This window comes from Xenopus laevis, chromosome 8S (assembly GCF_017654675.1).
Source record: "Xenopus laevis strain J_2021 chromosome 8S, Xenopus_laevis_v10.1, whole genome shotgun sequence".
NCBI lineage: Eukaryota > Metazoa > Chordata > Amphibia > Anura > Pipidae > Xenopus > Xenopus laevis.
Window position 1 is genome coordinate 102,749,409 of NC_054386.1, and position 144,179 is coordinate 102,893,587.

Sequence of the window (144,179 nt, forward strand, 5' to 3'; positions counted from 1 at the left end):
GCCCTCCTATACATTTATCTTTTTTTTTCCTATTAACAACATTGGGATTAACCATCATTTTTACTGGCCAGGTGGCAACTCTAGTGGCAGGTGAGCTGAAGAATGTGAAAGTACTTAAAGGAGAACTAAACCCTAAAAATGACTGTGGCTAAAAATGTCCTATTTTCTATAGTGAACTTATTGCAGGAGGCTAAAGTTTGAGCTTGTCAATAGCAGCAATGATCCAGGACTTCAAACTTGTCACAGGGGGTCACCATCTTGGAAAGTGTCTGTGACACTCACATGCTCAGTGGGCTCTGATTGGCTGTTGAGAAGCTAAGTTTAGGGCTCGTCACTAATTATCCAGCACAAAATGAGCTTCCCTGGCTGTAATATAAGCTGATGCCACAGGTTTGCTGATTATTCAATTCTGATGCTAATTGCACTGGTTTCTGTGCTGCCATGTAGTAATTATGTGTATTAATTACTAATCAGCCTTATATTGTGACATTTCTATTCTATGTGTACTGTATATTGTGAGTGGCTCCCTAAGCTCAGTAAGTGACAGCAGCACAGAGCATGTGAATCAGTGAATCAGCAGAAAAGAAGATGGGGAGCTACTGGGGCATCTTTGGAGACACAGATCTTTACTGCTAAAGGGCTGTGGTTGCTTTGGGCTGGTACAGAATACAAAACATAATGTACAACTAGGGTTGCCACCCGGCCGGTATTTTAGCGGCCTAGCCGGTAAAACACCTGCCAAGGCCGGGGCCGGTATTACAAATTTACCGGCAATGTAGTTGCCGGTAATTTGGAATACCCTTTAAAAAAAGCCCTCGGCCTGCCCCCAGTTCGCGCAGAATTTACCTTTTTTACAGTGTTCTTGACTTCGGGACGATGTTGCTCCGCACGCTGCGTAGCCCCGCCCACTTTTGTGTAATGGCCCGCCCCCCACCGGCCGGTAATTTTTTTCAGTAAAGGTGGCAACCCTATGTACAAGATTTCTAGCTACTTCTTTAGTTATGCTTTAGTTGTTATGCAAGAGAGCAGCTAATATAGATGAGTTGATGAAGAGAAGAGTCCAGCTGGCAAGGAGTCCATTGCCTCAAATACCAGATCCATAATGAATGTGTAGCCTTGTGGGGCAAATTCCCAGCATCCCCTGGGCTCCAAGCCAGCTGTGAAGTCCTTGTGAGTCACAAGTTTATAATAAAGCAGGGGTCCCCAACAGTCTTAAACTGGGCGCACCCAAATTGGACGCCAGCACTCCAGAATTGGACGCCGACCCCCTCTGTGTCACCTGGAGAGCCACCCCCACTATACGCCTTGTGTGTGTGGGTCGGGGAGGGTTACTATCCCCTTTAATCTCACCATAAAGTGATCACTGCCTATTGGTTATTACGGCACCAGTACTGTAACTATGTGATCACTCTGATCCCACCCCCAGTTACTTAATGGCCAACTCAGATCTGTGTCGTGTTCCAACTGCCCCTCACTCAAGTAATGGGACAGAGCAGAAAACTGTCATATCCCTCAACAGGGACTATAACCTACAGCTATTAAGTGTATACATGCAAAAATGGTTATGTATCCCCCCCACTGCCTTCTGGGATAAGAAACCCACTAGTTGTCGACACTGTACCTGCAGCAAACTGTCGGATATTCTCTGGCCGTCTCAGCAGGACTTCTCTGCAAAGGAGAAAATACAGAAATGTAGGTTATTAGCACTGCCCAGCCCCACATACCCCATTACCCACACTGCTCTGCATCATCACCCCAATAACATTAAAGATGAAAGAGATGTTTAATCTTATCCCTCAGTGTAACACACCCATCCTGCTGCAAACAGCTCAGTCCTGCTGTGAGTCCCAAACTGATGAGAGGTGCAGTTGTACCAGGCTGTGGGAGTAGGTGTCTGTCAGGGGTTTCCCTGATCTCCAGCACAAGTCAGTTATTTAGAGGTGCAATTAACAAGCAGCAGGACTGAGTTACTTACAGCAGGAACATCATGTTAGCAGGGGGGGAGCACAGTAATAACCCATTTCCTAGGCTGGGGTGTATTCTGTACAGTCACGGCATGTGGCACTCAGACACCTGGCACCCTCACCTTGTGACGCTCTCACCCCGGGTATAGGTGTGACGCTCTCATCCCGGGTATAGGTGTGACGCTCTCACCCCGGGTATAAGTGTGGCGTCTCACCCCGGGTATAAGTGTGGCGTCTCACCCCGGGTATAAGTGTGGCGTCTCACCTCATGAAGCCGGATATGAGCAGCTGAATCTCCTGGTGCTCTCGCAGGTAGGTCTCATTACTTACACGCGTCTGGATCTGCACAAAAGACAAGGGAACACTGGGACTTTTCGGATCAGAAGATCAGTATCAAGAGACAAAGAACTCAATGAGCCGTTGCATCCGTCTCCAAAGCAAACACCTTTGCCGACACTCTCATTAATATTAATGTGGGAGAGAGCTGACGGAGGTGAGTGGCCCTCACACTAACAACAGTCACTGCAGCAGAACCAGCCTTGTAGCCCTGACTTTATTAGAGCCACATATTGAGCCCTCTGTATGGGCCAGTCAGCTACAGTTGTTCCCTCTACAGCCATTTAACCAGAGTCTGCTGAACTATACACTCACTCCACCACACAGACAGTCCAACCACCCCATACACTGGATGATAAGATGCCCTTGGCCCTTATTGGCACATATATGACCTGCTAACACCAAAATAGGGTCCTAGGCACTTTTATTATTTGGGGTATCATTGTTCTTTGCCAGACACACATTCACATTGGTCTCCATAGTCTAATAAAGGGGACTGCCCAGAGCCTCACACATAGAGCAAGTAATGGACCTCGAGTACAGTAGGACAAGGTGGAGACAGTAGGACAAGATTGAGACAGTAAGACAAGATGGAGACAGTAGGACAAGATGGAGACAGTAGGACAAGATGGAGACAGTAGGTCAAGATGGAGACAGAAGGGCAAGATGGAGACAGTAGGACAAGATGGAGACAGTAGGGCAAGATGGAGACAGTAAGACAAGATGGAGACAGTAGGACAAGATGGAGACAGTAGGACAAGATGGAGACAGTAGGACAAGATGGAGACAGTAGGTCAAGATGGAGACAGAAGGGCAAGATGGAGACAGTAGGACAAGATGGAGACAATAGGACAAGATGGAGACAGTAAGACAAGATGGAGACAGTAGGACAAGGTGGAGACAGTAGGACAAGATGGAGACAGTAGGACAAGATGGAGACAGTAGTACAAGATGGAGACAGTAGGGCAAGATGGAGACAGTAGGGTAAGATGGAGACAGTAGGACAAGATGGAGACAGTAGGGCAAGATGGAGACAGTAGGGCAAGATGGAGACAGTAGGGCAAGATGGAGACAGTAGGACAAGATGGAGACAATAGGAGAAGATGGAGACAGTATGGCAAGATGGAGACAGTAGGGCAAGATGGAGACAGTAGGGCAAGATGGAGACAGTAGGGCAAGATGGAGACAGTAGGACAAGATGGAGACAGTAGGACAAGATGGAGACAGTAGGTCAAGATGGAGACAGAAGGGCAAGATGGAGACAGTAGGACAAGATGGAGACAGTAGGGCAAGATGGAGACAGTAAGACAAGATGGAGACAGTAGGACAAGATGGAGACAGTAGGACAAGATGGAGACAGTAGGACAAGATGGAGACAGAAGGGCAAGATGGAGACAGTAGGACAAGATGGAGACAGTAAGACAAGATGGAGACAGTAGGACAAGGTGGAGACAGTAGGACAAGATGGAGACAGTAGGACAAGATGGAGACAGTAGTACAAGATGGAGACAGTAGGGCAAGATGGAGACAGTAGGGTAAGATGGAGACAGTAGGACAAGATGGAGACAGTAGGGCAAGATGGAGACAGTAGGGCAAGATGGAGACAGTAGGGCAAGATGGAGACAGTAGGACAAGATGGAGACAATAGGAGAAGATGGAGACAGTATGGCAAGATGGAGACAGTAGGGCAAGATGGAGACAGTAGGACAAGATGGAGACAGTAGGACAAGATGGAGACAGTAGGACAAGATGGAGACAGTAGGACAAGATGGAGACAGTAGGACAAAATGGAGACAGTAGGACTAGATGGAGACAGTAGGGCAAGATGGAGACAAGATGGAGACAGTAGGACAAGATGGAGACAGTAAGACAAGATAGAGACAGTAGGACAAGGTGGAGACAGTAGGACAAGATGGAGACAGTAGGACAAGATGGAGACAGTAGGACAGTAGGACAAGATGGAGACAGTAGGGCAAGATGGAGACAGTAGGGCAAGATGGAGACAGTAGGACAAAATAGAGACAGTAGGACAAGAGGGAGACAGTAGGACAAGAGGGAGACAGTAGGGCAAGATGGAGACAGTAGGGCAAGATGGAGACAGTAGGGCAAGATGGAGACAGTAGGACAAGATGGAGACAGTAGGACAAGATGGAGACAATAGGAGAAGATGGAGACAGTATGGCAAGATGGAGACAGTAGGGCAAGATGGAGACAGTAGGACAAGATGGAGACAGTAGGACAAGATGGAGACAGTAGGACAAGATGGAGACAGTAGGACTAGATGGAGACAGTAGGGCAAGATGGAGACAAGATGGAGACAGTAGGACAAGATGGAGACAGTAAGACAAGATAGAGACAGTAGGACAGTAGGACAAGATGGAGACAAGATGGAGACAGTAGGACAAGATGGAGACAGTAAGACAAGATAGAGACAGTAGGACAAGATGGAGACAGTAAGACAAGATAGAGACAGTAGGACAAGATGGAGACAGTAGGGCAAGATAGAGACAGTAGGGCAAGATGGTGACAGTAGGGCAAGATGGAGTCAGTAGGGCAAGATGGAGACAGTGGGACAAGATGGAGACAGTAGGACAAGATGGAGACAATAGGAGAAGATGGAGACAGTATGGCAAGATGGAGACAGTAGGGCAAGATGGAGACAGTAGGGCAAGATGGAGACAGTAGGACAAGATGGAGACAGTAGGACAAGATGGAGACAGTAGGTCAAGATGGAGACAGAAGGGCAAGATGGAGACAGTAGGACAAGATGGAGACAGTAGGGCAAGATGGAGACAGTAAGACAAGATGGAGACAGTAGGACAAGATGGAGACAGTAGGACAAGATGGAGACAGTAGGACAAGATGGAGACAGAAGGGCAAGATGGAGACAGTAGGACAAGATGGAGACAGTAAGATAAGATGGAGACAGTAGGACAAGGTGGAGACAGTAGGACAAGATGGAGACAGTAGGACAAGATGGAGACAGTAGTACAAGATGGAGACAGTAGGGCAAGATGGAGACAGTAGGGTAAGATGGAGACAGTAGGACAAGATGGAGACAGTAGGGCAAGATGGAGACAGTAGGGCAAGATGGAGACAGTAGGGCAAGATGGAGACAGTAGGACAAGATGGAGACAATAGGAGAAGATGGAGACAGTATGGCAAGATGGAGACAGTAGGGCAAGATGGAGACAGTAGGACAAGATGGAGACAGTAGGACAAGATGGAGACAGTAGGACAAGATGGAGACAGTAGGACAAGATGGAGACAGTAGGACAAAATGGAGACAGTAGGACTAGATGGAGACAGTAGGGCAAGATGGAGACAAGATGGAGACAGTAGGACAAGATGGAGACAGTAAGACAAGATAGAGACAGTAGGACAAGGTGGAGACAGTAGGACAAGATGGAGACAGTAGGACAAGATGGAGACAGTAGGACAGTAGGACAAGATGGAGACAGTAGGGCAAGATGGAGACAGTAGGGCAAGATGGAGACAGTAGGACAAAATAGAGACAGTAGGACAAGAGGGAGACAGTAGGACAAGAGGGAGACAGTAGGGCAAGATGGAGACAGTAGGGCAAGATGGAGACAGTAGGGCAAGATGGAGACAGTAGGACAAGATGGAGACAGTAGGACAAGATGGAGACAATAGGAGAAGATGGAGACAGTATGGCAAGATGGAGACAGTAGGGCAAGATGGAGACAGTAGGACAAGATGGAGACAGTAGGACAAGATGGAGACAGTAGGACAAGATGGAGACAGTAGGACTAGATGGAGACAGTAGGGCAAGATGGAGACAAGATGGAGACAGTAGGACAAGATGGAGACAGTAAGACAAGATAGAGACAGTAGGACAGTAGGACAAGATGGAGACAAGATGGAGACAGTAGGACAAGATGGAGACAGTAAGACAAGATAGAGACAGTAGGACAAGATGGAGACAGTAAGACAAGATAGAGACAGTAGGACAAGATGGAGACAGTAGGACAAGATGGTGACAGTAGGACAAAATAGAGACAGTAGGACAAGATGGAGACAAGATGGAGACAGTAGGACAGGGGCAGTAGGAGACTAAGGCTGTGACAGTGCAGAGAAATGGCAGTTGCAGGGAAGTTGATGACAGTTTCTATCTGTACACAGTGTGGCCCTTTAAGGTGTGAGAACAGGTATTTGGCCCAGGGCGGTGGCACAGTCAGTGATGTTACACAGCGGGAGGAATGACGCACCTTGAAGTCGGTCAGTCGCTGTCGCTGTTCCTCATTCAGAGCCCCCGGGTCTGGCGCCGCCATTTTACTCCGTGTCACGCGCCGCCGCTAACTTGTCGTTGCCGTGGAAACCGCTGCTGCTGTTTCTGTGGAAACGCGTCATGTGACTCTCTACAAGCTACATCCTGAGGTACCGCCTATGGGAGGGAATAAATCCTTTTATGGCTGTGAGATTGTTATACTTATATATTGCTATTATTATATTCTGTATCCTCCGTGGCCTTGTTATGGGCCCTAGAGTTTGTGGGCTTTTACCGCCTTATCCTCTCTCTCTCCTGTAGAGCTCTCTAATATTGGATATTCTTACATTTACCCTACTGGCGGCCCCTGTTTTATTCCTTCTCTCTCTATGCCCCACTCTCACCCCTCTAATGTAACAGAATGGTATGGTCCATTTCACTTTCACCCCTCTAATGTCACAGAATGGTATGGTCCATTTCACTCTCACCCCTCTGATGGTGTAGAATGGTATGGCCCATTTCACTTTCACCGCTCAGATGTCACAGAATGGTATGGCCCATTTCTAATTTGCCCCTCTGATGGTGTAGAATAGTACAGCTCATTCCTGGAGGATCATACAAGGGATGCAAGTTGTTCTAATTATTCCTAAACCCCATACAGAATTCATTGAGCAGTGAGAGTTGCCTTATTGCTGGAATTTTACCAGTACCGGCGTGCAAGATGGAGACAGTAGGACAAGATAACAGTAGGGCAAGATTCAGAAAGTAGGACAAGATGGAGACAGTAGGGCAAGATGGAGACAGTTGGGCAAGATGGAGACAGTAGGGCAAGATGGAGACAGTAGGGCTAGATGGAGACAGTAGGACAAGATGGAGACAGTAGGACAAGATAGAGACAGTAGGGCAAGATGGAGACAGTAGGGCAAGATGGAGACAGTAGGACAAGATGGAGACAGTTGGGCAAGATGGAGACAGTAGGGCAAGATGAAGACAGTAGGACAAGATGGAGACAGTAGGGCAAGATGGAGACAGTAGGACAAGATGGAGACAGTAAGGCAAGATGGAGACAGTAGGGCAAGATGGAGACAGTAGGACAAGATGGAGACAGTAAGGCAAGATGGAGACAGTTGGGCAAGATGACAGTAGGGCAAGATGGAGACAATATGGTAAGATTGCAATAGTAACACTCAATATTGGCTGAAAACAACTCAAGGGCCAAAGGTCAGACTAACTGATTTTTGGGGAGCCAGAGGGCAGTTTGCCTCCAGAAGTTGCAGAGTCAAAGCTGCCCATCACTCTTTGCATTGGCCCTGGGCAGAAAGTGCAGTTGTGCTCTTTAACACTAAAATAGAGTTTCCCGTTTAAAAAAAAAACAACAGAAATACAGATTTTCTGATGTCAGAGGCACTTCTCATCCTGGTAAAGTGCCCATCAAGACAAACATATGGCAAAGAGGCTGAACCTGCCAACTGCTATAAGTTGTCACGACAAGCACCGGGGTTGGTGAAGGAGCATCAGGAGAACTTCTGATTTTAAGTTACATTTGACATGTTAAGCCATTTGATTCGTCCACTGCTCATTCATTCCCCTAACACTTCCTCGCTTGGCTTCCTTCCATCCAACGTTCTCCACCTTCCTCTCACTGTTTTATATGTGTCCCTATCACTGTGTGTGTGTAATTCTCATCTCAGTGTGTGAGTGTGAAACTCTGGGGGAGGGTACAAGCAGGTGTGTGCGGGACCCCAACCTCAGATAAGGATTCTGGGGGATGGGGTCTGGCAGATGGTGTTTAATCTCGTTCTCGTAGCAACAAGCAGTGGAGAAGCATCGTCGTCCCAGCACTAATGAAGTGGTACCACTGAGTTCTCCTTTGAACACAGTATAGCACAGCCCAGTAACAGCCACCCACTATAAACCCTTTATCATGTAACCATCAAACAGGGGAAGATTAAAGTAACTCAATTAATTTCCTAAGAAAAAAACATTTATCTTCTTCATAAAGTCTGATACCACTTTATAGATCCCTGGTAAGGTCTCACCTAGAGCTCTGGGTTCAGTTCTACAGACCCGATCCCCAGGGGACAGAGACAGTGATACCACTTTATAGATCCCTGGTAAGGTCTCACCTAGAGCTCTGGGTTCAGTTCTACAGACCCGATCCCCAGGGGACAGAGAGAGACAGTGATACCACTTTATAGATCCCTGGTAAGGGCTCACCTAGAGCTCTGGGTTCAGTTCTACAGACCCGATCCCCAGGGGACAGAGAGAGACAGTGATACCACTTTATAGATCCCTGGTAAGGGCTCACCTAGAGCTCTGGGTTCAGTTCTACAGACCCGATCCCCAGGTGAGAGAGAAAGTGATGCCACTTTATAGATCCCTGGTAAGGTCTCACCTAGAGCTCTGGGTTCAGTTCTACAGACCCGATCCCCAGGGGACAGAGAGAGACAGTGATACCACTTTATAGATCCCTGGTAAGGTCTCACCTAGAGCTCTGGGTTCAGTTCTACAGACCCGATCCCCAGGGGACAGAGAGAGACAGTGATACCACTTTATAGATCCCTGGTAAGGTCTCACCTAGAGCTCTGGGTTCAGTTCTACAGACCCGATCCCCAGGGGACAGAGAGAGACAGTGATACCACTTTATAGATCCCTGGTAAGGTCTCACCTAGAGCTCTGGGTTCAGTTCTACAGACCCGATCCCCAGGGGACAGAGAGAGACAGTGATACCACTTTATAGATCCCTGGTAAGGTCTCACCTAGAGCTCTGGGTTCAGTTCTACAGACCCGATCCCCAGGGGACATAGAGAGACAGTGATACCACTTTATAGATCCCTGGTAAGGTCTCACCTAGAGCTCTGGGTTCAGTTCTACAGACCCAATCCCCAGGGGACAGAGAGAGACAGTGATACCACTTTATAGATCCCTGGTAAGGTCTCACCTAGAGCTCTGGGTTCAGTTCTACAGACCCGATCCCCAGGGGACAGAGAGAGACAGTGATACCACTTTATAGATCCCTGGTAAGGTCTCACCTAGAGCTCTGGGTTCAGTTCTACAGACCCGATCCCCAGGGGACAGAGAGAGACAGTGATACCACTTTATAGATCCCTGGTAAGGGCTCACCTAGAGCTCTGGGTTCAGTTCTACAGACCCGATCCCCAGGGGACAGAGAGAGACAGTGATACCACTTTATAGATCCCTGGTAAGGTCTCACCTAGAGCTCTGGGTTCAGTTCTACAGACCCGATCCCCAGGGGACAGAGAGAGACAGTGATACCACTTTATAGATCCCTGGTAAGGGCTCACCTAGAGCTCTGGGTTCAGGTCTACAGACCCGATCCCCAGGGGACAGAGAGAGACAGTGATACCACTTTATAGATCCCTGGTAAGGGCTCACCTAGAGCTCTGGGTTCAGTTCTACAGACCCGATCCCCAGGTGAGAGAGAAAGTGATGCCACTTTATAGATCCCTGGTAAGGTCTCACCTAGAGCTCTGGGTTCAGTTCTACAGACCCGATCCCCAGGGGACAGAGAGAGACAGTGATACCACTTTATAGATCCCTGGTAAGGTCTCACCTAGAGCTCTGGGTTCAGTTCTACAGACCCGATCCCCAGGGGACAGAGAGAGACAGTGATACCACTTTATAGATCCCTGGTAAGGTCTCACCTAGAACTCTGGGTTCAGTTCTACAGACCCGATCCCCAGGGGACAGAGAGAGACAGTGATACCACTTTATAGATCCCTGGTAAGGTCTCACCTAGAGCTCTGGGTTCAGTTCTACAGACCCGATCCCCAGGGGACAGAGAGAGACAGTGATACCACTTTATAGATCCCTGGTAAGGTCTCACCTAGAGCTCTGGGTTCAGTTCTACAGACCCGATCCCCAGGGGACAGAGAGAGACAGTGATACCACTTTATAGATCCCTGGTAAGGTCTCACCTAGAGCTCTGGGTTCAGTTCTACAGACCCGATCCCCAGGGGACAGAGAGAGACAGTGATACCACTTTATAGATCCCTGGTAAGGTTTCACCTAGAGCTCTGGGTTCAGTTCTACAGACCCGATCCCCAGGGGACAGAGACAGTGATACCACTTTATAGATCCCTGGTAAGGTCTCACCTAGAGCTCTGGGTTCAGTTCTACAGACCCGATCCCCAGGGGACAGAGAGAGACAGTGATACCACTTTATAGATCCCTGGTAAGGTCTCACCTAGAGCTCTGGGTTCAGTTCTACAGACCCGATCCCCAGGGGACAGAGACAGTGATACCACTTTATAGATCCCTGGTAAGGTCTCACCTAGAGCTCTGGGTTCAGTTCTACAGACCTGATCCCCAGGGGACAGAGAGAGACAGTGATACCACTTTATAGATCCCTGGTAAGGTCTCACCTAGAGCTCTGGGTTCAGTTCTACAGACCCGATCCCCAGGGGACAGAGAGAGACAGTGATACCACTTTATAGATCCCTGGTAAGGTCTCACCTAGAGCTCTGGGTTCAGTTCTACAGACCTGATCCCCAGGGGACAGAGAGAGACAGTGATACCACTTTATAGATCCCTGGTAAGGTCTCACCTAGAGCTCTGGGTTCAGTTCTACAGACCCGATCCCCAGGGGACAGAGACAGTGATACCACTTTATAAATCCCTGGTAAGGTCTCACCTAGAGCTCTGGGTTCAGTTCTACAGACCCGATCCCCAGGGGACAGAGAGAGAGACAGTGATACCACTTTATAGATCCCTGGTAAGGTCTCACCTAGAGCTCTGGGTTCAGTTCTACAGACCCGATCCCCAGGGGACAGAGAGAGACAGTGATACCTCTTTATAGATCCCTGGTAAGGTCTCACCTAGAGCTCTGGGTTCAGTTCTACAGACCCGATCCCCAGGGGACAGAGACAGTGATACCACTTTATAGATCCCTGGTAAGGTCTCACCTAGAGCTCTGGGTTCAGTTCTACAGACCCAATCCTCAGGGGACAGAGAGAGAGACAGTGATATCACTTTATAGATCCCTGGTAAGGTCTCACCTAGAGCTCTGGGTTCAGTTCTACAGACCCGATCCCCAGGGGACAGAGAGAGACAGTGATACCACTTTATAGATCCCTGGTAAGGTCTCACCTAGAGCTCTGGGTTCAGTTCTACAGACCCGATCCCCAGGGGACAGAGAGAGACAGTGATACCACTTTATAGATCCCTGGTAAGGTCTCACCTAGAGCTCTGGGTTCAGTTCTACAGACCCGATCCCCAGGGGACAGAGACAGTGATACCACTTTATAGATCCCTGGTAAGGTCTCACCTAGAGCTCTGGGTTCAGTTCTACAGACCCGATCCCCAGGGGACAGAGAGAGACAGTGATACCACTTTATAGATCCCTGGTAAGGTCTCACCTAGAGCTCTGGGTTCAGTTCTACAGACCCGATCCCCAGGGGACAGAGAGAGACAGTGATACCACTTTATAGATCCCTGGTAAGGTCTCACCTAGAGCTCTGGGTTCAGTTCTACAGACCCGATCCCCAGGGGACAGAGACAGTGATACCACTTTATAAATCCCTGGTAAGGTCTCACCTAGAGCTCTGGGTTCAGTTCTACAGACCCGATCCCCAGGGGACAGAGAGAGAGACAGTGATACCACTTTATAGATCCCTGGTAAGGTCTCACCTAGAGCTCTGGGTTCAGTTCTACAGACCCGATCCCCAGGGGACAGAGAGAGACAGTGATACCACTTTATAGATCCCTGGTAAGGTCTCACCTAGAGCTCTGGGTTCAGTTCTACAGACCCGATCCCCAGGGGACAGAGACAGTGATACCACTTTATAGATCCCTGGTAAGGGCTCACCTAGAGCTCTGGGTTCAGTTCTACAGACCCGATCCCCAGGGGACAGAGAGAGACAGTGATACCACTTTATAGATCCCTGGTAAGGTCTCACCTAGAGCTCTGGGTTCAGTTCTACAGACCCGATCCCCAGGTGAGAGAGAAAGTGATGCCACTTTATAGATCCCTGGTAAGGTCTCACCTAGAGCTCTGGGTTCAGTTCTACAGACCCGATCCCCAGGGGACAGAGAGAGACAGTGATACCACTTTATAGATCCCTGGTAAGGTCTCACCTAGAGCTCTGGGTTCAGTTCTACAGACCCGATCCCCAGGGGACAGAGAGAGACAGTGATACCACTTTATAGATCCCTGGTAAGGTCTCACCTAGAGCTCTGGGTTCAGTTCTACAGACCCGATCCCCAAGGGACAGAGAGAGACAGTGATACCACTTTATAGATCCCTGGTAAGGTCTCACCTAGAGCTCTGGGTTCAGTTCTACAGACCCGATCCCCAGGGGACAGAGAGAGACAGTGATACCTCTTTATAGATCCCTGGTAAGGTCTCGCCTAGAGCTCTGGGTTCAGTTCTACAGACCCGATCCCCAGGGGACAGAGACAGTGATACCACTTTATAGATCCCTGGTAAGGTCTCACCTAGAGCTCTGGGTTCAGTTCTACAGACCCGATCCCCAGGGGACAGAGAGAGACAGTGATACCACTTTATAGATCCCTGGTAAGGTCTCACCTAGAGCTCTGGGCTCGGTTCTAAATCACTTTATTCCCAGTATTAAATCCTGGTTTCTTACTGTAACACAGAATTATATATTATTTCCCAGTCAGTAACTGTTTCACCCCAATATCTGGCGTATGGGCCTCATGTTAGAGACACAAGTGCTATGGACCCCAAGTGCTGGTTTCTGTATGTCAGAGATGTCTCTGTATTTGCTTCTTGCAGTTGCTCTGGGCGGATGTCTGTTTAATTACAGTAAGTTAATTAATGTGGGACCTGTGCCTGTCTCTCCCTAATCATCCGGCCTCGTTCCTGCTTTTCCCGGCGGTCCCTTCCTGTACAATTCCCAGATCCTTGTTTATCCCAATCCGGTGTAGGGGAGGAGGTGTTCTCCAGCTGGGCTGTCGGATATATCAGTTTAATTACAGATAAGATAGAACAGAACATTAACCCTCTGCTCCCGATACAAAACCATCAGCCAATACCAGCTGTGCCTTGTTCCACTGTTTTGCCCATTGTAAAGCTGAATATTAAATGGCTTTGGCATTAACCCAGAAGATCCTTTATCATGAACAGGGGGATCCAGCTCCATTATTTTGGGATGAATCCGCTATATCTTCTCTCCCTATTTCCAGCTCCCAAAATCAAAGCTAGTTGGGGGTAAGCTAATACAGGAGAGTCAGTCAAATGTAACCCCTTCATGGGCTGCCCAGGGGTGGAGATATTTGAGCCTGTTACTGTACTACAACTCCCAGCACCCCTAGTCTTTCCCTAACACTTACTGCAAATGCAGATCAGCTACAGGGAATAGAGCAGGGATTGTACGTGACTCCCTGTTACTGTACAACAACTCCCAGCACCCCTAGTCTTTCCCTAACACTTACTGCAAATGCAGATCAGCTACAGGGAATAGAGCAGGGATTGTATGTGACTCCCTGTTACTGTACTACAACTCCCTGCACCCCTAGTCTTTCCCTAACACTTACTGCAAATGCAGATCAGCTACAGGGAATAGAGCAGGGATTGTATGTGACTCCCTGTTACTGTACTACAACTCCCTGCACCCCTAGTCTTTCCCTAACACTTACTGCAAATGCAGATCAGCTACAGGGAATAGAGCAGGGATTGTATGTGACTCCCTGTTACTGTACTACAACTCCCAGCACCCCCAGTCTTTCCTTAACACTTACTGCAAATGCAGATCAGCTACAGGGAATAGAGCAGGGATTGTATGTGACTCCCTGTTACTGTACTACAACTCCCAGCACCCCTAGTCTTTCCCTAACACTTACTGCAAATGCAGATCAGCTACAGGGAATAGAGCAGGGATTGTATGTGACTCCCTGTTACTGTACTACAACTCCCTGCACCCCTAGTCTTTCCCTAACACTTAGTGCAAATGCAGATCAGCTACAAGGAATAGAGCAGGGATTGTATGTGACTCCCTGTTACTGTACTACAACTCCCAGCACCCCTAGTCTTTCCCTAACACTTACTGCAAATGCAGATCAGCTACAGGGAATAGAGCAGGGATTGGCAGTGTGTGGCCCCTAACCAATAGGAGGAGGGCCCGGTATTACAGAATACATATCAGATGGTGTTTACCAGGTTGCGCTTGGTCGCTATTGGATTCTTACGGAAAGGTTTGTACTTTGCCCCCAGACAGCAGGGGAAGGTGCCATCTGGCTCACTATTGCTGCTGAGCTGCTCACTAGGAAACACAATACAATTCACTGAGCTTTATTTTGGCTTTGGAGAGGTGTCTGGCTGAGATTTGCCCCTAATACAAATGGATTCCCCTCTGAGTATTGTTACTACAATGAGAGCCATGTGCCTGGCACTGGCAGTATAGGGAGTAATCTGGAAGTATCATGGGGGCAATCTGGAGGCATCCAGAACGACTCAAATACCCCTGGGTAGAACCATCCTGTGTTATTTGCGTCTGTGTACTCGAAAAGGGGAAGCGGTTACACAGCAGTTTCCTAGTCTAGTTGTTTGTGAGTTATTTCTGCTTTTCCTCAGTCTCTAGCGAAATATTAACTTCAGTTTCTCAGTATTATAAGGGATCATGTACCCCCTACTGTAAATGATAAGGATATTATAAGTCACTGAGGGGTTGTTCTGTGACCATATAAAGGCACAAGGCTGCAGGCTGAGTTATACAGGGAACTCTGAGTATCACTCATGTACTATAAGGGATAATGTACCCCCTACTGTAAATGATAAGGATATTAGAAGTCACTGAGGGGTTGTTCTGTGACCATATAAAGGCACAAGGCTGCAGGCTGAGTTATACAGGGAACTCTGAGTATCACTCATGTATTATAAGGGATAATGTACCCCCTACTGTAAATGATAAGGATATTAGAAGTCACTGAGGGGTTGTTCTGTGACCATATAAAGGCACAAGGCTGCAGGCTGAGTTATACAGGGAACTCTGAGTATCACTCATGTATTATAAGGGATAATGTACCCCCTACTGTAAATGATAAGGATATTAGAAGTCACTGAGGGGCTGTTCTGTGACCATATAAAGACACAAGGCTGCAGGCTGAGTTATACAGGGAACTCTGAGTATCACTCATGTATTATAAGGATAATGTACCCCCTACTGTAAATGATAAGTATATTAGAAGTCACTGAGGGGTTGTTCTGTGACCATATAAAGGCACAAGGCTGCAGGCTGAGTTATACAGGGAACTCTGAGTATCACTCATGTATTATAAGGGATAATGTACCCCCTACTGTAAATGATAAGGATATTAGAAGTCACTGAGGGGTTGTTCTGTGACCATATAAAGACACAAGGCACAAGGCTGAGTTATACAGGGAACTCTGAGTATCACTCATGTATTATAAGGGATAATGTACCCCCTACTGTAAATGATAAGGATATTAGAAGTCACTGAGGGGTTGTTCTGTGACCATATAAAGGCACAAGGCTGCAGGCTGAGTTATACAGGGAACTCTGAGTATCACTCATGTATTATAAGGGATAATGTACCCCCTACTGTAAATGATAAGGATATTAGAAGTCACTGAGGGGTTGTTCTGTGACCATATAAAGGCACAAGGCTGCAGGCTGAGTTATACAGGGAACTCTGAGTATCACTCATGTATTATAAGGGATAATGTACCCCCTACTGTAAATGATAAGGATATTAGAAGTCACTGAGGGGTTGTTCTGTGACCATATAAAGACACAAGGCTGCAGGCTGAGTTATACAGGGAACTCTGAGTATCACTCATGTATTATAAGGGATAATGTACCCCCTACTGTAAATGATAAGGATATTAGAAGTCACTGAGGGGTTGTTCTGTGACCATATAAAGGCACAAGGCTGCAGGCTGAGTTATACAGGGAACTCTGAGTATCACTCATGTATTATAAGGGATAATGTAGCCCCTACTGTAAATGATAAGGATATTAGAAGTCACTGAGGGGTTGTTCTGTGACCATATAAAGGCACAAGGCTGCAGACTCATTTGTGTATTAAAAGGGATTTATGTACAAATTAAATATAATTCAGTTGAGACATAATTGCCAGTCAGAGAAGCCCCTCCATGTGTATAAGTTAATGGGGCTGGTGGGTTCTGCTATGGGATGAGCAATGACACAGCAGTGGAGAGAAGGGGAAGCTCTTTGGAGCAGTAGGGAAATAAGTCTGGGTTTATAGCTCACACTGTAGAGACGGAATCAATAAGACAATGATGCTTAGCAGCTTGGTGCTTCTCTATCCGGCACCCCTGCCCCTCCATGACTATTAAGAACTGGCAGCCCTGTTACTGTCATGAACTGATCACTGGCCCCTGAGAGACCTTCCTCTCATCCTCCAGTCTCATTGTGAACTTGAATTTCATTCGCTGACCCACCTACTCTGTTTAAGGTCCCTCCCAATTTCAGTGTTTGACAGATGCTTCACAATGTAACCTCCATCACATAAATATACTGAATAATTGTATAATATATATATATATATATATATATATATATATATATATATATATATCCCTCCCTATGTGTAGTACAACTGTCACAGTGTAACCTGTGTATCACTATAGAATATCTATACAACAGTTCTCTTCAGGACATGCAACAAACTCAGGACACAGTAGGACAAAATGGAGACCGTAAGACAAGATGGAGACAGCAGGACAAGATGGAGACAGTAGGACAAGATGGAGAGAGTAGGGCAAGATGGAGACAGTAGGACAAGATGGAGACAGTAGGGCAAGATGGAGACAGTAGGACAAGATGGCGACAGTAGGACAAGATGGAGACAGTAGGACAAGATGGAGACAGTAGGGCAAGATGGAGACAGTAGGACAAAATGGAGGCAGTAGGGCAAAATGGAGACTGTAGGACAAGATGGAGACAGTAGGACAAGATGGAGACAGTAGGACAAGATGGAGACAGTAGGGCAAAATGTAGACAGTAGGGCAAGATGGAGACAGTAGGACAAGATTGAGACAGTAGGGCAAAATGTAGACAGTAGGGCAAGATGGCGACAGTAGGACAAGATGGAGATGGTACGAAAAGAAGGAGACAGTAGGACAAGATGAAGACAGTAGGACAAGATGGAGACAGTAGGACAAGATGGAGACAGTAGGACACGATGGAGACAGTAGGACAAGATGGAGACAATAGGGCAAAATGAAGACTGTAGGACAAGATGGAGACAGTAGGACAAGATGAAGACAGTAGGACAAGATGGAGACAGTAGGACACGATGGAGACAGTAGGACAAGATGGAGACAGTAGGGCAAAATGAAGACTGTAGGACAAGATGGAGACAGTAGGGCAAGATGGAGACAGTAGGACAAGATGGAGACAGTAAGACAAAATGGAGTCAGTAGGGAAAAATGGAGACTGTAGGACACAATGGAGACAGTAGGGCAAGATGGAGACAGTAGGACAAGATGGAGACATTAGGGCAAGATGGAGACAGTAGGACATGATGGAGACAGTAGGGCAAGATGGAGACAGTAGGGCAAGATGGAGACAGTAGGGCAAGATGGAGACAGTAGGACATGATGGAGACAGTAGGGCAAGATGGAGACAGTAGGACATGATGGAGACAGTAGGGCAAGATGGAGACAGTAGGACATGATGGAGACAGGAGAGCGAGATAGAACTATTAACACCCTCTTTAGCTGGTTTTGAAGGGTTGCAAGTGGATTAAAAATACCCACCAAGGGCCAAACAGCTGAAGTTCTACAGCTTGTACAGAATAAACTGATATCAATAATTGAATCCTATTAAGTTTCTTTTGCCCCACCACTACAGATTTGGTACAGGGAGAAAAGGATTAGCTGATAATTAGTGCCCATCCCACTTGCCATGTGACTTTGTTCCTCAGCCCAGGGGACATATCACTGAATCCCTCACCTGCAGGTCAATGGATCAAATCACAAACAAATCACGGTGTGAGGGTGATTCAAAGAGCTCATACTTCAGATCCAAACTCATATTATTGCAATATCTGAAGCCATTGAAATGCACCAATGACATGATTACCATGTGACTACCAAGGACTGGCGTATCGAGTGAAACACGTGTATGGAGTGTTTCTGTTGGTTATTCTCAGCATCCTCAAGATGTTTCTGGCCTTGGAGGGGATTCCTTTCTACCCCCCATACTATCTCCCATGTAGAGCATAAAGGTCACCTCTGTGTAATCAGCTTTACAGCAACCCTATATCCAAGGCTACTGAAATCTCCCTCCCCCCTACAAAAATATATATTGTTCCGGTTATGTACTTACAGAAATCCATCAGTAACTGCCCTGTGACTATTCTGAGTTCCATCGCTGCTCCACCATTTATATTAATAGGATCAATTAATTTTTAATGCGGCTTAAAGTGAATTGTAGCCCTTTAATCTCATGGGCGGGGGTTGGTTAAACTCAGAGGGCCACTTTCATGTGAAAAGGTCACACTTGTTCCCTTTTGGAACATTAAATTACAAAGGTCACTTGGGATGCGATGTTGGAAGGCGCGTTTCTATTGGTCGGGTTTTTAGAGGTAAAGTCACATCAGGTGACCCTGGAGGTTGAAAGGAATTTTAGGGCCCAAGGAAATAAATTACCCGTCTTAAGAAATAAACCAAGTCAACCTGATATCCTTACTATAAATAGGTTAGTTGCCACCTCCAATATGGTAGACATGCATGGCCAAAGCAGACCTGTGTACTAGTTTTATTGATGATTAATGAGTAATTAATGATTCTATTGAGGGTTCTATAGATCTTGAGGATGTGACAATAGGAAAGGTATTGCTGCCACTTCCAATATGGTGGAGAGCAATGAAGTTATAATAGGGAAATGACCATGTGATCTATTGGATCTGACAGTATTTCCAATGAATTTCCCTGCTCAAAATGAGTGTTTTGCCACATTCAATATGGCAGGTAGATAAAGCAAGGCCTTTGGTGATAGTAAATATTCATTGAGAGGATCAGAAAACCAGCTGGGAAATCATTGAATGAGGAGAGATGTCAAGCCTAGAGCCCTTCAGCTGAAAAACTACAACTCCCAGAATTTTCTAAAGACACCAGCTGGGATGGGAGGCCACAGATGAGGCATGCCCAGTGTATATACTGTACCCCAATGTATCCATCTGATGCTGGACCCAAAGAAAATGCCTTTTCTTTATTGCCCTAAACCACCACCCACTACAATGAGCAATACTGGAAATGTAAAGTCCATTGTAGGCTGCAGCCCTACCCTTGTGATTCATTGAGAGATCAGCATGTGAATAGAGTGCCAGCCTCTAATCCTCCCTCCTCTTGTACAATGCACCCAGCAGATGGTGACCCCGGGGGAATGTGGCCCCTCACCATGTGTGTTATTAATGTCAGGCCTTTCCAATCTCAAGTGCCCTTAATATGCAAATGGACTCTAATTAGTGAAATGGGGGGAGGGGTCCTGGGGGTGTATGTTTCGTTGGAGAAAGTGTAGGAAGGGAATTCACTCTCGTAATGATGGTGGGTTTATATTCCTTGGGTGGTTTATCAACTCACTTCTCTAACTCTTTTATTCAGCCCTCCTGTCTCCTTCCACCCTGTGCCCTCGCCTCTTCCAACTGTCATCTGCCCTTGTAAATGTGTAAATGGCCTGCGCTCCCTCAGCACCACCTCCCTGTGAATCCCTAAGTGTTATCCCTCTAGGAAAACTCTTCTCTCTGGTGATGATGATCCATTAGGAATCGCTCTACTGACCAACTCCCGGATTCCTTGATCCCAAGTGTCAGTTTCCACCAACCCATCCGCTGCCCAGTGCCACAGGGAATCAATATTTCTTCATTTAATCCAATGGGCTTGGCTGTGACCCTGAGGATCCCTGTATGGCTACACTCAGTCTTATCGGCCCAATCAGTGGCCACAGATCAGGTAGAATGTGTATGAGGCCAGTCCCACGCTCATCACTCTCCCTGGGGGGTTTAATCTTACCTGGAATCTCCTGCTCTCGTCCAACGCACAATATACAAACACAACATGATATTGACTCATGAGATGTAACACAAACCTCAGCCCGACACACACACATTCCTGCGGCCGGATACACAAAGCCCAGCCTTGCCCAGCAACACTCCCCCCTCCCCCGAGATGCCACACAACCTGCCTCTCTATATATATATATATATAATACACAAAAGCCATGAATATCTTGTAAATTATATGCGTATAAACGGTGAGTTCTGATGTCATCAGTTATAAACGGTGAGTTCTGATGTAATTTCTGTCACATGACTCATTGAAATTTGTGTATTATAATAAATAAAGTACCCCCAGTTGTAAAATATGAGGATATTAGAAGTTACCTTGGAGTTCCATGACCTGTATAAAAACACTCGGCCTTCGGCATCGTACTTTTATATGGTCATGAAACTCCTCGGTAACTTATAATATCCTTATATTTTACAATAGGGGTACTTTATTCACTATACAATACACAAAAGCCATGAATATCTTGTAAATTATATCCGTATAAACGGTGAGTTCTGATGTCATCAGTTATAAACGGTGAGTTCTGATGTCATCAGTTATAAACGGTGAGTTCTGATGTCATCAGTTATAAACGGTGATTAGTGATGTCATTTCTGTCACATGACTCACTGAAACGTGTGTATTATAATAAATAAAGTAGCCCTTGTTGGAAAATATGAGGATATTAGAAGTTACCTCTGAGTTCCATGACCTTCAGCCTCGTGCCTTTATATGGTCATGGAACTCCTCGGTGACTATAATATCCTTATATTTCACAAGAGGGGGTACTTTATTCACTATATGAAGTGAATAAAGTGCCCCCTCTTGTAAAATATAAGGATATTATAAGTTACCGAAGGCCGAGTGCTTTCATACAGGTCATGGAACTCCGAGGTAACTTCTAATATCCTTATATTTTGCAACTGGCGGTACTTTATTTATTATAATACATAAATTTCCAGCAGTCATGTGACAGACATGACATCAGAACTCACCGTTTATAACTGATGACATCAGAACTCACCATTTATAAGGATATAATTTATAAGATATTCATGGCTTTTTTGTATTATATCCTTATATTTCACAAGAGGGGGTACTTTATTCACTATATGTGTCTCTGTATGTGTTATATATACCATGTGCCCGGGTGCAGGCAAGTAATAACTGAGAGTAAAGCTGCCATAGACGCAAAGATCCGATCGTACGAATCAACGTACGATCGGACTTTCCCATCTCCCGACCCTCCACTAACCATTCAGATCAAAGTCTTTACCATTCCGATCAAATAGAACAGATCAGCCAATGTTCTGCCCCTGACGGCAATCGTACGATACTTATGTCTGACAACACTAGTGACAATCTCCCTCTGAAAATCGTATGATCGGCGATACACGCAGAGATATTATCAGCAGCCGACAGAAATTTTCTAACCTGTCCGATCGACCAAACGACCGATCTCCGACGGACGAAAAATGTCGGGACTCTCCACACATGGTCCGAAAATCGTACGAATCCACGATTCCTACAATCAGATCTTTGCGTCTATGGCCAGCTTAAGTGTATCCAGCCTGGGGTTGCCCCCGTGACTAATGACTCCCCCAGGGCAAGTAACAATCACACTGACCCCCCCCATATAAAGGAATCATTTTAGTTGATTAATTGTATTTAATGTGAGCACAAGGGGGGCCCCAGCACCAGCTCTGTATAATGAGTGGGACTTATAGATGTGTATAACTACCACAAGGCCGGGGGTTAGTGGGGGGGGGCAGACATATGAGTGTGGGGGTCCCTAAGCAGCGGCTCAGTGAGTGCAGGTATCACAATGGCACAAACAATCGTTATTTCCCTATTATCTGCCAATTTCACACCTAAAAATGTCACATCCCCTCCCCCTCCAGCCAGTCCCTGTGAGGCAGACCCCCCCTAATCACTTGTTTTTGTCTTCTGAAAGGGCAGAGGTCACAGTGACAAGAGGGGGGGGGGCAGAAAAGGAGACAATGTGTCAATTTATGGATTTGCTTTGACTCAAAAAAACTGCCTGTGAATCATCCCTTCCCATCTACAATGCCGAGCCATAATGGGGATTCTGCCCCAAGGAGCTTACACTCTAGTGGTATAATGGGAGACCCTGTCCAAAGGAGCTTAAACCTTTGTGGTATAATGGGAGACCCTATCCCAAGGAGCTTACACTCTAGTGGTATAATGGAAGACCCTGTCCCAAGGAGCTTACACTCTAGTGGTATAATGGGAGACCCTGTCCGAAGGAGCTTACACTGTAGTGGTATAATGGAAGACCCTGCCCCAAGGAGCTTACACTCTAGTGGTATAATGGAAGACCCTGTCCCAAGGAGCTTACACTCTAGTGGTATAATGGGAGACCCTGTCCGAAGGAGCTTACACTCTAGTTGTATAATGGAAGACCCTGTCCCAAGGAGCTTACACTCTAGTGGTATAATGGAAGACCCTGTCCCAAGGAGCTTACACTTTAGAGGTTTAATGGAAGACCCTGTCCCAAGGAGCTTACACTCTAGTGGTATAATGGGAGACCCTGTCCCAAGGAGCTTACACTCTAGTGGTATAATGGGAGAGCCTGTCCCACGGAGCTTACACTCTAGTGGTATAATGGGAGATCCTGTCCTATAGAGTAGTATTATATTGTAGCGGGGGAGAGAGGGTAGCGGTGCAATAATGCAAGGGACGCTGGGAGGGGAAGGAACGGGGTGCAGGAGAGAGGCTTCAGCACCAGGGACAGCTCAGTAGGAATCGTCTTCTCCAGCCCCTCCCCCTCCAGCAGTGAAAGAGTTACTCGTCCATGCCAAGGCCAGCTGGCTCCAACCACCCCAACCAATGTAACGTGCCCCCTCCCTGCCATCCTTTGTACTGTACATGCCCCCTCCCTCCTCACACACCTTGTCCCTCCTCCCAGTCCCTCCCCTCCCCCACTCCCAGCTTCAGCACCAAGGAGAGCGGCAGAACAATGGGCAAAGCAGGGATCGTCTGCCAATTCCCAACCTCAGCTGCAGCTGCACAACCGCCCCCCTCCCAATGGATCAGCACCCGCTGTGAGATCTAGGGGGGGGGGCGGCAGGTGGACTGTGTTTTACTATTGACTAGAGGGCAAAACATGGGGCTGAAACAATAACACCCCCTTTTACTACACACCGCCCCCATCTGCCCTGTGCCCCTCTATCTGGAAAATAAAAAAAAAACCCTTGGGGAGGCCTTTAAACACATACCCCCCAAATGACCCCCAATTATCACCACTTACATATCAGATCTTTACTGAGACGTCGCTGGATATTGAATTTATAACAAATAATTACTGAGTGATACATTGGGCTCTAGTATTTGTCCATAGACTCTGGGCAGGTTTAATGCCCCCTCTAGCGCCTGACACTGCCCCAACAAGCACCGCCTACTCACCGAAGAATTCCCAAATCAATCAGCAAATGATTTCTACGTTTGTGGGTGTGTATGGCAGTTTCTCCCCGGCCCCTCACTCTGACATCATCCCTGGTCAGGATGGGGCGGGCTCTTGGCAGGGGGGGGGGGCAGTTGTTGGGAAAGAAAAGATTTTGAATCAGACCTCAAGATCCACTAAAGGCAGAAGCTGCTGAAACCAGAGGAGGGGGCAGAGCTCTCGGATCAATAGCCCCAGAAATAAAAAGAGACAGAGAAGAATTTAACTCCCCATCTCCACTCGGGCTGATCGATACCCTAATTAAGCACTTTGCAAGCAGCATCTTTCCTAGAGGGACCTACCAGCGGGCACCTCTCTCATGTCTGCCTGGTACTGAGCTCATGCCGGCTGGAGACATTTGACGGGCAGCTGGGGGCAACTGGAAGACCCCAAAAAGCCACACAGGACAGACTACGCTTGGGTGACATCTCTAGGGACTGACCATCAAGAAGATCTACTGTTGGGTGGTGAGAGTCTGTTCCTTCTCTGCTCCCCTTCCCCTGTGCCCACCTCGCCCCAATGAAGGAACCAGATGCCATCAAACTTTTCATTGGACAGATCCCCAGGAACCTTGATGAGAAGGACCTCAAGCCAATCTTTGAGCAGTTTGGGAAAATTTATGAACTTACAGTCATTAAAGACAAATTTACAGGGATGCACAAAGGTAAGGCCAATTCAGGGGGCTCGGCGAGTTGTGGGGTGCAGAGTAATGAGGAGGAAAGGGTTACTGTAAGATGTGTGGTGGAAACATTGTATATGAGAGGTCCTTGTACCCCTTGATTGGCCAAAATGGACCTGAGAAGGGAGGAAAGGTGGGGAATCGGGCAAGGGAAATATTCAAGGTGAATGGGATGGAAGGAGAGAGAGAAAAGAGTGGAACAAAGAGAAGTGCAGGACGGAGAGAAGATCAGTCTCCACCTCAGGAGAATGGAGGGGTAAATCCACAGGAGTGAGAAGGGCAGAAAGAGTGACAAGAAGAGGGAGAAGAAGAGAGAGAAGAAGAGGGAGGCAGACAAAGAGAATGGAGAAAGTCATTGAAACAGGGAGGGTTTGCTCTTCCCAAAGGCACAAGCCTACAAGGGGCAGCATTTGTGGGGGTTCCAGGCTCATCTCAGAGGCTTCTGAAGGAACATTCAGGCCATTTTGTCACTGGGAACAAGTGAGGTGCTGGAGATTCACCGTGGCTTTGGGGGGAGGGTGATTTGTAAAGATGATGCTGTGACAGATGGCAGGGGAGGGGGGGGGACAAAAAAATCAAGGAACACTTAATGAAGCAACATTGGTTAAGCTCAGCTGGGGGGAGGTGCTGGGGAGTAGAATTGGGAAGAGTGAGTGACAGATTGGGCTCAGCCATGTCAGGCACTGGCACTGGAGAATGTCACAGGCCTAAATAAAGCCAAACCCAAACACTGACCCATTGGACTCCCCCCCTCCCTCCCAGGTCCAAGGGAAGCAGCTCTAGGTTTAGTTTATGTTATCCTGCCGACGTCTCAGAGGGGTGTAAGCTTTGTGGGTCAGTCTGGTCCGGCAACGGCATTAAACAAGGTTATATAACTGGAAAGGTCAGGGATTTCTGTCACTAACCCCCGAGGCCTACTAATCCCCATCTCAACTCCTCATCTGCACTTTATACATTGTTTCACCCCTTACAGACAGATTGCAAGCTTGGGGTGCAACAGACACCCCAGATTTTCACTCAGGCTCAGCAACCTGATGGTTATTCCCTCTAAGTCACTTATACTAAGAGCTGTTCTGGGACTGACTCCCTAAATTACACTTGTACCCAGTCCTTCCACTCACTTGCCCCTAGTACTACACTGGGAGCTCATGTCAATGTGAAGCCCACTTATTGCCCCTCCATTCTAGGCTCTTATAGTAGGGCTCCTTTTTATGACACATCTCCTGAGGAATGATCTGACAGCTGAACCACTGGATTGTAAGCTTCTGCCATTTGACCACTAGACCAATGGTTCCAAACTATGCGGTTGGCCCTTTAGGGAGTCCTGAAGCTGTGGTTATGGAAGGGGGTGCGGCTCCTACATACACTAGGAGGTAAACTAGGTGAGATTTGGGGTGAGTGCTCATCTATGCCCTGGGTACCCCTGGAACTATAGCAGGGTGACACCCCAATGTTTCTATATATCTGTAACCTTGTTATGAGCTAAGGGGGCCCAGTCTGAAGGTCAGTTAGGGGGAGATTTGGGGTGAGTGCTTATTTGTACCCTGGGTACCCCTGGAACTATAGCAGGGTGACACCCCAATGTTTCTATATATCTGTAACCTTGTTATGAGCTAAGGGGGCCCAGTCTGAAGGTCAGTTAGAGGGAGATTTGGGGTGAGTGCTTATTTGTAACCCTGGGTACCCCTGGAACCATAGCAGGGTGACACCCCAATGTTTATATATATCTGTAACCTTGTTATGAGCTAAGGGGGCCCAGTCTGAAGGTCAGTTAGGGGGAGATTTGGGGTGAGTGTTTATTTGTACCCTGGGTACCCCTGGAACTATAGCAGGGTGACTGCTACCCCAATGTTTCTATATATCTGTAACCTTGTTATGAGCTAAGGGGGCCCAGTCTGAAGGGCAGTTAGGGGGAGATTTGGGGTGAGTGTTTATTTGTACCCTGGGTACCCCTGGAACTATAGTTGGGTGACTGTTACCCCAATATTTCTATATATCTGTAACCTTGTTATGGGCTAAGGGGGCCCAGTCTGAAGGTCAGTTAGGGGGAGATTTGGGGGTGATTGCTTGTTGATATATCTGCTCTCAGCTAATATTGACTCATCAAATGTTGGGGCCCAAATGGAAGCTGGAATAAAAAAAGTCTAAACACCACTGCACTAAACTGTAAGTTCCTAGTAAAACCATCTCCCTTTATAACACTAGAATGTAAGCTCCTTGGGGCTGGATGACCCATTATATTACTAGATTGTTAGCTCCCTGGACAGGGTTCCCCATGATGTCACTAGACTGCAAGCTTTTTGTGACAAAGGTGATACATTGCACATAAGCCTAAGTGTAAGCTTCTTGGGAAAGCACCTCCTGTGTATCCACCAGACTGTTGGCTCCTGGGACAGCGGCTCTGGCCATGGTCAGTTATATTCCCAGTGTCTGTTAATGTTAATGGAGCTTTCATTAGTTTGCAGTCACTGACTCCTGTCTAATAGCCTGTTAACCCCAGGATTTGAGAAATCCCAGGTGCACAAAGGGTAAAAAGGGCCCAAAGTGTGGACAATCTTGCAAACACTGAGCCAGAGCCTGACTATTATATTATACAATATTTGCAGCTAATAAATAAAAATAATGTCAACAGCAACAGAGACATTGGCAGGAATCCCCTCATTCAAACTGTCTGTGTGGTGGGGGGGGGGGTGGAATTTAAAGAAATTATGACCCATTTTCATCAGGATTGATTGGAGACACAGGGGACGGGTGTAAATATACAGCAGGTCCCTGAAAGGGTTAAGTTATCTTGTAGGGTAAGAGGCCAAGACATGATCTTTAATTAATCCTGCCGATGGGAAGACATGCTGCTGATTGGCTGAGGGTCACCTCTCTATAAGGTTCATGGTCCTATCGACAGCTGTGACTTTTAACCCCTTGGGGTCAGAGCCCCCCCGACTCGCCTCATAAAGTCCATAAAGTCATAAACTCCAATGAACAAGAACCTTCTGTGGCTTCTTACGATGGGATTATTCATGGGGCCTCCTGACCTGTCAAGTCTCTGCTCTTGGGAGCTTTAAACACATCAGTTGTCCTGGCTAAAAGGCTCATGGGAGAGGGAGCTTTATATTGCCTGGAACCTTGGAGGGGGAGATGAAGGCCACTAATTAAACATTTCAATTTCCTGAAACTCCATGATTTTAAACTGTCTAATGTCTAATGACCACCAGTCACAACTACAGCCAACATTGCCTTCATCCTACATTGGCCGCGGGTTGATTTTAGATTGGCCATATGACCAAACTAAAAAAGAGGCCCCTTGGCCCTGAAAATATAAACTGTGGAGATACAAATCTTATTTTGTTCTAATTGTTTGATATTAATACTGGGCATTGGTCTAAGGTAGGTGTCAGCACTTTGTGAAGTCATCTTCACAAGTTATTCTGGGCAGTGGTTACACATGTAGGATTCATGGACTGAGACTAAGTCCATCATTCTTAGGGAGATCCTTCAGATGTCAGCTTGGATTCTTCACTACCATTTAATGTTCTGTTTAGCCCTGGTCAGCTGCCCTCCAGCTGTTGGTCACAGGTCAAGGTTGAAGACTAGTTACTTAATGTGGGTATTGGAGATTGTGATAAAAATTTGAAATGGAACAATCTAGAACAACCATAGACATTCAGACCGTCTTAGATGGTCATAGGACATAGACAGCTGTCTCAATCTGTCTTTATGTTGTCCTGCTATTTCCATCTTGCTTGACTGTCACAATCACAACTGTCTCTGTCTTGTCCTACTGTCTCCATCTCAAACGACTGTCTTATCTTTTCCTACTCTCTGTATCTTCCCCTGCTGGCCTACAGTCTTTATCTTACCCAAATGTCTCGCAGGGGTGCCCCATAGAAGTAGGGGGACTTTAAGAATAAGCTTGAAAACATCTGCACCAAAGACAGTTCAAGCCTTGCTTCTCCTCAGTACCTTATGGAATGGCCTTAACACTACATTATCTCCATTAACTTCACAATGACTTCTTCTCTTCCAGGATGTGCGTTCCTAACCTATTGCGCCCGAGAGTCTGCACTAAAGGCACAGAGCGCCCTTCACGAACAGAAGACCCTACCAGGGGTGAGTGTCTAGAGTTCTGCCTCCTCTTTCTCAGTAATACCAGATAATAATTAGTTGAGAACACTTTGAAGAATCTTCATTTAGATTGAAAGCTGTTATGTCTGGCTTTAGGCTCCCCAGTATCAAATGGACCCTCTGGTAGAAATTAACAGGACAAAGTACTTATTATATGGTTTACATTTAGTATATACATCATGGATCTCCAACATGTGGCCCTCCGGCAATGGTTGTAAACAACTACCACTATCCTACTAACAGCTGAAGCCTAGGGCCTTCCTCCTCTCTTCACCAGCCCTGTGAGCTTTCCAGGTTAGGATTCAGTTAACCTGTTGCCCCAGAGGAGCATGGGTATAAATATTCAGCTATTATTATCCACTGGCAGTGGAAGTGTGAGCAGCGTGGGAGTGTGGATCCCCCGTGACATGGAGCCGGCTGTTCCATGAGCTCATATAGATAAAGTGAAGGAGGGAGGCAAAACAAAACCACACAACGCATCCCTGGTTCATGTACTTCTCTTGCCTTCCCTAGTAAATCACTGACTTATTCTTGGGCAGAACAAGTGGGGCATTTAGGGAAGCGCTACCCAGCACTGATGGCAATAATATAAAAAAACTTTTTAGTTTTATTGATCTCAATTAAGTGAAGGGAACAAATGGGTTGACAGATCAATATGTGAAGTTGGCTTTTTCTTCTTTTTGCTCTTGGGAGTAGAGTTTGTGGACAAGAGAGTATTTATGTGGGATGCTCTGCAGGACTTCACTTTGGAGTAAGGATAATGGGTAGAGCCTTAATGTGACAATAGAGTTTGGTGGAAGTGTGTTCATGTGAAATGTATTGCAGATTTCCAATTATGAGCATGGCTAATGTTGAGTCCATCAGTGTTCAATTCTCTGCAGGTCTCCATGTGGGAGTAGACAGGAGAATAATAGGGAATAATAGGTTCCCAATCTTATATGGAAATCTTTTGCACTAACCTGGAGGTGGCTTTGGTCAGGGATTGGATGAAATGTTCTCCAGAAAAGCCCGGGGGTAGATGTTGGGGGTAGAAGAAACTTGAGATCAAAAAGTGAGATGGTATTGGAGGAGGGTGGGGTAAATAGTAATAAGTTCAGAGATGGAGGAGAGTGGGGATATGAGGAGATGAAGGTCAGAAATAATGATACAGAGATGGAAGAAATATGAAAAGACGAGGAAGAGAAGGAGGGAGTTTGTAATGGGAAATAATAAGAAAGGGATAAGAAAGCGTGTGGTGGGTGTGATGGGAAGAGGAAGAAATTCAGGTAAAAACAGCAGAAAGTGGGGACCATTAGGAGAGAAGTGCGAGATGACGACTGAAGAGTGTGGGGAATATAGACAGATGGAGCAGAAGAAAAGTAAGAGGGGATGTGAGAAGGGTAGAAGCTCATCGAATGAAGGAGAGAAGAAGACAATAGGGATATGAAGGAATGAGGGACAGATGGAGATATGGGATATGAGAATATGAGGAACAGAAGAAGATAGTGGGGATATGAGGTGGGGATATAAGGGGTACAGAAAAGAATGAGAAGTTCATATATGGGGGATGGGGGTCAGAAGGTGATAGTGGGGGGATATGAGGGACAGAAGGAGACAGGGCCGGCCTTAGGCCTATTGGACCAATTGGGCCCCGCACCTCTGGGGGCCCCGCACCACAGGGCAGCACAGATAATATTTCCCTCAGCACATGATGCTGCCTGGCCTGCCCCCAACTTTGAGAGCCCAGCCCATCCCCAAATCCATAGGTCTAGCCTGCCCCCAACTCTCATAGGCCCAGCTTTCCTCCAACCTTGATAGGCCTTGCCTGCCCCCAATCCAACCAAGCCTGCTCCCAAGCTGAATTGGCCCAGCCCCAAACTAATTGGCCCAGTCCACTCTCCTATTTCCTCCCTCTCTCTCTTACCCTGTGTGCCCCTATTATGTGCCCCTATTTAATCCCTCTCACTCTCTTACCTTGTCTGCCCCTTTCCTTTCTATTTTGTGCCTGTATGCCCTTATTTTCCTAAATACTTGGTGTGTCAGTAGCCAGCAACACTTTGTCTAGGGGCCCCGCCAACATGGTCCCAATTGGGCCCCACATTTGATAGGACCAGCCCTGGAAGGAGATAGTGGTGATAGGAGGGTTTGAGGTTGAAGAAGCTTTGGATGGAGAGAGATGGGAATGTGTAGCTTAAGAAGCAGGTGGAGATGAAGATTGAGCTTGTTTGGGGGATGTGCCACTGTCAGGGAACTGTACATCCAGAACTGTATTGTAAAGGGGAAATATTCCAGTTTTAACCAGATTCCAAGAAGCAGGAGTGTGAGGCAATGTAAAGCCTACAGGCTGGAGGATAAAGTCCTATACGTTATAAAATGAAGATGATCATGTACAGACAGGTGCCCCCATGGGTTGTGCCCATATGTTCATGTTTTTCATGTGCTCTACCCCATGTTAGGTAGGATTGTTGGGGGCCAGGCAGTGGGTCGAGGGGTTGAGAGAGATTTTGGGGTGAGACAGAGGAGGATTAGGCGGAGGGTTTTCCTCGTTGTTGTGCAACATTGACTCTCCGGCTACTTTTCCTAATTGAAATAAAAAGCTTATGTGTCCCTCAGCCATTAATCCTCTCAGCGAGGAGGCGACTGGGAGACCTAGAGGCAACACTCTCTCCTGTTCACTTACATCTCTGTTACCCCAGTGCAATACAGTAAGGATCAGCCCCAATGCCCCCCGCTGCTCTATTCAGCCCACGCACACAGAGGGGCACAAAACAATGGGATGGAGGTGGGAAGCTTCACCCCCCACTGCTGCTTCTTTTATCGTTTTCCTTTTCATTTGCAACAATGAACTAAGTGGCAGCCCCAGAGCAATTGATTCTGAAAGGGAGGAAGGGGGTTGGGGGGCACCAGTAACAGATTTATGTGCAGAACCCAATTATTATTATTCTATATACTGGGGGGGGTACAGAATGCTAAGAAAACAAAACAGATGGGGCAGGTACAGGGATTCACCTTTATATGGGACTCAGATACAATGACTTGCTGCACAGCGATTAGCAGTTAGATTAGTAGCATGGCAGTGCAGAAATCAGTGCAGTCTGCAGCAAGCATCGAAAGTCATTACTAATTAGCCATGTTGGATGTTAATGTAATTAATATGTGTCTGGTTTTAAAGGGATGAGGTGGTAACCTTACATGGGGAGCTGTAGATCAATGAGGAGAGCAGGTTGTAAATCCCCGAGCCAGTCAGACGGTTATAGACATGTTATTGATAGGGCAGGTGCCCAGATGTCAGGGCTGGATCTAGGGGCAACAGAGGCGGAGCCTAGGGCTCAGTGGGGTACAACCTGCAGGAGAGACACTGAACTAAAGACTGAAAGGGAGAGAAATGAGTGAGCACTGGCCGTGTCCTCAGCGGGGTCGGGGGGATGCATGCAAATGGCTAGAGCAGGGGTGGTGCTGGGCCTTGGGCAAAATTCAGTAATCTAACTGGGTGGGACTAATTACTAAATGCTGTCTCCATCTTGTCCTACTGTCTCCATCTTGTCCTACTGTCTCCATCTTGTCCTACTGTCTCTATCTTGTCCTACTGTCTCCATCTTGCCCTACTGTCTCCCTCTTGCCCTACTCTCTCCTGCTTGCCCTACTGTCTCTATCTTATCCTACTGTCTCCATCTTGTCCTACTGTCTCCATGTTCTCCTACTGTCTCCATCTTGCCCTACTGTCTCCATGTTCTCCTACTGTCTCCATCTTGCCCTACTGTCTCCATTTTGTCCTACTGTCTCCATCTTGCCCTACTGTCTCCATCTTGCCCTACTGTCTCCATTTTGTCCTACTGTCTCCATCTTGCCCTACTGTCTCCATGTTCTCCTACTGTCTCCATCTTGCCCTACTGTCTCCATTTTGTCCTACTGTCTCCATCTTGCCCTACTGTCTCCATCTTGTCCTACTGTCTCCATGTTCTCCTACTGTCTCCATCTTGTCCTACTGTTTCATTCTTGCCCTACTGTCTCCATCTTGTCCTACTGTCTCCATCTTGTCCTACTGTCTCCATCTTGCCCTACTGTCTCCATTTTGTCCTACTGTCTCCATCTTGCCCTACTGTCTCCTGCTTGCCCTACTATCTCTATCTTATCCTACTGTCTCCATCTTGCCCTTTGTGGGCAGTCTGAGCTTTGGGCATTCACCCTGTGGAAGAACCAATGGGGATGTGGCACAGGAGCCAATGTAATACAAGATTTGTTGAACTGATTCCTACTTGGCTGAAAACCCAATATAACTGGTAGAAGATGCAGGGAAGTATTGATATATATATATATATATATATATATAGATGTATGGTATGCAGCCAAGTGTAACAGCTGCCAGGTGGAGGTGCCATGGGTTCGAGTATCAGCCCAGCCAATAAAATTATGTTTCCTGTTGATGGGGAAGGGGAGTATTGTTATCATTCCCAAGACCGGGAAAGGTTAACGAATAATAAATATTCATACAATATTAATTCATTTATTACTTTCACTTTAAAGAAACAAAAAAAATCTAAAACTTCTTGTCCTACACTGTACCCCCCCCAGCATCTTCTCCTTGGAGATTTTTAATCGGCTCAGTGTTCTCTCTCTCAGTTCTCTCTCCTAATATTTAACTAATGAGCTTGTGCCCCGTGGCGACCACCCACCGACGCACCCACCCACCATGTGAACTCAGTGACCTTTAGAGCAGGGTTTTTTAAACTGTACTACAACTCCCAGCATCCTCCGCCAGCAAAAGAAGTTTATACTTCATTGGCCAGAGTCCCCTTATGTCTCTGAACTACAATTAAAAGCATGTTGGATGTTCCAGAGCTTGTAATGAATAAGGCCCTTTACTTCAGGTCTCTGCACTACAACTCCCAGCATCCCCTGACAAAAGGCAGGCTGGGCAACCTTCCATTTAGACACAGATTGGAGAGATTGGTTGCATCTATTTGGCCTCTTGGGCTGCACCAAGGATTCTGGGTACCCTAACAAAATCCAGTCCAAATAAAGTCCAGTACCATGTTTACCCTAAATTCCTTGGGTCTCCCTACCATATAATGTCTCAGCCCCTGATCCACTAATCCGGGTAGCCATATTGCATGCTGGGAGGAGGGATTACGGTTTGATTGGATAATCCCGGGATTAGCAGGGGAGGCCGTAGGATTTTGCTGGAGGATTAATGGAAGAATCAGCAAACAGTTGGCTTTTGATCTACATGTCGCACCACGTCTATACCCGACAGCAACCCCTGAATTTAATCTTATCCCAGACCCCACCCTTGTGTCTCCCATACACCCCCCCACACACACACACACACAAACACCAGCGTGTCTGAATCCACTTAATCCCAAATCCAAACTCGGAATAGACGTGACTTGGCCTAGCATGACCAACAAGTTGTTTAGATAATCTAATTTACCCCGGCTCCATAAACTTGAGTTGATCCAACCCAAATAATTTTCTGATGTTGGAGTTGATATTTGGGGCCCGTGGGCAGATTGGATAGTGGGAGAAGTTCACACTGGGGCATGTGGACAAAGTATTGGAGAAGAGTAGTGTATGATTGGGGTGCCTGCAAATAGGGTGTTTGTGTGGCGCTATTGGGGTATGGGATCTGAATGGTGCCATCCTTCTGGGCAATAAGGCAGAGCAGTGCATGCTGGGATATTTAGACAGAATTGGGGCGATCTCTGGCTCATTCATACTGGGGGATATAGAACTGCCGGAACTGATTGTTGGACTAACAGGAGGATGAGATCCTGCAGCACAAACACCATTACCATGACAACCTCCCAATTTAGCAGAACATTGTGTGCCGAGTAGAATTTGTCACAGGGGAATGTGATACTCTTGTCCCTCTATCCTCCTGTGTTGAGCAATGTGCAGCTGTCTGACAGCAAAGGGTTAATTGTGTCAACAGGGAACCCCCTCTCTTCTCCGTATTGGCTCTTTTTGCCCCCCCCCCCGCTCTGTTGGTCTTTCCCTTCCTTGTCTTCACTCCGTGATGTTACCCCATCTGCCCCTGACACTAACCTCTTAGCTCCCCTCACATCTACTCTTCCTCCTCCTCTTACTCTGCCCCCCACTTTCTCTGTACTTATCCCAGGAACTCCCTGCCTTGCCTGCCCTCCCTCATCCTTACCCCCTTCCTTATTCCCCTCCTATCCCCTTCCTTCAAACCTCCCCCCATAATGTATCTGAAGATTCCCTTTTTTCCTCCTTCCTTTCCCCTTGTTCCCCTTCTATTTTTCCTTCACTCTTGTTCCCTTTCTCTCATTCCTTCAATCTTGTTCCCTTTCTCTCATTCCTTCACTCTTGTTCCCTTTCTCTCATTCCTTCAATCTTGTTCCCTTCTATCTTTCCTTCGCTCTTCTTACCCTTCTCTCCTTCCTTCACTTTTATTCCCCTTCTCTCTTTCATTCACTCTTGTTCCCTTTCTCTCCTTCATTTCTCCTTGTTCCCCTTCTCTCCTTCCTTCACTCTTTCCCCTTCTCTCCTTTCCTCTCATTTCCCCTTTCTCTCATTCCTTTCCTCCCTCCTTGGGTGCCATTATAATACCTTTGAACCCACCCATTTGTTTCACCTGTTAATTTTTCACTGCTTACCCCCAGTTTTCCGTCACTGCCCCCATATCAGCAGGTCTGGACTGGGAGTCAGAGTTGTCCCTGGCATTTCCAGTACCACAGGCTCAAGTAATAGTTAGTGTCTGTGGGATCTTACAGCATCTCCTCAGTGTTATCTTCTAGGTACCCTCGCACACTCACTCACCCACTCACTCACTCACTCACTCACTCACTCACTCACTCACTCACTGACCCATCCCCTTCTTTCTCTTCCCTCTTTCTTTCTTATTCTTTATCACTTCTCCTCTTTTCTCTCTCTGCATCTTTCTCTTCAGGGGGGTCACAACAGAGGAAGCAGACCCTGCGGCTGCAGGGGGCCCAGGAGGTATAGGGGCCCCATGAGACCCTATTTCATATACAGTTTCAATAAATATTGGCACAACAGGTCAACCTCTATACATTTTGGGGGGCCGGAAAAATGAGTTGCTGTGGGGCCCAGTAATATCTAGTTACACCACTGTTTCTCTCTTTCCACTCCCTATGTCTCTCTTATTCTATTTCTCTTCCTCCTGCTCTCGCCTCATCATCACTAATATCTTTCTATTATCTCCAATCTCCCTTCATGTCTCTCTCTCGTCTCACCCTGTGTCTCTGCACTCTCTTTTTCTTCGTTATCTCTCTCTCTTTCTTTCCTCCACCCTCTCTGTTTCCATTTTTCGGCCCTGCCCCTCAGACACTGGCTTACTGGGGAGCTCCTGCACCCCTCCCATTCCTTTGTTTACACAGAAATGTGATGATGTCACAGTGGTTACCTGGCAACAGTACAGATAAATCAGGGTGAGTGGGTGGTTGCCATGGAGCATGTTCTCTGGTTTCCATGGATACCAAGCATCTGGCTGCTTTGATAGTGAATGAGATGCTGGGAGCAGTTCTCCCAAATCCAGCAGGTTTGCCGGGTGAGTTGGGGGGGTAGATAATGGGGTGACACGATGCTTTGAATCAGAAGGAATAATGACAAGTCTCCTGTATCTCCCTCTTGCCCTGGAGCTGACAATCTCCCTGTGAAATCCCCTGGCATTTATTTACTTACTTTGCCTCTCATGGGGGTTACTCCTTGTCCCTCCCCCAACCCCCCCTACACTTTGGGTGCCCTAAAGCTAACTAGGGCTCAGAGGGCGCAATGCTCAGATAAAGGGGAACATGTCATACTGTGTGTGTCAATACGGGGGGCAGGGGGAAATAAATGGGGGGTTGGTACACTAACACTGGATTTATTGGATGTTCAGACTGGACTTGACATGAGCAGCAAAGTCGCATATGAATCCATCCTGCCAGGCCTTGCTCTATGGCAGCAGAGTCAATGGGAGTTACAGCGGTATCCAGGCAACAGCAGGGGTGGGATGTAAATCCGGGTACCATGGTAACGCAGCATCAGCAGCGCCGTGTGAAAATAACCTATTAACACCCTGAATTCTAAAGACACGTCTGTATGTTATATCCTCAAGGCTAAATAATCTGCTTGTAGTAACCCCTTGTGTGCCAGGCACCTCCCTGCCAATGAATCACTAGTATAGTAACCCCTTCCTCACCAGGACTCCCTTTATAAAATGTGCCGTTTACTCCATAACTTCGTGTCTTTTTCTATCAACATAATGAAAAGTGTGGGGGGGGGGGGCAAATCATTCCATTTTTGAATGAAATGGATAAAAAGATCGAGGGGCGAGTGTCATTTTCTGAATGAAATAAAAGAGTTCCAGGAATCCATTGTGGTGTTCATTGTGGCAAATGTAAATGAGAGAAACCTTTAAAAAATAAAATAAAAGGAGAGACTATTGGGTTTAATTGTAGCTTTCCAAATTGAATTTTTTTAAAAAATAGTGGAGAGGTCCGAACTTACATCAAAGAGAGTCGAGAAATTGTCATTTTTTCAAATATGAATTTTAAACGGTTATTGTAAAATATAATAGGGAGTCAACCACAACGTTCAAAATTTTACAAAAATTTGGGCAAATGTGACTTTCTAACATGAAAAAAAGCCAAGTGGAGCTGAATGTGTTTCTTCATATAGTAATGAAAAAATATGCATGATCTAAATATGTGACAGATTGTAACTTTGTCAAATAAAATTTTGGTTGCTGTTAATTTTTTTTTATTGTAAAATTACAGAAAATCAAGGCAAATCCTAAGGTTTTTGTTTGTAAGATTTTTAAAAATTGGAACGAGTGGAATGTTCTAAATTAAGAAAAGGAGAGCCAGGAAACTGTAAATGTGAATTTTAAAAGGTTGGATTATTGTAAATTTCTAGTGTAAAATATAATAGGGAGTCGACCAAACATTTTACAAAAACTAACATGAAAGAAAGCCAAGTGGAGCTGAATGTATTTCTTCATATAGTTATTTAACTTTGTAAAAATAACATTTTGGTTGCTCTTTATTATTTTATTGTAAAATTACAGAAAATCAGGGCAAATGCTAAGGTTTTTATTTGTAAGATTTTTAAAAATTGGAAAGAGTGGAATGTTCTAAAATAAGAAAAGGAGAGCAAGCAGATTTTAATTTTTAAATGGTAATTTTAAAAGATTAGATAATTGTAATTTTTCTAGTGTATAATATAATGGGGAGTCGACCACAAATTTTACACAAACTAACACGAAAGAAAGACAAGTCAAGCTGAATATATTTCTTTCTCTTAGTGAGAGATTTTAACTTTGTAAAATAACATATTTGGCAGCTGTAACTTTTCTATTGTAAAATATAGAAAATGGGGGGAAATTTAAGGTTTTTAAAAAGAGGATTTTTTTATAATAAATAAACGAAGGTCAGAAAACTATAAATTTCTTATATTAATTAAGACAATGTTGGATTATTGTAATTTTCTAGTGTATAATATAATGGGGAGTCAACCAAAAATGTTATAAAAACTAACGTGAAAGAAAGTCAAGTCAAGCTGAATGTATTTCTTCATGTTATTTTAAAATTGTATTATTGTAATTGTCTAGTGTATGGGGATTTGACCACAACTTTCTAAATTTACCAAAAAAAACTTTATAACGTGTATACTTTCCAAAGAATAATAAAATAGGGGACAGCTGTGACTTTTTTTAATTCTAAAATCAAATAAAGGGGCAAATGTAAGATTTTTGAAATAAAACCGTGAAAATATGGGTTTGATCATAACTTTTGAACGTAAATGAAAGTGCGTGACCATAACTTTCAAAAATAAAATACATGTGGGGCAACTGGGACTTAAATAGATTAAATGAAAATTAGTCTAAAACTAAATCAAGACAATCAGGAAGTCTCATTTATCATTTAGGTGATTATTTTTTAAAAAAAAATAGAGATGAATTTTTGTAAATTACGAATTTAAAATGTGTGAGCGAAATAAAAGAAACGGTGGGTATAATTTTTGAAAGTAATTACAGACACGTGAATGTAAATATAAAAAAATGGAAGGTGCACGGAATTGAGACTTTCTAAAATGCAATAAATCAGGGGAGACAGTTATTTTTGAAAGATAAAATAAGTTTATAAGAAATATCCTTTTAAATTGAAATGTGAAATATGAAATGTGGCAAATATAATTGCCATTAAAGTTTTTAATGTAACTGTCGATAATGAAGTTTGGTAAAGCAAGGGGGGGGGAGAGAATTTGAATTTCATTTAAATGGACATGTCAATCTTTTTAAAAAAAACTTGCCATCAAAATTTTAAATTCAACTGCTGAGAATGAAGTTTAGTAATAGCGTTGGGAGAGAATTTAACTTTCATTTAAATGGACATGTCAATCTTTTTAAAAAAACAATTGCCATCAAAATTTTTAATTAAATTGTCGATAATGAAGTTTGGTAAAAGCGTTGGGAGAGAATTTGAATTCCATTTAAATGGACATGTCAATCTTTTTAAAAAAACTTGCCATCAAAATTTTTAATTAAATTGTCGATAATGAAGTTTGGTAAAGCGGGGGAGAGGGAGAAAATTTGAATTTCATTTAAATGGACATGTCAATCTTTTTAAATGGAATGACTTAAAATTAGGGTGATTGTAAATGAAATAGTAAAAAGAGGGGGCAGTTGTACCCTGCAGAGATTACTGAAACATCTTTATACAAATCCTAGAAACATTCTCCTTTTTTTCTTAATCCATCAATTGTGAAGTGGTTTCTCAGGTAAATTTGTTATTTGTGGTGTGGATTTTCTCCATCATGAAGACGCTTGAGAACATTTTTCTCTAGTTGATATTTCCATTTACATGTAAATAAATGTTGCCCTGACTGTGACATAAACCTTCCTAAATAAAGTAAAGTAAATAGTTTTGATTAAAAATTTATAAATGTGCCAAAAAGAAGTAACATTAGGCATCACTGGACTTTTCTGAAATATAATCAATTTAAAATTCAAACTTTTTTTTATGGCAATAAAAAGGGACACCATGTAAGTTGACATTTTAAAAAAGTGGGAGGGATGTTAGCTCCTGGGTGAGGCCAAATCAGATAGAGATCCCCTGATCACCCAATGTGAGTGGCCACCTTATCACCAGGCAGAACTTTTCAAAATGATCAAGTGTCACTTTGTAAAATTTCTGTTTGTTTAAAGGGATCCTGTCATTGGAAAACATGTTTTTTTCAAAACACATCAGTTAATAGAGCTGCTCCAGCAGAATTCTGCACTGAAATCCATTTCTCAAAAGAGCAAAAAGATTTTTTTATATTCAATTTTGATATCTGACATGGGGCTAGACATTTTGATAATTTCCCAGCTGCCCTTGGTCATGTTTCTTGTGCCTGCACTTTAGGAGAGAAATGCTTTCTGGCAGGCTGCTGTTTTTCCTTCTCAATGTAACTGAATGTGTCTCAGTCGGACCTGGATTTTACTATTGAACGCTGTTCTTAGATCTACCAGGTAGCTTGTGTAAGCAAGCTGTTATCTGGTTACCTTCCCAATTTTCTTTTGTTTGGCTGATGTTGGGGGGGAAAAGAGAGGGGGTGATATCACTCCAACTTGCAGTACAGCAGTAAAGAGTGACTGCAGTTTATCAGAGCACAAGTCACATGACTGGGGGCAGTTGGGAAATTGACAATATGTCTAGCCCCATGTCAGATTTCAAAATTGAATATAAAAGAATCTGTTTGCTCTTTTGAGAAATGGATTTCAGTGCAGAATTCTGCTGGAGCAGCACTATTAACTGATTCATTTTGGGAATTTTTTTTTTCCCCATGACAGTATCCCTTTAAAGGAAAACAAACAAACATGAAATTGCCAGAGCTCACTGTGATATGAGCTGAGATTTCAGTGGAACTAGATTTGTTTGCTATTAAGGGCTCCGCTTTGTAAGTGAACTTAATGCCAGGGCGCATGTTGGCTGGGCAGGGTACGTGCATTACAAATGTATTAAAAATTGTCCATCCGATTGAGCCCTAAGTGCTGTCATTGAGATTAATGCTTCATTAACTCGCACTGTATCTCCATACAGATCCTGATGCAAAAATACACATTTAATGGCCCCATAAATTGCATCGTGTTGGCTTTATCTTCCCTTTACTACTCAGCCAATCAGATTCATGTGTAGGCGTTACCTGTATTTGTTTTTATACATAGGGAAGGGAGCTACTGTTGTTATCCTGCAAGGGCTGTTGAACTGACAGTAGGCCGCTAATAGCAAGAGATAGTCTGGTTGACAGAAAGCTAATGAAGGAGGAGGTACAACTACTAACGATACTCGCTCTCGTTATTGTGTTTCAGATGAACAGACCAATTCAGGTGAAACCGGCAGACAGCGAGAGCAGAGGAGGTAACAGCGCCCCCCATTGACCACTCAGCCTAATCCCATCTCTTCCCTTCATCTTTAGCCCGTCAATCCTTGTCTTTAAATAAAAATAACTGTCACCCCTGTGCTTCACTTTTATCCCCAATGATGATGCTTCTCCTTCACACGCAGAGGACCGCAAGCTGTTTGTTGGTATGCTGGGGAAGCAGCAGACAGATGAAGACGTACGGAGGATGTTTGAAACCTTTGGAAACATAGATGAGTGCACAGTCCTGCGGGGCCCAGACGGCACAAGCAAAGGTATCACTCCACCTAATGAGAGGCCTCTGTCAGTGCAATTAAATGGCAGTTGTTTTCCAATCTGTCACGTTTTACTATCAAGCAGTTCCATTGTGTGGTGGCGCATCACAAAACGTATAGGGCCCATTCTAGAACACATAGACCAGGAGGTCCCTACTCAACAATCTAGAAGGAGCTAAGATTAGGTATTGGAGGCCATTAATTGGCAGAGTGTTGCAGAAGAACTGTAATTGAGGCCCCTGAGCCCCCGTCACTGAAAGACCAGTTGTGTTGAAGTGCACCAGATTTCCCTGGCAGCCTGGGGCTGTGACCAAGGGACTTTTTGAAATGAGCTTACAAATTCAGAAGGTCTCCTTATGTTTAGTATTGTAGGATCTCTCTCAGACAGTGTCCCCATGAAAGATAGTCACATGGAATGTATCTCAGATAATGTCATGAGGGAGAGTAATAATGTTGGTGCTCTCTTGGATGGAGCCTAAGGAGAATACAGTAATATATATTGTATTTCAGATAGGGTCTCAAAGGAGGGTAGTAATGTTGGGTTTCTCTTTGATGGAACCAAAGGAGAATACAGTAATTTGGATGGTATCTCAAATAATGTCCTAAGGGAGGGTAGTAATGTTGATTCTCTCTTCGATGGAGCCTAAGGAGAATGCAGTAATGTGGATGGTATCTTAGATAGCATCTCGAGGGAGGGTAGTAATGTTGGTTCTGTCTTGGATGGAGCCCAAGGAGAACACAGTTATGAGGATTGTATCTCAGATTGCGTCTCAAGGGAGGGTAGTAATGTTGGTTCTCTCTTGGATGGATCCTAAAGAGAATACAGTAATGTGGATGGTATCTTAGATGAATCTGAAATCCTGACCATGGTTTCTCTTTTTTGATGGTATGGCAGTAGTATAGGGTCTCTGAGTGGTCATGGAGTCTAGTAAGCAATGTAATGCTGTTCTCTTCCTCAGGATGTGCATTTGTGAAGTTCCAGACACACACAGAAGCTCAGGCTGCCATCAACACGTTACACGGGAGCCGGACATTACCGGTAAGACAAACCCAGGTGTGGAGTTATTGGAGGGCATCACTCTGGGTCCATCAGTACTAGTGTCAGGATATTCCTTCACAGTGTGCCATGTGCTGTGGTTACTATCTGTACTGTACTTGACGTGTATGTACTCTGTGCTGTGCAGGGGGCCTCCTCCAGTCTAGTAGTAAAGTTTGCAGACACGGAGAAGGAGAGAGGACTGAGGAGGATGCAGCAAGTGGCCAATCAGCTGGGGATGTTCAGTCCCATCGCTCTCCAGTTTGGCGCATACAGCGCGTACACACAGGCAGTAAGTGACCAGGTGAATTCAACTTTTTCTTTCCATTTGCTGGTGTAACTTGTCTGTGGTAGTGCCTGTCTTCTTTTGTCTGACAATATGGCCTCTCTGCCCGTTTCACTAGGTATGGCATCTCTGTCCCATGATTAAGAAGCATAGCATCTTAGACCCTGATTGAGTAGCATGGCCTCTCTGCCCCCGATTCAGTAGCAAGTATTCTCTGCCCCGATGTATTAATATTGTCTCTCTGTCCCTTACTCAATAGCATGGCCTTTGTGCCCCCTGATTCATTAGCAAGGATTCTCTGCCCCCGATTCAGTAGTATCACCTCTCTGCCCCCAATTCAGTAGCATGGCCTCTTAGTCCCTGATTCAGTAGCGTTGCCTCTCTGCCTCCATATCTAGCTGTACTCTCAGCCCCCAGATCCATTAGCATGGCCTCTTTGTCCCCAGATCCAGTAGCATGGCCAAAAGGATCCCAAAAACCAAATGATTTACAGAAGAAGCCACATATTTCACCACTTCAGCCCATGGAGAGCCCCATTTCTATAGACATTTCAGAAGTTGTCCATTTAGGCTCCTAGCAACTTGGTCAGTCCTGTCGTGTAGTCGTGTTCTGACAGTGCAGCTGCCGTTGGTCACAACCCTGGTGTTCTTGTGTCTTTCCACAGCTCATGCAGCAGCAGGCTGCCCTGGTGGCCGCACAAAGCGCTTACCTCAATCCCATGGCCACCATGGCCGCTGTTCAGATGCAGCAAATGGCGACAATCAACCCCAACGGGATCATTGCCACACCCATCACCCAAATTAACTCAATCACTTCTTCTTCAGGTGAGATATTGTTACTGGGATGTGAAAATTCTGATCAGGTTATACCATGTGACTCATGACAAGAGAATTATGGGTAAAAGGATGGGGCTACTATAAACTTTCTAGGTTCTAGGGGGATATAAAGACCTTCTGGTTTATGTTGCAGGTTCCAAGCCATACATTGACCCCTCTTTCTCCACAGGTACCAGTACTCCACCAACACTCACTGCCACTCCAGTATCTGCCATCCCTGCAACACTGGGAGTCAACGGCTACAGTGCTGTACCCACACAGAGCACGGTACAGCCCAGCTCCGAGGCAATCTACACCAATGGGCTGCACCCGTATCCAGGTAGGATTCATAATGCCGTGCATACAAAGTTAGGGGAAGTAGTTGCTTTGGCTCAACTTTGGCTTTCAATGGGATGCTAGGAGTTGTAGCTACGGAAGGACCACAGTGTGGACAACTCTGATTTATATGCTGAGGTTTATATTGGGGATACATTGCTCTGTTTGTGGCTAAATATCATCAATGAAACGCTCCCGCTAGATTCCTGTCTTTCTTCCTTCAGCCCAAAGTCCAGTGGCCCAGTTGGATCCTCTACAACAAGCCTACGCCGGCATGCAGCACTACACAGGTACCAACGCCAGATTAGGGTAATGGTTATAAGCATGGGAAATGTGTCTCTAGGACAGGGGTCCCCAAACTTTTTTACCCGTGAGCAACATTCAGAAGTAAAAATAGTCAGGGAGCAATACAAGCATCAAAAATGTTCCTGGGTGGTGCCAAATAAGGGTTGTCATTGACTATTGGTAGCCCCTATGTGGACTGGAGGCTTTGTTTGGCCATAAACCTGGTTTTTATGTAACCAAAACTTGCCTCCAAGACTGGATTTCAAAAATAAGCTCCTGCTCTGAGGCCATTGGGAGAAACATCCAAGGGGTTGGGGAGCAACATGTTTCTCACGAGCTACTGGTTGGGGATCACTGGTCTAGGAGGCACCTTGGGAAAGTTCCCAAGTGAAATAATGAGAATTTCTTCTTTGTCTAGCCGCCTACCCTGCTGCTTACGGACTGGTCAGCCCAGCATTTACTCAGCCCCCTGCGATACTGACACAGCAGCCCCCACAGCAGCAGCAACAGAGAGAGGGTCAGTATTTGAATTAGCTTTCACTTTCCATTAAATCCTTGGGGGTGTTTGCCTACACAAATAACACACTCTGGTGTCTCTGCCAGGTCCCGAGGGCTGCAACATCTTTATCTACCACCTGCCACAGGAATTCACAGACTCCGAGATCCTCCAGATGTTCCTGCCGTTTGGGAATGTCATTTCTGCCAAAGTGTTTGTAGACCGCGCCACCAATCAGAGCAAATGTTTTGGTGAGTGGAAGCCAATCCTGTGTCAGCCCAGCAGATCCGTCTAAGCACAGCACAAGATCATTTATGATCCTTTGGATAAAGGCTTGACAATATCAGAAGCTTCCACTGTTCTCAATGTACAAGTCTGGCCAAAGGTAACTGATGGCTGTGCCGGGGTCACTGTACTAACATGTTCCTCTTCTCCCCTACGCTTTGCACCTCCAGGTTTTGTAAGTTTTGACAATCCAGGCAGCGCCCAGGCTGCTATCCAGTCAATGAATGGATTCCAGATTGGAATGAAAAGACTGAAAGTGCAACTCAAGCGACCAAAAGATGCCAACAGGCCGTACTGAGGCGTTCAGGTGGGTATCAAGGGCAACTACCCAATGTTTCATCCCTCAGAAGGAAAGGTCACAGCTTGGCTTGCGATGGGTCCACAGATTAATGATATGCATGGGAGAGGGCAGAAGGAACTAATCTTGTGGGCTAAGTCCATCCTTACCTGATACCTAATCCAAAGGGAGACCCTAAGAATCATTTAGTGAGACTGCAGGGTTCAAAATAAGGCCCAATCAGGCGACTGGTCACACACTATATATTATCGCCTCCAAATCTCGGTCCCCCTCCAGGAGGCACTGTTGTACAGAAGCAGCGGGGTAAGTGTCCCTCGGTGACAATCTGTGAGTGCCGTGTGCTCCTCATGTGCCCTTGTGTGTGTATTCTGCGTGTGGTCCGTATTTTGGAGTGCGGTATCTCCTTGTGTTTATTTGACTGTACTTTAGTTTGTAATTTTTCTTTTAAATTTGAGTCTGTTGTTTTTTTTTTTTAATTTTTATTTTGTTCTTATCAGTTAGTTCTGAAATGCTTTCCGCAGGGGCAGACAGCGAGTAGAGAGTAAAGTGATACCGATATCCCTAAAATAACTGCAGCATAGGAATCCTGACATAAAATCCCCCCATGGATGGGTGTGGGGTTTTAAAAGAAAGAATTGGTTGCAGACCTGATACATTTGCCTACAATTTGACCTTATTCTTGTATATTGCCAGTAGGTGGCGCTCAGCCTATAGTTCAGAAATGAGTTCCTCCCGCCCCCGCAGAGCCAGTGACAGTTGTGGCTACACAGTTTCAGGTCTATGATGATATATATTTTATTCTTAAATGTGAAACCTAATAATAACTTGATTTGAGGAATCCAATGCTGCCATTAGGTTACTGATGCCATTATCATCTTAAATACACTTTATACATAGGGCAGATATTGACATTTCTTTTTTGTATATTTCCCCTGTACAATTTATATTTTTAGTGGAGACAAGTAAATAAAAAATACATTAAAATCACTGCTGTTTGCCGAAATAATTAGGCATTTTATATATATATTAATTATAAATAAATAGGAAAGAAAATCCCTTCTTCTACAGCAGCCATAGTATAAAAGGCAAGAACAAAAACAAAAATTAAAATCTATAAAATGTAACGCCACAGTGTATGATATGGATATTTTGTTTTACCCTGAAAATGCAAATAAAAACACAAATTAAATATATCTGACTAGCTAGTGAGAACATCATGGAAACTGCGCTGTAATTGTGTGTGTATTAAATATACAGTATATATAGCCATATTCTATAGATTTGCCAAAACACAAGACCAAAAAACCAGCTTCTCTTTTTCTGCCGCTTGAAACCCGCCCACTTCGTGCCAGGGTCCAATCAATCATGAGATGACTCTGTCGCTATGACGTAACCCTAACGTCCATTGGCTGCCCTGGGACAAGTAGCACCGCCCCTTGTAAGTTGCATCCAATGGAATGACCGTGTTGTATTTGAGAATCTTTCCTCTTCCTCTTCCCTACCTCCTGTTTTATGCTCCGCCTCTGAGGAGCTGCTCCAGGGGAGTTCCCAGCGATGTATAGAATGCATGGAGTGCTGTGTCATCTTGGAGTTATATGTGCTGTGTATAATACTGTTTATTGTTTGTGTGCTCTGTAGTTTTTACAGGGCAATATGAAACTGGTTGGCCCCATCTTTTGCATAACGCAACCTCAATATGTCAACAAAAATTTGAGGCGGCAATTTTGTAATTGGTCATGCCATAAGGGTGGAGCCCTCAGCTGAATTTTGAGGGCACCAGCAGCAAGGACTCTTCAAGAAGAGGCTACAGAGAAGACATTAGGTTCAGAGTCCTATCAATATGTAGGTCTAGTCTCAAGATGGCTTCTTCAGCTTCCAAGAAGCAAATAGCAGTTGGAAGTGCCTAAAACATTCAATAGTGAAATTTATTTCAGCTGGAAGATCAGAGTTGACAATTTGAGAGATGCTGTGGAATGTGTGAGCCCATACACTTCAGTGAAATACAATTTTGTGTACTAAAGCCTATAAACATTTTGGGGTTGCGCTTGATAAAAGGTGCTGCCTGCTTTCTAACAAGACAGACCTATTGTGACTGATCACTTGTAATCTGACTCTTGATACTTTTGGCTTCAGGCTCCTCTCTCACTCTACTACCCAACCCATGATCATATCACCGTGTCTCTTCCACCACCTTGCTGTCCCTTCGCTGTGGTAATGCAGACTGTTGGCATTTTGAGCTGTGAGCTGTGGGCTGTGCACTTTGAACTTTGGCTTGAGCTGCCCTCCCTGTGGCTTATGTGTTTTCCTTTCCATTACCCTCATCCCAAAATCGTTCCAACTTATCCTGTCCATCTGATTTGATAATTAATCTGCACTTAGAGAAATTGAGACCTTTGGATTTAATTGGTTAGGCTCTTATAGGGTTGAGGAATCAAGTATGGAGTTGTCTAGCAAGATTCAAATTTGCTAATATGGGGGGGTGTTCCTCACTGGTGTGGGCATAACAATCATAAATTACAGAAAAATTGGTATGGAGAAGATAGGATTACGAAGGAAACCCAGGAGGTATTCTAGGACTGTTTTATAACAGCTTCAGAAAAAGGACAACTAGACACGTGTAAGGTGGATGCTACTGAAAGTCATTCATGTGGGATGTAAGCAAGTGCATGTCAGAACCTTCAAATTAGTCTTTTTGCCAACATGAACTTCCTAAGCCCTCTATCCCACCCATTGCATGATGTCCTACTGTCCTGACCCCTCTCACATTCACTGCCTCCTTTTTTCTACCTTCCTTCCTTCTGTGTCTTGGATAACTGCTAGTCTACCCCCTGCTTTCCCAAAGATTGCTTGATTTGTTGCACCCCTTCAGTTGTGACAGGAATTGGGCCCAGTAATGCCCAACAGGTTCCTCCCCGTGTGGTATCTACCACTAGTTTGCACCTCCAGAGACTTAGTACCTAAAGAAAGGAGAATTTTAGGTCTAAACCCCCTGGAACAAAGAACTCCCAATGAGTGAGCAATAATATAAAGCCCTTGAGCTGCTCTATGTAGACACTGAGTGTGACTTCCTGACTCCATCCCCCCTCCCCGGCCTTGTGGCATCTTCAGCAGCATTCTCGGGTGAATGGGGTGTACGCAGTGTCTGGGGTCCTGTGGCTTGTGCTCTCTACTCATCTGGTCATTTTGAATTCTGGGTGATACCACTGCTCAAATCCACAATGGATTTTACCAAAGCACAGGCTGTGGAAATACATGTTCTGTTGCCTGCAATCAAAACTTCTGTTCATCCCAGTTTACAATAAGCCTCCCTGTCCCTCACATATAATTTAGAGATGATTTTTGCCATAATGAAACTAATGAGCCGTTTCTATGAGTGGGTCAAAGTTGAACATTACTGGCAGACCAGCCGATTATTCAAACATGTGGTTTAGCCCTTAGAGATAGAGGTCAGAAACTGTACCACATCTTTCTTTCTCTTACTCTCCACCATTTCCCTTTATCGTGGAATTCATAATTATCGACTCCAGCTTTATTTCCTTCTTTCTTCATCTCATCTCTTTACCAAGAAATCCCTGATTCTCTACAGTAACGTGCTAACTTCACTCCGTATCTTCCAGACATTATTATTGGCTGTAGCTTTGCCTCATTATCACTCTTTTTCTATACTAGCTTTCTTCTCTTTCCTTCAGTAACTTTCTCTTTCCTTCAGTAACTTCACTCCATCTCTTTTATATGTCACGCTGTATTGTAGCTTTGTCCAGCACTGGTATTTGCAGCAACTTTCTTTGTCTTCATCTTAAGCCCTTCATTCTTCTCTTCCCTTCATCACGGACCCTATCACAAATTCACTGTAGACTAGGTTATCTTCCAACTTTCCTCCACAATCAGTTTCTTCTCTTCAGACTCTTTCTTGTCTTTCTCTGCTCCATCTTTTCATTCACTATACTTCAATCTCTTCTGTAGCTTTGCCTCCTTTTCTATTCTTTAATTGCAGTAGCTTCTTTATTTTCTTATCCATCACTTCTTTATTTGTCCTTCACTATGGACTCTTATCCTCCATCCATTTTAGACTCCTCGTCTTCAGTAGCTTTCACCTTTATCTTTTTCCCACGCTAGCTTTCTTCTCTTTGCCCTCTTTGTCTTGATTTTACAATGGAAATGTATCTACCAAAGCTTTGTTTCCTACTTTTTATCTTTCCACATTGCCCAACCCACACTGTTTTCCTGCCAATTTCCACAAAGAATTTTTTTTTAAGAAAACAAATCCCCCATGATTCAAACCCAGATGAGAGGGTGTAAAAGGCATGTTGGCCTATTGGTCTCGTGCAGTGGAAGGAGACCCGAGAGCCACTGGCATAGTATTTAAATGTCTTTTCTTGCTTTGTATTTCAGGGTGTGTATATGTTTTGGGGTGCAAGGGGATCCTGGTTCCAGCCCCTTCTACTTTCTACTATCTCATGACACCACAGAACGGATTCCAAACTTTTTACTGCTGCTGGACCAAGGAGAACATTTTCTTCAGGGGAAATTGCAAACTGCTAAACCTGGTGGTTGCCTAACTATTAACCAGCAAGGACCTTCAAACATATCCATTCCTCCCGAGATGCAGGAGAACATTCCAAGCTCTCTGTACATCTTAATAAAATGCCATGAGAGATTAGAAAAATTAAATCCTCACAGACAAGTGGGTTTCTTTTCACGTGGCGACTCACAACCAAAATCCGGAAAGTTGAAGACAATGATTCAGGCTTCTGGTCGTAAAAGTTCAGGCACAGGTTATTTACACATTTTTTGTGGGCCAGGTAACGCGCTTCGCTTATGGTAAATTTCTCTTCACAGGAGTTGGGCAGACCAGAAGTTGAGATATTTTTTCCATATTTCAAAGGCAAGAGTTTAAGCTTCATATTCACAGGGATGGGCTGTATATTTCTTCAGAATTGGGGTGCGGGGGAGCATAGCGCACACAAGAGAGCCCCTAGCTATTTATTCAGAAACGTCCTGGCAGCCAAGGCTGCTGTGTAAATAGGATATAGGCGATAGGATGGAGGGTACGGGATTTAGTGTGCAATATCTTCTTATCCCAACGTTCTCATTATAAAAATTAAAGTACAATACTCCTGGCCTTGATGGTCATCCAGAAGCCTAGCTTTATCCAACGCCCACTTTTTTAGTAGATACAGGTCAGTGCACCCAGCGGAGGAGTATATGTGAACCAATACGAACACCCAGTAAAAAATATTGTCCTCCTATAGAACCATAGAGGGACTTTTTTTTTTTTAAATCGGGTGCTCCTGGAGAGCATAAACCTTCCTACAGAGATTGCTGCCAAATAATAATAGATACTACTGCAGAGCATTGCACTGCACAACTTCCTTTAGGAAGCTTCTGAAAAGCATTGCGTCTCATGTAGGGCACAGCTGGCAAACAGCACACCACTTCTTTTCTAATGCTCTGCAGGGTTATCCTGTCTCTGCCATATACCCTGGAAGTGATAATCACATGGGGGTTCATTTACAGCAGAATGCTGACTTCAGATGCACTTGAGATATTTATAATGCCGGGATGTCATTGCACTACATGGAAAATGCATCTGGCGTACAAGGGGTAAAACCCTAATCTGGGGAAGGCTAATGATTGACTGTAGAAGGGCACTGCCCTTACTTCTCAGTTCCCCATAGGGTTTTTTTTTGTTTGTTAGGGGGTCAGAGGTCATAGCCGAAGAGTTGCCGATATCCGCGCCGAAGGATTACACATGTTTACAGTCTCCCGGAATTGTACATAATTTTGTTCACAATGAGAGAAAACAAAACAAAAAAAAAAGAACTCTGCCATTTTATCGTAAAAACTCTAGAAATTTCATTTTGTTTTTCTTCCTTTGGTTAAGGGGAGCAGGTATGCAGGGAAAGGGTATTTTAATATAATATAAACAGGTGGGGGGCTGGGGTTATAAATGACCAATTCCCTACGATTATATAATGCTTAACTTATTTCTTATTTATTGCAGTTTATTTGGATTTAATTTTTTTCTGTCTAAATAAAATAAATTTGATGAAGAATCTGCTTGTGGTTTCTGTCCAAAGTCTGCGATCATGTCAAACTAATATTGCCTTAGGGGGTCAGAAAACTTTACCCGAGCATCACCCATTATCAATAATATTGCTAAAAGGAAGTCAACAATGATGCAAGAGGTCTTCTCCTAATGGCTCTGTTATTATCCAATCAGGGATGATCGAAGATCCGCTTTTCTGATCTCACCAAACTGTTGGATCTGTTAACGGATGGTCTAAGTCAGGGATCCCCAACCTTTAGAACTCGTGAGCAACATTCAGAAGTAAAAGGAGTTGGGGAGCAACACACAGCATGAAAACTGTTCCTGGGTGCCAAATAAGGGCTGTGATTGGCCATTTAGTAGCCCCTATGTGGATTGTCAACCTACATTGAGGCTCTGTTTAGCAGTGCACCTGGTTTTTATACAACCAAAACTTGCCTCCAAGTCTGTAATTCAAAAATAATCACCTGCTTTGAGGCCACTGGGTGCAACATCCAAGGGGTTGGAGAGCAACTTGTTACTCACGAGCTACTGGTTGGGGATCACTGGACTAAGTGATAAACATTTACAAAAGGGGTTCAAACACCCATTGCTGCCTCCACCTGGATCACTAAATGACCAAGATAAGACACCATGGATGGTAAGCAGATACAGATGGGGTAGGGCACTTATGTATGAAAAAGAGCCTTATGCTGGAAAAGGGATTTGAGAGTTGCAATTCTACACCGTAAAGGTGAACTGAAACTCTGTGTGTACGGTGGCTCTCAGTTCCCAACCAATATTAATGTACTATGGATGTAGATTTATTTGGGGATCAGGCAGGTTTGAAAATTGTATCTGCCAATGTACCATGTTGGTCAGCTCCTCCTAATGTTAGACAAGCTGCCCAAACCTGCAAAACCGGTTCACGGAGGCCACGAAAGATGGCTGGCAATTCATTTTCATATATTTAATAAAATTAATGGAAGTTCTACCATTCTGTCTCCTCCCAGTGGACACCAATCAGAATGCAGCAACGCCATCTTCACAGTCACAACTTCACTTCTCCTATTCATCATTGATTAGTAACAAGCTTTTCTGTACATCCAACATACATGTACTGGCACATGCCAGATAAAAAAACAGGGTCCTGCTCATTAGAACTTTAAAAAATGGTCAGTTTTTCCACTAAACGGAGGCTCAAAAGCTGACCATACAGCATTCCGGGCTTTGTTGCTGTTTATGTACATCCAGACTACATGGAGGCTCCATATGTAATAAAAGAGATAATTCCACATGCTGCCACCACACAGGGTAGGATAGGAGATCTTCCCCACTCTAAAGATGTTCTCAGCCCTCCCCTTGCTATTAATTGCAAGAGATCTAGAAGAATAGGCAAGATCTGTTCCCCCCAATTACAACATCACACCAGAAGCCAAATGGGCAGATATCTTGCCTCTATATAATTGTAGCCATATTGAAATGCATGTGAGCAGCCATATTGTTTCCCAAAGGCACTGGAGGCATAAATTAGGTAAAAGATCTATTTGCTAATGTAGCAGCCTCAAAATAGTCAACCCATGTACAGTACAGTCTCTGCAATGAATATGTGCCAGTGCCTAAAGCTTTAAAAATAACTGAAGTTTCTTCAATGTACAAATTCCACCTGCCATGTTAACTTAGGTGCCCCAAATGTATGCGAGGCCTGGGCTGAGTAAGTACAGAAGAGCAGATGTAGTCTCATCAATAAACTGATTTATTTAAAAGAATATGTTACAATTAATTACACTATGGTGACTGTTACCAAACGACATTAGAGTGGTTAGCTCGAGAACGACAAATTAAAAACACTGATGTGAGTCAGGATATTTCTCTCGTTAAACATTTTGCTGTCTTCAAATACCAGGAAAAATATACACTGCCCGAAAAATGGTTAGTTTCCTTCTCAAAGGAAGAAAAAAAAAATAAATTAAAAGAACAAAACAACGCAGTGAGCGAAGATGGGGAGTAGAACGTTCACCCTAGGGGCGGAGAAAGGGCTCCCCTTTGCAAGAGTAATGTTTGGGTGAGTGCTTCATTCTACAGGAAACGGAATTCAATAAATACATAATTCCCTGCAGGGTCCACAGGTTCCTCTACTGATCCCTATGGCTGACAGGTCCATCATTTTCATGTATGGAACAGATTCTGGAGAACACACTGGATGACTAGCATTCTCTGTGAGTATCCTCTCCAGGTGACAGTCTCAGGTAGACCCACCCGCAGAAGGCCTTTCATAATGAGCATCTATGATTCTCTGTAGATGTCCTCAAAAGGATGCGGTCTACGTTCTCCTGCAGGAGATGTATCTCAATGATCATCTATGATTCTATGTAGATGACCTTCAAACAGTTGACCATGCAGTTCTTCTGTATGAACCCTCTCTTAATAACCAGTATATCACTCTCTGCACAAATTCTCTCTAGCCATATCTCAATGACCATCAATGACTGTCAGTAGGTGCCCTCTACAGGCAACAGTCAAGTTCTCCTGCAGGAGCTCTATCTGTTCTCCTGTTGAAGTGCTCTCCAAGAGTCCTATCTGGCTAAAAAGCCAAGACTATCATTCTGTACAGAAGTCCTTTAAAGGGAACTATTTCTGGAGAACAAATTGGGTGACTACAATTTCCATGCAGGGCTGATTCTTGGCACCCATGCATAAATACTCTTAGGGCCAAGTCCCTTGTAGGCCTCTTCTTTAGGATACAGTTCCACTTCTTTAAGAGACCATACCAAGTGACTCGTTCACTTGAAGCCCCATCTGGGTGACTTATTGCTGTTGTGGCTTTCTACAGATGTCACCAATGGAAGATGATCGCTTTGAACGAGAAACATCAAGAGCAGACTCCATAGAATCATGCTGAAATCTAAGCAGTACATATCGGTCAGTCCCCTGCAGAGAATTTGCTCAGACCTATTACCTTCCTGTGAGCCCCTTAGATGCTGTAGCCTTACAACAGGTTAACTGCACCTCCGCCAACAACCAGTTCACATTCCTGTTTCACAGAGAGGGAGGTAGATCACATGGGCTGAGCTTAACCCCCTATTAATCAGATGATGTTTGGCGAAACAGATTCATTCCATAATATTATTGTGCAAAAGAACAGACATAATCCTACATTCAACTCAATATGGCGCCCTACCTGCCCACCTACATCTGAGTTCTGCTAGTTCAATAGGGCTGTTAGTTGAGGGACGTCTGGGTCTGAAGCATGCAGGCCACTAAGGCTACAAATAGCCACCGGCCATCTTGCTGGGGCTGTAAATCATTAAATGGCAAAGTGCCTGGGACAGCAGCCGAGAAGAATGTCATGTGCTGGGCAGTCCCCTCCAAGCGTAAAAGTGCATTTCCTTCCTCCTAAACACTCCCTGCACAAAGAGGAAGATGTAAAAGGAAGCAATACGGCCCTGGCTTAACCCACTAGGAACCTAAAGGCATTTCTAAAACTCAGGACAACCCTCTCCAACCACCATCTGACAGAGCAAAATAGAATTTCCACAGGTCTCAAATACTGACATCCTTCCACAAGGAGAGAGACTGCAGCAAGCTCTTCCCTGGGAGAAGGGAGCAGAGGAACCCATACGTGTATTTGAGGGGGGTCTCTGCTCATTAGACACTGCTTCAAACTGAAATGTATAAAGGATGAACATTTGCTATTTACAGGAGTGTTTGGGTTCCATGTTGCAGTTTAAGGGAACAAGCAGCATGTTTAGCAATGAAAAGCATTGAGACTCCTAATGAGGGATAATAATGACATGGGTGGGCCTCAGTCTTAATTGCTCCTTTTTATGTCTCGTTAATGGGATTCTCCCCCCCAAGGACACCTCAAATGATCCGGCACATGCGTACAATACGGATGGCATGTTGCTTAAATATGCGTATGTACATGTTCACACAGTAGTTGTGCACACACGACACAGTCCTAATTCCTGATTGGTCAGTGGAGATGTGGCTTTACATTTCCCTCCCCAGAGGAGAACAGCGACGGAGTCTGGAATCCAAAAGGTCAAGAAGGTGGGAGTAGTGTTAATGAGGCAATAGGGGTTAAACTACAGGGGTAAGAAAGAATAGGAAGCATTACATAGCAAGTGACAGAATCAGACATTGGACTGACTTTGCTCAAATAGTTAAAGGACACTGAAATGGATCCTGACGGGAGGTAAAATGCTTGTATGTGTGTAAATTCAGTCGCTCCCCCAACTCCCTGCAATGAATTACACCACACGGAGAGCCAGGGGCCGCACCACTTGTGACTCCATTTGTCTCATTTCTGGCCAAGCCGATTGGATGTTGTGTTACACTGTTACGGAGCTCCACCCCGAGGCAAGGAAAAAGGGCGGGGCTCAGTCCTTGGTCACAGAGAGGAGTGTTAGGTGCTGGTGTCCTTCTGCTGCAGCCGTACAATCTGAAAGATGTTCTGCAGAGAAGGGAAGAATGGTTAACGAAAATAGGAGCCCCACTGTGACCCCAAATCCCTTAGAGTGATCGGAAGGAGTGAATACCTTGCTGCATGTACTGTCAATACTGCAATTCTTATTGTCCTTGTCTGTCACCTCTTCTTCCACCTTAAGAGACCAAAAGAGACTTTAGAAGAGTCCCCTTATATTTGTCCCTCTTTGTCTCATCTTGCCCCCAGAACATTCTCCCAACACCAATAGACAATTGTCCAACCAAGTCAGATTCACTGCACGTCAATTTACCAATAATTTACCCGTGCCGCATTTGCAGCCCATTGACTGGCTAGCTCCATCGACCCCATAACTTATAAGCAGACAGTCGGAGGGCACAATTCCCAGGAGTGGGTGGCAATTACCTCTTTTCTCCACTTCAGCTCACAGAAAACCCTCTCGAAGCATTCGTGCATGTAGTTGAACTGCAGGACAAAGAGCAGAGGGCAGGTTCAGAGAAATACCTTTAGACAAGGAAGAGGCCACCACAGATGGGTTTCCCTCATACTTACGTAGGGAGTGAAGATCTTCACCCATCGGGGTTTCTTCTCTCCTCGGGCGTACTCAAAGCAGAACGCCATTCCCTCTTCATCTGTGTCCCACCGCTGCATCTCATCCCACTCAAATGCAATCACCTGGTTCTGTAAGGTAATAGGACTTGGTCAGAGCAGATTTGGATATTGTGGCTTAGAGTAGCCCACCATGATCCCAACACACCTCTAACTGTCCCTCCTCGGTGCAAGCCAGCAGTTTGAAGTGCTTGATACTGATGGAGGTGACAACGTGTCCCTTCCTGCGGGAGTCACAGGAGCAGTGCGGGAAGATAATCTCATTATAGCCATCACAGCCCCTCAACATATTCAGATACTAAGGGAGGGTAGAGAGGGTAAGAGCTTGTCAGAAGAAAGACAACAAGTAGAAAAGTGATGGGAAGGTGAATGGCAGGTGTTGTGCGGTAAGTTTTGGAAGGTGCTGGGTAATTCAGACTGACAAGTGGGGAAGGTTAAGAAGAGCCACATGGGATGGAAGAAGGCGGCTCCAGCAGAAAGAGGTGGATATGAGAAAGGTAAGTGGGTCAGGTACACTTGGGCCACTCCCATCTGCTCTCACCATTAACATCTTGCGTTGCTCACACAACTTCTGCAGCTGGTAAGATTTGTCTTCTGCCTTGATGTAGCCTCGTTTTACATCATCCACTGCCTGCAGGGGGCAACATGTACATTTACTGGGGTCACTGCTACTGATCTGCAGAGATGGATCCTATCCCATATGCCACTGCTTGTGATACAATGACTTAACTATGCTCCCAGAGCTGAAGCTTATGGTACCATCAGCCTTATATGCACTGCTCCCTAAATTAAGCCACTCCCACCCCCAAAATCACAGAAGTGCCTCCACCAAACCTCAACATTTCCATTACCCCCTGGTTTCATCAGCCTCATTTAAGCACACTGCCCCCTCAACAAAGACTTCATGTGTCCATTAGCCTGACTGTGGCCTTGCACTCTAAAGAGACACCATGCCCAAAGAGCTTCATAACTGCTCCACTCCCTCAACTGAACCTCCATATTTCCATCAGAATAACCACTGCATTTCTTCCTTAAAAGAGCTCCAGGTTTCTATAAGACAACTTAATAACTTTCCTTCTCCCTTAATTTATACTCCAAGTTGTAATCATCCGTATAACTGACTTTCTTGCCTGACAGAGCCTCCATGTTTTCATCAGCTTATCTGTCCCACTCCCTCAGCGGTGCCTCCATATTTACATCAGCTTCACAACCAATTCATCTGTCCCCGTCAGTCTCAACTGCTCTGATTCCTAAAAAGACTCTCTATGACTTATGAAATTGCAAATTTCCCTCAAGACAAGCCTCTTCCATTAGTTCACAAGTGGTCTGGATTCTGAACTAAGCTGTAGAGGGAGAAGGCGTGGAGTGGAACCCTGAAGCCTCCGTTAGACCCTCAATAAGACTACTCTGAACAGAGTTTTTGGACTCACCAATGCTACATCAGCCCCCCCCCTTTGCTCTTCTTACAGCAGCTATATAAGCGTAATGCCAAGTCTTGATAAGTAGTTGATATGGCTCGCCTTCCAGCTACTGTACTTGGTACACAAACTTCACTTTGTCCCTCAGCAAATCCAAGCATCGGGCTGACATAAAACTGTCATCAGCTCATTTCACATGCGCCCCAAAACTCAACGTCAAGTCTCAATGAGACCCACTCTTCACACATGCTTTGTTTACCTGGTGGAAGAAGAAAGAGACAGCCAAGTCATTGTCCTTCAGCAAAGCCTCTTCTGAGGTGGTGAACAGCCATTTCCTGACAGTGAGACAAGTCCCGGGAACTGCCGAGGTGTAATTCTGTACATATAGCTTGTGGGGGAACTCGTTGGGGGCCAGCTTCCTGACTGAACCCAAAGAACAGCAACAGTTAAGCCACCTTGACCCTAATTTGCCAAACACAAAGTCTTCACACAGCCCCAAGACCTGCCTATGCGTTTCCCTTGATAAAAGTTAAATTCTGATTGGTCCGGATTAATTCTTTTGGCGACTGCTTTTGACCCCACCTGATCCATTTATGTGGCGACTGCCATTTGCCCACATCAGGGCTTGTAATGGCTAATTTGGATCAGAAGGAGGTGGAAAACTCACTGGACTCCAAAGAGGAGTTACCCCAGAGCACCCAATATATCCGTTTCCCTTATACTAGGCACATTGAGACACATTTTTGGTTACTGTGTCTTTAAGAGGAAGGCTCTAGTCACAGCAGAACCACAAACCCCATTTCCCGCCAACTCTACTGAACGTTACCCATAAAGATCCCTACACTGCACACCAATGGCTTATCATGGTGCATGAAGAGTGGAAAGCACTTACCAAAGGAGTGATTAATGACCTCAAAGAGTGCAAAATAATTGGCTGTAATTGCGTCCATCCCAATCTTGGCAGTGAGGGCCTATGGGAACAAGATGGAGTCGGTGACTGTTCTGGGTGGACCTCGTGGAGGCCACACACATATAGGGAGTCCTTACCTGGTACACCTGGTCTGTTGTACTATTCTTTTTGACTCTCACGGTTACTGTGGATTTGTCCGGTAAGGCAACGCGCAGCTCCACGTCAGATACCCCATTGTAATTCTGCAACAGGGGTAAAAAGATCAGCCCGTTTCCCTATTTGCCGAGAGACACAGTATGACCCCCTCCCAATAAACACAACGGTGTCACTGTACCTCATCTGATTCGGACAGGAACTCTTGCGTGATGTCACTCTCCCCTATGACACGTATGGAGCACACTGCAAGAAACACACAAACTGGGGTAAGAAATTGGCAGAGGAACCTGTGTTACCAAGGACCTTCTCATTAGGATGCCAATTGCCCAATCTAATGCCAGTTTGGCCCCCACTCCAATCTGGTAAAGAGATGCCACCCCACACACCTGGTCTATGCCATGGCATCATCTCTCATCATCATGCCCTCAGCCTTCCTATTCTCACCCCTTGCTGAGCAAAGGTCTCGTCTGCCCCAAATACATAATGTCACCGTGTTTTCCGTCTGTCACCCCAGGCCCATCCTCACACCTTTTTCCAGAAACTCCTCCAGGCCCCTCCTGCGAGCGTCCAGTTGCTGCTCCGATAAAGAGAACGGCCACTTCCCTGGCAGCCGGGGAAAGGTGAAGTTGGCAAACTCCCGTTTCAGGTTCTGGTTAAGAATGGCAAATTCCCGGTATCGCTTGGAGCAAAGCTGCCTGCCGGCCATGTACACGTTGTATACCTGCAAGAGTCACAAAAGGCAAATGTACTAGGTCCAATCACATTAGCAGGAGTCGTCTGGTTACTGGGTAGCACGCCAGAATGCCTTCCCTTACCACAAACCTTTCCCCATTCTGCTCCACGTGTTTGTATGTGGGGATGGAAATAGGCACCGCCTGCTTCTCGGTGTAATCATAGAACGACTGCCCCGAGGAGTCATCACTTGGATCCAGGTTCTCCGCCTCGTGGGGTGGCACAGACAGGACTGTGAGGACGAGCTCCTTCTCTCCAGCTCGGATCAGATCCACTACTTGCTTGTGTGTGGATCCTTCCACATTCACCCCATTCCTGGGAGGAAGCAAATAAAATAGCTCGGTGCCATTGCTAATGGGGCGCCTGGTTCAGAACTTGGTCTACTGAACCCAAATGCAAGGGGCGAAAAGAGAATGCGTGAGGGAATAGGGATCTGTGGGTAACTGGGTAAGGTCTCTGGTACCACTGGGATCTCTGTCCTACAAGGAGAAGGTTTAGGACAGTGGACAAGAAAATTCAGGGCCATAATTCAAAGCTTGTTTATAGGGGTATTGAATATAAATGTATTTTGGGGAAGACCCCCGAGTACTGCCTCAGGACAAAGCCTAGCTGTGCCCTATACATGGAACCCAAACAGTGGGTAAGAGTAGCAGAGTGGCCCACTGACACTTAATTATTGTGGTCAATATATATATATATATATATATAGAAACATTGGGGTAACAGTCACCCTGCTATAGTTCCAGGGGTACCCAGGGTACAAATAAGCACTCACCCCAAATCTCCCCCTAACTGGCCTTCAGACTGGGCCCCCTTAGCTCATAACAAGGTTACAGATATATAGAAACATTGGGGTGTCACCCTGCTATAGTTCCAGGGGTACCCAGGGTACAAATAATCACTCACCCCAAATCTCCCCCTAACTGGCCTTCAGACTGGGCCCCCTTAGCTCATAACAAGGTTACAGATATATAGAAACATTGGGGTGTCACCCTGCTATAGTTCCAGGGGTACCCAGGGTACAAATAAGCACTCACCCCAAATCTCCCCCTAACTGACCTTCAGACTGGGCCCCCTTAGCTCATAACAAGGTTACAGACATATAGAAACATTGGGGTAACAGTCACCCTGCTATAGTTCCAGGGGTACCCAGGGCACAAATAATCACTCACCCCAAATCTCCCCCTAACTGACCTTCAGACTGGGCCCCCTTAGCTCATAACAAGGTTACAGATATATAGAAACATTGGGGTAACAGTCACCCCATATACAGAGACAGAAGGAGGAAGAGGACAGTATTACATATTGGTACCACTGCACCAGCGACTGGAGGAGATTTGGGGCTTGTGTTTCTCCCAATCAGATAGACCCCCTGAAACGGCTCCTGTAATGTTCCCCAAATACCTGGGCATGATCGCGGGGGGCAGGATCCACAGAAAGAGCTAAAGCTGAAGGCCAATGACTGGGGTCGGTATCACTGCCCCACGTTACACCTGACACTGAGCTGACAGATAAAACAGGCACTTGGGGCTGATCGTGTCTGAAGTCTTGTACCGACCCACCTGACACTGGTGAGACTCTATAGAGCACTGACTATACTACACACACTTACCCATGATGCTCTGAGGAACAAGGGGCCCCAGGGGCTGAATTGTTGTACATAAGGGTGTATATGGGGTTGAGACTTGTATATGGGGGGGGGGCTATACTCCTAGGAAGTCAGACTGCCCTCAGATTGGCTTATAGCTTTGGGGCCCCTACACTGACACCCCCAGAAGAGAGAGTTATGAAGGGGCCCCCAGTACTCACATCTCAGGGAAGAGAAATCTATAGGGGCCCCTAGGCCTGGGGACTCTCCCAGTTATACACATGGGGCAGAGGGGCCCCTGGAGAGAGATATAACTGGAGGGGCCCAGGGATGAGGAGGGGCCCAAGGATAGAGATCAGAGGACTGAGATGAGGAGGGGCCCCAGGAGAGATAAATAGGCGGGGCCCAGGGATCAGGAGGGGCCCCAGGAGAGAGATATAACTGGAGGGGCCCCAGGAGAGAGAAATGGCCCCCAGTACTCACACCTCGAGTATCCGGTCCCCCTTGCGGATGTGGGCGGAGTCGGCGGCCCCCCCGGGTAACACGGCGCTCACGTGCTGGAGGGGCGCGTAGAGTTCTCCGTTGATGCTGCGCAGCTGCCCCCCCTCACTGACCTGCCCGCGGACATTGAAGCCGTAACCGGACTCGGACTTGACGATCCGAACCACCCTCGGGCCCCCGGTACTGCCCGACCCTCCGCCCCCGTTCCGCTGCCCACAATGGATCCCGTCCCCCTCCTCGTCCGCCATCTTTTCCACTGACCGGGAGGAGCGAGGCGGAGTCACGGGACCGGCGCGTCACCCGCGGGGAAAGTCGGGAAATGCAGTCCGGAAATGCTGAGGCAGCGGAGAACGCCGTCACAAAGCGCACGCCTTGACGTCAGCCAATCCGACGGCGTGGGGAAATACTCGCAGCGCTGATAGGCCAGCCCACACCGAACCCACCAATCATCACATCCGATTCCCCATTGCTGTAACGGGTGGAGACATCCAATCACAACTTCCGCTATGAAACAGCCAGCCAACCAGAGGTGCGCCACAAGAACCAATAAGAGACAGCGTTACCTCAGGGCTGGAGCTGTGACTGTGGTAGTTTTGTACCTCACAGGGAAGAGGAGTGAGTGATGGGCGCGGCAAGTGTCTGTGGCCTCATGTATGAGCGCAGTAACCCATAGCAACCAGTCAGGGAACCGCTCATTTGTGCTCCAGCTGCAGCTAGAACATGAAGCAACTTGTGCTGATCCATTGGGGAGACAAGGCCTCACTGTACCAACTAAACTTAATATTGTTCCACAAAACCAACAAGTCCTATTGTTTGTGTCAAACAACAACTACTTAGTGGGACCTTTTAATGTCTCCTTCTGTGACAAACCAAAACTCCCCTGAAATACTGACGTTTCCAAAACTTCCCTCCGCAAAATATTGGCCCGAACAGTAAGTCGATCCCAGAAATCCTCAACTTTCTGCTGCTTCCAAACCGGTTAAAGGTGAGTTTTTACCCCAAATCATCATCAACGGCAAATATATGCCGAATATAGTGTATTTTATTGAGAATTCTGGAAATGCTTGCGCTTTACAGCGTCATATCTTCCACCTTTCACTGGCTAATGAGATAAATCATGTTGAATATAAATGGCGGGAATCTTCTGAACACTTTGACACCCAACATGCTTGGGGTGAGGTCACAGGGGACGTTTATACGGCACGTTTATTCACGGTGGAGCGTAAGTACGCACAAAATGAAACCCTGCTGTAAATAATACAATACGCACTATAGCAATTCCCACTGAGCGCTTGTGAGTCAAACAAGACGCCAGTATTTGCGCTTTGCAGCAGAAACGACAATCCGCCAAGGAAACGTCATATTATTGAATTCTATTGGATCCGCAGGTTTGGAAATACATTACACTTATACGTATTTGCAGAATTGTCTGCTGGTGATGATATTGACGACCAATTCAGCTACATTTTGCATGTAAATTGCTTTTCCACTTGGCTTTTTTCACAAAAGTTTATTAAAACTCTTCCGTGCGGAATTGTGGGGAACGAGAAAAAACAGAAGTGCATGAAAACTACAGAATGAAAAATGCACATTATAATGCGCATGTGGTTTAATTGGCATATTTACAGCCCACTGCGCATTTTTAACAATGCAACGTTAAAACGCCCCGTGTTACCTAGCCTTAGGGTTGCCAACGACTGTTGCATGCAGGGACCCCAAAATGAAAGTGTTGCATACAAATGTTAATGGCTGACACCTTGGCCCCTGCAAGTGAATCTGGCTTTTCCAGTCACAAGCAATAATGCAATCTTCAGAATATTCTTACACCAATGGGGAAAATGTGCCCCTGAGGCATTAACGTTATCTCCAACGTTTATGTTTTCCAACACAAACTTGTCATTAGGATCAAGCAACATTTTTACTGGCAACCCAAATGCCAAGTGCCAGTACCAGGTCTCCTCTCACATAAAGCTACTGCAGTTGAGAAGATGTACACCAGCCCTATGGATATGTATAGAGACGGATCCACACACACTCCAAACAATCAATGTTTTGGGGGGAAACCCCTCCCTTCATCAAGATAATGGTGTTCCCCCCCGAAACGTTGAATGTTTGGTGGCTGAATAAAAGGGGATACTCCCCAACTGCATTAACTTGAGTGTGTGCGGATCCATCTCTATACGTATACGCTGCTAAGTAACCCCGCCGGGTCAACGGAAGAACGCACCACCATTGCAGGACTGGTGAACTACAGGTGTGCGGTAGGAAAATGATATTGTTCACCAGCCCTATAGCACATAGCAACTGTATCATGGACTTGCTGATAAAGAGTTTACTTTCCCTTTTAAGGAGCAGTAACGGCACAATGAACATGATGAATGTAACCTGACGTAGTATTTATTTCTCTCCTGTATGTGCCGCCATCTTTAATCTGCTGCCTTAACAGCCCTGCCCAGTCTTTTGTGTAGGTAAAACATTTTCATGAATGGCCCCTCATGAAGCCATAAAACTACAGGCACCTTTAGTTCCTGGGGATCTGCTGACCCCCAATCTAGTGGATAACACACCCCAATAGAAACAGAACCTCTGTTCTATTTTCCCGGTGAGTATTAATGTCTCTCTTCTCAGGAAGCCAGCAGGTGGCAGTGTAACCAAAGACGCAGCTCTGCCCAGTCAGTAGAACTTTTTTGGATTTTATTGGCACACAATTCCCATTAATAACCCTGCCTGGCAAAATATTTCCATATCCATGGGGATATTCATCTCTCGTGACCTTGACCCCTCCCCCCACATGTGGCACTGCCAAGAAGGAGGGTGAAACGTGGAATTCTTACCAGGTCTGGGACTCCTTGCCATAGGGTCCATTTTTTGGAACCCAGACCCACAACCCACATTTTTACCTGCTACCCGACCCACAAGTACCTTATCCACAACCTGGACCCACGACCCGCTGACCATCAAAAATCAGGAAGTGCTGTCATTGTAAAACGGAAGTGACATCATCGGAAGCAGGCATGATCAGAAAAAAGGAGTAAAAATCGCTATTGAGAAGACCCACGGCCCAACCCGCAGAACTGCCGACCTGCATCTTCCCGCAACCCGCAGGTTTTTGTTGGTACCCGACCCGCTGTTGGACTCTACCTTGCCATATGGTGGTTATGCCACTGCAAGGGATTGCCAGATGTTCCCTAGTAAGGCTACACCTAGTTACCTCAAAGGTGTAACGGGGGGTGATCCCAGAATCCACCTAGGGCTGCACCCACTTGGGGCCCCCTGGAGCTGTGATAAGCTGTATGTGGGAGGTAGGGGGGAAGCTCTCAGAATGCTAGAATGCTGCCAACACGCAGTTTGTAGAATGGGTGGTCCAGATGCACATCCTGCACTTGGGCCCATTGGTGTCTATTTACGTCACTGGTTCCACTAGATTGGAGTCTTCAAGTGGGGGTGGTTTACCGTTAGGGGAGGAGTCACATATAACATTTTCAAGCTTTCAGTATTCTAACTGCCCCAAACTGCTTATACATATTATAATTACTTAATAATAAAAAATCTGTATTCTGCCTATGGTTGCAGAGGGTGGCCGACCCTAGAAACCACACAGGATTAAAAACAGGACAATACAAATAAGGCAGAATTTTATAAACAGATGGATAATGTCTCCTTTTCTAAAGTTCTGGCACCCAGCAGGTTAAATCTCCCCAGCCCATGTGACCAAGAGACAGACAGCAGAGGGGTGATCCATGTGCTGGGTGTGTAACACGCCAATTATGTCTGGGTGTGTACGGCAGCGCAGTTGCAGACACAGAAATCCTGCCGAAACAAGCTCTGGGCTGCCCGGATCTAAACATCCAACGAGGGTTATTTGCGTCTGTTCCCTGGAACTGGCATCTGTATTGGCAAGTCTGTCCTCTCTGGCACTGGCATCCCTACTGGCATACTTATCCACCCTGGCACTGACTTCTACAGTAGAACCCCCATATTAATTTTTTTTAAACTCCAATTCTATCTATCTCTTATTTAATTGGGTATGGAGGTAATGCCATAATAATTCCCATAGCTGGATTTTTATTGTTATAACCATGCCGCATTCACAAGTCAATTGCAAGTTGTTTTAAATAGCACTGCTTAATACAAATATTTAAGATCAGTTCCTCTTTAATAAATTAAATAAATAGGCAAGAGGCCAAAGCCATAGATATAACAGTGAGGAATGCACAGGGCGGACCTACAAAATATTCAAATATAAACACAGGATACACAAACATATACACAAACAAGGGATGGAAGCGAAACCAGAGGCTCTCACACATCACACACCCATTAGGCATTCTGAAACCAACAAGTTTTTGGGCTGCCCAGTAATTAGCCAAAAACAGCGTTGAAAGGTTCCCACAGACAGAGTCAACTCCACCAAGTATCATAACTTATTTATTCTTATTTACATTTTAGTTATAGTACAGGTTCAGTAACCAAATAAATACACACACACTAAGGTAAAAAAGAAAGATAGGAAGTGTTTGGTGGTTTTGAGTGGACAATGAAAGATACTTGTGAGGTTGGAGAGCTCTGTGCCTATGAAGGAGAGACCTGTCAGGGTTGGGGAGCTCTGTGCCCATGATTGAGAGACCTATGAGGGTTGGGGAGCTCTGTGCCCATGAAGGAGAGACCTGTGAGGACTGAGGAGCTCTGTGCCCATGAAGGAGAGACCTGTGAGGGTTGGGGAGCTCTGTGCCCATGAAGGAGAGACCTGTGAGGGTTGGAGAGCTCTGTGCCCATGAAGGAGTGACCTGTGAGGGTTGGGGAGCTCTGTGCCCATGAAGGAGAGACCTGTGAGGGTTGGGGAGCTCTGTGCCCATGATTGAGAGACCTATGAGGGTTGGGGAGCTCTGTGCCCATGAAGGAGAGACCTGTGAGGGTTAAGGAGCTCTGTGCCATTGAAGGAGGGACATGTGAGAGTAAAGGAGCTCTGTGCTCATGAAGGAGAGACCTGTGAGGACTGAGGAGCTCTGTGCCCATGAAGGAGAGACCTGTGAGGGTTGGGGAGCTCTGTGCCCATGAATGAGAGACCTGTGAGGATTGAGGAGCTCTGTGCCCATGAAGGAGAGACCTGTGAGGACTGGGGAGCTATGTGCCCATGAAGGAGAGACCTATGGGGACTGAGGAGCTCTGTGCCCATGATTGAGAAACTTGTGAGGGTTGGGGAGCTCTGTGTCTTGAAAGAGAGACCTGTGAGGGTCAGGGAGCTCTGCACCCATGAAGGAGAGACCTGTGAGGGTCGGGGAGCTCTGCGCCCATGAAGGAGAGACCTGTGAGGGTTGGGGAGGTCTGTGCCCATGAAGGAGAGAACTAAGAAGGTCAGAGAGCTCTGTACCCATGAAGGAGAGACCCGTGAGGGTTGTGGAGCTTTGTGCCCATGAATGAGAGACCTGTGAGGGTTAGGGGGTCTGTGCCCTTGAAGGAAAGATGTGTTGGGGTCAGGGAGCTCTGTATCTTTGAAGGAGGGACTTGTGAGGGTCAGAGAGCTCTGTGCCCATGAAGGAGAGACATGTGAGGCTTGGGGAGTTCTGTGCCTATGAAGGAGAGACCTGTGAGGGTTGGGGAGCTCTGTGCCCATAAAGGAGAGATCTGTGAGGGTTGAAGAAGGCAAATACAAATACCATGGTGTACAGATACAGCATAGGTGCCCCTGGCTAGGTGTATGAGATGAGTACAGCACTGAAAGGATAAAGGGATGACAGACACAACAATATCCTGCCTACAGGGAAGCCCATATGGAGAGGATGAAAGGACATAGAGAAGATATGCAGGATATTATAGAGTTATTATTAGCGTCAGAGGAGGAACAAAGACAAACTTGCTCATGATCAGGAAAGATCATTTGTAGAAGTTTTCAGTGCTTCTGAGAGAGGTCCCAGATCTTTGGTCATACAAACACAGGAGAGGCCAACCTGCAAGGCACTTGCGCTATCATTTTTGCAGAGGTCTATTATGGACTTTGCAGCCTTGAAGAGGTTTGTTAGATTAAGTAAACAATACAAAGGCACTGCTCTAGCTCTACTCTATAAAGTTCCACAACATCCTAACCTCCAGTTCTATATCTATATGTTCTAGGTTACATGACTTATATGACTGTCTAGAATCCAGTTCTACCTCCACAATCTAAGCTACGCATATTAGGAAGATCCAAGTGTTAAGAAAAAAATAAATAAATATGGGTCCTACAGATCATTTAGTACCCAAAGTGCTTTTCTCTTGGTGTGAAACCGAAGAGTCATTGATTGCTCCTGTTTGCTCCAGGATCTAAAGGCTGGAAGTTTGCGGAGCACAGCTGCCAAGTGCAGACTTCAGGTGATGTCATTCCAAAGGTAATGGTTAAACAAGAAGTATGAACCCAGCTGCAGCTGTTGATCATCTACAGAGTCCAATGGAGCACCCACCCTAGATAGTAATGGCGGCACTGGTTGGTTTCCAGGTGCAAATCACTTGGTTACATTCACGGTTCATGTTTCCACCAATTTAATGAGAGGAAAGGGCCGTCCAGATCCAGGGGGAAGGTACACTCTTTTACTGCAAAAAAATTAAAGTTTATGTTTATGAAAAGGCATGAAATGCAAAATATGTTCTTGCATAAAACTTTTTAACTACTCATCATTTATTTCTATGAAAAAATATAACCACTTGCTTTTTTTAATAAAAGCAAACTTACAAATTTGGAGTAGGTTTGGTGGAATAGCCTCTTGACAGATAAGATATGTGTCCTGGGTTGTTGGACATGCAGTGGTCCAGTTTATCTTGCAATTCAAGATTCTACAATGTATAAAAAGTATATTAAAAGAGTTTTAGGTTGTGTAAAGCCTTGTTCTAGGTTCTACAAGAAAATAGCAACTGGATCTAGGTTTCTAAATTGCAGGTGAACAATCTGGATTATAACACAATTGCTCATTTAAGAAATTAGAAAAATTACTAGATTATGTCATGCAAAAGATACATGTTCCAGGTTCTGCACCGCAAAGGTTCTAGATTCTACAACATAGATATAATATGCAACTTTTGTCGATATCATCACTCAATAAAACCCGCTTAAAGACAACAGAACCAACAATTCCACAGACCCTTTCTTAACTTGAATTTATGAGGAATGTAGAAAAACAGAACAAAATTCCTGACACATTGACTGAAGTCCACTTACCTCAGCCTGTAACCAGGAAACCTTTTCTCGTAGCTCCTGAATCGCAGAGTCTTTCTCCTGCATTGCTGTCCTGGAATTTTGCAGCTATAAAGAGACAAGAAAGCACTGTAAGAACCTGACTTCCCTCCATATAACATAGGATGTTTGCTCCACCCCAGAATCTACTCACCTGCTCAATCATTTGTCGCACTTTCCTTTGCTGACTTTTTAACATGTCGTCCAAGTGATGAATCTTTTCCTTTAGATTAGTCACTGTCTTTTCAAGGTCCTCACATCTGAGAAGAAGATGCATAGTGAGCAACCACCAGTGGGGAGATAAATACAGTACATGGACCAGCGTTCAGTGGAACTAAAAACAGAACCCACTCAGGGGTACATAGAGACCAATAAACTTTTCCATTGTGTTCCTCATTGCTTTAGTTGCCTCCACAAGTCTTTAACTTGGTGTCTCCTGTCTTCCTACAACAGCCTTCTAGTCTAAGCCCTAATGCTTTTTCGTCACGGCTTGGGACATTTTTTCCCTTACGTTTAAAGTCCCTGACACTAAGCCCTGTCTTTGGAACCATAACCTTGCCCCACCCAGTACCTCACCTCTCCTGTAACGTTTCATCTTGCTTTCCTTGTCTCTTCATCTTTTCTAGTTCCTCCTCATTTTCCGTCATCTTCTGCAGTAGCTGATTGTGTTCCTGTCAAGAAGTCAAAGCTCAATGTGAGATCAAGAAACAATTGGGTTGGGCTTCCTTCCCTGCAGACTGTGCCCCACCCTCGACTATGAATGCTGAATCGGCAGAAGAAAGCATCGCCATTCATTAACCACAACCCTAAGCCAGAAGGAATAAACATTCAGACAGAAGCGAGTTGCTTCCACTGGAAATACCTTTAGAACAAATTGTAGCCTCCCTCCAACAACATTGATAGAATGTACCAAGCTGCTGGTTGGTCCAAGGGAAACCGTTTCAATGTGACTCAATGTGAATCAGAAGTCTTAGGGCTTCAAGGATGTTTCTATCAAGGGGAGATTTTGTTAAGGCTTCATTCAATCAGCCCCTTGCAAAAGAGCTGCTGAAATTGGACCAATGTAAGGAAAGCATGAAGAAGCTATAAGTTTACCAAAACCCTCAAGGGATGCCTAGGGCTAATGAAACATTATTAATCTTATCTTATAAAAGAAGGACCCTCAGCCCTTTCCTACATCTGAGCTGCCCATTGCAGTCTGGAACTCTTACCTTCTCCATTCCGTACATCAGCCTTCTCAGTTCCTCCACTTCTTTCTTTCGCTCTGACGCATTCTCCTCAGCCTCCAACCTCCCTCGCCGGCTCTGTTCCACCTCAGCCTGGCACTGGCTCAGTTTCTCCTAAGGGGGGAGGGCAGCAAGGCAATCATTTACATTTTATTGCCTTTTTCCAATTAAATTTTACTATTGTGTAGTAAAGTCAAGAATCATTCCACCTATGTACCACGACCACACAGGGCAAGTACCCTCACCCTTTTGTCAGCAAATACATATTCATCATCCCAATTCCTTCTAGAGGGGGGTTAGCACAAGAAGAGATAAAGCCCTGGGAAACTGACCTCGAACATCCTGCGGTCGGCCTGCTGCCTCTTCTCTGCCTCCTGTAGCTTAGCAAATAGCCTCTGAGCCGTCTGTCGCATGTCCTTGCCATTGTCCAGCGGGAATTCCTCTTCCTGGGGGAACAAAGAGCCTTTGTGTCAGGGAAGGGGCACATTCATTTTTTGGGAGGGAGAGAGGGAGGATACAATAACTGTCTTTAACTGCAGCCCTACAGATGTTGGGTGCTTTAGGAGGTCACTCGTTGGCCTTTTAATATCTACACTGCTCACTATTCACATAAGAGTAAGGTCCAATTTTAGCCCAAATCAGAACACTACTAGCTTCCATCTCATCCACTACAGTTTGGGTGCATTGTTATAGTTATGACAGTTCCCCTTTAACCTGACCCAGGGAACTCACCTGCTCTGCAGCCTGTGCCCCTCGCCAGGGATCTCCATAATGTCTGAGTCCGTTCTGTCTCTCATTGTGCACCTGCAGGGGGTAAATCCGTTAGCCTTCACTTTTTTTTACTGAACAATTAAAATATATGCATCATATCCCTTCTCTATTTGAGTTGGCTCTATACCATATTTCTGAGAATAAAAATAGTCCCTCCCAATACCCTGACATGGATGGGTGTCCCAACCTCTCTCTACAAAGAATACAATGCACAGAAACCCTCCCCCCATCATGTTATACAATATCTTTACCAACAATGAACATAGGGTAAAAGTAAATAAAGCCTCCAGGGCAGAATTACCTACACCAGATTATATTAATGAATATGGGGGATAGTGGGAAAGTAAACCCCATTGACAAAGGTTCACTGTGCCTATAAGGAAGGTCTATTCTAGAGGAAGACATTCCTGACTGTAATACTCTGTATCCCCAGTGCCATTAGAGTGACTTCATTCTGCCCTAATTTGGCCAACCGTTGCTTTATTACCTTTTCAGGCTGTGGCTCCCGCTCTCCATGGTTCTGGGAACCAGAAGTGATATCTTCCCTGAGAAACTGAAGTGATGTTCTAGCCTAAAAAAGGGAAGGGCCACAGTGAGGGCCACAGCACAACCTCAACCTTCTCTTCCGCTCTCCCAACCTCCATCCCCAATCCTACTCACACTCATAATTTTCCAACCTCTATTCTCACTACTAACGCTCTCCCAACATCCATCCCTACTCTCCATCTATACTTCTAGTCACATTCATAATTTCCCCCAACATTTATGCATATTACTACTCACACACCCAACCTCCAACCTGAATTGCACTCAAAATATCCCAACCACCAACCTCACTCCTACCCTCCCAATCTCCAACTCTACTCCTAGTCACACATGCTTTTTCAACCTCATCTTCACTACTACTCACACTCTCCCAACCTCCAGCCTGGCTAGTACTCAAATCTTTCAACCTTCACCCCCTACCCTTCCAACCTGTATCTCCATTCCTAATCACATTAATACTTTCCCCAACTTACTACTACTCGCACTCTCCCAACGTCCAAACTGAATTGCACTTAAAATCTTCAAATTTATCCCATTCCCTATTCCTAGTCTCACATACTTTTCCAACCTCTATCTTCATTCCTACTCACACTCTCCCAACTTCCAACCTACTGTACATTGCACTCAAAATCTTACAACCAACTCCGTTCATAATCCTATTCTCTTTTTCTCAATCCCTACTCCTAGCCACACCTATACTTCTCCAACTTCTATCTTCACTCCTACTATACTCTTCCAACCTCCATTGACACTTCTAATGAAACTCATACTTTCACAACCCTGATCCTTTCTATTACTCCCATACCTCAACCTTCATCTTGATTAGCCCTCAAAATGTCCTAACCACCAATACTACTTCTACTCTCCCGAAATCTATCTTCTTTTCCCTTCTAATCTCCCTCACCTGCCCCTAACCCTACTGCACCCTTATCCCAGCACCCCATTTCACCTCCTGGATCTGTTTGACTTCATTCTTCAGATGGTTGACGTTCCACTCATGGTTGGCTTTTTGCTCCGCTTTGGCTTTCAGATAAACCTAGAGATGTGGGAGGAGGGTTGAGAGAAACACATCAAACGTACATGACATTTTCCAGGAAAAAGCTCCCTCTGATTTCCTAGTCTTGTGTACATATGCTACATGTGCAAACATCTATGGAGGCAAACACCCGACTGTACCAAGAATCAGATAAGTACCGACATGGCAACATGTGTAATGTTCTTCTCCAAATTCACCAGATAGGTGGGCATGGCCTCAAGGACATGGTCATTGATTGTATGCAATATAAATATAGTGATTATTCAGTGGAATTGGGGGTTTCATACCTTAATGATCTCTTCATCTCCATCTTTGGATTTGATGAGCTCTGAGTTCAGGGGTGAAGACCCCCGTTGTGGCCGGGAGGAGATGAGGGCAAAGGCACGTCCCACAGGCTGCAAGGAGACACCAGAGGAACATATAGTCACACCATGGACCGAAAAAAGGGCAGAATTCATAGCTTGGCAAATATGGCATCCCTTTGCTTTTGTGAACTACACCATCCAAATATTGATTCCCACCAACTGTAGCTCCACAAAAGTTCTCAATTTCTACAGGAGTATGACTACTGCGTGCCAAATTCCACCTTATGATTTGAGTGGTGGAATTAGATCTGTATTGAACTTTCCTTGAAATAAGATTGGGGCTGGTTTTCCAGTGCTCTTCCTAGTGCTCTGATTGGTTGGGAAGAATCTGGACACAACTTCCTTTACTGGCAGTGATAGAGACCCCCCTCTTCTCTTGGATCATTGTCTAACTGTATAAATGAACTCTCATTGGCTGCTGAGATAACTTCGTTCCCTTCTGGAATGGGTTGAAATTCTCACCTTGACCTTGTTGGGGTCATTTCTCTCTAAAGACTCATCCTCCCGTAGGGTTAGACGTAGCCTCCTCGTATGATCCTGAATGGGACAAATAGAGAAGCGTTAGACGGCCACACCCCCCATGTCACTGCTGCTACTTCCTAATCACAAACCCAGTAACGACACCACAAGCCACTAACCTATACCCTTCATTGTGATATTTTATCCTCTAACCTGAAGGGCTTACAATCTATCAATTTCAGGCTTGTTTTGGTTGTACAGGAACCAGCCCCAGACAGTTCACCCCACATACATATTCCTTATACTCTAGGCCAAATGGAGCAAAACAATGCCCCCCCCTCCCCGCAACACACCCAAGCCCTGCTCTATACACTAATTATGCTCCGGAGTCTGTTTCTCTGGGAAATAAACACAAGGTACAAACAGTGGGGAGTCTCAATCCAAAGAATCACAGTCAGAACCAAGTGTCCAACTCATTATGGTGATTGAGGCCAAAGGTTCTGCATTCCTCACGTTCCTCATCCAGGATCTGAACTGGGTCCAAAGTCTTTCAAACGACCCGGCCACACACAGTCACTGGGTTTTGCAGATCAGAGGGATTTTGTGCTCCAGGGGAGAAGCTGGAGGGGAGGGAGTCGGTAGGGTGCGGGGAGTTAATGGTTTTTGTGTGACTCAGGAATCCAGACTTGGCTGCTGGGGATTAGGATGAAACGTGAGCTCCGGGGCTTTGTCTCAACTTGCTGACTGGTTCCTACTAATAGAATGTGTGCAACCTGCAATTAGGGGGTGAAGTTATGAACTAAAAATCACCTTGGGCACCCCAACTTCCACTCACATACTGTATGTCCAGTAACCCTTGCACTGTAATTACCCTCCTTTATTTGCCCCAGCCTCTTTGATCTACCAACTCAGCTGGAAGGCGATTCCATTGTGTACAACCTGTCCCATAATCAGTCACAGATCTATGAGGAGTCCCTGATCAGACACAGAACACATGGCTCCTCAGCTCCAAGTTGGGTAGGAAATAAAGTGTGAGCTCTGTAGATCAGTGGTCAATTCCACCCTCATGACTGGGCGAGTGGGAATGTGCCTGAGCAAACCAACTGAATGGGTCATGACCGGGAGAGGCACTTGGGAGCCCCCAAAATCATTTCCTACCCCATAACAGGGCAACAACAATTTTTTTTACTTTTGTATAAAGTGCAATGCACATCACTAGGAACATACAATTCACTACTAGTGCACAAATAGTAACAGTCCCTTGTTTGTCAGTGTAACCATAAACTAATCTCTAGTGCACACTGTATATACTATACACACCCAGTGCACAATTACACTCACTAATCTCACACTTACTGACGCACAGGAACAAGAATCAACTAAAGGGAACTTAACCCAACTCACTGGCAGCCGTCACACACACTTTCACATCACAGGAGAGACATTTACAAGTGAATTCCAGAGGTCTCAGTAATGTGCCTGCAATTTGGCACAATAATGTTCCCCGATAAAGACTCACAAGCACCTGGAACACACAAGAACATTTCCATATACCCCTATAACCCCAATACCCAACAGTAATGCAGGAGCTTAGTGCCTGTACCCCTATAACCCCAATACCCAACAGTAAGGCAGGAGCTTAGTGCCTGTACCCCTATAACCCCAATACCCAACAGTAAGGAAGGAGCTTAGTGCCTGTACCCCTATAACCCCAATACCCAACAGTAAGGTAGGAGCTTAGTGCCTGTACCCCTATAACCCCAATACCCAACAGTAAGGCAGGAGCTTAGTGCCTGTACCCCTATAACCCCAATACCCAACAGTAAGGAAGGAGCTTAGTGCCTGTACCCCTATAACCCAAATACCCAACAGTAAGGAAGGAGCTTAGTGCCTGTACCCCTATAACCCAAATACCCAGCAATAGGGCAGGAGCTTAGTGCCTGTACCCCTATAACCCCCATACGCAGCAATAGAGCAGGAGCTTAGTGCCTGTACCCCTATAACCCCATACCCAACAGTAGGGCAGGAGCTTAGTGCCTGTACCCCTATAACCCCCATACCCAGCAGTAGGGCAGGAGCTTAGTGCCTGTACCCCTATAACCCCCATACCCAGCAGTAGGGCAGGAGCTAGGACCCTGCACCTCTCACTATAAATACACAGTTTATTGATCAGTCTATCGACCCAGTGGAAGCGGCGCTGCTATGGGGGGAAACGATTATGCCCTTCGCTATATCCCACCCCTGTACATTAATCCAGCTGGGAATGTTGTACTGCGCTACGGAATATGCCGACATTCTGTACATATGAGTCTGCTGAGTTCTATACAATATACACACACAGGGGCCACAGATAAATATATAACTTTCCCCCAGGTGAGTCTCTCTATAGACACAGACAGGTACAGAGGTCTCTTTATATTCTGTGGGGCCACATGGAGCAGCAGAGGGAAAGTACAGAAACTCCACATATTTACCCTGCACCCATGGGAGAACCCACTACTCCTTGTATCAGTCTCTCACACTGAACTACAACTCCCAGAATCCCCCCTTGCCCAGGCAGACAGTCAAGATGAGCGAGACATACAGACAAGAGACACACTGACCGTCTCAGGATCCAGACCAATGTGTTTGAGGGTACAAAGACTGTTCATCCTTCCTTGTGTCTCCTGCCCAGCTGCACCCACACCTCTGAGCAAAGGGGAGGGGGGACTGGGCCTTTAATAGCAGGGAGGGGTCAGAGAAACTAGCCACACCCACTCTGTTCAAAAATATGCACCGATTGGCTGCTGACAGGTGGAAAGGCTGACTTCAACTGCAATCTGATTCCACAAGTTCTCTTTAAAGTGACAGCACTTTGCTTAGCTCTGGCAGTAAAGCAGGAGGGTGATAACACATATGGATAGTAAAGGAGGGCAGTAAAGCAGGAGGCTATCACGCAGTAGGGATGTAAGAGCAAATAGAGTGTAAGCTCTGCAGTACAGCGTGCCCTCATTTCACAGGACAATGATTTCCTTCCTGCTGTGAATACAAAGTAACAGATCCCATAAGTGGGAGACAGGAGCAGCTGCTTGTACTGTATCTATAGGAGCAGATCATTGTTACTATTGTATCTAATGGCAGTGGAGTTCCCAGGGAGAGCCCCATATTTGGAATATTTCCCCTTGTAATGTCCCTGGGGTCTCTCTGTACCAATAAAGGAGTCTCTGTTTCCTAACCAATGTCTGTCCTGTAGCCTCTCCATATACTCTTCTACTAGATTGCAAGCCCCTTGGGACAAGGTCTCCCATTTTATCACTAAAGTGTAAGCATCTTGGGACAAGGTCTCCCATTTTATCACTAGAGTGTAAGCTCCTTGGGGCAGGGTCTCCCATTATACCACTAGAGTGTAAGCTCCCTGGGGCAGGCTCTCCCATTATACCACTAGAGTGTAAGCTCCTTGGGACAGGATCTCCCATTATACCACTAGAGTGTGAGCTCCTTGGGACAGGATCTCCCATTATACCACTAGAGTGTGAGCTCCTTGGGACAGGCTCTCCCAGTATACCACTAGAGTGTAAGCTCCTTGGGGCAGAGTCTCTCATTATACCACTAGAGTGTAAGCTCCTTGGGGCAGGCTCTCCCATTACACCACTAGAGTGTAAGCTTCTTGGGGCAGGATCTCACATTACACCACTAGAGTGTAAGCTCCTTGAGACAGGGTCTCCCATTATACCACTAGAGTGTAAGCTCCTTGGGGCAGGCTCTCCCATTACACCACTTGAGTGTAAGCTCCTTGGGGCAGGATCTCACATTACCCTGTAGGTGACACACACATATACTAATGTATATAAAGAACACAATCCCATGGCAGCTCCTCCCTCCATTATTCTCATAAGCTAAAAATAAACAAAGGTTCTGTTTCCAGGGAATGAGTGTGAAACAGGTCTGTCCTGCACTTACACAACCTGTGAGTAAACTCCATAGATTGCAAGCTCTTTGGGGCACTGTCTGAAATGCACAGAGAAGGAATGCTGTGGGCACTGGAAGGGGAAAGAATGGCTCTTTATTACAGGGGCCTCTTCCCAGGCCCTGGAGAGGGGGTAGTAGTTTCGCTTGGAGTTGAAGGATCCCGAGGAAAAGGTGAATCCCGGTGATGTCAGCTCCCTGGCCAAATATGGCCGCGTCTTACCCTGTGTGTTCCAAAGATCAGGGGCGTCTATGTCTGACCCCCGGCACTGGGGAAGGGTCCCAGGAAATGTGTTCCATCCAAATCAGTGCAATGAGGTCACTGGCAGGAAGTGAGATGTGCCCAGGAATATTCCTCCCCATGGTCAGACTTGTGTCTCCCATTGATGTAATTAGCTGATGAGTGATTAGGGCTTACATAATGTTCTGCTCATTAACTCATTCCTCATTCCATTCCTAGGGCCACACTGCTGCTCTCTCATTGGCTGGGATGCCAGGAATTTTTATTTTGGTTCTAGTTAATAAGGGTGTGCCTTTCCCTGTAATGTGCTTGTGCAACTCCACAAAATATGTGCCAATATGGCATAGGGTACTGCAGGCCCGGACTGGCAATCTGGGGGTTCTGGCAAATGCTGTATAGTTCCATAGAAAGTTACCAAATAGTGGGCTGCTGGGGGGGGGGGTTTGGGCCTCTGTGTACTTGGAATGTCAGCGCCTATATTGACTCCCAGGCCTGGGGTACTGGCTGCCTGGCACAATACATTTGTATGGAGCTGCCATGTTGCTTCCCCCAGACACTCTCTGGGGATTGGTTACCCTTTATTACAGCCTGGCATTGGTGCCCCAGAGCCCGGCAGCAGGAGTGACTTGTTTGCAGCAGGAATAAAGTCTACGGGGGGTGTTTGGGCATCACATGAGCACATGGGGCATCTGATACTAAATATAAACTGTTTACTGTCAGTGGTGAGACCTGCAACTGTCAGAAGCACCGGCCTGCGCTCGCCTGTCCCTGGCCCAGAATGCACTCTGAGTTATGCAGTTGTCACTCAACTATTTGGGGCTCTGTGTTCTGCCACAAACTGGGTTTTCTGCAAGAATTTTAGTAAGAATTTTGGACAGAAAAGTAACAGGAATGTGCCGCACCCCCAGATATAGAGCAAGTGCCACATTCCCCCCGGCTGAACTTTATACGCCACTCGCTTCAGCCAATCCAACAGAAGACTCATCAGCCATTGGCTGAAATAACTTACCTCTGGTGACAAATCTGACCAACCAGGGGCCCCGTCCGTAACCCCAGGGGAGCCCATAGCCCATAATAATGGGGGTCCCTGCATTTTATTCCCTAAAGCCATTAGAGAGATTTGTAGTTGAACAGAATTCACTAGAAGTTTCTCAGTGTCATTATTACATTATTAGTCAGACGCTGACAGTTAGTGAGTGAGATCAGACACAAGGAATGTGGCACCAGACCCCCCCCCCCCAGACTGAAGAAGCCTCTGTGACCTCATCCCGCCCCCCCATCCTCCTCCCAGACAGACAGACAACACCCCTGCCCCCCTGTGCTGGGAACATTCTGTACTTACACCCCCCCTGTACCAATCAGCACATCATAACCCCCCCCCCCCCGATGCCCTCACCTACACCAGACACCTCCCTCCCTCTTTACCTCCCTTGTTCCCCCCTCTGTTCCCCTCTCTGTTGTGATATTACAGGGGGGTCTCTCTGTCTGGGACCCCTTCCCAAGTCTCTGCTCTAAATTGAAATGTTCAGTAAAACACATGGACATAAAACAGACTCCGAGACCTGATACCCCCCCACTTAGTATGTCCCCCCCCAGTCTATAGATTTACCCCCAGTGCCCATAGTCCCTCCGCCCCAGTGACCGGCTGCTCCTGGATTCCTGTTGTCAGACTCAGACGCAACATGTGACACAGACATCACGTTAGTCATGTGACTATTTCTGCCTCTTACACTGGGGCAACAAGTGGGGGGGAAGAAATCAGTCAGAGGGGCAGATCCTATTCCTTCCAGGGGGCACCGGCCATAAATCCCCCCATTTCTCCAGGACATCTGTGCTGTGCCCTTATATTATTATTATTATTATATACATTATATTATTATATATCATATACATTATATCATTATATATTATATTATTATATATTATATACATTATATATTATACATTATATAGTGAATAAAGTACCCCCTTTTGTAAAATATAAAGATATTATAAGTTACCGAGGAGTTTCATGACCATATAAAAGTACGAGGCCGAAGGCCGAGTTATACAGGTCAGGAAACTCCGAGGTAACTTCTAATATCCTCATATTTTACAACTGGGGGTACTTTATTTATTATAATACACAAGTTTCAGTGAGTCATGTGACAGAAATGACATCAGAACTCACCGTTTATAAGGATATAATTTACAGGATATTCATGGCTTTTGTGTATTATATACATATTATACATTATATTATTATACATTATATACATTATAATACACAAAAGCCATGAATATCTTGTAAATTATATCCTTATAAACGGTGAGTTCTGATGTCATCAGTTATAAACGGTGAGTTCTGATGTCATTTCTGTCACATGACTCACTGAAACTTGTGTATTATAATAAATAAAGTACCCCCAGTTGTAAAATATGAGGATATTAGAAGTTACCTCGGAGTTCCATGACCTGTATAACTCGGCCTTCGGCCTCGTACTTTTATATGGTCATGAAACTCCTCTGTAACTTATAATATGCTTATATTTTACAAGAGGGGGTACTTTATTCACTATATATTTACTGTACATATTATACATTACATTATTATACATTATATACATATTATACATTATATTATATACATTATATACTGTACATATACATATTATACATGATATTATTATATATTATACATTATATACTGTACATATACATATTATACATGATATTATATATTATATACATTATATACTGTACATATACATATTATACATGATATTATATATTATATACATTATATACTGTACATATACATATTATACATTAAATTATTATATATTATACATTATATACTGTACATATACATATTATACATGATATTATTATATATTATATACTGTACATATACATATTATATATTATGTACATTATATACTTTACATATATATATTATACATTATATTATTATATATTATACATTATATACTGTACATATACATATTATACATGATATTATTAGTTATTACACATTATACACATTACTCACATCAGAACTAACAAACAGGGGTCTCCCTCAGCTCATTGGCCACTGGCCGGATCTCTCCCCAGGACCAGACTGGGGGTTCAGACAAATGTCACTATATGGGGGGCTCTGGGTACTTGTTACAATGTGGGGGCTCTGGGTTCCCCCGGGGGGAGGGGTTGGTTTATCACCGTGGGGCCCAACACAAGGGACAATTGTTTATTTGTTTATTACATCACATGTTGTTGACGTGTGAAAGAAATGTTCCCGGAGCCCAAGCGTGGGGGGGGGGAGGAGGAGGGACACTCAGGTGCAGAGTCATCACAGCATTTATTTCCTACAGACAGACGGACACATGAGTCTGGGATTAACTCTACTCAGCCTGGAACTGGAGCTTTTCCCTTCTCTATATAGACTCCAATTGCATGGAGAGGGCTGTGTATTCCCCTGTCCAAAGAGGCTAACACTCTAGTGGTTTACTGGGAGAGCCTGTCCCAAGGAGCTCACACTCTAGTGGTATAATGGGAGAGCCTGTCCCAAGGAGCTTACACTCTAGTGGTTTACTGGGAGAGCCTGTCCAAATGAACTTACACTCTAGTGGTATAATGGGAGAGCCTGTCCCAAGGAGCTTACACTCTAGTGGTATAATGGGAGAGCCTGTCCCAAGGAGCTTACACTCTAGTGGTATAATGGGAGAGCCTGTCCCAAGGAGCTTACACTCTAGTGGTATAATGGGAGAGCCTGTCCCAAGGAGCTTACACTCTAGTGGTATAATGGGAGAGCCTGTCCCAAGGAGCTTACACTATAGTGGTATAATGGGAGAGCCTGTCCCAAGGAACTTACACTCTAGTGGTATAATGGGAGAGCCTGTCCCAAGGAGCTTACACTCTGGTGGTATAATGGGAGACTCTGTCCCAAGGAGCTTACACTCTAGTGGTATAATGGGAGAGCCTGTCCTAAGGAGCTTACACTCTCCCTGGAGGATGTAGGAAGACAAGAACATTCCCATTCCCTGGTAGGTTGTGTCACATTACCTGCTCTGCAATTTCCAGGTTGGATTGTTACCCATAGGCCTCTCTGCTCTTCCTCATCCCATTCACACACTTTCCCTGACACTAAATCCAAGTGCAGTTCATTAGTACAATGTGTTTGACTGTCACTCCCTGCCCCGAGTCTCTCTCTCTCTCTGTCTCTCTCTCTGTCTCTCTCTGTCTCTCTCTCTGTCTCTCTCTCTCTCTCTGTCTCTCTCTCTGTCTCTCTCTCTGTCTCTCTCTGTCTCTCTCTCTCTCTCTGTCTCTCTCTCTCTGCAGCAGCGAGTGTCACATGCACAGTCAGCTCTTGTTTGTCTGGAACTTTCCTTTACACTTCTAGAATTTCCCCCGGAGCCACTAAAGCACAAATTGTTCTGCGCTCTGCAAAATGCTCTGTCATGTGATCTCTAGTGAAGTTCTGTGACCATATAAAGACACAAGGCTGCAGGCTGAGTTATACAGGGAACTCTGAGTATCACTCATGTATTATAAGGGATAATGTACCCCCTACTGTAAATGATAAGGATATTAGAAGTCACTGAGAGGTTGTACTGTGACCATATAAAGGCACAAGGCTGCAGGCTGAGTTATACAGGGAACTCGGAGTATCACTCATGTATTATAAGGGATAATGTACCCCCTACTGTAAATGATAAGGATATTAGAAGTCACTGAGGGGTTGTTCTGTGACCATATAAAGGCACAAGGCTGCAGGCTGAGTTATACAGGGAACTCTGAGTATCACTCATGTATTATAAGGGATAATGTACCCCCTACTGTAAATGATAAGGATATTAGAAGTCACTGAGGGGTTGTTATGTGACCATATAAAGGCACAAGGCTGCAGGCTGAGTTATACAGGGAACTCTGAGTATCACTCATGTATTATAAGGGATAATGTACCCCCTACTGTAAATGATAAGGATATTAGAAGTCACTGAGGGGTTGTTCTGTGACCATATAAAGGCACAAGGCTGCAGGCTGAGTTATACAGGGAACTCTGAGTATCACTCATGTATTATAAGGGATAATGTACCCCCTACTGTAAATGATAAGGATATTAGAAGTCACTGAGGGTTGTTCTGTGACCATATAAAGACACAAGGCTGCAGGCTGAGTTATACAGGGAACTCTGAGTATCACTCATGTATTATAAGGGATAATGTACCCCCTACTGTAAATGATAAGGATATTAGAAGTCACTGAGAGGTTGTTCTGTGACCATATAAAGGCACAAGACTGCAGTCTGAGTTATACAGGGAACTCTGAGTATCACTCATGTATTATAAGGGATAATGTACCCCCTACTGTAAATGATAAGGATATTAGAAGTCACTGAGGGGTTGTTCTGTGACCATATAAAGGCACAAGGCTGCAGGCTGAGTTATACAGGGAACTCTGAGTATCACTCATGTATTATAAGGGATAATGTACCCCCTACTGTAAATGATAAGGATATTAGAAGTCACTGAGGGGTTGTTCTGTGACCATATAAAGACACAAGGCTGCAGGCTGAGTTATACAGGGAACTCTGAGTATCACTCATGTATTATAAGGGATAATGTACCCCCTACTGTAAATGATAAGGATATTAGAAGTCACTGAGGGGTTGTTCTGTGACCATATAAAGGCACAAGGCTGCAGGCTGAGTTATACAGGGAACTCTGAGTATCACTCATGTATTATAAGGGATAATGTACCCCCCACTGTAAATGATAAGGATATTAGAAGTCACTGAGGGGTTGTTCTGTGACCATATAAAGGCACAAGGCTGCAGGCTGAGTTATACAGGGAACTCTGAGTATCACTCATGTATTATAAGGGATAATGTACCCCCTACTGTAAATGATAAGGATATTAGAAGTCACTGAGGGGTTGTTCTGTGACCATATAAAGGCACAAGGCTGCAGGCTGAGTTATACAGGGAACTCTGAGTATCACTCATGTATTATAAGGGATAATGTACCCCCTACTGTAAATGATAAGGATATTAGAAGTCACTGAGGGGTTGTTCTGTGACCATATAAAGACACAAGGCTGCAGGCTGAGTTATACAGGGAACTCTGAGTATCACTCATGTATTATAAGGGATAATGTACCCCCTACCAGGCCCGGACTGGCAATCTGTGGGTTCTGGCAAATGCCAGAGGGGCTGCTGTATGGCTCCATAGAAAGTTACCATATAGTGGGCTGGTAGAGGGCTGTTTGGGCCTCTGTATACTTGGAATGACAGGGCCTATTTGGACTCCCAGTCCAGGCCTACCCCCTACTGTAAATGATAAGGCAAGTGGCAGCAGGTAACTCCATTGTAAGGAAGGAGGGAGAGTGTGTGAGCAATCAGCCAATCAGAGTAGGTTTATTAACATATAGTCGATGCATTATACAGAGATCCAATAGAAATCAGTAGAAAACAATATACAAATAGAAGTGCATGATCTTCATATAAATGTGCTGGTTCCCCGGGTCGGGTCGTTACGTGACTGAGAATAAAAGATTGCGCTTATAAAAGGTTCAGTTACATTCCTGAGAGTGGGTGCGACATTCCACAGGAACCCCCCCTCCCCAATAATGGGTGCAACCAGAACCAACTGACATGGGTCTGCTCCTATAGATTAACCATTCCCCTTCCAACACTGGCACCTGGTACTGAATATAAAGCCATGAATATAATGAATATATAGAATAAATGCACCCCAGGAAATCCAGCCTCTCACATTCACTGGTTTTGGACATATGACATCATGAGACACAGCCACTGTCACTGGCCCCCCAACTCCGGCAACCCCCCGATTATGTTTGCAGGCAACATGGCTTCCAGTGAACGTCAGAGTGCAAGCTGTGTGACACAGGCCTACTGCTGGGCTATTGGCAGTGAGACAGAAACAGTTGGGGTACAGCACCTAATGATCCTCCTTAAGGCAAAGAGGGGCTCCCCACAGACAGGGGGGGAACAGAATTCCACTGTCCTGGGACTGGTATTTGTGCATCTCCTTGTGAGCCCCCCAAACTGCCCACCAGCAACTGCCAACATCAGACTCCTGTTTGTACTGAGCCCAGGCAGGGAGTGAAAGTAACAGGTCAGTACCAGCAGGGGGCCCCAAGAAGCTCTGCGTAGCACCCCCAGTATGTAGCGTATGAAGAGCTACACCGTATTTACATCTGTACCCTCAGTCTGGAAGGGGTTGGATGCATTTGGGGGGTTCTTTTGCCGGCCAAAGGGCGTTAGAGTCTTTTCCGTTACAGTCCTTTCCGTTAGAGTCTTTGCGTTAGAGTCTTTGCGTTAGAGTCTTTGCGTTAAGAGTCTTTGCGAGGGTGGGCAGTGCCTCAACATGAGCTGGTCTGCAGGTTACTCTCTGTGAGCAGTGAGGTGATGGAGCTGGGGTCATAGGAGCCCCCAAACTCTCCGTCTGAGCTCAGGTCGTCATCGTGGGCTGGTCGGATGGGTTTGCGCCTGGGGGGGGAGAGACATGGAGTAGAATGAGGCCCATAAACCTAATGTTGGATTTGGAGGATTTGGCAAAGCCCATTGAGCTGGGGATGTGCAGGTGACACACGGGGTAACAGGGGACCCCCCATAATTCACAGTGTCTCACACTTACTTGGACTCTTTCTCCATAGCTTTAAGCCGGGTCTGTAGCTGCTCATTGATCTCCTGCTGCTCCTCCATCTCACGCACGGCTTTCTTCCGGAGACCCTCCAGCCGCTCAATGTCTTCCTCTGCCTCATCCACCTGCCGCTTCAGGGCTTTAACTCTCAGGTTCAACTGTGGCAGAAGGAAGGGGAGTCACAAGCACAGGGAAGATTTCCCAGGAGACCCACAACATGCAAGCACTAACACACAGCTTATATTCCCAGAAGGCCGCAGGCACTAACACACAGCTTATATTCCCAGAAGGCCGCAGGGTGCAAGCACTAACACACAGCTTATAGGGAAGATTTCCCAGAAGGCCGCAGGGTGCAAGCACTAACACACAGTTTATATTCCCAGAAGGCCATATACTCAAGCACATGTATTACCATGGTGTGACTTACCTGGTCTTTCTGGTCATTAACTTGGAGCCTCTCATCCTCTAACTGGATATTTAGCTCCTTCAGTTTCCTCTCCAGTTTGCGGGTTGTAGACTGTAGAGTGGCCTTTTCCCTAAACAAGCATAACAGTGGGGTACTCAGCACTGCTCTATAAAGAAAGGAGCAGCAAACAATCCCTATACTGTACAGGGCTACAGACACAGGGTCAGTTTAAATTGTAATGGTGCAGTTGCCCATAGCAACCACTTTGGTCTTTCCTGTTATTTTCTAACTTGTCTCACACTGCTTAAATCTGATTGGTTGCATCAGTTTCTCACAGCCGCCAATCAGATATTTTCTCTTAGTGTTTTAACATGTAGTTACCTGATCTAGATGTGGATTGGTTGCTATGAGCAACAGCACCAATATCCCTATGGGAATTCTTTTCCCAGGGCAAATGCTGCTGTATAATACCCCCCCCCCAGAAACGAAGCTACTGATACCTCTCCTCCGACTGCAGCCGCTCCTGGGTCTCCTGTAGTTTTGCTTCCAGGTGGGACACATTGACGCTGGGTCTCTGCTGCCCCTCCATGCCGGCCAAGCGGTTTCTCAGCTCTTTGTTCTAGGGAACAGAAGGGGTAAATAAATGCAACAAATGGGGGTCTGTTTGGGGGTACAGCTGCATAAGAGGCAAGATCCAGAGAGGTAATGAGCAGCACCCATGGGGGGCAGCATAGAGACCTCATGGGGCAGTTACACTGGCTCACAACTCCCTGCCGGATCCCTACCTGTCTCTCCAGAGAAATCTTGTCACACTCCAGATCCTGTCCCCGGACTCTCTCCTGGTTCAGTTCAGCTCTCTGCTGCTCCATCTGGGGGGAGAGAGAGGGGCAATTAGGGTGTAGAAGGGATGGGTGCTAATGCTGGTGGTTATACAGAGAGGGGCAATTAGGGTGTAGAAGGGATGGGTGCTAATGCTGGTGGTTATACAGAGAGGGGCAATTAGGGTGTAGAAGGGATGGGTGCTAATGCTGGTGGTTATACAGAGAGGGGCAATTAGGGTGTAGAAGGGATGGGTGCTAATGCTGGTGGTTATACAGAGAGGGGCAATTAGGGTGCTAATGCTGGTGGTTATACAGAGAGGGGTGCTCGGAGGGATTTACAAGGGTCATTAGGTGTGAGAGGGAGGAGACAGGCAGTGGAATTTGGGTGGATGACACAATGTATATCTAACAAGGCGGGACAGCACAAAGTGACCCAGATTAAACGAGTATGTATAGCACCTATTTTTTATTAAACACCAGGGTGCTATGAGATCATGTGCAACACCCAGTGTGATTGTGTCACAGACAAACGCCTGCAGCACCTCAACCAGCACTCGGGATCCGTCCCATTCACATTCCAAACCAAGGACCTGGGAGTTTAACAGGGATCATTACATTAAGGATTATTAACACACCAGTCCCATAAATCTAGGTCTCAGAGCTTACAATCCAATGGTGCTGAGCTGGGTGACATTTGGTGGAAGCCTCCTGGGATGTTACCTGGTCTCGGCTCCTATTAACTCTTTCACTCAGAAGCTCCACCGTGTTCTTCTCCTCGTCCAGCTCAGCCTCCATGCGCTTCAGCTTGTCCTAGAGAGAGAGAGGGTGTAGGGTGGGTGCTGCCTTTCTCTGTATGTGAGATACACGTTGGAGATAACAAAAATAACCATGTTTTCTGCTATACAAACAACTAAATGTGGAAACTCACAGAGCAACCAATCAGGTAGTGGCTCTGTCATTTCCAGCCTATAGGAATGATGCAAAAATGCCCATTAGCGAATGCTCCCCATGGCAGACGAAAAAAGGAATTCATTTAAAAAAAACCCAGGACCAACCTCTAGAACTTTCACTTGTCGTGAGCGGTCGTCCTGGACTCGTTTCTTGGACTCTGTGTCCTGCTCCAGGCTCTGTAGCCTCTGGCTCATCATCTGTTTGTCCAGCTCCACCGTCTCCTTCTCCACCTGGAGCTCTTGTAGAGCCAATTTCAGCTTCTGTACCTGTATGTGAGACACATTCCACTGTACTAAAGCGCCCCCTGCTGGCCTCAGTCACCCATCCCAAACTCTCCCTGGAGTGGCCTCCACAAAGAATAAATGAACTGAGCCTGACGTAAGAGAGAGTCATTGGCACGGAGCAGCACATACCCGAGATCTTTACATCCAGCACAATGTTCCACTCACAGCCATGAGTTGCCTTAGGGTAGGGACACACTGGGCGATTTGGGGAGATTTAGTCGCCTGGCGACTAATCACAGCAACTTTTCTCCCCAAATGCCTTCCCTCACTCTGCGCCTGGATAAAATGAAAAGTCGCCGGCGCTAATCACACACGGCGATTCGTTTTCCGAAGTTGCCTCACAAGGAAACTTCGGGCGACTTCGGAAAACGAATCGCCGCGTGTGATTAGCGCAGGCGATTTTTCATTTTAGCCAGGCGCAGAGCGAGGGGAGGCATTCGGGGAAGATTGGTCGTGGAAAGTCGCGGCAATTAGTCCAGTGTGTCCCAGCCCTTAAAGGTCATGATTTTTATGATGTCGTTTTTATTTCTAAATGACACTGTTTACACTGCAAATAATTCACTGTACAATATAAAATGTCATTCCTGAAGCAGCAAGTGTATTTAGTTGTAATATTGGTGTGTAGGTGCATCTCAGCTCATTTTGCCTGGTCATGTGATTTCAGAAAGAGCCAGCACTTTAGGATGGAACTGCTTTCTGGCAGCCTGTGGTTTCTCCTACTCAATGGAACTGAATGTGTCTCAGTGGGACCTGGATTTTACTATTGAGTGTTGTTTTTAGATCTACCAGGCAGCTGTTATCTTGTGTTAGGGAGCTGCTATCTGGTTACCTTCCCATTGTTCTCGTTAGGCTGCTGGGGGAGGGGGTGATATCAGTCCAACTTGCAGTACAGCAGTAAAGAGTGACTCAAGTTTATCAGAGCGCAATTCATGTGACTGGGGGCAGCTGGGAAACTGACAAAATGTCTAGCCCCATGTCAGATTTCAAAATTAAATATAAAAAAATCTGTTTGCTCTTTTGAGAAACGTATTTCAGTTCAGAATTCTGCTGGAGCAGCACAAAAATTTCCCATGACAGTATCCCTTTAAAATAACTCCCTGTGTGAGCCACAAGGAGCCTGCACCCCTGCTACTGATCTTTCCAGCTACTCCCCAATGTACTGTACCCCACCGCAAGCCTGTAGCCAATAATGAAGCAGAAGTGGCTGGGAGCACTGCACTTACCTCAGATACAGAGAAAGTTCTCACTCACCTCTTCCTGCATCCGGCTGGAGTTGAACTGGTGTCTATCAGCCTCGGCTGTTTTCTCCTTAACCTGTTTCTGGGCCTCTCCAATGTCTCTCCGAGATTTCTCCCTGTATTCTTCCAGCTGGGTCTGCAGCACCTGCAGGGATCCCCGTGACTCGTTGGACATGTTATCCAGCTGTGGGAACCAATTGGGGACAGGTTACAACCCCAAATTGTCATGTCATGCCTGGTTAGTTTGTCTCCAGTCTCCTCACCTCATTGGTTACTTCATTCCCAGTCTCCTCACCTCATTGGTTACTTTATTCCCAGTCTCCTCACCTCATTGGTTAGTTTATTCCCAGTCTCCTCACCTCATTGGTTACTTTATTCCCAGTCTCCTCATTGGTTAGTTTATTCCCAGTCTCCTCACCTCAGTGGTTAGTTTGTCTCCAGTCTCCTCACCTCATTGGTTAGTTTATTCCCAGTCTCCTCACCTCCCTAGTCCATCTATCCCCCATCTCCTCACCAATCTGGTTAAACTACCCCCCCCTCTCTGGTCCATCTACCCCTTTCCCTCACCTCTCTGGTTAGTTTATCCATGGACTTGTCCAGAAGTCGCTTCTGCTCCTCCAACTCATTCTTGGTTTTCTTAAGATGGTCCTTCTGCTTCATCTCCTCCTGGTAGCATTCCTGCAGCTCCTCATACTCCAGGGAGAGACGTTTCAGGCTGCGCTGAGCCTCCTCCAATCGATTCTCCAGGTCACGTTTCACAAAAGCCAATTCCTGCTCCTGATCCGCAGCGTCACCCAGACTGTCCTCCATTCTCTTGCGTTCAGACTAAACAATAAGAAGAGCCATACTTCATCATGTAGAAAGAACAACATTTCACCCCCAAAACACAAGCAGCAAAACAGCTCAACCTAGGATGGCCTTAAGAGTAAACTGTGCCCTGTGCAATGGTCCCCATCAACTCCCCCCTCTTCCATATGGCACTTTGGGCAACCACACAGGAACACCCCAAAAGGCAGCCATACTGGACTGATTGTCTAGCATCATTGTTTTCTGCAGCATTGGGCCACACACAGGCTCCAAACAGAATCTATTCCAATGAGGAATGAGATTTTGGCTCACAGCTATGACTGGAGTGGGAATCTATACTCCCAGTGCTGGTACTGCCATTAAATAGATGCAAAGTAGGGTCAGCCCTTATCCTTATCTCATAGGCAGTGAATGGAGATGTTAAATGGAAGAGGTTTAGTACAGGATCTCAGCAGTGAGAATATTGTAGTAGAGTTGGAGACCGGGTGAGGCAGGGGCTACACACATACCTCCAGTTTATTGATCTTGTCTTTCAGCCGAGACTCTGCCCGCTGGAGATCATCACAGAATGTGTTGGTTTCCTTCAGCTGTGCCTCCAACCCCAAGATCTTCCTCCTGAGATCGTCATTCTCTTCCCGGGACTCCTGCAGGTTGTTCTCGATCACTTGCCTCACGAGCTCCAAGTCTGCCTTCTCATTCTCCAGCCTCTTGTTGATCTGATGAGGAATCAGAAGAACAAGTAAAGCCCCTGACTTATCATGTAGCTTTAGCTCTGCCCATAATGTTACTTATTACCATGTTCTCTTTACTCAGTTCCCAGACATACTCACTGGAGACATTCCTCACCTTGACCAGCTCTTCGTAGCTTCTCTTAATCTTTAGAGTATCCTGCTCCAACCGCTCCCTCAGTCTCTCCGTCTCACGGTCTCGGCCAGACACCTCATCTTTCAGGGCCCCCTTCAGCGCTGAGAGCTCCCTCTCTCTCTGGTGGACAGTGTCCTCGTGTCTCTGCTTTTCCAGCAACACCTGTTTCATCTGATCCTGAATGCGCTGAGATTCCTAGGGGGGGGGCAGAACCAACATGTTTTAGATCTATGGAAGCCCTCAGAGATGCCTGAATATTCTAGGAAATGAGAAGTCACTGGCACATGTTTTAGGAACCCACAAGCCCAGTTAGCCTTCCTCGCCTAGTGGGCTATTCAGTGAGCCCAGAGCGTTCTATTTGACTGATATAAACATGTCACTTCCCAGGGACATCTCCCCATATGTGCTCCCCATACAAGGGCTGTCTCTTCCTCACCTTGGCAAGACCTTCATTCTCTTTCTTGACCTGCGTCACCTCTGACTGCAAGTGCTCCCTCAGTCTGTCTGTCTCGCGGTCCCGCACTGACACTTCTTCCTTAAGTGCCCCTTTCAGAGCAGACAGTTCCCTCTGGCGCTGGTGCAGGTTCTCTTCCACCTTCTGCTTGTCCATGGAGAGTTGTCTCAGCTGATCCTGAACCCGCTGCAGCTCCTGCAGAGCACAAGAGACAGATATGGGCCAGAGCAATGGGTTCCCTCCTCTGACTAAACATATAGACTGCAACTTCTATGCACATGTTCTAGATCAATTTCCATTCTACAGATGGCACCATGTTGTTTGTGTTCTAAACCAGAAGCATGGAATCAGGCTGTCTTTTCCATCCATTTCAAAAACGGTCATGACGTTCTAGAGCAGTTATGACCTGATGGGTTGTAGATAAAACAATGCTACTCTATGGGCTGCATGTGTTTTGGAGCAGTTACATGGATTGCAGAGCAATGAGAAAGCATGGTGGCTCAGTGCTGGGGTCCTGAGTTCAATTCCAACCAGAGCAAGTAGACTGCATGGAATTCCTCCTGTTTCCTCCCACATGCCCAAAACACACAGGCTCCTGATCAGATTAACCCCAGTGTGTGTGTGTGTGGGGGGGGATTTCGCTGGAAGGAACCATGGGAAATATCAGCCCTATACAATAGAAGGATGATTATAATAAAAAATACTGTGTGCTTGTTCTAGAACAATAGGAACTGGACTTGTTGGGCCTCTAAACACAGGAGATAATACAAGGTGGCTCATATATTCCTACCCTTGTGTTGAAGACTCACTTTTTTAACACCGGCCACTTCCCCCGGATCGACAGATCCCTTCTTGACCTGCTCCAGCTCTGACTGCAATAAGGAGAAGCGATCTTGGGTCTCTTTCAGCTCATCCTCAGACTCCTCTTTCTCCAGCTTCATCTGCAAGAGGCTTACAAGCAAGGACACTTAGCAGCAATCCCAGAACCTCCTTCTGCCCCTCACAAACTAAATACCCCCCTCACACTCACAGCCATAACAGATCATTACTAAGCTCTATTTTACTTTAGAAAATGTTCTTATTTGCTGGGTCACTACTGTATGAGATGAACCAGGACAATCCCTGGGTGCTGGGGTTCTCTGATCTGGATGAACCGTAGGGTACGACTAGTGACAGTCACAACTCTCAGCAAGGTCTCTGTACACCAATGACATGCCCTGGGGGTAGGGGGGTGCCTCAGAGTGCAGTGCTGGGGGTTCATACATTCATTAGCAACATTGAGGGCAGTGAGTGTGGGTAAGGGCACAGCACAAGGACAAATACACATGGAATTCCTGAGGGTGGGACAGATGGGAGCTGCTATCTCTGCAATGTACTTCCAGCTGATGAACATGAATGCACTGGGGGGCACAGAATAATAAGGGGGGACAATGGAGACCTCGGCACAGAGACAGCAGCATGAGTGAGAGCTCAACTACCCAACAACTACTCTTCTCTCCCTGGAGGGGGCAGCACAGGTGACAAGTATACTAACCCGGAACATTAGGGTTTCTAGTAAGTATTGTGGGACCTGCTCATCTCTCTCTGCTCCCTTTCCTACCCAACAAACCAACACTTCTGCTTTGCTTCATGGCTCAGCTTACAATTACTATTTATATACAATATACTGTATATATACTATTTAAATACAACTTATATACAATTTATATTTTATATCAATCACCAAACCAACACTTTGCTTTGCTTCATGGCTCAGCTTATAATTACTATTTATATACTATTTATATATTATTTAAATCCAATTTATATACTATTTAAATTCAATATATATACTATTTAAATACAACTTATATACTATTTATATACTACTTATATACTATTTAAATACAATTTATATACTATTTACATTCTATTTATATACTATTTATATTCTATGTATATACTATTTATATTCTATTTATATACTACTTATATACTATTTATATACAATATATATACTATTTATAGAATAATGCTGTTTGCACATGGATAGGAAACTGGCTACAGGATCAGGTACAGAGGGTGGTTGTTAATGGGACATTCTCTACTTGGAGTAAGGTTCTTAGTGGGGTCAGGGCTCGGTATTTAGCCGCTTATACCCTTTATAGGACTGCACTAGACAAATCCATTATACTAGTGAGTAATAAACTTGGCTGTACAATGCAATGCCAAACGTGAGCAGTATGCTGCCCCCATGGCTACACAGCAGCTTGTTTATATAAACTATAGTAGTACTTATCTGTTATCTACTGTGTATCCTGTGCTTGAATGGCTGCCCCCATGGCTACACAGCAGCTTGTTTATATAAACTATAGTAGTACTTATCTGTTATCTACTGTGTATCCTGTGCTTGAATGGCTGCCCCCATGGCTACACAGCAGCTTGTTTATATAAACTATAGTAGTACTTATCTGTTATCTACTGTGTATCCTGTGCTTGAATGGCTGCCCCCATGGCTACACAGCAGCTTGTTTATATAAACTATAGTAGTACTAATCTGTTATCTACTGTGTATCCTGTGCTTGAATGGCTGCCCCCATGGCTACACAGCAGCTTGTTTATATAAACTATAGTAGTACTTATTTGTAGTAGTGTTTCTCAAGCAAACACACCAGTTTTACCAGTGCAGGGCAACAGTACATTATATTTTCATTGCTTTTTTTTTTGGTGTTTCTGTTCCTTTAAATGGAGCTGTCAAAAATAAAGAGTGGGAGATACTCACTCCTGCTTTGTGCTGCGCAGCTCCTCCTTGTTCTTCTGGAACATCTCTTTCCATTGGTTGATCTCGTCGCTGCTCTCTTCCAGCTCTCGCTGCAGGTTCCGCACCACCTGGTTGATTTTCTGCCGTTCCGACTCCAGGCTGAGTTGGTCCTGGGCAGGTGAAGGGGTTAAAATTCTCTCACACAACAAACTCACAGGGCAGGGAACAACACTATACAATAAATATATATATATATATATATAGATATTGCCCTCCAGCAGCAGCTAAGCCACACACAAGTCCAAGCAATCCCCAGTACAGGGAGGTTTGGTGAAATGCAAGCTCTCTAACACACACAATACACGCACAGAGCTCTAACAAAGATGCACATTAAGCAGAATGATCCCAGCACACCCCAAATCAACTAAAGCTAAAGGTGGGAGGTCTGGCCTTGTACCTGAGAGACATTGTCCATGTTCTTTCGCAGCTGCTGCATATCATTCTGGTACTGCTCTCTCACCCGGTCCAAGTCTTTGTCGTGAGTGGCCACCTCATCTTTCAGCGCCCCCTTCAGGGCAGTCAGCTCCCGGTCCTTTTGGTGCAGCAGCTCTTCCTGCTTCTGGCGGATCTGTAGGACCTCATCCAGCTCGTCTTGGACCTCCTCCAGCTCCTGCAGGTTAGGAGCGAGCCAGGTGGGAGGGGAGAGTACGAGGATATAAGCCCTGCACCCCTGTATACACTTTAATCTATAATTCCAACTAAATATATATTCGCACACCTCCTTAGTGTTTGGACTGATAGTGGGACCTTTGGTTGAGGGTGTGTTAGATCAGCTACAGCTGCCATGTTTGCTCTCTCTAAATGCTCCACTGATTAAGAGAATTGTTCTCCCAAACAACAACCTCAGTGGGAGAAACAATGCGTTCAAGCTTATCCAGGCTGCCCCTGAGGACTTTTCGGCACAAAGTTAATCATTAATGGCTCTGCTGCTATTGTGTGTAACCTGGAATTCCTTCCATGGCTGCTAACTAGTTCAACTAAACATTGCCATGGTGAAAGTTATTTTTTGCAACAATCAGTTCTCCCACCACCTCTCGCAGGTAAGGCCGGGCTCTGTTTTACCCCAGGGCAATAAAACAGGCACAAAGTGCAGAAGCCAAGCTGTCAAGTTTGCTCCAATTGGAGAAGCTTGGGAGGGGGACTGGTAAGCAGAAGTGGAAGAATTACCTTTAATAAAGCCAGTTTGTCAGGGGAGCTGCCACCCTTTGCCCGTAGGTGGGACAACTCTTCCTTGGAATCCATAAGTTTATCCTCTATGGCCCTGAGCTTGGTCTCCACCTGCTCCTTGCCCATTCTCACTTCCATGAGTCTGCAAGAGAGAAGGAATTAATGAGTGAGTGTGGTATAGATATTAGCCAGAGAGCCATGCTTGCACCCTGGTGGTACTACCTCTACTTACTCCTGAGACACAACGTTCAGCTCATTCTTCTTCTTTTCATAGAGTTCCTTCAGCCGACTGCACTCCTCCTTGCTCTCCTCTAGCTCGATCTCCAGCCTCTGCATGCCGGCCTTGGGGCGCCCCTGAGAGGTTTCCAACTTCATCCTTTGCTGTAAAGAACAAAGGTGGCATTTGTAGCTTCTGTGTGTGCTCTTCAATAGGCCAGTGGGTCATTCAGGACCTTACAGAATTTCCTCTTAAGCTAGTGACCTTCTACCAGTGGCTTCTACAAATTTCCACCATTCAACCATATAACAGTAGAACCTTAGGCCAAGAATCATTGCTCTTAGCTCAGCAGAGCAGCAAGACCCAATGCTGAAGCAATATAGGCAAGGTCCTATTAATTGCCAACAGAGAGCCGTCTCACCTTCATCTCATCGTCCAGTTGTCTCTGCAGTTTTGACACTTTCCGCTCCAGTTCTTTCTTCTGAAATCCAAGGGACACGGTGTCCACTCCCGGCTGGGCCTGCAGCTAGAACAGATTTCTCTACATTAATAAATTTATGACAATTTTCATCTCAATCCAATGACATTGATGAAAGCTTCAACACCCACTTGTAAAGAAGGAAAATTCTCCAGTAGGATACTTGTCTTTTTCCTCAGGGTATTCTCATTCTCTGTGGAGCTATAGAAGAAAAACAGAAGAAACTGAATGAAAGTCCTTTCTTTATAGGAAGCAGACACACCTGAATGAACATGTCCCAAGACTGGGAGGGTACCTGGACTGAAAAACAAACCAGGTCCTGGCATTTCAAGCAGGGCAAGGCATAAACAGAAACCCACAGGCCCACTGGCAGTAAGAGAAGAAAAAGAACACTCACCCTTCTTTAAGAATGCTGAAGATCATCTCTTGAGTGTGGTCACTGGCATCGGGCTGCTGATCCCTCAGAAGATCTGGGGTACTTTTCAGCTGATGGAGATATGAAAATATGAATATAAAAAGCACAATATAGAACAATATATAAAGATATCAATACTGGGTAAGCCAATACACACATACCTGGAATTCACTGTGGACAGTTCTTTGCTGTTTGAGAATCACCGGCTCTTCTCCACCCTGTTCCAACCACTCTTTGGTCAGTCTGGTCTTGTTGATATCCCCACGTTCCAGGGACTGTCTGTTACCAGTGTTGACAGGTTCCTTCCTTGTCTGCACCTTATTTTGTTGCTGGAGGCTTATTTCTCTGGAGTCAACAGTGTCCTGGTAATTCTTGCGCCCATCCAAGCTTTGAGATCGTTTCCGCTCCTCCTTAAGAGCTTGGCTCCGTCTTGCTGTCCTGCCTCGCACCTGCCCCTTAATATCAAACTTGTTGATCAGAGAATCCACAGAGGACAGGGGTTCGGTGTCAATGTCCTCGTTGGACTGGTTTGAGGGCGAGGAGGTGGAAAGTCCTTTTTTATTTGTCTTGTTGCTGATGGAGGTAGATTGCTGAGAGGTTGCAGACCTATAGCCAAGTGATGGGTACTCACCATTGTCTTTCTTCTTCTGGCTGCTGCGACTCCATGCCGAGTCTCTGGAGGACTGGGAGTAAGTGGTGTCAAGGGTGGACGAGCGCTCACTATAATGGCGTTCATAGTCGTAGGACTCCTCAACCTCAGGTTCAAGCAAAGAACTGTGCGACTGGGAGCGTCTAAGTTCCTCCCTGCGGGATGCCTGTAAGGGTCGAGGTAGAGAGGACAAGCCATCGCTTCCTCTAAAGTTGCCACTTGGTTTGGCTATCTGCTCTTCATCAGAAGTGCTGCTATAATGGGAGCTGCTTGGTCTGTAGCCTCTACTTCCATATGGGTTCTCTGCCAGTTCTGATTCTGAGCTTATGGATCTGCTGGTCCCCCTGGGCTTTGATGAGTAGTTCTGGTAGTTGGGTGGGCTTGTATTGGAAGCATTTAAATAAGATTCCTGTGATTTGATCTGTACTCCATAAGAAGACTTGGCTTTGTCCCCACTATTTAACACCACAAAGGGCTGCCCGTCTATCCCTTGAACCCGAACGGCCACCCCATAGGAATCCTGTTTGGATCGCTTGCCCCTGGGCTTTCCATTTTCTTTCAGGTCGCCAATAAAACGGATCTGGACACCTTGACCTACAGGGATATGCTGGTCAGCCATGTCGCCATATATATCCCTTTCCATTCACCAACGATCCAAGTTCTCCAACCTACATTTAAAGGGGAGGCATTAGAGATGACAGACACATAATCAAAACACACTCTATTATAATATATAACAGGCTAGGCTTCGAGTAGTACCTAGTGCAAATAGGCATTCTCTCTTAGTTTTCCCTTATCTGGTCTTCAGGCTGGACCCCACTATCCACTGCTCCAAACCTTCATATTTGGGCTAGCCCCTCATCATTAATCTATTGGCCCACAGACTTCACTGACATTTAGTCACTAAATTTATCTTGACAAATAACACGGACGGTTCTAGATAAACCAAAGGAGACAAACACACACAACGGAGGAGCAATGTACTGAGGGAACAGGGAAGTCTCTATACGCTCCTACAGAACCTGAACTTTGACATTTCCTTGTGCGGCTCAAGGATCCCAGACCATAAAATATTCCAGAATAGAGACAGTGAGCTGGGGCATGACTGTTGCAGTGTTAGATGGTACCACCTGTGATTTAGCTGCTTTGAATCTAAATGTACCCAACAAGGTCCAACAAGAGGCTCATGCCTCCACAGCAAAGTATAGAGAGTATCGACAGCAAACTAAGCAAAGAAGGAGGAAACCAAACTGCACAAGGTACAGAACAAAAAACGTATTCCGAGCACACGGTTCAGCAAATGATGATACAAAACAGAATTCGGAACAGTGAAAGTGCTCCTCTAATTAGGAGGCAGCTGCTCCAAGTCATACGATCCCATGAGCTACACTCTAAGCAAACACAACCAAGTCCAAACTAAATGAGAGAAATGGAGCAAAGTCTCCCATGGGGTGCCGAGTATTTACCCAATGCTGAATGGTACAAACTGGGCGCTGCCCCGGCTGATCAGATACACGGGGTCAATATGTTCTTTCCGGCAGTCACTGGGAATATCTGACGCACAAGGAATGCACCTAAACACTGACACGTCCCTTTATTTAGCCAAACTCACGTGCCTTTAACTCCCCGCACTCTCTGTCCCTGGGACAATTACACAGAATCCCATGGGAAGAGTCCCATCGGACATGATCACCTGCAGATTCACTTTCCCTGCCCCCCCATAACTGTTACTGGATGCGACTCATGCACCCCCAGCACTGAGCTCTGTGCCTAATCACATCGGAAGGTGAGAGTCGGAACCAGCCCTTTCTATTGCCATTGTGTAAACTTACAATTCTTGGTATTTTGTGGTCCCACTGGGAGGGACGTTGGCAGCACAAAGGTGTGTCGGAAGGTTCAGAGAACACTGCAAAGCAACAGCCAAAGGCACTTTTATTTGCCGTGCATTCCTTAAAGGGACACTCCTTGCAAAAAGTACTAAATTCATCTACAGGTATGCAGCCTTTAGTGTTTGTATGTAGTATCACAGTGCTCACAGGTCATTAAAGGGGAAGGCTTAAAATGCTGTATTTTGTATACTAAACATAAACATGAACTTACTGCACCACAAGCCTAATCAAACAAATGATTTATGCTTTCAAAGTTGGCCACAGGGGGTCACCATCTTGTAACTTTGTTATACATCTTTGCAAGACCAAGACTGTGCACATGCTCAGTGTGATCTGGGCTGCTTAGGGATCGTCATAAATGATCAAAACAGCACAAGTCAAATAATATCTGCCAGAAGCCGATACAACAAGACTGATAATAATCAGAATATACAGACTGCACTGGGTCCTGTGTTGTCATGTAATCTAATGTGGATTTTATAGTTTTTGTATTGTTTAATACAAACTTTCTCCAACTCTGCAGAACCAGTGGCTGCAGCAAAATAATCCTCCAAATAGAATCCCAGTTTATCTGTTTAAATGTGGCTCCATGATCTCTGTCCCTGCAGCTGGAGTTGGAAACAGTAAAGGGGATGTAAAGGCAAAAATAAAATCCAATACAAATCTCTACACAGTCGCCGACTGCTCTACAGGGAAACAAACAAAGCTGCTTGAGTTCTGCATGGCTGGGAAGTAAGGCAGGGGCTCCCCCTGCTGTTCATAAGTATGATTGTTTCCCTGCAGAGCAGTTACGGACCGTCTGACAATTCCTATCCACAGCAGTAAATGAAGGGAGAATTTCACTGCATACGGTCAGGTTTCTTATAAAAATGGTAGACATTTTTTAATTAAAGTATATTTAGATATAGGTTTCTTTTTCATTAAAGAAAGTAAAAATTGGATTTTATGTTTTGCCTTTACATCCCCTTTAATAGACAAGTTAAATGGCAAAAGTCCAAGGACAGAGACTGCGGTACTCCACTAACAACACTGACCCAATTGGAAAATGTTCCATTTACCACCACTCTGTGTAATCAATCTTCAGCCAGTTCTCTATCCAGGTAGAAATAATATGTCCCAGGCCAATATTCCATTATTTAATCAATAAGGTTCTGTGTGGCTTTAGCAGATTCTAAGTAGATCACATCCACTGCCATCTGTATCAAATGCTTTAGCAAAATCTCTGTGCCTCCCGTATCCATTATTACCTACCAAAAGAAACTTTTCTGACGTCAGACTAACAGGCTTCTAGTTCTCAGGCTGAGCGTGGGATCCCATTTCTGAATAGTGGCAACACATTAGCAATAGGCCAATCTTTTGGCACCATGCCAGATGGCAGAGAATCGTGGAAAATGAGGTGAAGTGGTTTGGCAATGACACAGCTGAGCTTCTTTAGGGACATGTGATTAATACTATTTGACCTGTGTCAGACTGTGTCTAACTTCAAATTGGTCAACCTTTTCTTTTAAAGTATTGTGTAACCACTGGTAAAGCAAATACTCAAGTAATGTCATATTTTATGAAAGTTTGTTTTTGTGAAAACTTTCATAAATAATAATATTTAAAATTTATACTGGTTTCTGATTGGTATTAAAAGAAGCAGTTCAAAACCTCTGCTTCTCCCTGTTGCCATTAAGTTGTTTCCCTCGTAGCAAGGCTCCTACACTCTCCTTCTTTATATTGCATGTTCTCTATTTATTCTCAATTTTAGCTTGCCTGGCTGCATTTTTGCATGCGTTTGGCTCCTTCCATTTTACAAAGTTTTTCAGGTGGCCCAGCTAACATGAATGCCACCGCCTTCCTTTGCTTGTAGGAGGAATACAATGACAGGTATATTTGTTTAGCAGCAATTGAAATTCCAGTTCCCTCCTGTGTAAACCCAGAAATGACATTATTTTTTCTGCTGCTCTCCTTCTCGGGTCTGTACTCGCAGTTCCACATGTGTGACACTGTGGGAACTGGAGTCTTGCCCACTACTGACACAACATTGTGATGGGATGAGTAGCCAGGGAAAGCATTTACAATTGCAATTACATTTACAAATCACTTTAAAACCAACGAGCATGTTTGGAAATTTGCTTACAATTACTTTTTTTGGGTAGAGTTGCCCTTTAAAGTGCAATGTGAAGTGCAAGTTTGTGTTAAAGTGAAAGCGGCCAGTAATGAGCCTAACACAATACACACACACACAGAGTGTACCTGTGAGTTTGTATTACCCAGCATGCAACTCTTGTTTACCTGCCAATATTTGCACAACGTTGCCTTGAGCGTGCAATTGTTTAACCCCATCCTTCCCTTAGAGGACAACTCATACGCCAGAGCACTGAGAAAGTGTCTGTGCTATTTACCCGTATGAATTTTGGTTACCTCCTCCTCCTCACCCCAGAGCTCACTTACCCCCCAGGAGAATTGCGTGAGTGCCAGGAATGAGTGTGAGCGAGTGGGTGCCAGACGAGTGAACAAACCAGGAAGAACACTGGGCCGTACCCCATAGCAAAGTCCAGCCTGAGCTCATCCACAGCTTCTGTCACTGCTGTAAAATCCACACTCATTGCTCTCTCCATACTCAGCACCCCCAGAGCAAGAACTTCTCCTGCCCAAAGGCTTTAGGGGCCCCTCCTAGAGTAAGTGCGGGGGGTATAGGGCAGATATTAAAGTCACGGTTGTACCCCGGGCACCACCCCAAATGATAATAAATTAATGCAGACAAAGTGCCCAACTGATGCCAAGAACAACTAACACCAAGTCATAAAGCTCATTACTCAGTGGTACCAGTACTCTGAATTATACTCAGTTACTCCCATCATCCTCACTCAGTACAGAAGTAACTCTGCAACCCCCAACTGTCACTCTCAGTGTCATCACCACATCAGAGGCACAACCTGCTACTTGTCTGACGGCTTCTTACTGTCACATGAGACTGGTGTCTGCCCGTCTGTCATCTCTCTGCTCCGCCCCCTCCCTCCCAGTCCTGGCGGCCGTCTGCAACCTCAAGCTCAGCGAATTACCCCCGACGCTCGGCTACTTAATCCAGCCTACCCCAGCCACCCCGAGAGGGGCATATCCCCTAAACCTGCAATTGTTCTGCTCACTTCATTCCTACTTACTTAGCAACACTTAGTTACGGCACTCACACCAGTCTCTGGATCCACATGGTACTTTTACTACATTAATTCTCCCTTATTAAAAGTCATAGAATGGATCCCACAATACAACTGCTTCACGGAGAGAATCCCCCACAAACCCCTTGCACCTCTACTGTATCTACTGCTGTATACAGCACTGTATTCTTCCCTTATATATTTATATATAGTGATCACTTCCCCTTATATATTTATATATAGTGATCATATCCCCTTATATATTTATATATAGTGATCATATCCCCCTTATATATTTATATATAGTGATCATATCCCCCTTATATATTTATATATAGTGATCATATCCCCTTATATATTTATATATAGTGATCATATCCCCTTATATATTTATATATAGTGATCATATCCCCGTATATATTTATATATAGTGATCATATCCCCCTTATATATTTATATATAGTGATCATATCCCCTTATATATTTATATATAGTGATCGTATCCCCCCTTATATATTTATATATAGTGATCATATCCCCCTTATATATTTATATATAGTGAGCATATCCCCCTTATATATTTATATATAGTGATCATATCCCCCCTTATATATTTATATATAGTGATCATATACCCCTTATATATTTATATATAGTGATCATATACCCCTTATATATTTATATATAGTGATCATATCCCCTTATATATTTATATATAGTGATCGTATCCCCCCTTATATATTTATATATAGTGATCGTATCCCCCTTATATATTTATATATAGTGATCGTATCCCCCTTATATATTTATATATAGTGATCATATCCCCCTTATATATTTATATATAGTGATCATATCCCCTTATATATTTATATATAGTGATCATATCCCCTTATATATTTATATATAGTGATCATATCCCCCTTATATATGTATATATAGTGATCATATCCCCTTATATCTTTATATATAGTGATCATATCCCCTTATATATTTATATATAGTGATCATATCCCCCTTATATATTTATATATAGTGATCATATCCCCTTATATATTTATATATAGTGATCATATCCCCTTATATATTTATATATAGTGATCATATCCCCTTATATATTTATATATAGTGATCATATCCCCTTATATATTTATATATAGTGATCATATCCCCCTTATATATTTATATATAGTGATCATATCCCCCTTATATATTTATATATAGTGATCATATCCCCTCATATATTTCTATATAGTGATCATATCCCCTTATATATTTATATATAGTGATCATATCCCCCTTATATCTTTATATATAGTGATCATACCCCCTTATATATATATATATAGTGATCATATCCCCTTAACTGTCTCTTCTCCAGTGTAACCAATCCCAATTTACCTTTCCCCATAACTGATCCCTTCCATTCCCTTTATGAGTTTAGTTGCTCGTCTCTGTACTTTCTCTATGTCATTAGCAGTGGAAGAATGAGTGCTGCTCCCACTATCAGACACATGACAAAGTGCAAGTAATGAGCCATTATGAAGGGATTGTGGCCCCACAAGCCAGAGCTGACACTTATTATCTCACAGTCCCTGAATGTCTCAGTGTATTTGGGGGCTTATCAGCCACAGACACTGGGATTTACTCTCTGATGGGGGGGGTCCTTTTGTTCCCAAAGAAGTATTAAGGTGCCCCAGGCATTCCCGGCATGGAGTGGGGTGTGAGGGATCTGAAATGACATCTCTATTAACCCCACGTTGTCCTGCAGCGGAGACTCATGGACTCACATCCCAGTGACACAGACATTGCACAAGCTCCTGAATTATCTCCAGAGACTGAGCAGAAATGTATTCACTTCACCCATCCCTGGCAGCCCTACATTCAACCTGCTGCTGCTGCTGCTGCTGGGCATGTGAGGAGGCAACTTCCCATCATTATAAAGTGTCAGACTGGCAGCTGGGATTAACCCCCGGTGCGCACAATTATCTCTGGGCCGGGCACAGTTCTACACTGGGCAATAAATCTGTTACATCAGAGCAGCACATCCGCTGCTTACATCATTTCTTCTCTATATTAATGCACTGATTAGACTGTAAGCTCTTAGAAACAGTGTCCCTGCTCTGCTGCTGAAATGTACCCTGCAATGCACAATTCCGTATCTGTAAGAGCAGCAACCAATCAGATCTCTGCTTTCACTATACAGCTGCACTATTTGGTGGGCTTCTTGTCAGAAAAGCTTGCAATCCTTTCCTGCTACTGACCGCTGGTGGGGCTGCTTTGCAATAGTGGGGTGTTTAGCCTGATGTGGGGACAGAAGAGAGACAGAAACGGTGTCAGGGACACAATGGGAGCCACACAGACTCATCTACACAATATGTGTATATATATATATATATTAGTCACACAACAGAGCACCATGAGCAGCTCCCTGTGCTCTTATAGCACTTGCACCCTCTCACATTCTGTGTATTACTCTCATCTATATATGTATATATTTATATATATTAGCCACACAACAGAGCACCATGAGCAGCTCCCTGTGCTCTTATAGCACTAGCACCCTCTCACATTCTGTGCATTACTCTCATCTATATATGTATATATTTATATATATTAGCCACACAACAGAGCACCATGAGCAGCTTCCTGTGCTCTTATAGCACTAGCACCCTCTCACATTCTGTGCATTACTCTCATCTATATATGTATATATATATATTAGCCACACAACAGAGCACCATGAGCAGCTCCCTGTGCTCTTATAGCACTAGCACCCTCTCACATTCTGTGCATTACTCTCATCTATATATGTATATATATATATTAGCCACACAACAGAGCACCATGAGCAGCTCCCTGTGCTCTTATAGCACTAGCACCCTCTCACATTCTGTGCATTACTCTCAGGTCTCAGCCATTCAGCAAATATTTGAGGGGTGTTGGGCACAGAGGAGCCAAGAGGATTTCGGGTACAATCAGATGAATAGAAGGAAAAACAATCTGACCCACTGCCCCATTCCCAAACCCAATATCCAGCGGACACCTGCCTACTAACAACTCCCTGCTCCTTACACTGCAGGTGCAACTCCCCGCGCTGATCTTTGTAGCAGGGTCCTCAGTAAGCGGCACATTCCTGGGCACATTCCTGGGCACATTCCTTGGCACAATGCTATTGGATGCCTCTGAGATCACTATGTTGGGAAACAAACACAGATTAGGCTGCTACTATCTCTACTACTCCCCAGGCCAAACAATATCCCAGCATGCACCACTCCTGCCTCTATAAGTCTGAATCATTGACAGTCTCAGCACTGCTGGTTCAGAAGTCAGATACAATGTAGCACAAGCAGCTGATTAACAGACATTTCTGTTTCAAGAGCCAGACCTACACAATAGAAGGGGACAGACAGAAGCCAGTCCCTCGCAAATAAGAAGTATAATCCCCTGTGATTTCTAATGGCAGCCCTGCTAATGCCAGTGTCTCACTACTGCTATACACAGCCGCACATACAGCTGCACTGTCCCAGGAAAAGGTACATCTCCCTTCAGCTGTGAGAGGGGTGCTGAGAGCTGCAGTTCTGCAACATATAGAGATACATTATGTGGATACACAGTGCTTACACACAATACTTTTACAGGCAGGTTTCAGGGCAGTTCATGCAGAGCCTGGTGACAGTGAATAAAGGGTAAATGAGGCAGTGGCGCACGTGTGACATGAAAGGGTTACTTCTGATTGGTGCACAATCTTATCAGCAGCCAATACCGGCCCTTTGTCTCTCTCTTCTCTCGGCTGTACCCCTCTTATATACAGGCCCGTCCCCCTCTTATATACAGACCCGTCCCCCTCTTATATACAGACCCGTCCCCCCTCTTATATACAGACCCGTCCCCCTCTTATATACAGACCCGTCCCCCTCTTATATACAGACCCGTCCCCCTCTTATATACAGACCCGTCCCCCTCTTATATACAGACCCGTCCCCTCTTATATACAGACCCATCCCCCTCTTATATACAGACCCGTCCCCCTCTTATATACAGACCCGTCCCCCTCTTATATACAGGCCCGTCCCCCTCTTATATACAGACCCGTCCCCTCTTATATACAGACCCGTCCCCCTCTTATATACAGGCCCGTCCCTCTCTTATATACAGACCCGTCCCCCTCTTATATACAGACCCGTCCCCCTTTTATATACAGACCCCATCCCCCTCTTATATACAGACCCGTCCCCCTCTTATATACAGACCCGTCCCCCTCTTATATACAGGCCCGTCCCCCTCTTATATACAGACCCGTCCCCCTCTTATATACAGACCCGTCCCCCTCTTATATACAGAACCGTCCCCCTCTTATATACAGACCCGTCCCCCTCCTCATATGGGAAACACATGGCACAAATGAATTCCCACTGTGTGAGTGTAACGAGAGGAGATCAGACAGGGAATAGGTCTAGTGATGGGGGAACCCATGTGGGGTGACCCTTCTACCCCACTCCTACCCCCCCCATAACCCAAGATTCTAATCAATATGGTTCCTCCTCCCATATGTATAAATACAAATATACAGAGAAGGAATGTTCTGGGCACACAATAAGCTATACCCTCATACTGTACTGTCTAAGGGAATCAATATGGCACCTCCTCCCATATGTATAAATACAAATATACAGAGAAGGAATGTTCTGGGCACACAATAAGCTATACCCTCATACTGTACTGTCTAAGGGAATCAATATGGCACCTCCTCCTCCCATATGTATAAATACAAATATACAGAGAAGGAATGTTCTGGGCACACAATAAGCTATACCCTCATACTGTACTGTCTAAGGGAATCAATATGGCACCTCCCTCCTCCCATATGTATAAATACAAATATACAGAGAAGGAATGTTCTGGGCACACAATAAGCTATACCCTCATACTGTACTGTCTAAGGGAATTAATATGGCACCTCCTCCCCATATGTATAAATACAAATATACAGAGAAGGAATGTTCTGGGCACACAATAAGCTATACCCTCATACTGTACTGTCTAAGGGAATCAATATGGCACCTCCTCCTCCCATATGTATAAATACAAATATACAGAGAAGGAATGTTCTGGGCACACAATAAGCTATACCCTCATACTGTACTGTCTAAGGGAATCAATATGGCACCTCCTCCTCCCATATGTATAAATACAAATATACAGAGAAGGAATGTTCTGGGCACACAATAAGCTATACCCTCATACTGTACTGTCTAAGGGAATCAATATGGCACCTCCCTCCTCCCATATGTATAAATACAAATATACAGAGAAGGAATGTTCTGGGCACACAATAAGCTATACCCTCATACTGTACTGTCTAAGGGAATCAATATGGCACCTCCTCCTCTCATATGTATAAATACAAATATACAGAGAAGGAATGTTCTGGGCACACAATAAGCTATACCCTCATACTGTACTGTCTAAGGGAATCAATATGGCACCTCCCTCCTCCCATATGTATAAATACAAATATACAGAGAAGGAGTGTTCTGGGCACACAATAAGCTATACCCTCATACTGTACTGTCTAAGGGAATCAATATGGCACCTCCCTCCTCCCATATGTATAAATACAAATATACAGAGAAGGAATGTTCTGGGCACACAATAAGCTATACCTTATACTGTACTGTCTAAGGGAATCAATATGGCACCTCCCTCCTCCCATATGTATAAATACAAATATACAGAGAAGGAATGTTCTGGGCACACAATAAGCTATACCCTCATACTGTACTGTCTAAGGGAATCAATATGGCACCTCCCTCCTCCCATAGGTATAAATACAAATATACAGAGAAGGAATGCTCTGGGCACACAATAAGCTATACCCTCATACTGTACTGTCTAAGGGAATCAATATGGCACCTCCTCCTCCCATATGTATAAATACAAATATACAGAGAAGGAATGTTCTGGGCACACAATAAGCTATACCCTCATACTGTACTGTCTAAGGGAATCAATATGGCACCTCCTCCTCCCATATGTATAAATACAAATATACAGAGAAGGAATGTTCTGGGCACACAATAAGCTATACCCTCATACTGTACTGTCTAAGGGAATCAATATGTAGGATACAGACATTACACAGACAGGTAAGGAATGAGCAGAAAGAAGGTATAAGTGGAATATAAGGAGAGAGTGCAGAACATATATCAGTACAATGTGCAGTGACAGGTGTAACACTCATGTAAAGCTGGCCATAGATACAAAGATCTGATCGTAGGAATCATGGTATGATCGGACTTTCCCATCTCCTGACCCGCCACTAACCATTCAGATCAAAGTCTTACCAGTCAGATTAGTTAAAGATCAGATCAGCAATGTTCTGCCCCTGACAGTAATCGTATGATAATTATGTCCAACCAAAGCTGGTGACAGTCTCCCACTGAAAATCGTACGATCCCCAATACACGCAGAGATATTATCGGCAGCCGACAGAAAGTTTCTAACCTGTCCCATCGACCAAACGACCGATCTCCGCCGGACGAAAAATGTCGGGACTCTCCACACACGGTCCGGAAATCGTACGAATCCTCGATTCCTACAATCAGATCTTTGCGTCTATGGCCAGCTTAAGTGTAAATGTAGTGATCAGACTGGAAGAGAAGTTCTATATTGTATATAATTAATATAATTGTATCAAATTAAGGGATCACACACTTACAAACTGACACACTCACCGTCACACTCACCGACACACTCACCGTCACACTCACTGACACACACACTCACTGACACACTCACTGTCACACTCACTGACACACTCACTGTCACACTCACTGACACTCACTGGCACACTCACTGACACACTCACCGACACACTCACCGTCACACTCACTGTCACACTCACTGACACACACACTCACTGACACACTCACTGTCACACTCACTGTCACACTCACTGACACACTCACTGTCACACTCACTGACACTCACTGGCACACTCACTGACACACTCAGCGGCACACTCGCCGTCACACTCGCCGACACACTCGCCGTCACACTCGCCGACACACTCGCCATCACACTCACCGTCACACTCACCGTCACACTCACCGACACACTCACCGACACACTCACCATCACACTCACCGGCACACTCACCGACACACACACTCACTGACACACTCAATGTCACACTCACCGGCACACTCACCAACACACACACTCACTGACACACTCAATGTCACACTCACTGTCACACTCACTGACACACTCACTGGCACACTCACCGGCACACTCACTCATTGACACACTCAATGTCACACTCACTGTCACACTCACTGACACACTCACTGACACACTCACTCACTGACACACTCACTGACACACTCACTGACACACTCACTCATTGACACACTCACTGACACACTCACTGACACACTCACTGACACACTCACTGACACACTCACTGACACACTCACACTCAGTGTGACACATAATGTCACACAGTCTCACATAGAGGAGACACAGAGAGAGCAGGTAACACAGTGACACACAGTAAATGTCGCACAGACTCAGAGGACAGGTGTATATAATATATATATAATATAACAGGCACAATAACAGCTGCGGCTCCGCCTCTCAGGCCGGTATAGAGAAGGAAACCTCCAGCTGCGACCCCCGTCCCCACCAGTTTCTCTCACCTCAGGGGTCCGACCCGCCGCGCCTCCAGCAACCTGAGAGTGAGGGACGCACCTCTAGCTGCACCCGCCCCTCCCTGCAGCCGCGCCCTGAAACCGGCCGCCAGCCAATAGCAGATGACAGCAGCCTCCCCTGGCGTCTTTTGCAGAGCGTGATTGGCTAGGGGAGCGGCAGGAGGTGGAGACTGAAGGTGAGCGCAGGCACAACCTGAGGGATGGATGCTCGTCCTCACGTGATAATCTTGTTCAGGGCGCCATGTTCTGGTTGTCTAGCAACCGACTGGGGGCTTGTGCGCTGTGCACTATGGGTATTGCTGTGTTTATACATGACTATATGTACTATGAGTGTTATTCATTGTTATAACTGATCTCTCTGGTTATCACTGTGTATTACTGTGACCCACTACTCCCTGCACTCTTCTACTGCAGCCTGCTAAACCCATATTCAGTCTATAGGGGGGAGATTAGAGGAGGGAAAGGTACAAGGAAGGGTCGGATGCTTTATTCACCAGTAGCTCCTCCCAGCAGACAGGAGGGAGCCAATGAGATTAGAGGAGGGAAAGGGGTGTTACAGGGAGAGCTGGGAAATGAATCAGGGGTACAGGCTGATACATTAGATAGGTACAAGGAAGGGTCGGATGCTTTATTCACCAGTAGCTCCTCCCAGCAGACAGGAGGGAGCCAATGAGATTAGAGGAGGGAAAGGGGTGTTACAGGGAGAGCTGGGAAGTGAATCAGGGGTACAGGCTGATACATTAGATAGGTACAAGGAAGGGTCGGATGCTTTATTCACCAGTAGCTCCTCCCAGCAGACAGGAGGGAGCCAATGAGATTAGAGGAGGGAAAGGGGGGTTTCAGGGAGAGCTGGGAAGTGAATCAGGGGTACAGGCTGATACATTAGATAGGTATAAGGAAGGGTCGGATGCTTTATTCACCAGTAGCTCCTCCCAGCAGACAGGAGGGAGCCAATGAGATTAGAGGAGGGAAAGGGGTGTTACAGGGAGAGCTGGGAAGTGAATCAGGGGTACAGGCTGATACATTAGATAGGTACAAGGAAGGGCTGGATGACTGTTACCAGGATACCAAAAAAACTCCCAGTAGCCCCTCATGCTGCTAAACATTTGGCCTATTTCATGGCCATTTCCTATTTCTTTATGGCAACAAATGGAAGGAGCTTAATAATGGAAGAATAGAGTATAGTATGTAAAGAAAAGAGACTAGGAGAATAAAGAGGTTGAGTGAGGTGAAGAATAATACACAAGTGTTCAGGACAAGAACTAGGGGTCAGCAGAAGAGGCACTTGTCTAGGGTACCATTGTATGCCTACTTGTGACATGCGGGCAGCATCAGAATCTGTGGGGCTTCATACAACAACATTTTCCGGGCCCCCTACACGTAAAAAAAAAAAAAGCACTGGTGGCATAGCCCCCTTACAAGTTTTAAAAAAACATTGATGGCCAGTGAACCTGTTCAAGTAAAAAAAAGCCCTTGGTGGCCAGGACCCCCCTACAAGTAAATAAAATAAATAAGACTATTGGTGTTCAGTGGAACTTACTTTTCTTCTTCCTCTTTCTGCGGCTTTTGGCTCCTACTTCGGCAGCAACTCCTACTTCGGAACGGCACAGCTCCTACTTCACCGCAACTCAGCTCCTACTTCACCTGAACTCAGCTCCTACTTCACCACAACTTGGCTCCTACTTTGGCAGCTCAAGGGGGCCTGGCTAATCCAGGAAACACAACACGGCTGGGCCCCCCTTAACATATAGAAGCCATCAGGCCAGGTGTGTAACTACACAGGAAGCAGACCCTGCGGCTGCAGGGGGGCCCAGGAAGTATAGTGGTCTCATGAGGTCCTACTTCATATACAATTTGAATAAATATTGGCAAAATAGGTCAACCTCTAGACATTTTTGGGGCCTGAAAAATTATTTGCTGTGGGGCCCAGTAATATTTAGTTTAGCCACTGCATCAGGCCCTGACGATTGTCCCCCCCAGTGCCACCCTGATGACAGCCCTCCCAACATTTTGGAAACCGAAAGAGGGACAAAAAGATTTGCAACACCTATTCCGGCAAAAAATGTTTTTGGCCATGCCCATTTTTGTGGCCACACCCCCTAAACCATTGTCTGGGAACCCAGTTGGTCTCTGCACCAATAATGCAAGTTAAACCTCAACCATGCAAAGAAGAACCCATATATAAACATGATCCGGAACCAAGAAGTCCAGACCAAGGAGGAAGCGCTAGACTTGGGGGCCGATTCACTAACTTCGAGTGAAGGATTCGAAGGTAAAAAACTTTGAATTTCACAGTTTTTTTTGGGCTACTTCGACCATTGAATGGGCTACTTCGACCTTCGACTACGACTACGACTTCGAATCAAACTATTCAAAGTAAAAATCGTTCGACTATTCGACCATTCGATAGTCGAAGTACTGTCTCTTTAAAAAAAACTTCGACCCCCTAGTTCGCCATCTAAAAGCTACCGAACTCAATGTTAGCCTATGGGGAAGGTCCCGATAGGCTTGGCTAACTTTTTTTGATGGAAGGATATTCCTTCGATCGTTGGATTAAAATACTTCGAATCGTTCCATTCAAAGGATTTTATCGTTCGATCAAAGGAATAATCCTTTGATCGTTCGATCGAACTATCTGCGCTAAATCCTTCGACTTTGATATTCAAAGTCGAAGGATTTTAATTCCTAGTCGAATATTGAGGGTTAATTAACCCTCGATATTCGACCCATAGTGAATCAGCCCCTTAGAGTCTGCGGTAGCAGAGAGTCGTATACAGGCAAGGGTTCCGAGACAGACGTGGTCAGGAACAAAGCGGAGAGTCAAAATAGAGAATCAGGAACACAAAGGAATACAGTGAGCGGTTCTGGACGCCACCATCTTGGCTCCAAAGGGGATCGCTGTTCAGAGCTCTTCTGACAACATCATCCTCTTGGTTGGCAAAAAAAAAACAACCAAAAACTCTGTAGTTCTCCCCCCCCCAGTTCTGATGTCTATGGTGCCTCATTCAGGTTCTTTTGTGTAACACAGAGCATTCCCAGTCTCAGGAACCACGACAACTATGTGTCCAAGTGCTGTGGGATATTCCAGAAGAAGGAGGCATTATATAATAGGTTTATTATATTAGTGGAATATTCCCGGGGCTAACTGACTTGTTGTCATGGAGTTCCACAGTCACCAGATTGTTCTCATGTCCACCTGCAAGAGCAATGTACATTTAGTGGCACTGTGGATGACAGTTTGGCAGCCCATCCCTGAGCCTTGTGCATGCTGGGAGTTGTATTTCACCGCCAATTCGTCTTAATTAGTGGGGCAAGCAGTAGCAGCAAATAACTGTGCTTATCAACAGACCCCATGAGCAAAGGGGGACCCAGGAAGTACCTTCATTCCCTTGAGACCCTATCTGAAATACAATATACATTACTGCATTCTCCTTGGGCTCCATCCAAGAGAGAGAACCAACATTACTACCCTCCATCAGGACATTATTTGAGATACCATCCAAATTACTGTATTCTTCTTTGGTTCCATCGAAGCGGAAATCCAACATTACTACCCTCCTATGTATCTGAAATACAATATACAGTGTGCAGTAACATGACTTGACTCCAAGGATGCTTCCTAAGCCTTTCTATCTCTCAATTGCAAATCATAATACGAGCAGTGTAAAGCTGCTAATATCATCAAAATGTAAAAGAATTAAACAAATTACCGTAAATAATGTAAAATGCAAATGAAAAGTCAAGATTAGCTGCCACTGAAATAGCTTTCAGCCACACTTTAGAAACTAAGGACTATCCACAGAGGCACTTCCTAATCTTCCTAAATGAGATTTTTGTTTTAATGACACTTAATGCTATTTCCATTCATTATATGAGACGCCTGCTGGGCACATCAGCTCCAGGCCCACTTATAAGCATTATATGAATTCATCTTCATAACTCAAAACCATCTTTCATAAAGGAAATATCACATTTTGTCCGGTCACTGGATCGGCCTTGTTATATAGATATCCTCTCACTGCAAGGGCACAGCTCCACCAATAAAATATGTAACAGCTAAAAATACAAATACTGCATCCCCAGGGGAGATCTATTCATGGTTTAGTGTTTGTATCATATGAAAATGCAGTCCGGTATTTAAAGCAGAATACAACTCATTTGGTTCAGTGCATTTCCCAAAAATTTCCCTCTAAAAAGGGGAATGTTGGAGGGGTGCACCTAATGTGAGGGGGGCAGAGATTTAATCACAGCCTGGCACAGAAGCTTTCCCATAGTGCTCTGTATAAAGGGTGATGTTGGGGGGCATGTGCCTCTAGCAAATAACTGTGCAAGATAATCAGCTTGGCTAGACATGCTACAGCCTGGCAGGAGATATATTGATGATGTTGTGCTAGGGATGCCACCTTTTCTGGAAAAAAATACTGGCCTTCCTATATATTTATCTTTATTCCCTATTAATAACATTGGGATCACTGACCTTCCTATATATTTATCTTTATTCCCTATTAATAACATTGGGATCACTGACCTTCCTATATATTTATCTTTATTCCCTATTAATAACATTGGGATCACTGACCTTCCTATATATTTATCTTTATTCCCTATTAATAACATTGGGATCACTGACCTTCCTATATATTTATCTTTATTCCCTATTAATAACATTGGGATCACTGACCTTCCTATATATTTATCTTTATTCTCTATTAATAACATTGGGATCACTGACCTTCCTATATATTTATCTTTATTCCCTATTAATAACATTGGGATCACTGACCTTCCTATATATTTATCTTTATTCCCTATTAATAACATTGGGATCACTGACCTTCCTATATATTTATCTTTATTCTCTATTAATAACATTGGGATCACTGACCTTCCTATATATTTATCTTTATTCCCTATTAATAACATTGGGATCACTGACCTTCCTATATATTGATCTTTATTCCCTATTAATAACATTGGGATCACTGACCTTCCTATATATTTATCTTTATTCCCTATTAATAACATTGGGATCAACCATCATTTTTACCGGCCAGGCCTGTATAATACCGGCCAGGTGGCAACCCTATGTTGTGCTTATTTGGGGAGGAAATGGCCCCTATTTCTGATGATCTCAATGACTATAATGGCCACTCTGTGTGTAAGGAAGGCTAGTGCACAGCTGTCAGGCAATTCATTGGTTGAATACTGGCATTGGAGTTGCAAACGTTCTTAGAGGCACCAAAGCTAAAGGGAAAATAGTTTCAAACAGTCTCATTCCTGCCATCTGGCTGCGCCTACAGCAAGTGCTGCTTTGGTAGTAAACAGTTTTGTCCTCCCGTGCAACTAAAATAACAGAGAGATTGGTAAAGCAGAGAGCAGGTGGGGTGTCAGATGAATGATCCAATATATCTTATAGGGGGGCTCCTTTTGCCTAGAAGGTGTATTAGTGGTCACTCTATTAAAATCACCAGACATCATGTCTCTCTACATGCAGGATTTGTGCAAAAGGCAGTTATTTTGTTACATTTTGTTTGTACTGGAATCAGTTATTTGAGTGAGCTCTAATTCATCTGCTAGGAAAGGAGCCCCCCCTATAAGATATATTGGATCATTCATCTGACACCCAACTGCTGCATGAAGACAGAATGAAGAGAAACAGATGCTGAGAGGATTATTTCAGAAACTATGCAGATTTTTTTAATTGATTTGTATTTAGAAAGTTTCTTACTTCATTATGAGAAATCTTACGTATATTAAATTTTCATTTTCGTGATAGTTCCCCTTTAAGGGCACAGACCTCAGAGGGAGCCCTGACAGTCACAACAGGTAAATTCCTCAGGTCCTAAGAAGGACAGGGTATTTCACAGGTGGGGTTTGAAGCATATTGACAAAATACACAGCAAGGTGTGGCCTTAAAACGGGGACCCCACTCAACTTAATTAACAAGGGTCCCTAATCAAACAGTGGGCTAATAACCTGAGTCACCTTGGCATGGAGGTCCCCAATAGCACACTAGTATGGGATCCCCTGATTTCAGATGACAGTCTTGGCCCTTCTTATTACTAGGGGTGCCTCCCAGCTGGTATGGTTGATACTTAATACCAATGTTATAAATAGTGAGAAAAGATAATATAGAATAAAAGCCACAACACTGCACTGAAACTGCCCTGACTCGACTGACTAATGACCTTTTAACCGCTAAAGCCAACAATCATTTCTCACTACTAATACTGCTTGATCTCTCAGCCGCATTTGACACTGTAGATCACCCTCTCCTCCTCCAGTCCCTCCATTCGCTTGGCCTTCATGACACAGCCCTGTCCTGGTTCTCTTCTTACATCACCAATCGTTCCTTCAGTGTCTCCTACAATGGAGTAGCATCTTCTCCCCTACCTCTTTCTGTTGGAGTTCCTCAAGGCTCTGTCCTGGGACCATTACTATTCTCCCTCTATACTTCCTCCCTCAGCAAATTAATAAATTCGTATGGTTTCCACTACCACCTCTATGCTGATGATACTCAGATCTATCTCTCATCTCCTGATCTCAACCCAGAACGCCTAACTCGCGTCTCCTCCTGCCTGTCCGCTATCTCTACCTGGATGTCACAACCTTAAATTAAACCTCTCTAAAACTGAAATGGTTCTCTTTCCTCCAATTAACACCAGTAGCATCCCCGAAGTATCCATCATAGTTAACAATTCCACTATCACCCTCTCTCCCCAGGCCCGGTGCCTTGGGGTTATCCTAGATTCTGCCCTGTCATTCACTCCTCATATCCAGTCACTTATTAAATCATGTCACTTCCACCTAAGGAACATCTCCAAAATACCATCATTTATCACCCAAGATGCTGCCAAAATTCTTATTCACTCTCTCATCATATCACGTCTAGACTACTGTAACTCTCTTTTAATTGGCCTTCCCCTCCAGAGACTGTCAGCTCTCTAGTCCATAATGAACACTGCTGCGAGGCTCATACACCTCAGCAACCGCTCCTCCTCTGCCTCGCCATTCTGTCAATCCCTGCACTGGCTTCCGTTACCTTTCAGAATCAAATTCAAATTAATGACACTGACTTTCAAAGCACTTCAAAACTCTGCCCCACCCTACATCTCTGAACTCATCTCTATATACTCACCCACTCGCTTACTACGCTCTTCTACTGACCTGCTACTCAACTCTTCTCTCATTACCTCCTCACATGCTCGCATTCAAGACTTTACAAGGGCTGCACCCCTCCTCTGGAACTCTCTCCCACGGTCTGTCCCACTTTCTCCCAACCTTTCTGCTTTCAAAAAATCTCTGAAAACACACTTCTTTCGAGAAGCCTACCCGTACTATGCTTAACTACCAAATGCAACACCACATACAGCACTATATTTCTCACCCACTCCCTTCCCTTTAGAGTGTAAGCTCTTTCTGCATAGGGCCTTCCTCACCTTTTGTACTTGTATTAATTGTGATGTTTGTAACTCCATATGTTCTATGTATATAATTCATGTGATTTAGTTGTATAATCACATTTACTTTACAGTGCTATGCAATATGTTGGCGCTATATAAATACATGTTAATAATAATAATAATAATAATTATAATAGAGGAAGGGGATACGTGTGGCAGCCATATTATTATGCAGGTAGGGCCATGAAAAATATTGAACTCATTTAGGCCAGGTCAGTAGGGGTTGGCATGGGGCAGGCAACAGCTGTAAGTTCCTTACTCACTCATTACTATTTTACACAAGTGGTATTTGGGGCGGTTGTTTCAATGGGCAGTATACACTGTAACAAACCCCTTCCCAATATTTAGCTGGAACCTCTTTTCTTCTGATCGGAATGAGTCACCTCTTGTCAGCTGGAAAGACCTACTGTTAAATAAAGCATCAGAGAGATTATTATATTTTATAATGTTAGGATATTCATTTCTGGAACTAAATGAAACCAGTTTCATGTTTGCACTTCCTGGTTCTGCTGAGCAAAGGAGATGCTGATAAAACATAGTACCAGTCCACTAAGAAGCTCAAAGCCTATGGCTTAGGTATGGGAGGGGTTTGTTTGTTCGGAGAGTTATTTTGCTGCCTTATCAAAACATTGGCATCAAGCTTTATTTTAAATGGCCAAGCAATGTGGGCAACAATGCAGATACACAGGCAGAATATTACACAACATTGTTACATTGTGAATTGTATGAACCAGCTATGAGGCCGGTTTTATTACACACGGGTATTTATTGTTACACATAAGGAAACTTGGAGCCATTGTTATGTCATCCAGTTTAATGAAACAGAAGGTGATATAGTCATAAATGTACGATTACAAAACGATCAGTAAAATGATACTTGGCGTCAATGTTATTTATAGGGAACAAATATAACAGATATAGAAAAGTCATTGTTTTCCAGAAAAGGTAGAAGCTGGTGAAACTACATAGAGAAAGCCATAGTAAACACCCATGCACACAACAAAAAAGTTCTTTAGAACCCTATTGTATACTACAGAGCTTGTCTGTTATCGACTGTGTATCCTGTGCTTGAATGGCTGCCCCCATGGCTACACAGCAGCTTGTTTATATGAACTATAGTAGTACTTATCTGTTATCTACTGTGTATCCTGTGCTTGAATGGCTGCCCCCATGGCTACACAGCAGCTTGTTTATATAAACTATAGTAGTACTTATCTGTTATCTACTGTGTATCCTGTGCTTGAATGGCTGCCCCCATGGCTACACAGCAGCTTGTTTATATAAACTATAGTAGTACTTATCTGTTATCTACTGTGTATCCTGTGCTTGAATGGCTGCCCCCATGGCTACACAGCAGCTTGTTTATATAAACTATAGTAGTACTTATCTGTTATCTACTGTGTATCCTGTGCTTGAATGGCTGCCCCCATGGCTACACAGCAGCTTCTTTATATAAACTATAGTAGTACTTATCTGTTATCTACTGTGTATCCTGTGGTTGAATGGCTGCCCCCATGGCTACACAGCAGCTTGTTTATATAAACTATAGTTGTGTTTTCTGGTAAATTTTTACCAGTGCAAAGGAAGAGTACATTATAATTAAACTACTTAAAAACACTTTCATTTTTGGTGTTACTGCTCCTTTAATGTCACAGGCCGCCATATTGTCACACACATTAGGCTATCGCTATCACATACAATTAATGATACAGGTAGCCATGTTGTTACACATAGGGGACTATTGTTCGTAGAAGCAATTAGTAACACAGGCAGCCATATAAAACAACCTCACAGCTATGGTTATTATACATTAAGACACAGAGAGACACAAAGTCATCATTATTACAGTTTTTTATAAAGACACGGCCATGTTGCTACACTCAGGGAGAAAATGGCTCTTAGCGATGTCATCGGTTATAAACAGAGCTTAATGATGTCATTTTTGTCGCCTGACTCATTGAAACATAATAAAGTAGCCCTTGTTGGAAAATATGAGGATATTGGAAGTCACCTCGGAGTTCCATGACTTTCAGCCTCGTGTTTTTATTTGGTCATGGAACTCCTCGGTGATTTATAATATCCTTATATTTTACAATAAGGTGTGCTTTATTCACTATATAATGATATGGGAAGCCATTTTGTTACATTCATATTAGGCCGTTGTTATGTCACACATTTCATTCATGACACAGACGGCCATTTTGTTACACTAGTAACAACCAGCTTTAAAACCACGGGCTCATTGTTATCAGTGACGCAGGCCGACATATTGCTACATGCGGAAAGACATTGTCATTACAGGCAATTATTTAAGGCACAAGCCGCCATGTTGTTCCAGTGACAGCCACAGGGCTATTGTTATTGTCACACACTGTTAGTAAGTGGACCTGGCAGCCATATTTCCACACATGGGCAAAGAGAAAGCCATTGTTATCACACAGGGGAGCAGAAGAATGTTGATAAGATAATTATTAATGACATACGGTAATTGTTATTGGCGACACCAGCAGCCATATTGTTACTGGAATTGTCTCTATTTCTTGAAGTAATTACTGCCCTTCCTGTATCTTTATGATTTTTCTTCATTAATAACATTGGCATCAAGCATAGGTTTGAAGGGCCAGCCATTGTTATTGGCACACTGTTATTAGTGACAGGAGGCCATTGATATGACAGTAATTAAAGACACAAGCAGCCATCTTGTTCCACAGCCATTTTAAACAGCTATTGGGCTATTGTTATTTCCAAACTGTTATTAGTGACACAGGCACCTAGGGAAGAAGCAGGGGACCATTGATATCACAGTAATTAAAGACACAAGCAGCCATATTGTTCCAGTGACGGCCATATTAAAAACACCTTGGGCCATTGTTACTTCACACTGTTGCAGCCCCTGTCTAGTTCATCAAGGGCTGGGCCTTGCAGTCGTGACGTCACGGGCCGCCTCAGGAGTCCAGCCAATCAGGAGACGCGGAGGAAATGAAGTCACGGTATCCATCCGCGCCGTGTGGCCCGTGTCCCTCCGCGCCGCTCTCCCCTCTTTGTACGCAGCTGGCGGTTAGTGTCCGGCGGGTGTGACGAGGGAGGGAACCCCGGGGCGGGACCGAGCCTGCGAGCGAGAGGGGGCTGCACGGTAGGAGGAGGTGAGCGGCCGTGTGGGCGGGGGAGGAGGGATGTACGAGTAGGCCCCAGGGTCCTGCAGTGTCGGGGTACGGGAGTCCAGGCCAGGATGTAACCTTCCGCCTCTATCTCTGTCATGGGGATTATTTTACGAAAAGGTGCAGGAGTTTGGGGCACCCAGTGAAGGAAGGTCAGATGAGTCTCTTGTGGGGCCCAGAGAATGTCAGCAACTGTGGGTGGGACATCAGAGAGAATGGGGGGGTCTGTGGGTGGGACATCAGAGAGAATGGGGGGTCTGTGGGTGGGATATCAGAGAGAGAATGGGGGGGTCTGTGGGTGGGACATCAGAGAGATTGGGGGGTCTGTGGGTGGGACATCAGAGAGAATGGGGGGTCTGTGGGTGGGACATCAGAGAGAGAATGGGGGGGTCTGTGGGTGGGACATCAGAGAGAGATTGGGGGGTCTGTGGGTGGGACATCAGAGAGAATGGGGGGTCTGTGGGTGGGACATCAGAGAGATTGGGGGGGTCTGTGGGTGGGACATCAGAGAGAGATTGGGGGGGTCTGTGGGTGGGACATCAGAGAGAGATTGGGGGGGTCTGTGGGTGGGACATCAGAGAGAATGGGGGGGTCTGTGGGTGGGACATCAGAGAGATTGGGGGGTCTGTGGGTGGGACATCAGAGAGAATGGGGGGTCTGTGGGTGGGACATCAGAGAGAATGGGGGGTCTGTGGGTGGGACATCACCAGAGAGAGAATGGGGGGGCACACACTGAGGGAGGGGGGAGATTCTCATCTAGTAATATGATATATCCACAGACTTGACCATTGAGCACACACTCATTGTTCTGCCCTTGGATCATGTAAAATTGACTGGTAATTTAATTTTCTCTGGTCTAAAGTCCCAGGGTAGAGCTGCCTTGTGTTGCTTTGTCAATTAGTAACAATTACTAAATAATCATTTTGCTTTTTTTTTTTTTTTTTTAGGATTAAAGACATAACTTGCAGCTGAATTCTCTGTGTCCAGGGATCAAATACCAGGTAGTGTTTCGCTATGTCTCCCTAAAATTATACTTTCTTAATATAATGTAGTCTTGTGCTGCACTGATACAACTGGTGTATACACAGTAGATAACAGATAAGTACTACTATAGTTTATATAAACAAGCTGCTGTGTAGGCATGGGGGCAGCCATTCAAGCACAGGATACACAGTAGATAACAGATAAGTACTACTATAGTTTATATAAACAAGCTGCTGTGTAGCCATAGGGCAGCCATTCAAGCACAGGATACACAGTAGATAACAGATAAGTACTACTATAGTTTATATAAACAAGCTGCTGTGTAGCCATGGGGGCAGCCATTCAAGCACAGGATACACAGTAGATAACAGATAAGTACTACTATAGTTTATATAAACAAGCTGCTGTGTAGCCATGGGGGCAGCCATTTAAGCACAGGATACACAGTAGATAACAGATAAGTACTACTATAGTTTATATAAACAAGCTGCTGTGTAGCCATGGGGCAGCCATTCAAGCACAGGGTACACAGTCAATAACAGATAAGTACTACTATAGTTTATATAAACAAGCTGCTGTGTAGCCATGGGGGCAGCCATTCAAGCACAGGATACACAGTAGATAACAGATAAGTACTACTATAGTTTATATAAACAAGCTGCTGTGTAGCCATGGGGGCAGCCATTCAAGCACAGGATACACAGTAGATAACAGATAAGTACTACTATAGTTTATATAAACAAGCTGCTGTGTAGCCATGGGGGCAGCCATTCAAGCACAGGATACACAGTAGATAACAGATAAGTACTACTATAGTTTATATAAACAAGCTGCTGTGTAGCCATGGGGGCAGCCATTTAAGCACAGGATACACAGTAGATAACAGATAAGTACTACTATAGTTTATATAAACAAGCTGCTGTGTAGCCATGGGGCAGCCATTCAAGCACAGGGTACACAGTCGATAACAGATAAGTACTACTATAGTTTATATAAACAAGCTGCTGTGTAGCCATGGGGGCAGCCATTCAAGCACAGGATACACAGTAGATAACAGATAAGTACTACTATAGTTTATATAAACAAGCTGCTGTGTAGCCATGGGGGCAGCCATTCAAGCACAGGATACACAGTAGATAACAGATAAGTACTACTATAGTTTATATAAACAAGCTGCTGTGTAGCCATGGGGGCAGCCATTCAAGCACAGGATACACAGTAGATAACAGATAAGTACTACTATAGTTTATATAAACAAGCTGCTGTGTAGCCATGGGGGCAGCCATTCAAGCACAGGATTTTCCAAACATTCCATCTCCCTTATTTAACTGGGCGGTTGCCAGGGGCAGTGCTGTCCATGCATTTATGTACGGATAAATCATTATTCCCATGATACTATTGTACAAGTGCATCTTGGGTCCCACCAGATTATTCATAGAAGTAAGAAGTGAGGAAATAATGTGGCAGCCATATTGGTGTTTTGATCCATAGAACATGGCTTTCGTTAGGGCTGCGGTTATACCAGTAGCAATGCTGCCATTGTACTGACTATATAGAACATTCTAGGAATCTCTTATAGTCAACTACAAGAGGTCCTCTGCACTCAACCCATTATCAATATATTAAAGACAGAGACTTAGGAATCTCTTGTCTGCAAGGCTGACTATTAAAGATATGAAACAAAGTCCTGTTTAGCTCCGCCTTTATTCCTTGTCACTTCCTGTCGAATGCAGTTCCTCCCCCCCATGCAGGATTTGAGAGTCTGATTTGGACAGTTAGGTCTGATGAAGCTTTTTTTGATAGGGGGCATTACCTACAAAATGTATCTGAGCTCAAGCTTTTAAAATCAGCACAAGTCTCTGTACATGCGAGTGCCAGAGTCGGTTTATCTTGTTAGATACTGTCTAAGTGTATGAGAGGGGAGAGTGAAGATTCACAGTACAGAATTTGTAAAGGTTTATGTTTAGAAAGAGGCTGATATTACATTTTCATTTTCACAGTAGTTCCCGTTCAAGTGTCTGTTTCCATTTTCCACTCTTTAATTTATTGCAGGAGCAGCCGATTAAAGGGGTTGTTCACCTTCAAACACCTTGTTGTTTTCCGACAGTTCACCTGAAATAATGACTTTTTCCAATTACTTTCTATTTTCTATGTGCTACCGGTTTTCTAATATTGAAGCACCTTCTGGAGCAGCTCTGGTAACTGATCCATGAGTTGATCCATGTGTTTGTCCCTGCTGAGCAGAATCCCTGAGTGTCATTAAAGGCAACTGTTAGACTTGATACTATAGTTACATATAAAAAAGTTTAGGAACCCCTCTCAGCCTGCATAATAATTGACATAAAAGATACCAGGGGTATGTCTTTCATTTCCCAGGAACATCTGAGTACTGGGGGGTTTTCTGAATAGTGAAGCAGTATTCAGTTGTACGGAATTAAATCAAATGTGAAAAACTGGCAAAAATGTGGGTACCCTTGTAAGTTTGCTAATTTGAATGCAAGTAACTGCTCAATACTGATTACAGGCAACACCAAATTGGTTGGATTAGCTCGTTGAGCCTTGAACTTCATAGGCAGGTGTGTCCAATCATGAGAAAAGGTATTTAAGGTGACCAATTGCAAGTTGTGCTTCTGTTTGACTCTCCTCTGAAGAGTGACAGCATGGGATCCTCAAAGCAACTCTCAAAAGATCTGAAAACAAAGATTGTTCAGTATCAGGGTTTAGGGGAAGGCTACAAAAAGCATCTCAGAGGTTTATTAAACTGTCAGTTGCAACTGTAAGGAATGGAATGAGGAAATGGAAGGCCACAGGCACAGTTGCTGTAAAACCCAGGTCTGACAGGCCAAGAAAAATCCAGGAGCGACATATGCGGAGGATTGTGAGAATGTTACAGACAAGCCAAAGATCATCTCCAAAGACCTGCAAGAAGATCTTGCTGCAGATGCAGGTGTATCTGTACATCGTTCTACAATTCAGCACAATTTGCACAAAGAACATGTGTATGGCAGGGGGATGAGAAGCCCTTTCTGCACTCACACAAACACACTCGCTTGTTCTATGGAAAAGATCATTTACACAACACACAGGCATTTGGGAACAAAGAGCTTTGGACTGAGGAGACACAAATTGAGTTATTTGCTCATAACAAAAAGGGCTTTACATGGCGGGAGAAGAACACGGCATTCCAAGAAAAACTCCTGCTACCGACTGTCACATTTGGTGGAGGTCCCATCATGCTGTGGGGCTGTGTGGCTAGTTCAGGGGCTGTGTGGCTAGTTCAGGGGCTGTGTGGCTAGTTCAGGGACTGTGTGGCTAGTTCAGGGGCTGTGTGACTAGTTCAGGGGCTGTGTGGCTAGTTCAGGGGCTGTGTGACTAGTTCAGGGGCTGTGTGGCTAGTTCAGGGGGCTGTGTGGCTAGTTCAGGGGCTGTGTGGCTAGTTCAGGGGCTGTGTGGCTAGTTCAGGGACTGTGTGGCTAGTTCAGGGGCTGTGGGGCTAGTTCAGGGGCTGTGTGGCTAGTTCAGGGACTGTGTGGCTAGTTCAGGGGCTGTGGGGCTAGTTCAGGGGCTGTGTGACTAGTTCAGGGGCTGTGTGGCTAGTTCAGGGACTGTGTGGCTAGTTCAGGGGCTGTGGGGCTAGTTCAGGGGCTGTGTGACTAGTTCAGGGACTGTGTGGCTAGTTCAGGGGCTGTGGGGCTAGTTCAGGGACTGTGGGGCTAGTTCAGGGGCTGTGTGGCTAGTTCAGGGGCTGTGTGGCTAGTTCAGGGGCTGTGTGGCTAGTTCAGGGGCTAGGGCCCATGTTAAAGTCGAGGGTCGGATGAATTCAACCCAATATGAACAAATTCTTCAGGATAATGTTGAAGCATCAGTCACAAAGTTGAAGTTCCGCTGCAGGGGTCGGATATTCCAACAAGACAATGACCCTAAACTCACTTGGAAATCTACAAAGACATTTATACAGAGGGACAAGTACAATATTCTGGAGTCCCCCGACTTGAATATGATGGAAAATCTATGGGATGATGTGAAGCAGACTGTCCATGCTCGGCAGCCATCACATTTAACTGAACTGGAGAGATTTTGTATGGACCAATGGTCACAAATAGCCACATCCACAATCCAGACACTCATCAAAGTCTATAGGAGGCGTCTAGAGGCTGTTACATTTGTAACTAAGTATTGATGGAATATCTCTGTTGGGGTGCCCACATTTATGCACTAATTTTCTGTTAATCCAATAAACTTGATGTCACTGCTGAAATACTACTGTTCCCATAAGGCAAGTTATATATTAAAAGAAAGTTGCTACTTTAAAAGTTCAACCAATGATAAACAAAACTCCCAAACTTTTTCATATGACTGTATATTCCCCATAGATCCTACTGAGAAATGTATCAACTGAATGTATCATCTACTTAATGTAACAACTACATGTATCAACTGAATGTATCATGTACTTAATGTAACAACTACATGTATCAACTGAATGTAACAACTAAATATATCATCAACTACATGTAACAACTCAATGTAGCAACTGAATGTATCATCAACTACATGTAACAACTCAATGTAGCAACTGAATGTATCATGTACTTAATGTAACAACTCAATGTAAGAAATAGTAACAGTTCAGATGCTCCTGATCACTGAGCTGTCAGACTGACACACCAGAGACATGAACATTCAACTTTACACATGAATTTTAGGAAAACGATAAAAGATACAAAGTACTTGAAAAAGTCTTTGTTTATGGTGACTAATCTGAAACAACTGAACTGAAAAAAGTGTTTGGAAGGTGAACCTCCCCTTTAAAGTGCACTTGCTGCCTTAGTATGTTTATATATTTCTATACTTCTGCCCCTACTGATCCTGCTCCCTGAGTTAGAGTCCTGTGCCGGTCCGTTTTTTGGAACCCATACCCAGGGGCGTTTCTGCCATGAGGCAAGGTGAGTACCTTGCCTCAGGCGGCAGCTCCCCAGAAGTTACCAGGGGCGGCTGTCATTGTAAACAGGAAGTGACATCATTGGAAGTAGGCGTGATCAGAAAAAAAGAGTAAAAATCGCTATTGAGAAGACCCGTGGGTACCCGACCCGCTGCAGGACTCTACCCTGAGCGTTGCTAACGTCTGTCCCATAGCAACAATAGTCACAAGTCAGCCTCCGGCATGTTTCAGAATGCCCGTTACCCACAGTGCCCCAGATCATAACCAGTAACTGCTTGTGTGATACCAAGATGTGATTCTTATAGTCACAGTTATACTGAGAAGGGACAGTTGTTATCATGAAGAAGTAGATTTGTTCCTTACACTGGCCACTGCTGCTAGTGAAATTGAAAGTACTTTCATTTAATCTGATCTAAAACCCTGCTTAATAAACTGCTCCTGATCTGTAAGCCTGAGACACCCACAGCAGCTGGGGGAAGGAAGGCTCTTGTGTTGAACGCAGGTGTAAATTGCCTCTTTAAACAGTTGTGTAAATCTGTGTGTGAGCAGTCTGTCTCCGTTTAGTGTAGTATAACATATAACCTATTTACACTCATCTGATCAGCCTCCCTTTCTGTTCCCAGGATCATGGACACGGACCTGTTTATGGAATGTGAGGAGGAGGAGCTTGAACCCTGGCAGAAGCTGAGTGATGTGATTGAAGACTCTGCAGTGGAGGATTATAGCTACTTGGACAAATCCTCTACAGGTAACGAACAATATAGTATATTATATTTTATATATATACACATATACACCCATTCTCTCTGTTCCTGCTGAATTGTGCTTAGTACAGGGGAATACCTATGCTGCCATAGTTTTATGGGATCTCTCTGTACAGACTATGAGCAAACTTAGGGACTGTTCCTTCTGAATTGTGCTTAGTACAGGGAATACCTATGTACCATAGTTTTATGGGATCTCTCTGTACAGACTATGAGCAAACTTAGGGGCTGTTCCTGCTGAATTGTGCTTAGTACAGGGAATACCTATGCTGCCATAGTTTTATGGGATCTCTCTGTACAGACTATGAGCAAACTTAGGGACTGTTCCTGCTGAATTGTGCTTAGTACAGGGAATACCTATGTACCATAGTTTTATGGGATCTCTCTGTACAGACTATGAGCAAACTTAGGGACTGTTCCTGCTGAATTGTGCTTAGTACAGGGAATACCTATGCTGCCATAGTTTTATGTGATCTCTCTGTACAGACTATGAGCAAACTTAGGGGACTGTTCCTGCTGAATTGTGCTTAGTACAGGGAATACCTATGCTGCCATAGTTTTATGGGATCTCTCTGTACAGACTATGAGCAAACTTAGGGACTGTTCCTGCTGAATTGTGCTTAGTACAGGGAATACCTATGTGCCATAGTTTTATGGGATCTCTCTGTACAGACTATGAGCAAACTTAGGGGACTGTTCCTGCTGAATTGTGCTTAGTACAGGGAATACCTATGCTGCCATAGTTTTATGGGATCTCTCTGTACAGACTATGAGCAAACTTAGGGACTGTTCCTGCTGAATTGTGCTTAGTACAGGGAATACCTATGCTGCCATAGTTTTATGGGATCTCTCTGTACAGACTATGAGCAAACTTAGGGACTGTTCCTGCTGAATTGTGCTTAGTACAGGGAATACCTATGCTGCCATAGTTTTATGGGACCTCTCTGTACAGACTATGAGCAAACTTAGGGACTGTTCCTGCTGAATTGTGCTTAGTACAGGGAATACCTATGCTGCCATAGTTTTATGGGATCTCTCTGTACAGACTATGAGCAAACTTAGGGACTGTTCCTGCTGAATTGTGCTTAGTACAGGGAATACCTATGCTGCCATAGTTTTATGGGATCTCTCTGTACAGACTATGAGCAAACTTAGGGACTGTTCCTGCTGAATTGTGCTTAGTACAGGGAATACCTATGTGCCATAGTTTTATGGGATCTCTCTGTACAGACTATGAGCAAACTTAGGGGGCTGTTCCTGCTGAATTGTGCTTAGTACAGGGGAATACCTATACTGCCATAGTTTTATGGGATCTCTCTGTACAGACTATGAACAAACTTAGGGGCTGTTCCTGCTGAATTGTGCTTAGTACAGGGAATACCTATGTGCCATAGTTTTATGGGATCTCTCTGTACAGACTATGAGCAAACTTAGGGGCTGTTCCTGCTGAATTGTGCTTAGTACAGGGAATACCTATGTGCCATAGTTTTATGGGATCTCTCTGTACAGACTATGAGCAAACTTAGGGGCTGTTCCTGCTAGTTGTTCTGACATAGGAAGAAATGTAAGTAGTTATGGAAATGGGGTGCATTTGTGATGTCGGTGCTGAATCTTTGTTTCCCATACAGTGTCAGTCAGTCTACAGCCCATGGCTCCTCTTCCGGTGGTCTCTCCCCAACCCCTGAACAGCCATTTCTCCACCACCACTACCAACATAGCCAACACTACCCAGAACACTGACAATGCCAAGAAAACCTTGGTGACCCTGTTTGCAAATAACAGTGGTAAGTGGCCAGTGGTTCTATTTCGTTATACTATAAAGCTGTATATGAGTGGATAGATCTATTCATGTTTTCTGTTCATCCCTCTGATAGGTCAGAGCCCAATTATGCAGTCAAGCGGGCAGCCACTTATCCTGACCCAGAATACTAGCACTGGCCTGGGCACGGTGGTCTCTCAGCCTATGCTGCGGCCAATGCAAGTCATGCAGAATGCCAACCATGCCAGCAACTCATCCATGGCTACCCAGCCCATCTTCATTACCACCCAGGTGAGGACCAAACAGTTGTGCCAACTGAGATGTGGCAGTGTAAATAAGACTTGCAGAACTATTCTGTTTTCTGCTTGTGGACTCAACCCTGCCCCTGGTTACTCAAGTGGGTGGGGCATACTCATTCAATCAGCACAGTTCTTTAACATGCCTTGCTTTAGGAGGGTTAAAAGAAAATGATGCCAACACCAGGGCGATTTGTTTAGGGATGCACGGAATCCACTTTTTTGGATTTGGCCAAACCCCCGAATCCTTTGTGAAAGATTCGGCCGAATACCGAACCGAATTTGAACCCTTATTTGCATATGCAAATACTTCTACCCGGCCGAACCGAATCGGAATCCTAATTTGCATATGCAAATTAGGGATGGGTAGGGGAAAACATTTTTTACTTCCTGGTGTTTGCTAACAAAAAAGTCACTCAATTTCCCTCCCCGCCCCTAATTTGCATATGCAAATTAGGATTCGGTTCGGCCGGGTAGAAGGATTCTGCCGAATCCAAATCCTGCTGAAAAAGGCCGAATCTAGAACCGAATCCTGGATTCGGTGCATCCTTAGATTTGTTTATTTAAAGGAGAAGGAAAGGCTAAAAGTAAGTGAGTTTTATCAGAAAGGTCTATATAAATACACCAGTAACCCCTCAAAGTAATGCTGCTCTGAGTCCTCTGTCAAACAGCACATTTCTTTCCTTCTATTGTGTACTCATGGGCTTCTGTATCAGACTAACTGTTTTCAGCTTAAACCTCCAGGGCTTGGGCTTGAGCATGCTCAGTTTGCTCCTCTCTCCCCTCCCTGCTGTAATCTGAGCCCAGAGCTATGAGTGAGCAGGGAGAGGCTCAGGCAGGAAGTGATGTCACACCAAGCTAACATGACAGCTGCTATCCTAAACAAACAGAGAACACTTCAAGAGCTGTTTACTCAGATATGGTAAAGCATTCTGCAGAATAAATATAGTGTTCTAGCTGGTACTATTGTGGTTAATCTATTGGCAATAAACTGCCTCGGTAGCTTTCCTTCTCCTTTAATGCATGTGGAACTGCAGCTGTCGGCTTGTGTTTCTCTCAGGGCTTCCCAGTGCGCAACGTGAGGCCGGTGCAGAATGCAATGAACACAATGAATCAGGTGGGGATTGTGCTGAACGTGCAGCAGGGACAGACGGTGAGACCCATCACTATAGTCCCAGGTGAGTCATGATGGGTAACCAGCAGTGTAAGCAGCACTCGGCCTGCTCCAGTCATTGGTGGGGTAGCAAGCAGACTCAATGGAAGCCATGTTTATACTGTGTCTTTCATTCTAGTTCTATGTCCTGTCCCTTTCTCTGCCCCCAGCTCCAGGCACCCAGTTCATGAAGCCAGGCGTGGGAGTCCCACAGGTCTTTTCCCAAGTCACCCAGGTCAGACCAGCACCCACTGTCCCAGTACGGCCGACCACCAACACCTTCACCACCGTCATTCCGGCTACTCTGACTATCAGAAGCACAGTGCCCCAATCTAACGCACAAGCCAACAAGCCCACGGCAAGCACAGCCACTACCTCTGCACCCAGCCAGCCCATCCGACAGATCACCCTGCAGCCTCAGACCCAGATCCTGACAGCCAATCAGAACAGCCAGAACCCAGGCTCCAACCTTGGTAAGCTGGGTCACTCCTGCTCCATCACTGAATAGAGATCACATTCTCTCTTTGACAGGTTTATGGCTCAGTCCCTCTGGACCTGATGTGTTCAGGCTCACACTGGGATTAAATATAGGCCCTGGCATTTAAATTACACACAGGCCCAAACAGCTCCCATAGAGGCCTGTTCAGCAGTCCCTAGGCCCAAAGTGTATTAAAGGGGTTGTTCACCTTTAAATTAACTGTTAGTATGATGTAGAGAGTGATATTCTGAGACAATTTGCTATTGGTTTTCATTTATTATTTAAGGTTTTTGAGTTATTTAGCTTTTTATTCAGCAGCTCTTCAATTTGCATTTTAAGCATTCTGATTGCTAGGGTCCAAATTCCCCTAGCAACCATACACTGATTTGATTAAGAGACAGGAATATGAACAGAAGAGGCCTGAATAGAAAGACGAGGAATAAAAAGTAGCAATAACAATACATTTGTAGCCTTACAGAGCATTTATTTTTTTAGATGGGGTCAGCAACCCCCTATTTGAAAGCTGGGAAGGGTCAGAAAAAAAAAATACAAATAACTACAAAACTATAAAAAAATAAATAATGAAAAGTTGCATAGAATTGGCCATTCTATAACATACTAGTTACCTTAAAGGTGAATTTTTTACCATTTTCCCAAAATTGAAGTGATCCAGGAGCAGATTCTAAATGGTTACAATTTGTTACATTTAGTTGATCCATTTCTCAGCAGCATCTCTGAAATTTTAGCAACTATTGTATCAAATCTACCCCCTCCCTTTAAAGGGGTGGTTCACCTTTAAGGTAACTTTTAGTATGTTATAGAATGGCCAATTCTAAGCAACTTTTCAATTGGTCTTCATTATTAATTTTTTTATTGTTCTTTAATTATTTGCTTACTTCTTCCGACTCATTCCAGCTTCCAAATGGGGGTCAATGACCCCATCTAAAAAACAAATGCTTAGTAAAGCTACAAATTTATCATCACTGCTACTTTTTCTTAATCATCTTTTTTCTTTATGGCCTCTCCTATTCATATTCCAGTCTCTTATTCAAATCAATGCATAGTTGCTAGGGGAATTTGGACCATAGCAACCAGATCGCAAAAATTACAAATAACTCAAAAACCACAAATAGAAAATGGAAACTAATTGCAAATTGACTCAGAATATCCCTCTTAACCCCATAATAAAAGTTAACTCAAAGGTAATCAACCCCTTTATTGAAACTCAGGGATTCTGCTCAGCAGGGACAAACATAACAAATGTATCAACTAAACGTATCAATTTAGAACAGTTTACAGGGTCGGCGACCCCTCATCCCAGAGCTACTTTAGAAGGTGAAAAATGACACTTTACACTTCAAAAATAGAAAAACGTTAACAAATAGAAAGTAGTTGGAAAAAAGTCTTTATTTCTGGTGATCTATCTGAAACCAACTGAACTGAAACAAGGTGAACATCCATTTAAAGGGGAACTATCAAGAAAATGTAATATTTGCTTCGGCATACTGACGTAAGAAACTTGAATACAAATCATACGGATACGAATCAGTTATGTGAGTGAGCTCTAATACATCTGCTAGGAAAGGAGCCCCCTATAAGATATATTGGATCTAACTGTCAGTGAATATCTGACACCCAACTGCTGCATGAAGAGAGAATGAAGAGAAACAGATGCTGAGAGAGGGATAGTGAAGATAAACTTGATTATTTCAGAAACAATACAGAATATTTAATTGATTGTATTTAGAAAGTTTCTTACTTCAGTGTGAGGGAACTTATATTAAATGTTCATTTTCTCATGTAATGAATGACATGTATGGGTCGGTCCTACTAGCGCCTTATCTCGTTTCTGCGTGTGACATGTACTGATCCGTTTGCCCCGTGGTTTTCCAGTGAGTATTGCCAACCTGGTGGCTGTCAATAAGACGGGGGAGCCCAATGACCTGGTGAAGTTTGTGAATGCGGTGAGTGGCAATCAGAGTGCGGTTCTGAATTCCAGCCACATTGTCCTGCCCAATAGCACCAACAGCAGCAGTAATAATAACAATAACAGCAGCACCGTGCACAGGATCCTGCCCCCCGACTCACCAGGGATTAAAGGTAAGAATCTCATCTCTCTGGATTCTGTCTAATCGTTGGCCATTGACCAGCATATCCCACAATTCCCCCATTCTTTTTATGTCTCAGGTACTGCTGCTTCCGTATCTTCCAGCGACTCCTCTGAGAGCACCCGGAAGTTTTGCCCGAGATGCCGTGCCCAGTTCCGTGTCACTGAGGCGCTGAGAGGACATATGTGTGTAAGTCTCCCTGCAGCATTATAGTTGTCTTCTTCTAGTTGTCTTCTTCTAGTTGTCTTCTTTTAGTTGTCTTCTTTTAGTTGTCTTCTTTTAGTTGTCTTCTTTTAGTTGTCTTCTTTTAGTTGTCTTCTTCTAGTTGTCTTCTTCTAGTTGTCTTCTTCTAGTTGTCTTCTTCTAGTTGTGATCTTATAGTTGTGATCTTATAGTTGTGATCTTATAGTTGTCTTCTTATAGCTGTGATCTTATAGTTGTCTTCTTATAGTTGTCTTCTTAGTCTTCTTATAGTTGTGATCTTCTAGTTGTCTTCTTAGTCTTCTTATAGTTGTGATCTTCTAGTTGTCTTCTTCTAGTTGTCTTCTTCTAGTTGTCTTCTTCTAGTCTTCTTTTAGTTGTCTTCTTATAGTTGTCTTCTTATAGCTGTGATCTTATAGTTGTCTTCTTAGTCTTCTTATAGTTGTGATCTTCTAGTTGTCTTCTTCTAGTTGTCTTCTTAGAGGTCTGTTCTCATAGTTGTGTTCTTATAGTTTTGTTCTTAGAGGTCTGTTCTCAGCTCCCTGCAGGATTATAATTCTATTCTTATAGTTCTGTTCTTATAGTTCTGTTCTTATAGTTCTGTTCTTATAGTTCTGTTCTTAAAGCTCTGTTCTTATAGTTCTGTTCTTATAGTTCTGTTCTTAAAGCTCTGTTCTCCGCTCCATGCGTCTCGCCTTTATAGAAGGTAGGGAATCTGTGCAGTAGGAATATATATAATTTAAGGTGAAGTATTGGTGGGAATGCCCAGGGGAAGATTAGAGCCTCTGACCTGTATTTAAATCTCACTAAAGCACTCACATGCTTTCCTACTTACAGTACTGCTGCCCAGATCTGTTGGATTTCTCCAATAAGAGCAAAGAATCAGAGCTGCCCCTACAGGCTCCCCAAGCAACTGGTACGGATAAAACTGTATCTGCAGCGACTCCATCATCCACCACTCCTTGTACAACAGCGCCACCCGCTGGCAAGGGGCAGGAGTCTTCTCAAGAGGAGGTGGCACAGGGCAAACTCATTATGCTGGTGGATGACTTCTACTATGGTCGAGATGTGGGTAACACCTACCAGATACAGTCATACCCCAAAGTGGCCACTACCTTCCGCTGCCCACACTGTGCCAAGAGGCTGAAGAATAATATTCGGTAAGGATTGATCCCCTGCTTAAAGGGGAAATTTGAAATTCTCTGAGATGTTGTCAATTGTTTAGGTCTGCTTAATTGGCAGGTCCCAGCCTCAAGGTCCCTCAAGTCAGCAGTGGGCTATTAACCTGGGCCCCCTTTGGGACAGAGCCCTGGTATGTAACTAATATGAGGCCCCATGATTTTTGCTTGTTGCCCTGGTGTGGTCTTCATTAGGCATGCAAACTACCATAAGATTATGTGAGGGGCAGAACTGTTTCGTTTTGCGCTGAGGTACCCACACCATTACCCATAATGCTTTGCTCCCTTTACCAGGTTCATGAACCACATGAAACATCACGTGGAGTTGGACCAACAAAACGGCGAGGTGGACGGGCACACCACATGCCAACACTGCTACAGACAGTTCTCCACCCCCTTCCAGCTCCAGTGCCACCTAGAAAATGTGCACAGCTCATATGAATCCACAAGTAGGTGCAAGAGAGGGAGGGAGGGTAACATAGTAAGTAGCGTAGACACAGAACACACCGGCACAGCATGGGTATTACTAGCAGGTATAACCTTGCTCGTTTATTGCGGATGCAACGTTTCGAGGCGTGACCCCTTTCTCAAGCATTTGAGAAGTTTGTTCTTTTACAACATAGTAAGTAGCAACATAGCAATTCTTTATCAAAAATACGGTTATAAAACTCTGCTTGAGGATGTTTTACCAATAAGGCGAAAGGGCGACATGAACTGTGTAAGATCCACGGTGCAGCGCTCCACATCTCTTCCCAGCCAGACTTCTTAACCAGTAACTAGTTCTTGGTGCTATACTTAGAGCCCCATGTCCCTTATTTCTCCACTCTGTATGTAGTGCGAGGGATAAAGGCAACACTCCAGTCATAAATCTAACACACTGGACCACATAAGTCAACTCGGGTACATTCCTTCCCTGCTCGCAGCTCTGAAAGAAGTAAATTGCCTACTGTAACATAACTTAAAGTAAAAGGCAAGTGAAGAATCTGATTTTAAAGCAGCAAGAATTATCTTCCGGCTTATACACCTGGCTAGGAGAAAATGTGAATCACAGACATCTGGAAGCAGAATTTTATAACTATTTTTGATAAAGAATTGAATATAATAAACTTTATGAAGGATAGAGCTGTTATTGGAGCAGGGTACAGTTGATTTCTTACAGAAAATGTTTTAGTATTACTTGTCCTTTAAGTGCAGGGGCCACATGTAGTGCTTGATGTTGGAGGTTCTGCGAACATGATTCCCAACTGAAACCTTTATGAAAATAATCAAACTGGGTAATAGGATGTTCCAACCTCCCTTCCGGAACAGTCGCCAGAAAGGAAACGACTAGTAATTGCTCTTCATAATCTGATTGGACAACTCACAGATTATTCTGTCCTTTAATGAGAATTGGCATAAGGAGTGACAGCTCGCTCACTAGAAGACAGTGGGTAGTGAAGGATGGGGAGGATTGTGGGGGATTGTGGGAGTGTGATCACGACATGTAACGATTCCACTTCTCGTGGCAGCAAAGTGCAAGATCTGCGAGTGGGCGTTTGATAGTGAGCCGCTTTTCCTGCAGCACATGAAGGACACGCACAAACCTGGGGAGATGCCCTACGTGTGTCAGGTAATGGCCATTCCTCTTCTCTTGGAGCCTGTTCCACCTCTTGCCTCTCCCTGCCTTACATTTCTCTCTCTCGTGCAGGTGTGCCAGTACCGCTCCTCCATCTACGCAGAGGTGGACACGCATTTCCGACTGAATCACGAGGACACGCGGTACCTGATGTGCGTTTATTGCCTGAAGGTGTTTAAGAACGGCAATGCCTTCCAGCAGCACTTCATGCGCCACCAGGTCAGCTCCTCCCATCTGTTTATCGGCAGCCTATTAGAACCCTCCACGTCTCTGCCTGTCGGGGGCAAGTTTAATGCATTAGATGAATGAGATGAACGGAGAACGTCTCACACGCTGCTTTCTTTCACTTGTCCCACAGAAGAGTGTGTATCACTGTAACAAGTGCCGGCTGCAGTTCCTCTTCGCAAAGGACAAGATTGAGCACAAACTTCAGCATCATAAAACCTTCCGGAAGCCCAGGCAGCTGGAGGGATTGAAACCCGGGACAAAGGTGAGGCGGGACCTGGTGTGATATGGGGAGTGGTAAATAGTTTAATCTTGCAGCTACGGGAAAGTGGATAACCGATAAATAGCTACAAGGATTAAACTTGTTTCCCAGCCTGACCCTTCCCAATACAAACTCCGTTACTCTTCAAACTATTTATGTCTCTGTCCCTTCAGGTTACAATCCGAGCATCGAGAGCTCCTTCCCGATCCCTCCCTGTATCCTCCACAGACTCCACGTCGATGCCTTTAGTGGATATGGACACGGACTCTCTGGTTGACTCGCTGTATTCCATGCAGTATAAACGCTCCGTGAAGAAGATGTCTGAGAATCTCTCCAACATCCAAACCAAAAGGTGAATATGGCTCCCATTTCATGGTTGTGTTGTGCTTAGTCTGTGCCCTTGTGTCTTCTGCACTATGACTGGTTAACGTTCCACTTTATAAGGGAGAGAATTGATGAGGGAGGAGAGTTGTCGGGTTACAGATTTCGGGGATCAGTCCAGGATATGATCTCTATAATCACTTTCTCATGCCTGTGTTCTCTCATTCCCAGACCTCATCAGGGCAGACAGTCGTGCCTCGAGTGCAGCTTAGACATCACCGAGTTCCACAACCACTTCCCCACCTACGTCCACTGTTCCCTGTGCCGCTACAGCACCTGCTGTTCCCGCGCATACGCCAACCACATGATCAAGTAAGTTGGATTAGAGAGACAAGTTATTATGCCCATGAGCGCGGTGTTGTCTGACCATGTCACTGATTCCCACTCTCCTGTTTCATTACCAGTAACCACGTTCCCAGGAAAAGCCCGAAATACCTGGCTCTCTTTAAAAGCTGCAAACCAAGGTCAGTGCCATCAGCCTTGGGAAGGTACAAATGTCTGGAGCTGCCATGTCAGTTCTCATCACAAACGTTTTCTCCTCCCTGCAGCAGTGTCACGGCGCTAACTTGCTCGTCGTGTCCGTTTGTCACGCGGATTGGAGACGCAATGGCGAAGCACTTGGTGTTTAACCCTTCTCACTCCTGCTGTAACGTCATTTGCCCCGGTAAGGCCTTTTCCTTCTAGTGCTTTGGGATTTAATAGAGTCAAATTTAGTTGGTACTTGTAGGCCTTGTAGATTTAACATATTCCTTAATGTCCTAATCACACTGCAGATCTTGGCTCTTTGCTTCTGCTCATATTTATTTATTTTTATTTCTTTTTTTCAGGTTCATCCTCGAGCTACTTTTTAAGGTAAGGTTTATTTGCAGCTATTGGTGCTGCTTTTGGACCATCCCTCCAGCCCAAGACTCTTATGAGCTATTTTTTTCCTGTTAAAGTCAGTGTTCTTTTACCTCGACACTCCACACGAACTCCAGGAACCCCTCGGACGCGGTGTAAGATCAAAAAACGAACCTTTATTTCACATCAGGTAACGCCTTACGTGTTTCACAAACACAAAACGCATAAGGCGTTACCTGATGTGAAATAAAGGTTTCTTTTTATTATCTTACAACGCGTCCGAGGGGTTCCTGGAGTGCGTGTCCAAAGTGGAGTGTCGAAGTGAAATGTTCTCCCCCAGCTACGGGTTTGGGGTGCAGCACCCGGACCTCCAATGGAGAGCGGTGAGTGATCCTGTATTTAAATAAAGTAACGGGTTTGGGGCAATTGCACCCGAACCACATCCTAAATCTGGTGAGCGTTTAAATTGTCAACATATAAAAACAAAATTAAAATGACTAGAAAAAGATGCTGAACGCAACAATCAATTAAGTTGGCAGCACCTGCATTTACCTGGCGTAAGTGTTCTTTTACCTCCCAAAGACTTTGGCATTAATCCCCTTATAATGCCTATTTAGTATTGAGATGTTCATCGCTTCAGTCATTGCACACTGCTCACCTATTTGTAAAACCATCATGGCAAGTGTGAAACAACTCCCTGCAGAAATGCCATTGTCTCTGGCCTCCTGCTGAGCCACCAAATACTCTCGTCACATTTGCTACAAGTAGTAAAAGTAATGACAGTGATCATGACCCAATGAGTTTCCATTACCTGCCGCCATATTGTCTCCTGCAATATCATACTCACTATTTGGAGTTGACCCAAGTCTGTGGTTCTGTTGGGTTCACTAACCAGTTGGCTTCTGCTTTATTAAAGGATGGTGTCAAAACCCCAAGAGGACGACGTGAGGAATTCCAGCCCAAATGCCGATGATATCAGCGATAAGGTGTCAGAGGAATTACTACCTGTTTCGGGGGCCCCCAGCCCGGAGAAAGCAAATCATACAATCAATGTAGACGAGTTGGAGGAGAAGAGGGAGGAAGCTGAGGTGAAAGAGCAGGAAGTTCAGAATAAACAGGAGCAGCTGAGTGTGAAGAAACTACGCGTTGTTCTCTTTGCTCTGTGCTGCAACATCCCGCAGGCCGCAGAGCATTTCCACAACTCCCCGCAGCACATCCGACGCTGGCTGCAGAGGTTCCAGTTTCAGGAGGAAAACCAGGACAACCTTTTGGAGGGGAAATATCTGGGGGCCGAGGCAGAGGAGAAGCTGGCTGAGTGGGTGCTTGCCCAGAGAGAGCAGCAGCAGCCAGTGAATGAGGAGACCCTTTTCCAGAAGGCAACCAAGATTGGGCGGGCCCTGGAAGGGGGCTTCAAGATCTCCTATGAGTGGGCAGTGAGGTTCATGATTCGGCACAACCTCAGCACCCACTCCAAAGTGGCCGTGGCACATCCCTTGCCCAAAGAAATGGAGTCCAACTCCCAGACATTTATTGAGTTTGTCCAGCGCCAGATTCACAATCAGGACCTCCCTCTGTCCATGATCGCGGCCGTCGATGAGATCTCACTCTTCCTGGACTTGGAATTGCTGGGAAGCGACGAGAGGAAGGAGAACGCTTTGCAAACAGTGGGAACCGGGGAGCCCTGGTGTGACGTGGTGGTTACCATCTTGGCCGATGGGAGTCTTCTGCCCACCTTGGTGTTCTCACGGAGCAGCAGCTCGGGGGAGGTTCCCGACTCCATCACCCTGGAGGCTAGAAAGGACGGTTACACGGATGATGAAATCATAGAACTGTGGTGCTCCCGGGTTTGGCAGAAGCACACGGAGTGTCCAAATAACAAAGGAATGGCGGTACTAGATTGCCACCGAACGCACCTCTCGGAGAAAGTCTTGTCTATCATGGGATCTACCTGCACCTTGCCCGCTATAGTGCCCTCTGGCTGCAGCTCCAAGATCCAACCGCTGGACGTCTGCATCAAGAGGGCAGTGAAAAACTTTTTGCATAAGAAGTGGCGAGAGCAGGCCCGGGAGATGGCTGAAGCCACCTGTGACTGTGATATCCTCTTGCAGTTGGTCTTGTGCTGGTTGGCCGAGGTCCTGGAGGTCATTGCCGAGCACCCAGAACTGGTCCAGCAGTCCTTCCTGGTGGCCAGCGTCCTCCCGGGACCCGACGGCGTCGCAAACACATCCAAGCGCAACGCAGAGATGCAGGAGGAGCTCATTAACTTGCTGGAGGAGCAACTGAAACTGGGCATTGGGGAGCAGGACGAGGACACGGAGCAGTGCAACGACAGCCAGACTGAAGAGTACCCCGACCCCGAAGTTCTGCAGCAGCTGTTTGAGGGCGACAGCGACACGGAATCTTTCTACGGATTTGACGAGACTGAATTAGAGCCCATGTGATCTCAAAACTTTTATTCCCCCTCCCCCAAATTGTATGATGTTGGGTTAATGCATTCCGGGTCCCGCTGGGATGTAGGAATTAGTTACACCCCAATAATAGCATTTATTACTTTTTAGCATTTTTAATCATGGTTTTTTCCCACGGAGGAGAAATACAGTGACTTTAGTTGTGTTTTTTTTTTTTTTTTCCTCCCGCCTCTTTAAAAAGTTCTGACGCCCAGGCCCGGTCAGTGTGATGTTCTGTAATGCGACCCGCACTCTTTATTTGCCCAAAAATGAAGCAACTGTCAGTTCTGTCCCAGTGTAAAGTCCTCACATTTCCTTCAAATCTGGGGCAGAGACCACCGCACTGCAATTCTAGACTGCTCCAATCCCATTGGCTGAATTCAGTCTGCTGTGGGGCCCCTTGATCCAATCCTGATGGTGTTTTGTACATAAGTCACATGTATTAGGGGGGAGATTCCAGTTGAAATGCCAGTGCAATGGTTACTGGACCCAAGAACCAGTCCATATATCCCTGTATATATTTCTATATCTCCCCAGTAGGTCCAGCCCAGCATGTTCAGAGAGGCTTTTTGTTTTTTTTACTCCTTTTGAACATTTCCCATCACTTATCCCTAATAAAGTGGGTTTTGGGACAGGCTGCTTGTGGGCTGAGAGCTGTAGGGAATGGGCCGTGTGTATAGGACCATTGAGGTGTAAATAAGCGCAACACGCAATAAAGACGGGCGAGCGACACATCTGTGGTTTTTATTAGGTTCCAATATTTTTTTTTTTTAATATAAAGTGTTCTGTTAACCCTTCCCCTGCTGTATGTTTTGCTATTTTTAAAGGCTCGGTACTATAATAAAAGTTTTATGTGAAATACACCCCATCTCCTGCTAAAGGTCGGCCCCAACAAGCTCCACTATAGACTGTGTGTGACTTGAGATCAGATTGTCACATTGTGATGCTCATAAAATACTCAGGGACCAGGAGTAAGCGGCTCAGAACCACAGCAGAAGGTTTGGTCAGGTCCTGACACGAGGGAGGAATAAATAAATATATATATAGAGAACAAAAGTTGGGGTATCGGCACTCACGACAAAATTGGTAATACAGACGCCTGGGTGCAGTTCTCAAATCTCAAACATAAAACTCCACAAAGCCGCACAACTCTCAGGACTTATAAAGATGTTACATAGCGGCAGCCCAAACGTCAGTGTCCAATAAAAATGTAATATGTATAAAAAGGGGTTCACTGGGAATTCCTCCAGTAAAATCCACTTCCTGACTCCGAGCTGCAATTGGACCAGTCTCTAGATCAGCTCTGTATTGAGTTCATTTCCACAGCCCTGTATTCTCTCTAAACAGACATCCGACCCTTCCTTGTACCTATCTAATGTATCAGCCTGTACCCCCGATTCACTTCCCAGCTCTCCCTGTAACACCCCTTTCCCTCCTCTAATCTCATTGGCTCCCTCCTGTCTGCTGGGAGGAGCTACTGGTGAATAAAGCATCCGACCCTTCCTTGTACCTATCTAATGTATCAGCCTGTACCACTGATTCACTTCCCAGCTCTCCCTGTAACACCCCTTTCCCTCCTCTAATCTCATTGGCTCCCTCCTGTCTGCTGGGAGGAGCTACTGGTGAATAAAGCATCCGACCCTTCCTTGTACCTATCTAATGTATCAGCCTGTACCCCTGATTCACTTCCCAGCTCTCCCTGTAACACCCCTTTCCCTCCTCTAATCTCATTGGCTCCCTCCTGTCTGCTGGGAGGAGCTACTGGTGAATAAAGCATGCGACCCTTCCTTGTACCTATCTAATGTATCAGCCTGTACCCCTGATTCACTTCCCAGCTCTCCCTGTAACACCCCTTTCCCTTCTCTAATCTCATTGGCTCCCTCCTGTCTGCTGGGAGGAGCTACTGGTGAATAAAGCATCCGACCCTTCCTTGTACCTATCTAATGTATCAGCCTGTACCCCTGATTCACTTCCCAGCTCTCCCTGTAACACCCCTTTCCCTCCTCTAATCTCATTGGCTCCCTCCTGTCTGCTGGGAGGAGCTACTGGTGAATAAAGCATCCGACCCTTCCTTGTACCTATCTAATGTATCAGCCTGTACCCCTGATTCACTTCCCAGCTCTTCCTGTAACACCCCTTTCCCTCCTCTAATCTCATTGGCTCCCTCCTGTCTGCTGGGAGGAGCTACTGGTGAATAAAGCATCCGACCCTTCCTTGTACCTATCTAATGTATCAGCCTGTACCCCTGATTCACTTCCCAGCTCTCCCTGTAACACCCCTTTCCCTCCTCTAATCTCATTGGCTCCCTCCTGTCTGCTGGGAGGAGCTACTGGTGAATAAAACATCCGACCCTTCCTTGTACCTATCTAATGTATCAGCCTGTACCACTGATTCACTTCCCAGCTCTCCCTGTAACACCCCTTTCCCTCCTCTAATCTCATTGGCTCCCTCCTGTCTGCTGGGAGGAGCTACTGGTGAATAAAGCATCCGACCCTTCCTTGTACCTATCTAATGTATCAGCCTGTACCCCTGATTCACTTCCCAGCTCTCCCTGTAACACCCCTTTCCCTCCTCTAATCTCATTGGCTCCCTCCTGTCTGCTGGGAGGAGCTACTGGTGAATAAAGCATGCGACCCTTCCTTGTACCTATCTAATGTATCAGCCTGTACCCCTGATTCACTTCCCAGCTCTCCCTGTAACACCCCTTTCCCTTCTCTAATCTCATTGGCTCCCTCCTGTCTGCTGGGAGGAGCTACTGGTGAATAAAGCATCCGACCCTTCCTTGTACCTATCTAATGTATCAGCCTGTACCCCTGATTCACTTCCCAGCTCTCCCTGTAACACCCCTTTCCCTCCTCTAATCTCATTGGCTCCCTCCTGTCTGCTGGGAGGAGCTACTGGTGAATAAAGCATCCGACCCTTCCTTGTACCTATCTAATGTATCAGCCTGTACCCCTGATTCACTTCCCAGCTCTTCCTGTAACACCCCTTTCCCTCCTCTAATCTCATTGGCTCCCTCATGTCTGCTGGGAGGAGCTACTGGTGAATAAAGCATCCGACCCTTCCTTGTACCTATCTAATGTATCAGCCTGTACCCCTGATTCACTTCCCAGCTCTCCCTGTAACACCCCTTTCCCTCCTCTAATCTCATTGGCTCCCTCCTGTCTGCTGGGAGGAGCTACTGGTGAATAAAACATCCGACCCTTCCTTGTACCTATCTAATGTATCAGCCTGTACCACTGATTCACTTCCCAGCTCTCCCTGTAACACCCCTTTCCCTCCTCTAATCTCATTGGCTCCCTCCTGTCTGCTGGGAGGAGCTACTGGTGAATAAAGCATCCGACCCTTCCTTGTACCTATCTAATGTATCTGCCAGTACAACTGATACAGGCTATTCTGTCGCCAAAACAACCCTTTCCCTCCAAAAATGGCACCAGCCACCCAAAAATAGTTTCCCCCACCAGAAGTGTTTGTACGTTACTCACACATGTGCCACTAAACATGGCCACCCACATGGAGCAGGGGCACCCACACAGGGCATCTTATTGGCTTCCCCAACTGCAGTGTCTTCGGGCAACTAATGTCCCTGAACTGCCTTCCCGCCAGCTAGAATGTAAATCTCCAGTTGAATTGAAAACTTTGTTTTCTGAAGTTGCCTCATGAGGAATCGATCCGAGTTCCATCCATTGTAGCCGGCGGGAAGGCAGTTCGAGGAGATTAGTCGCCGGAAGAAGCGATTTGTCGATGGGCGACAAATCTCCCAAAATAGCAGCCTGTGTCTCTGCCCTAAAATGAACTTCTGTGATATTCTGAGAACATGTGAAATACGTTTTTGGGGTTTTTTTTTTTAATGATTTTTGAGTTTTTATTCAGCAGCTCTGTTTGCCATTTCAGCAATCAGGTTGCTATGGCCCAAATCCCCCTAGCAACCATGCACTGATTTGAATAAGAGACATGAATATGAGAGGCCTGAATAGAAAGATGAGGAATAAAAAGTAACAATAACAATACATTTGTAGCCTTACAGAGTATTTGTTTTTTTAGATGGGGTCAGTGACCCCCACACTCTATTTGAAAGCTGGAAAGAGTAGGCAAAATCATTCAAAAACTATTAAAAAAAAAAAAAAAATGAAGGCCAATTGAAAAGTTGCTTAGAATTTGCCATTGTACAACATACTAAAAGTTAAACCACCCCTTTAATTAGGAAATAACTAGTGATGGGCGAATTTATTCAACAGGCGCGAATTTGCATGTTTCACCGCCGGCGACTACATTTTCTAAATTAGCCTACGAAAATTGGACGCTGGCGACAGTTAGAAGACAATTGACTTTAATGAGCGTCAAATGTCGCCAGCGTCAAAATTTGTGTTTCACAAGTTTTTCGCTTGTTTCGTGGAGAAGCGAAACGGGACAAATTCGCCCATCTCTAGAAATAACAGATTTTTGTTATTTCTTGCATAAAAAGGGCAAGATTTAAAAATCATATTCTACTTCCTGGTCCCAAGGATCAAAAACAAATCAGCAGCCCACAGAGAAGCC

At 45.1% G+C, this 144,179-nt stretch overlaps 5 protein-coding genes across 17 annotated transcripts in view; 1 reads left to right on the forward strand and 4 right to left on the reverse strand.

Annotated features, from left to right (window-relative positions):
- Window positions 1-6,688, reverse strand: part of LOC108700434 (RIIa domain-containing protein 1) — an 11,753-nt gene extending 5,065 nt beyond the window's left edge. Inside the window, exons 1-3 of the mRNA XM_018233613.2 lie at window positions 6,530-6,688; window positions 2,230-2,306; window positions 1,622-1,668 (exon numbers count right to left, since the gene is read on the reverse strand). Of these exons, the coding sequence (XP_018089102.1) occupies window positions 1,622-1,668; window positions 2,230-2,306; window positions 6,530-6,592 (187 nt within the window). The 5' untranslated portion in view covers window positions 6,593-6,688. The remainder of the gene's footprint in view (window positions 1-1,621; window positions 1,669-2,229; window positions 2,307-6,529) is intronic.
- Window positions 6,689-24,109: 17,421 nt separating this feature from the next.
- On the forward strand, window positions 24,110-51,322 carry celf3.S (CUGBP, Elav-like family member 3 S homeolog). 3 transcript variants are annotated; one of them, XR_001932852.2, is made up of 14 exons: window positions 24,110-24,672; window positions 28,712-28,794; window positions 41,105-41,153; window positions 41,301-41,429; window positions 42,389-42,468; window positions 42,614-42,769; window positions 43,416-43,575; window positions 43,757-43,906; window positions 44,127-44,192; window positions 44,606-44,704; window positions 44,791-44,934; window positions 45,139-45,275; window positions 46,619-46,704; window positions 49,659-51,322. XR_001932852.2 is itself a non-coding variant. In XM_018231885.2 (13 exons), the coding sequence occupies exons 1-12, from the start codon at window positions 24,528-24,530 to the stop codon at window positions 45,264-45,266; spliced, it is 1,377 nt and encodes a 458-aa protein (XP_018087374.1). In that variant the 5' UTR covers window positions 24,110-24,527; the 3' UTR covers window positions 45,267-45,275; window positions 49,659-51,322.
- Window positions 51,323-53,029: 1,707 nt separating this feature from the next.
- snx27.S (sorting nexin family member 27 S homeolog) lies at window positions 53,030-62,140 on the reverse strand. Of its 2 annotated transcripts, XM_018233614.2 has the most exons (13): window positions 61,638-62,132; window positions 59,650-59,881; window positions 59,363-59,555; window positions 59,013-59,077; window positions 58,816-58,920; window positions 58,661-58,739; window positions 58,028-58,191; window positions 56,892-56,981; window positions 56,499-56,648; window positions 56,294-56,422; window positions 56,147-56,206; window positions 55,836-55,898; window positions 53,030-55,750 (listed from the first exon to the last, which is right to left on the reverse strand). In XM_018233614.2, the coding sequence occupies exons 1-13, from the start codon at window positions 61,901-61,903 to the stop codon at window positions 55,703-55,705; spliced, it is 1,644 nt and encodes a 547-aa protein (XP_018089103.1). In that variant the 5' UTR covers window positions 61,904-62,132; the 3' UTR covers window positions 53,030-55,702. The 2 variants fall into 2 exon arrangements, with proteins under 2 accessions (XP_018089103.1, XP_018089104.1); XM_018233615.2 differs by lacking the exon at window positions 56,499-56,648 and having other exon boundaries at window positions 61,638-62,140.
- A 5,319-nt stretch (window positions 62,141-67,459) lies between these two features.
- On the reverse strand, window positions 67,460-76,456 carry tuft1.S (tuftelin 1 S homeolog). The gene is made up of 13 exons (XM_018233617.2): window positions 75,866-76,456; window positions 73,266-73,340; window positions 72,726-72,833; window positions 72,352-72,438; window positions 71,344-71,427; window positions 70,818-70,889; window positions 70,418-70,531; window positions 70,071-70,199; window positions 69,436-69,530; window positions 69,014-69,119; window positions 68,845-68,928; window positions 68,362-68,462; window positions 67,460-68,222 (listed from the first exon to the last, which is right to left on the reverse strand). The coding sequence occupies exons 1-13, from the start codon at window positions 75,911-75,913 to the stop codon at window positions 68,156-68,158; spliced, it is 1,170 nt and encodes a 389-aa protein (XP_018089106.1). The 5' UTR covers window positions 75,914-76,456; the 3' UTR covers window positions 67,460-68,155.
- A 7,370-nt stretch (window positions 76,457-83,826) lies between these two features.
- On the reverse strand, window positions 83,827-109,501 carry cgn.S (cingulin S homeolog). 10 transcript variants are annotated; one of them, XM_018233622.2, is made up of 22 exons: window positions 109,375-109,501; window positions 96,155-97,310; window positions 95,976-96,064; window positions 95,710-95,779; window positions 95,522-95,620; window positions 95,116-95,264; window positions 94,884-95,025; window positions 94,114-94,326; window positions 93,678-93,826; window positions 91,726-91,867; window positions 90,899-91,111; window positions 90,445-90,657; window positions 90,108-90,314; window positions 89,359-89,616; window positions 88,805-88,975; window positions 87,374-87,535; window positions 87,039-87,128; window positions 86,283-86,366; window positions 85,998-86,116; window positions 85,519-85,627; window positions 85,086-85,249; window positions 83,827-84,937 (listed from the first exon to the last, which is right to left on the reverse strand). In XM_018233622.2, the coding sequence occupies exons 2-22, from the start codon at window positions 97,283-97,285 to the stop codon at window positions 84,811-84,813; spliced, it is 4,101 nt and encodes a 1,366-aa protein (XP_018089111.1). In that variant the 5' UTR covers window positions 97,286-97,310; window positions 109,375-109,501; the 3' UTR covers window positions 83,827-84,810. The 10 variants fall into 10 exon arrangements, with proteins under 10 accessions (XP_018089111.1, XP_018089109.1, XP_018089110.1 ...); XM_018233620.2 differs by having other exon boundaries at window positions 95,522-95,626; window positions 109,375-109,500; XM_018233621.2 differs by lacking the exon at window positions 109,375-109,501 and adding an exon at window positions 108,179-108,244 and having other exon boundaries at window positions 95,522-95,626.
- Window positions 109,502-144,179: the final 34,678 nt, after the last annotated feature.

Excerpts from the sequence above, each read along its gene's own strand:
- snx27.S (XM_018233614.2), bottom strand. The coding sequence starts at position 61,903 with ATGGCGGACGAGGAGGGGGACGGGATCCATTGTGGGCAGCGGAACGGG. Across the intron at positions 59,556-59,649 it reads AGAATGGGGAAAGGTTTGTG|GTATACAACGTGTACATGGC; the intron begins GTAAGGGAAGGC and ends TGACTCTTGCAG. Across the intron at positions 56,423-56,498 it reads CCGAGGAGGGACAGTTAGAG|AACCAGGTGATTGCATTTGA; the intron begins GTGTGTTGGGAT and ends ATTACCTTACAG.
- celf3.S (XM_018231885.2), top strand. The coding sequence starts at position 24,528 with ATGAAGGAACCAGATGCCATCAAACTTTTCATTGGACAGATCCCCAGG. Across the intron at positions 24,673-28,711 it reads ATTTACAGGGATGCACAAAG|GATGTGCGTTCCTAACCTAT; the intron begins GTAAGGCCAATT and ends CTTCTCTTCCAG. Across the intron at positions 44,705-44,790 it reads GCAGCAGCAACAGAGAGAGG|GTCCCGAGGGCTGCAACATC; the intron begins GTCAGTATTTGA and ends TGTCTCTGCCAG.
- cgn.S (XM_018233620.2), bottom strand. The coding sequence starts at position 97,285 with ATGGAAAGGGATATATATGGCGACATGGCTGACCAGCATATCCCTGTA. Across the intron at positions 95,265-95,521 it reads AACTGGACGATGAGATGAAG|CAAAGGATGAAGTTGGAAAC; the intron begins GTGAGACGGCTC and ends TGTTCTTTACAG. Across the intron at positions 90,658-90,898 it reads AGAATGAAGGTCTTGCCAAG|GAATCTCAGCGCATTCAGGA; the intron begins GTGAGGAAGAGA and ends CCCCCCCCCTAG.
- tuft1.S (XM_018233617.2), bottom strand. The coding sequence starts at position 75,913 with ATGAACAGTCTTTGTACCCTCAAACACATTGGTCTGGATCCTGAGACG. Across the intron at positions 73,341-75,865 it reads TTGGTCTGGATCCTGAGACG|GATCATACGAGGAGGCTACG; the intron begins GTCAGTGTGTCT and ends TGTCCCATTCAG. Across the intron at positions 69,120-69,435 it reads GATGAAACGTTACAGGAGAG|ATGTGAGGACCTTGAAAAGA; the intron begins GTGAGGTACTGG and ends TCTTCTTCTCAG.